The 114,285-nt window shown below is 39.2% G+C and overlaps 1 protein-coding gene, 1 non-coding gene and 1 pseudogene across 5 annotated transcripts; 2 read left to right on the top strand and 1 right to left on the bottom strand.

Annotated features, from left to right (window-relative positions):
• Positions 1 to 15,294: 15,294 nt before the first annotated feature.
• ELOVL7 (ELOVL fatty acid elongase 7) lies at positions 15,295 to 109,814 on the bottom strand. 4 transcript variants are annotated; one of them, XM_066242739.1, is made up of 8 exons: positions 109,627 to 109,814; positions 42,895 to 42,994; positions 34,061 to 34,251; positions 30,384 to 30,464; positions 27,877 to 27,933; positions 24,950 to 25,055; positions 19,606 to 19,742; positions 15,295 to 16,894 (listed from the first exon to the last, which is right to left on the bottom strand). In XM_066242739.1, the coding sequence occupies exons 2-8, from the start codon at positions 42,956 to 42,958 to the stop codon at positions 16,685 to 16,687; spliced, it is 846 nt and encodes a 281-aa protein (XP_066098836.1). In that variant the 5' UTR covers positions 42,959 to 42,994; positions 109,627 to 109,814; the 3' UTR covers positions 15,295 to 16,684. The 4 variants fall into 4 exon arrangements, with proteins under 4 accessions (XP_066098836.1, XP_066098861.1, XP_066098843.1 ...); XM_066242764.1 differs by lacking the exon at positions 109,627 to 109,814 and adding an exon at positions 109,134 to 109,217; XM_066242746.1 differs by lacking the exon at positions 109,627 to 109,814 and adding an exon at positions 108,870 to 108,997.
• On the top strand, positions 95,055 to 95,130 carry TRNAA-GGC (transfer RNA alanine (anticodon GGC)). Its single transcript has one exon. It is a non-coding gene; the product is annotated as a tRNA-Ala (tRNA).
• A 2,111-nt stretch (positions 109,815 to 111,925) lies between the features above and the next one.
• On the top strand, positions 111,926 to 112,798 carry LOC136320402 (DNA-directed RNA polymerases I, II, and III subunit RPABC3-like; annotated as a pseudogene).
• The last annotated feature ends 1,487 nt before the right edge of the window (positions 112,799 to 114,285 follow it).

Raw genomic sequence — 114,285 nt, 5'->3', positions numbered from 1 at the left:
AAAAGGATTAAAACAGTTTCAAACAGAGAAACTTTAATTTTGGAGCATTCCTCTGGTGACATGAATATTAAATGTGAACACTGTCGGTCCTTAAACTTCAAGTTAGAAACTAATCGATTTGACCATGGCAAGAAAGGATTTTCTCAATGTTGCAAGTACGGAAACATTGTAGTTCCACTAACTGAGAATTATCCACCACTCTTGAATAAATTATTGACTAATCAGCATGTTGGCATTTTTTTACCTGAACCTGCATTTGGACACGGTCAATTTTATGTTGCCTGTTCAAGAGTTCGTGAAAGAACGGACGTAAAATTAAAAATAATTGATGGTCCTCTGCAAGGCGAGCTTAAAAATGATGGAAAGATCTACACAAGAAATGTTGTGTACAAAGAGATCTTTGACATGTGAATTAACATTTTATTATTTAAATCACCTTTATTTATTGAGCTAGAGGTGGCTCTTAAGAAATGTACCACCAGTGGTTTCCTTCATTGCACTCTACTTTAAGCAATTAAGCAAGTAGAAGGGGGAAACCCCGTGGGGCAGTAAGCAAAGGGGCGTCCTCGCCGCCTGCCCTGGGTAATTCAGTTTGAATTAGCAGACACGGCCCTGGTGGTTTGCTCAGTGGTAGAGCGTCAGCCTGGCGTGCGGGGGACCCGGGTTCGATTCTCGGCCAGGGCACATAGGAGAAGCGCCCATTTACTTCTCCACCCCCCCCCTCCTTCTTCTCTGTCTCTCTCTTCCCCTCCCACAGCCAAGGCTCCATTGGAACAAAGATGGCCTAGGCGCTGGGGATGGCTCCTTGGCCTCTGCCCCAGGCGCTAGAATGGCTCTGGTAGCGGCAGAGTGACGCCCCAGAGGGGCAGAGCATCGCCCCCTGGTGGGCAGAGCTTCGCCCCTGGTGGGCGTGCCGGTTGGATCCCGGTCTGGCGCATGCGGGAGTCTGTCTGACTGTCTCTCCCCGTTTCCAGCTTCAGAAAATAAAAAAAATAAAAATAAAAAGATAAAAATAAATGAATTAGCAGACACCTTTGCACAAATCATTTTAATTACAATTTATAATATCTAGAACAGCGGTCATTTTGTATGACCGCCGGGCTTTCTAGTGTGTGTGTGTGTGTGTGTGTGTGTGTATAATATATATATACATATAATCTGCATGCTCCGTGAAAGTGTTCTAACAGATTTTGTTTGTTTGTTTGTTTTGTTTTGTATCTTTCTGAAGTTGGAAACAGGGAGGCAGTCAGACAGACTCCCCCATGCGCCCAACCGGGATCCACACGGCATGCCTACCAGGGGGCGATGCTCTGCCCATCTTGGATCATTGCTCTATTGAAACCAGAGCCATTCTAGTGCCTGAGGCAGAGGCCACAGAGCCATCCTCAGTGCCCAGGCCAACTTTGCTCCAGTGGAGCCTTGGCTGCAGGAGGAGAAGAGAGAGACAGAGAGGAAGGAGAGGGGGAGGAGTGGATAAGCAGATGGGCGCTTCTCCTGTGTGCCCTGGCCGGGAATCGAACCCAGGACTCCACGCCAGGCTGATGCTCTACCACTGAGCCAACCGGCCAGGGCCTCTAACAGATTTTTTAAAGCTTTCCAACTCCTTTTACAATGCTAGCGTAACTCTGAAACCAAATCTAATAGACTTGGTGTCATGTTACAAGTCTAGTAAATGTGAAGGGGAAAGAGTAACATGAAAGTTACCATCTTAACCATTTTCAAGTGTACAGTTCAGCAGTGTAAGTACATTCACGTGTTGTACAACTGACTTCCAGTGCTCTTTTTACCTTGCAAAACAGAAACTCCGTACCAATTAACTCCCCACTCCTCCCATCCCCTAGTCCCTGGAAACCACCATTCTAGTCTCTGTTTCTATGAATTTGACTGCTCTAAGTACCTCATATAAGTGGAATCACAGTATTTGGGGTTTTTTTAGCTTATTTTATTTACCATATAAGGTTCATCCATGTTGACACATTGTGTCAATTTTTTCTTTCTTTTTAAGGCTAAATAATACTCCATTATATGTAAATCCCACATTTTGTTTACCCATTCATGGACATTTGGAAGACTGCTATGAACATGGGTGTACAAATATCTCTTTACATCACTGCTTTCAATTCTCTTGTGTGTACCCAAAGATAAAATTGCTGGATACAGGGTAATTTTATTTTTAGTTTTTTGAAGAAACCATACTTTTCTTCATAGAGCTGCACAAGGTTTCCAATTTCTCCATATCTTCACCAACCCTTGTTATTCTGTTTGCTTGTTTTTTCAAACAGTAGCCATCCTAATGGGTATATGTTTATTTTTTTACACCATAAAAGTATGTCTGTTTGTTATGGAAATTAAAGTATAGAAAAACTTAAATAAATGAAAGAAGAAAGTAAAAGCAAGAGTGTTTTTCAACATTTCAAATATTTCGTTTTCAATGTTTTATTTCAAAATGAAAAAGCAAAGTGTTACTATGTAAATGTAAAAAGAGCCTTTGTTTAAAAAATACAGAGGCATTTTAAAAAATATTTTTGAGAAAAATTTCAGACATTAATTAATAGAAAAATGAGCAGATGATGGGCACAGGAAGGTTGAAATAGAAGGAATTAAATAGAAGTAGCCAATAAATATGTAAAAGGGTTGGTATCAGGAGTTAGGGAGAGAAGAATGGAAGCCTGTCTAGTTTTCTGGCAACTTTCAACTGGTGAGGACAGGAGAAAGGACCTCCTACAGCTAATAACAGGCAGAGGAGTATCAAAAACACTTCTACTCGGCTCTGCAAGAACTATATACCCAATTGGTTTATCCACTTAATACAAGGAAATGAAGGCTGGCCAGCCAGAGGAAACATTTCCTTCCCTAATGCAGAAACTAATGATATATTTAGAATGGTCCACAAAAGATAAGGAAGAGCCTGACCTGTGGAGGCGCAGTGAATAAAACATCGACCTGGAACGCTGAGGTCCTTCAGCGTTTGAAGTCCAGGCTGCCTGGTCAAGGCATCAATGGGAGTTGATGCTTCTTGCTCCTCCCCCCTTCTCTATCTCTCTCTGCCAGTCTCTAAAAATGAATAATTTTTTAAAAAGATATGGAAGAGAACTGAGCCCTTATAAAACTCTAAAAAACACAAATAAGTTGGTCAAATTAAACATTTTGTTTCAGATAAAGAATGCTGGGGCCACTTCGCAAAAGAAGCAAGAATATTAAAGTCAGAGGTATCACACTCCCTGATTTCAAACTATACTACAAAGCTAGAGTAATCAAAACAGTATGGTATTGCAGAAAACTAGACACATAGGCTGAAGGAACACAACTGAGATCCAGAAATAAATCCACACATACATGGGAAACTAACTTATAACAAAGGAACCAAGAGTATACAATGGAAAAAAAAAGTCTCTTCAATAAATTGTGTTGGAAAAACTGGACAAGAATATGCAAAAGAATGATACTAGATCTCTATCTTATACCACCACAAACATTAACTCAAAATGAATAAAGGCCTGAATGTAAGACCTGAAACAATAAAACACATGGAGAAAACATAGGCACTAAGCTTCTGGACATTGGTTTCAGAGTTGTTTTTGCAAATTGGATTCTAAAGGCAAGAAAAACAAAAGAAAAAATTAATAAATGGTACCACTCCAAACTAAAAAGTTTCAGTACAGCAAAAGAAAGTGTCAACAAAAAGAAACAAGCAACCAACCAAATGGGAGAAGATAGTTTCAAATGATACTTCTAATACTGAGTTAATATCCAAAATATATACAGAACTTATAAAACTAACAAACAATCTGATTTAAAAATGGGCAAAGGCTCTGAATAAACATTTTTCCAAAGAGGACATACAAATGGCCCACAGACATGAAAAGATGTTCAACATCACTAATTATTAGGAAAATGCAAATCAAAACCACAATGTGTTATCACTTCACCCCTATTAGAATTGCTATTCCCAAAGATAAAAAATAGCAAATGATGGCAAGGCTGTGGAGAGAAGGGAGCCCTCATACACTGCTGGTGAGATTATAAATCAGTGCAACCACTATGGAACACAGTATGGAGGTTCCTTAAAAACTTAAGAATAGAACTAGGATATGATCCAGCAATTCCTTTTCTGGGTATTTTCCTGGAGATTATAAAAACATTAATTCATAAAGATCTATGTACTACTAAGGTCACTTAAGTATTATTTATAACAATTAAGATATGGCAACATCCCTGACTCCAGACAAAATCAGTCCATCCAACCCATTGACTCATGAGTGCGAAAACTGTCACTGTAAACTACTGAGATTTTGAAGCTGGTTGTTATACAGTATTATTTTGCAAGTTATCTGAAACTTATAAAAAAAATAGTAAGAGTAAATCTCTTTGGATAGAAAAAATATGATAGATTTTTCATTTTCTACTTATGCTTTTGGTGTTTTCCACATTTTTTATTTCTAGCCTGTGTTTTCTTTTAAAAGATAATGTAGTTTAAGGGAAAAATAATTTAGTTTAAGAAAAGAATTAGAAGAAAAATGGGAACAATGAAATTTCTTCTTCCTAACTCTATATCTAAATTAGAATGAAATTGTTTAATTTCCACAGTGCATACAATATTACAATCAATTAAGCATTGGGAGTTTTAAATTGTAAACATTGTAAAAAAAAAGGGGGGATGACTTTTTTTTTTTTTTTTGAGAGAGAGAGGGATGAGAAGCATCAACTAGTCGTTGCAGCCCTTTAGTTGTTCATTGATTGCTTTCCTCATTCATGCCTTGACAGGGCGGGCGGGGGGGGGGGGCGGGTGGACTCCAGCTGAGCCAGTGACCCTTTGTTCGAGCCAGCAACCTTGGGCTCAGGCCATCAAACTTGGGCTTGTGACCTTTGGGCTCAAGCTAGCAACCATGGGTGTCATGTTTATGATCCCACACTCAAACCAGTAACCTCTGGGCTTTGAACTTGGGTCCTCAGCATCCCAGGCAACACTCCATCCACTGAACACCACCTAGTCAGCAAGGAGGACATTGGACATCTTACCAGCCTGTCTTATTGCTCCTCTCCTTGAAGGCTTCCCTAATTAGGCAGATGCACAGACGCTTCTTTCCTTTAGTACCTCAGAACAAATAAACCACACATTTCTGCCTTATCCTAACAACATTTTTGTTTTTTGTTTTTTTTCAATTATAAAAACAAGGAAAGCCTGGCCTATGGTGGTGCAGTGGGTAAAGCATCGACCTGGAATGCTGAGGTCGCCAGTTCAAAACCTCGGGCTTGCCTGGTCAAGGCACATATAGGAGTTGATGCTTCCTGCTCCTTCTCTCTCTCTCTCTCTCTCTCTCTCCTCTCTAAAATGAATAAATAAATTTAAAAAAAAAACAAGGAAAGAAGAAACTGTGAAGGATCAATATTCTATTCAATCACTAGCTAATTAGAGGGAAAGAATTGAAACATAGCTCTTACAATATTGTGGAATTCTGCCATCTGTTTATTTCTAAGCCCTGGAAATGCTTTGCCTCATTTTCTTACTTTATGTGTCAGGGTAAAAAGTTATCTGTACAGTTCCTGTCTTTTTCAATATTAGCCCAGTTTTCTTTGATTATAAAACACTTTATCTTATATATGTTAGCCAACTGGGTATGTACAACCATAAAAGCATATCCCTTACAAAGATACATTTGAAAAAATTATTGTATCAAAGAATATTCTGCAATCTGATGTTACTGATATGTTTTAGACTAGCAGCTTTTATTCTTCATTTTACAATCCCTGTGCGTTAGAGACATGACTTTCTATTAACAATTCAGATCCAAGTAACTAGAAGTACTTAAATGTATCTACCATATTTTTCGCTCCATAGTGGAGGGGAAAATACCCATGCATCTTATGGAGCAAAAAATATGGTATTTTATTAAATATTTTAACAAACCATTTGGTTCAGAATTCTTATTTTCCTCCTTAAAACCCTAGGTGTGGCCCTGGCCAGTTGGTTCAGTGGTAGAGCGTTGGCCTGGTGTGCAGGAGTCCCGGGTTCGATTGCTGGCCAGGGCACACAGGAGAAGCGTCCATCTGCTTCTCCACCCCTCCCCCTCTCCTTCCTCTCTGTCTCTCTCTTCCCCTCCCGCAGCCAAGGCTCCATTGCAGCAAAGTTGGCCCAGGCACTGAGGATGGCTCTGTGGCCTCTGCCTCAGGCACTAGAATAGCTCTGGTTGCAACAGAGCAACGCCCCAGATGGGCAGAGCATCGCTCCCTGGTGGGCGTGCCGGGTGGATCTTGGTTGGGCGCATGCGGAAGTCTGTCTGACTGTCTTCCCGTTTCCAACTTCAGAAAAATACAAAAAATAATAATAATAATTAAAAATTAAAAAAATAAAAAACCCTAGGTGTGTCTTATGGTCAGATGCATCTTATGGAGAAAAAATATGGTATATTGTTTATTTAATAACAATATCTAAAGTTTCTTTTTCTTTTTGTATAAGAGAAAAATGGATATTGTTTATTTCACCCTGCCAAAGAGAGAAGAACACATTAGCTAGACTATTAGTATATGATGTTAAAGGGAGTCAGCTTCCTTCCAAAATTTAGTTTTTAAAAATAAAACCTGATAATATAAGCTGGGTCAAATATGTTAATGGTTTAAAGAACAAAATGCTTTGCAGTACAAATTATTCCTAGCAATTTAAAAGTCTTTGATGCTTCTGGAAGTAGAAATTCTCAAAAAGGTAAAATACTGTATTTACTAAAAAAATTATCTCTTTTCTTTTACTTTCTCATTATAAAGTAAGAAAATAAAAATTACACAAGCCAAAACCACAAGAGATACAACCTCTCACCTGCTAGGATAGCTATTACCAACAAGACAAAAGATAAGTGTTGGCAAGGATGTGGAGGAAAGGGACCCCTTGTGCACTGTTGGTGGTAGTGCAAATTGGTACAGCCACTATGGAAAACAGTATGGAGATTCCTCAAAAAATAAAAAATAGAACTGCTATATGACCCAGCAGTCCTACTTCTGGGTATATACCCAAAAGAAATGAAATCAGTATCTCAGAGAGATGTCTGCACTCCCATGTTCATTGCAGCATTATTCACAACAACCAAGAAATCAAAACAACCTAAGTGTCCATCATCAGATAAATGGATACAGAAAATGTGGTGTGTGCATATAAATTAAATATTATTCAGCCTTAAAAAATAAGGAAATCCTGGCATTGGTGACAACATGGATAAACCTGGTAGATATTATTGTAAGTAAAAATAAGCCAGACACAGCAAGACAAATACTTCATGAACTTACTTATATGTGGAATCTAAAATGTCAAACTAATAGAAGCAGAGTAGAATGTAGGTTGCCAGAGGCCAGAGTGGGGGAGAGGAAGGAAAATTTAGAGATACTGGTCAAAGGGTACAAAGTTTTAGTTATAAAAGATGAATAAATTCTGGAAATCTAATGGACAGCATGATAACTATAGTTATTGTATGGATATGTTAATTAGATTGATTGTGGTGGTAATTTCACAATGTTTCTAAAATATTAAGTTGTGTACCTGAAATATATAAAATGTCTATTTGTCAGTTATACCTTAATAAAGCTAAAATAAAGAAGAAAATATATATAAGCATACAACAATGAATTAGGCAAAGATAAAGTTAATTATTACAGATCCATAGCCCTGAAGTGTTAGAGCCTATTAAGAAATGACAACAAAGACTTACGTATAAAAATGGCAATGTGATTGTGAATCACAGATGATAAAAGATTCTAAAAGTAGTAGTTATATTTAGTTGGGATATTTATGTGTCCCACTCTTGGATGGAAGACCAAGAAGACTCTGAATAATAATCAGTCCATGATAGTCTGTAGTAGCCCAGCAGGAAGAAATGGGCAGTTATTTCAGTAGGAAAAGAGTCCACTAGATATGAAAAACAATCACACATCATACCCCTACCATCACCACCACCACCATCATCACCACCACCACCAGCAGCAGCACCACCACCACCACCACCATCCATCAGCAACAAATGCTCCCTTCCCTCCTGTAGTCAGGGACAAGGGACAAGAAATTAAGATGCTATTCCTTTAAGGTAAGTCGGACTAGGATAAAATATATTACATTTTTCTGCAAAAGTGCTCCCCTGTGAAAGAAGTAAATAATGACAAAGGGAATATGTTTTATATGAGGAATTGCATGCTAGGCTACTTTGCCTGTAGATATGAAACTAATTCATATTCTTAATATCACAGTCTTAAAGTTTCGCTCTTGGCAACTGTGCTTTCTCTTACAATGGATAAGGGAATTATGGAAAACATTTATCTTGCTCCTAGAATGAGTAGGGGAATTGTGGAAAGCATTTATCATGATTCACTCTACAAAAGGGTACAAAGAAGAAAGCTGGAAACTTATACAGTACACAAGTGGGGAAAATATATGGATAAAGTACAATAATGTAAGTCTTCATTCTACATGACACCACAGGGCATCAAGAAACAGAAACCAGAATGATACTACACTGAGCTCTGTGGTAGTCTGAGGGTTGAATGCTGATTCAAAGATCTCCAAGATGTGAGAGCCTGAGCAGTTTATTTCAATAAAATGGAGAGAACAACAACGTCTCAGTGAGGATATAATTGCATCTCTATATGTCAGGTAGAATTCTTAGTCTACAAACTCATGACTCTAAAAAATTGAACTTCTATTCTGTAATAGTCCAACTTAATTTCTAAACTTCACATTTATTCTTACTGGTTTGGTATTATTTCTTTTTCACAGATAAAAATGTGCCCTAAGTTTTTCCACAGTTATATCAAAGTATGGGAAGGTGGACAGTTAGAGTATGCCTTTTGTCATCTGACATTAGAGATGGCCTTTGTGATATCCTTTGCCCTTCCTTCTCTCCTCCCTCAACAGCTCCTTTCTACATTAGGACCAGCCTCAAGACCCAGAAATCTCTATAGGCTCTCTCTGGCCCCACCTGATCAGATAGTATTTCCAAAGATACTATCAGAGAAGGGAAGGTCCCCTGCTCTCAGGAACACAAAGGTATCTCTCAGCTTCTTCAGATCCATTCCTTACCAATTCTTAGAAATACATCCACTTCCCTGAGAATTAATAAATGTAACCCACAATATTTCTGAAGAAAATATATTGTACATATATAAATATACCATTTTAGTATCATAGAAGAGGTTCGGGCAGCACCCCATAATCAAACACATTCCTATTTCTACATTAAAATACTGTATGTATATGAACATTCACCCTATGCAGATGAATGAAAAGATAAACAACTTCTCAGTGCTGGTTTGGCTACCAAATAAGTGCTGCAAACTTACAAGCTTAGGGTTCCAGAGCTTTTTGAATTTTGTAAACACAGGAAAAGATTGTGAATTTATAGTTGAATTTGAGTCATCATATGAGTATGGTGTAACTCTAATGCAATAGAAATCCAAAAGAGGAAGTGTCATTAGGGAATAAATAGTAAGATCTGTAAAGATTTCATGGTGAAGAAAACAGTGAACAAAGACTGGAGAATATATGGAAATCCAAAGATCAGAAAATAAAGGCATCCTAGGTGAGGAGTAAAAAAAACAAAAAAACTCATTTATAGTAATCATCATCTGTCATGAGGAAAATGCAAACTAAATAATAAGAAAATACGGTACACCTCTTAGAATGTCACAACTCAAAATTCTAAAAATATCAAATTGTGGTGAAACTGTGGTGTGGAGCAACGGAAACTCTTATTCATTGCTGGTGGGAATGCAAAATGGTACAGCCATTTTGGAAGACTTTTTGGTTGGATTTTTTTGTTTTTATTTTTTTTAACATGTTTGACTGTACAATCCAGCAATGTGCCCTTATATGATTTGCCCACCTGATTTGAAAACCTATATCCACACACAAAAAGACAGCATGTGAATGTCTAGAGAAGTTTTATTCATAATCACCCCCAAACTGGAAGCAAACAAGATGTCCTTCCTTTGGCAAATGGATAAAGAACAGTGGAATATTATTGAACAGTAAAAAGAAATAAGCTATCAAGCCATACAAAGACATGGAGAAATCCTGAACACACATTTATAAGTGGAACTATCTAATCTAAAAAGTCTACATACCGTATGGTTCCCTTTATATGACATCTAGGAAAAGGCAAACCTACAGAGATGGCAGACAGATCAGAGCGTGTCAGGAGTTCAGGGAAGGAACAGGTTGAACTGTTGAAGCACAGAGGAGTTTTAGGGCATTGAAGCTGTTCCATATGATGCTGTAACGGTGGGTATATAACACCATGCATTTGTCTAAACTGAAAGAGCTTTACAACACAGAGAATCAACCATAAAGGGTGCAATTTTTTTTAAATCATTTAGAAGGTGAGAAGGTTCCAGGATGCAAGGTAGAATGCAACAAAGAAGTTAACTGTATTACAAATATTGAAACAACCTCACTGAAGATAATGAGGGAGAAAGGTGCTGACCTAAGGAATTCTGGAAATAAGTAGAGTGTATATATGAAAGACAACAGGAACTCTAGTTGATTTGGGTTAACAATTTTGAAACCACTACACATGCATACTAGACTTGAACTATTAAGTAAACAGATGGCAGACGTTGGGAGCCAGGTTTCTTAGTGTTGGAATTATAAACAAGCAAGAGGCAAAGGCTAGAATGATCTCTGTGGTAACAGATTATTACATTTGGAGATATCAATTTGAGCTCATTTATCTTCATATAAATACAGATAGTTACATATAGAAATATTTTAAAATACACTGTTGTTAGTATACACACATCTTCCCTGCTCTGTCAGCTGAGAGGGCCTAGCAGCACTGACACTCCAGTAGAAATAGCACTTAGTATCAGCTCTTGGTTTCTATACCGTTCTCCAAAGGAACTAGGGCCCTTTAGAGAACTGGCTGATTCTAGGACTGGGGCAGGAAATATGCAAGATGAGCCTGGAACACCTTGTAGTGCCAGAGAGTAAGGAAGTGGGGATATGTCAAAACGATATAGGAGCCACCTGGAAGACCTCCCAATGGCCAATGATGGAAGAATGTGAGCAATGAAATATATAAGGCTTGGATTATAACCCAAAAGACAATTCATGAGTCTATACTAATATAAAAAATATATGTGGTATAATAAATAATAGAAGAGAATAGGCAACTTACTCATGCAGGAGAATTCTAAATAATATATGCAGATACTTTGCCCTCAAGGGGGTATCACTAAGTGTGTCTGTACATAGGTACTCCTTTCCTAAGAATAAAGTATAAAAAAAGAAAAAAAAAGAGTAAGATTACCTCAACCAGGTAATCAAGGATTCAAGGTTAATATCAACAGTGAAAAGTCATATTAATAGTATGTACCCTTGATATGATATCCTTGATAAGAATACTTTACCTCTATTGTCTTCCTCCTAAAAACACCTGACAAATTCCAGCTGAGGGACACTGCACTCCTGCAGTATGCCAGCCATTGTTCTTCTACGTACTGGCAGTAGACAAAACAAACCTCAATGTCTACCCTTGAGGACGAAGGTACCTTCCTTTCCAGTGGGAAGACAGTCAATAAATAGTATAAATAACAGCCAAGTCAATTGTATAGCATGTTACAAGGTGATAAGTACTGTGTGGCAGAAAGAACAAGGTAAAAAGAACAAGTTGCAGGTTGTAATAATACACAGGGCCTCGCTGAGAAAATGACATCTGAGCAAAAACTGAAGGGAGTGGGGTTTAACCAAGCAGTTCCTTGAAGAGATTCCCTCAGGCAGAGGCAAAAGCTAAACCAGAGGCTCCACGATCGGAATGTGTTTAGCCTGGTCCAGTGGACACAAGAAGGACGGTGTGACTGGGGCAGAGGGGGCTAAGGAGGGAGTCATAGGAGATGAGGACAGAGGCGCAATGGCAGGTGGAGGACAGACATGGAGGGCCATGTGAGTAAAAACTCTGGCTTTTTCTTTTTTTTAATTTTTTTATTTATTCATTTTAGAGAGGAGGGGGAGAGATAGAGGGGTGGGGGAGGAGCAGGAAGCATCAACTCCCATATGTGCCTTGACCAGGCAAGCCAGGGTTTTGAACCGGCAACCTCAGTGTTTCCAGGTTGACGCTTTATCCACTGCGCCACCACAGGTTAGGCAACTCTGGCTTTTTCTATGAGTGAAGCCAGGTGCCATTAGAGCAGGGGTCCCCAAACTATGGCCTGAGGGCTGCATGCAGCACCCTGAGGCCATTTATCCGGCCCCCGCCGCACTTCCGGAAGGGACACATCTTTCATTGGTGGTCAGTGAGAGGAGCATAGTTCCCATTGAAATACTGGTCAGTTTGTTGATTTAAATTTACTTGTTCTTTATTTTAAATACTGTATTTGTTCCCGTTTTGTTTTTTTACTTTAAAATAAGATATGTGCAGTGTGCATAGGGATTTGTTCATAGTTTTTTTTTATAGTCCGGCCCTCCAACAGTCTGAGGGACAGTGAACTGGCCCCCTGTGTAAAAAGTTTGGGGACCCCTGCATTAAAGGGTTTTGAGTAAGAGTGACATGATTTAATTTATGTTGGAATATGATGTGGACAGTGCATTAGAAGGAGGTGAGGGCAGAAGCAATGAATCAGATAGGAAGCTATTCCAGAAATCGAAGCATGACATAAGGAGGGCCCAAAAGCAGTCCGATTCTAGTTATATCTTAAGGTGAAGCCTTTGATGTTGAGTGAGAGAAAGAGAGAAGAGTTCAGGAGGGCTCCGAAGTTTTTGACCTGAACGACTAGAAAGAAGGCACTGCTCTAAAAGTTTCTCCTGTATTAACTCATCTAATCCCCACACTAAACTGATGAGGAAAGTAGCGTCATTGTTCCCATTTTCAGTGAGGACACTAAGACAGGTTGTTCAGGTCACACAGCTAGTAAGCGAAAGAGCTGGGATGGGATCAGACTGGTTTCATAGTCTGTGCACCACCCACCGCACCAACTTTCCCTTAGTGACAGCATCCTAGTCCAATAAAAGATTCTTATGATGGAAAATGTAATAAGACCAAAGATAATGTTATAATCTAGGCATAACTATTTAGGCCTGAAGTAGGATATCTGGCACAAAAATAAAAAGAAAACCTCATTCTGATTTGGTCCATTGGCCATTCCCTCAACTTTTCCAATACTTTCCTTCCCCTGGCCCTTGCTTTGTTATTTCTTTTCACTTAGAACACTTTGCCCAGTAACCTGCCATGCATTTTGAAATTCTGTACATTTTTTTTTATGATTCAAGGATTATTAAGTCATACATGCAAAACATACTGCTAATTGCATTAGCAAAAGATCAATGTAAAAACACTCCACAATTCTGCAACTGTCAACTTAAAAAATGTTGTTCTAGTGGTTGAAAGGTTCAACCTTGTATTCTTGCCAGTGGGTAAGTTGTACAAACTTCATTAGCACAAGCACAGGGTTTACAGAATCTCACACCCAGAGGAAGATTGTTAGAGCAACAGGGGCATGTCCACACAGGTGAGGCAGAGGGCCAGCATTAGGGACAGTGCTGGGGTCCAGCAAGACAGTGATGTTAAGAAGGTTCATAGTTTAAGAATATCTAAAATATTTTAAAAACTGTAAAGGTGCAACACATGATTTTTACATCTAGTTTACTAGAAAACTAAGGAAGCACTTATTAGCTTTGAATAAAGGAACATGAAAACAGGAATGCACTTTTACTAATCTACAAAGAAACTTCTAACGCATTATCAGGAAAGATTTTATAATACAAGGAGGCATATTGCTCGCTGAAAAGGGGTTCTATAGGAAAAGCACTAAGTTAGCAACTATGGGAATGGCCAGTTCAGTGATGAATTAATTAAATGCTCAATGCAATTCTGTATATCTTAAACACAGAACTCAAATTCAAATTCCATCATAGAACCTTCCTGCCTGCCAAGTGATGGGACTCTCACTCAGATGGCAGCTATCATAGCTGTCACATACCGCCCGGCAACATAATTTCCTCTGTCAGTCTATGTGAGCTCCAGGAGGTCCCAGCTATGTTGTGGGCATCTCTGTATCATTCTAATGTTTAGCACAGGTCTCTGAACTAGCAAGTATACAACAAATGTGTAAAAAGTCTTGGCTACATGAGTAATCAGGTTAAAAATCAACTCCCCATGCAAACATATGCAGTTAGAGTCCAAATGAAAGACACATGCACACGCACACACACACACACATACACACACACACACGCACACCCCCAAAACTTTGACAATATACAGAGTTTTACACAGTCTTTAAACACATGACAGAAATAAGGGATAAATAAGAGGAAATGGAACCTTTTAATCTTATAATTTTGGTAACAATGTAGCCTACTTAATTAAAAATTCTACTAAATTAAGACTAAAATTGCAATGCCCTTTAAATACTTAAAATTTTGTATTTCTATTTATTTACAATATATAGGCTCTTAAAGATTCATGGAACCTTAAGACATAAACCACATTTTGTAACTGGGCTTTTTATTTGTTAGGTAAGTAAATACAAAGGCAACAAAGTCCTGAAAAGTGGGATGAAACCCCAACAGAAATGCTCTGTGGCCCACAAAGCCCTTCAGTAAAACATTGCCTGTTAAACCCTACATCCAGTGTGTGTGTTTTGATCTGCTGATGTTTACATGGAGGGTCCTTCTGCCAGCTGTGATTTCATTTCATGTAACATTCTAGCTTTCCACTTTGATTTCTATAATTTAGAATATGTTTCCATCACATGTTGTTAGCTGATGGGCATGTCAAACATTTCAAAGACTATAGGGCGATTAGGAGAGGTTGTACAATGTAGGTCAGAAAGTATGCAAGGAAACAAACCAAACTCTCCTGTTTTAGCTTCTTTTATTTTTGCTTGCTTTTGGTCTTTACCCTACTGGGGTCTTTGGCAATTGTGTGTATATATTAACACACCTTCTCATTAAGCGCAAGTTGGCATTGAAGAACCAAAACAAGAAAGCACTTAAGAAATCCTGAGACTCTCAGAGAAGTCAATTAGGTTTGTTATTTCTTTTAGCTTTGCTCTCTTGTTATTTATTCTTTATTATTTTTAAAAAATATGAATTTACTTCCATTTTTCAACCTTATCTTCTCATACTATAAGGATGTGACATCACTAAAGGTCACTTAAAGGCACTAATGTTATGAATCTAGTAAGTGTGAAGAGAGAAGGGCATGGCATAGATGAACAGACTGGGGGAAGCCACAGAACTGTAAGAGTTTACCGTGAGTCAACACTCAGAATTTGTTATACAGTAAGAATCACAGTGAGTTATACAATAACTGAGGTCCATAGTACTAATTATTTACAATCATACAAGCATAAGTAGTCCTTCAAAAATTGAGTATAAATATAACAGGAAAAAAAAACAATCTATAAGGAAAAAATTTTATGTGTCCAAAATATATGTGTTTCTTGGACAAAAATGCACTGGGTTTGAGAACAAGAAAATTTTAGAAAGTAGTAATTTTAGAGGAACAAAACCTATGCAAAATACATTTTAGTCCTTTATTATATAATTTATAAGTTTGGAAAAAGAAATCCAGGCTATTAATAATTCTGGAAAATATTTTTTCATGCAGTGTATCTATAATAACTACCGTGTACTCTCTCTTTATTAAGAGAGACCTTTACATGACTAAATCTTCCCTGAATAATCTCTGTGTCACCATTGGCCTCCAATCGCTTCCCAAGCCACTTGAACACATCTCTGGAAACCGTGGTGGGTGGTCCAAAATAATTTGTGATTTAAGGGTACCTGCTAATGATTTAGGGTATTCTAATGATTTGAACATTTACACATCTAAACAATATATATTTAAGCAAGAAATCTTTTAAACTGTGACAATATAAGAAAGTGACATTACAGTGCAACAGACAACAGATTTTTCCCAGTGAACTATACTTTTTCCATTGACAAATTCACCTCTCTCTAGAAATATACAGATAATTGAAAAACCATAATAGCAAAATGTTCATTAAGCCATCAGAATAAATCTCTTGTTTTCAAAATATTAACCTTAGTATTGAGTGCATCAATGCGCTCACCAAAAGGTTTGTTACTTCTAAACACTATATACAACAAAAGGCTGTGAGAGAGTCTTAGCAGCAGAACTGGTGGCAGCTAAAAATTATTAAAAATTATTGTTAGTGAATTTAAATGACAACTTAGCCAAAATTCACTTAATGTTCACTTTGTCAGTTCTTTAGAATGGAAATTTAACTCTGGAGTGAACACAGTATCTTCTGAGTATAGTCAACAGGCTATAAAGCCAGAGCCCACGGTCAGAGGGTTTTAGACGTGGTACATAGAAGGAATCCATTGTACAGCATGGATCTCTGTCCGTACTCAAAATACCTAATGATATTTTTCATTTATACCGAACTTCTTTGAAAAGTACTGTACTATTTCACATGATCCTTTTATTGTAACAAAATGTATTAAACAAAATCTTTAAATGAGGTTTAAAAGCAGCTGAAAACTGGCTGCTTTAGGCTCTAACTATCAGAAGACTCTATTATCTGGGAGTTTGGGCTCTCAAATATCAGAAACCCCAATAACTTATCATAAAAATACAAGCTCTTGGTTTTGAAAAATAGACAAAATGCACTGAACATGGAACCATCTCTTGATTGTCAAAGAAGACAAGATACCAGTCTCATAGATCCATGTGGTGCTTGAATTTCAGTGATCTTTGCTTTTGCAGGTTCCATTTTTCACAGTTTTGGGCAGCCTCTGACCTTTGGTGTAAGCACGGTACCAAAAATGGAGAAAGAGCAGCAGAAAGATGCACCCATAACTCATAATGATGTACAGAAAGACTGGAAACTGGTACTTGCAGTCCTCCATGAAAAAGAACTGGCTTATGTGGATGGTGACAATAATGAACTGGACCTAACAGATGAAAGAACGAAAAATATTTTTCAGATATGAAGAGGCACAATGGAGCAATTATTTAATGCATTATTTGCTTGCTTATGTTCTATCACTCTCCAACCACATGCAGGCTACTGTTGGATAAGGAATTTTATCTTTCAATCTAGCCTCCATGGGCGTGATAATGGGTGGGATAGTGTTCAAATCCAGATGGGAATGTGGAACCACCATCAGTCCCACCAAGCTGCACAGCTCCAGAGGATCTATGCAAATGTCCCCGAAGCTGTGACCACAGCAGCCCTTTCATCATCTGAGAACCCTCAAGGCAGGTTTTCTGCCAGTCTTTAATGTGAGGCAGTGACAAAGGAAATGCACAGGGACCACTACTTTATGTCCTAATATTTAAAATAGTTTCAATTTCAAACAGTTTGTTGTTAGACCAGGTATTTCAATTCTGGGGAAATAAAAAACCTTCTAATTAGAGCCCCGCCAGTTTGTAGGAGCCAAAGCATCTCTGAGTCCTCATATCTTCCATTGAGTCACCACTATCATAGATAACAATATATCCTATCTGCCAATAGCAGCAGAGACTCTACAAGAAATGAGACAGATTTAGGGATCCTCTGAGTGATGTCCAAGGACTCTGTGTTCCAGACCATTCTACACCATCTTAAGAGGAACACTCCTGGGCTAATGTCCAGGGTTTTTTAAAATATATTTTTTCTCCTTATTAGAAGGCAACATATATTCTACAGAAATTTTAGAAAAGTAAAACTCCCTATATAAAAATCAATAACAATTATCCACAATCCATCTAGTCATCACTATAGTAAGATTTCACATAGTTTCTTTTATTATCATCATCAACTCTGCTTGGGTTAAATTAAGGAACTTCTATTCCTATGCAGCAGCTAAAATTACTCTTCTCGTTTTGCAGAGGAAGAACTAAAACCTTAGAAAGCCTAATCGACATCCTCAACATTCTATGCAGGTATGACTGTGTATCACCAATACATTTGAAATAATGAACCAATATCTATTGTTCTATATAAGTATTCTTCCACATAATTAAAAAGGCTTTACTACATTTAAAAATGTTAAAGTTTAAAAAGCCTACTACAAAATTTTATATGCAGTATAATATAAATCATGCAAAAGGTATATATTTATATCAATAGAAAAGAAAAGCTAAATAAGAATAAAATAAAATATCAGCTCTGATCATCCCTGGTTAATGGAATTATGTTTATTTTTCTTTCTCTTTGTTTAACTTGATGTTCTTATTTCTCTGATGAGCAAGTATTACTTTAAAATCTGAAATTATACTTAAATAGAAAGCAATTATGAAAAGCTCTCATGACTTCATAATATTCCAAAGTAAGAGTTAAAATAATGTATTACACCATTTGCTTAGGGTTGGTTATTTAGGATGTTGTCAGTTTTAAATACAATAAGCAACTCTGCAAGGATATACTCTAATATTACTTTAACATCCTTATAGACTAAAGTATCAGTCTCTTACCTGGGAGAACACATTATATGAATATGCCAAATCTTATCTAACAAGTTGTAGAATTTCAATAGCAATTAAGTTTCAACAGAATAGATACACCTAAACTCATACTCTCTCTTTAGTGTTATTGGCAGACTATGACACTAAACTATGCTAGACTGTAAACCTGGAAATAGAATCATAGAATTTTTACTTTAATACAAGACAAAATTTAGAGCAAATCATCATCTCAATTCATAAGTACTCTTCAAAAAATGCCATATATTTTTTTAGGATTAATGCTTGCAAAGTATATTATTAGGTATAAACTGCCTCTGTTGTCCTGAACATTGTTTACTTGAGAACAGTGCTCTAATTTATGCTATCAGAAAATAAAAACCACCTAGAAAGCAATTGTAAATGACTTTTGTAATATTCCAAAGTAGAAATTAAAATAACTTCTTTCACTATTTCTTTAGGTTTGGTTATCTAAGGTCTTATCAATTTTGTCAATGTTTATATGAAACCACCACTGTACACCTTTAATCCTAGTACTTTCACTAGTTGGAGAAAATACTTAGAAATGTAAGGACCAGAAAGCCAGGAAGGCTCATAATTCCCTCAAACTTATATTTCCTCAAGATCGTTTAGATCTAAAATATGAAATTTCTAACTTTTAATTTAATATTATGCCTATTGAGATTCACATAACTGAGATTATTTTGATCATAAATGTTTATTTTCTATAAATGCATCAAATACTATAAAGATGGTATAAAGACACACATTTTGATTTCATTGCCTGAGCCTCTTGGCTACCAAATATGCTTTGTTTTCAAAATAGTTCCTGACAGCCTGACCTGTGGTATGCAGTGGATAAAGTGCTGACCTGGAATGCTGAGGTCACTGGTTCGAAACCCCTGGCTTGCCCAGTCAAGACATATATGAGAAGCAACAACTATGAGTTGATGCTTCCTGCTCCACTTCCTGCCTTTATCACTCTTTATTTTCTCTCTAAAGTCAATAAATAAAATCTTAAAAAAAAAAAAAAAGTTCCTGACAAAAGTTTAAAAAAATAGAAAGGATAATATAATAATGTGATGCCACATAGAGGCCAGTCACTTTCTGTCTCTATTGTTTTGTACACTCTGTTCTTTATTTAGTTAATGCGCTAATTCACAGAAAAGACAAGTGACTCCAGTTTCATATATTGTTTTAAAGAAAATTAATTACGCACAAGCTGTAATGTTGTCAAATGTTTTTTCCACCACAAATACTTCTGGTAGGCCGGCCCCATTGCGCAGAGTCCATAGTAGGAATACATGACGACATGCACAGCTGTATTTAGAAAGGCATGGAATGTGCCCAAACCACCTGGAAAATAAAAGTATTGTAAAATGGGGGCACTGCTCCTAAAATGAGACACATTTTTGTCTGAGATTTCAGCATATTTATTTCTTCAAGTTTAGTAAGAAGAAAAACATACAGTATATGAAACATCAATCTTGTTAAACCATTATCAAATTTGAGGGAGCTGGATAATACATTCATTTAGTAAATAATATATAAATCTTAGAAAATAAATTATCATGTCTTTGTTATGTCTTGACTTAAGATAAGCTTATGACTTGGGTTTACTTTAACAATCTACATTGAGTTACTTTTTAAACATGATATATTGCTAAATAGTGGTAATCAAATTCACCTTTTAGTGATGGTTAACATATATAAAGTACATTAATCTTAAGCGTACAATTTGATGATTTTTTACATATACACAGACCCACAGAACCATTACCAAATTCAAGAAATAAAGCATTTACAATGCCGGGTGAGGTTCCCAGACCTACTTCCAAAGAATACAACCCTCACAATGTAACCTTTATTTTGATTTCTATAATCAATTATTATTATGCCTGCTTTTAAACTTTATATAAACAAAATTATACTGGATATATTTTTGTGCCTTTCTTTCAATCAACATGTTTTTAATATTTTTCCATGTTGGTGTGTACATCAGTAGTTTGCCTTTTTATTGCTATGTAGAATTACACTATATAAACACATCTGAATTTATCCATTCTCTTATTAAAAGATATCTAGATTGTTTCTATTTTGGGTTACTATAAATAAAACCACTAAGAATTCTTTGGCATGTGTCATTGTGTGAAATAAAATTCACTTTTTCCACTCTTAACTTTTCAGTGAAGATTTTTAGCACCATTAAATTTTAGCAGTAAAACTACTGGCTTTCATTAATAAGCTACACTAAGTTTACTTTAACCAATTATCGTTTTTCCAAAATAAACGTTTATTATTAAACCATCTTTGTTTACTGCTTCCATTTGATTTTTATGAATTGTGCCTTCTTATCTTGGTCTTTGTCTTCTGATTTCCCCACAGCTCCTACTGGTCACTTTAATTTTGAGTAGAAGCAAAGAACACTGAGGGAACGCAAGCAAAGACCATTTCAATTGCCTCGAGCTGGACCCGTAGCACAGAGAAAGGAATGACATGGTGATTAGTTTGTAGTGGGGGAAGAAACAAAACTTCCCTAGCATCTCTTTCCAAAGTGGCACAATATAGGAGAATCTGCATTCTTTATGTACAGCCTGATTCAGCTTAGGAATGTTGGCCTGAAATTTAAATTTGTCTCCAAAATATTTTCTATTCTTTATACCAGTATTCTTTAATTCCAGAAATAAAGCGAATCTCACAAATTTGGACTAATTGTCTTTGAAGGACCAAATTTATAAATACTATGAATTACAGAAAGTTTAATGCAAAATAAAAATTGTCACATAGTAGAAATAATTACTTTTTAATAATCATTCATTATTGCAGCAATTCTAGATACTGCCACTGATAAAAGTACTTCCTTAGAATAACCTGTTTTAAATAATTATTTTAAAGTAGCTTAAATAATCCTCCAATGCCTCATTTTTGATATACTGTCCCTTCATAAACTTTCCCTTCCTGAATAAATAAATTTTACCTAATCCTTTAATTATCACACATTTCAGATCAGAAAAAACTGAACTAATGAAGCTTATTAACAACCTTACAACTTTTATTATTTGCATTTGAATTAGTTTTCTTTCCCCAAAGAAACTTAAATAAATATAGCGGTATGAAAACACATTTTCTAAAGATAACTTAAAAATAAAGCAATTGTCTATTTCTGATAGTTGAGGAATCAAGCTGCTTAAGAGACTAGATACCTCCCGATTCTATTTGTGTCTCACAATTATATAAACAAAAGAAATCTATACCCTTGATAACCAACTACATCAGAGCCTGTCTCATTATAATGCCACACCCTTTTTTGGTGTAAGAGTGCCCATATTCCCATTTAGAAGCTTTCATCACTTAAACGTCCTAAAACAAGGATATTATGGACAGGAATTTAATGAGGTGCTAGTGTAGCTAAATGTTTAATAAGACTTACTGCCCCAAATGAGCAAGCTATCAAAATTAATTTGCTTATTTTCTCTAGTTTATGATTATTTTCTGGTAAGTTATTTTAATGAATTTGTTCACAGAACAATTACATTTTAATTAGTACTGTTTTTCACAACTTCTTTGGAAGGCTTCTCTAATAAAGTATTTGCTTGCTTTCTTCTTTGGGTAACAGTTCTGAATAGCAAACATGTCAGTATGAATTACACTCAGTCCCATCACATTTTACCCCTTTGGTTTGGAAAAAATAATAAGAAATCACTTGGGTAATTTTTATAATTCTCCATATTTCTGGGAGCTAGGGCACAATTAATATAAAAGCCTATCACAGAAATATTTTCATCATATTGAAAAGAAAGCTGGATTGCTAATTTCCCAGAAAGTTGTACAATAGGCAAAAGGAAATTAAACTAGATAGAGATCAGCTATGCTCAAGTTTTTGAAAAAACAGATTAAAATGGGCATTTTCATTCTAGCAATGGAAGCCAATGCCAAACCACGTCTCTGGAAATACCGCAGCCCTTATCACAGTGCTTTATACTGAATAGATACCAGGTGTTCAAGTGTGTCCTAGATTCCACACAAAGGCTAGCAGAGGTGCCCACTCATGGACTATAAGAGAAAAACATTGTTTTCTACTATTTACATATTGGAAAGCAAAAGGGGGATTAAACTATGGACAATGAATCCAGTACAAAGTGCTTTATGTTCATAAACATGGTAACATAGAAAAATTGAGGTATATCATATGTTTAAATTTTCATTACTGAAAACATTGTTTGTTTTGAAATGGATTCAATGATAGAAATTAAAAACATGCTCAACTCTACTCATCAAATACAATTTATTTTCCCATTATAGGATAAACAGATAGTCAATATATAAAAATTAGAAAATACAGAGAAAGATAAAGAAAGAGAGAAAAATCACTTTTTGTGTTAATATTTCTAAAAGCACTGTATTTTGGGGTACTACTTTTCAATCTTTTTTCTATTTTCATATCTCTTTCAGCATTGTGATAATATTCTGGTCTCATAAAAGAAAACTGAATAAATTATAAGGGTGTAAAAGAACCTTTCCTAGTATACTTTCAAAATAGAATACTCACCTATTTCTGATAATTTAGGAGTTAAGCTGCTTAAAAAATGAGCTAAATGCCTCTCAATATCATTTGCATTTCACAATTATATACATAAAATAAATCATAACCATTCAATTAGTGGATGTTTAGGTCTTTTTCAATATTTCTCCAAAACAGAAAAATATAAAGATGTTGATAATCATGGTAGGAATAACTGAGAGACACAATATGCATGTGGGAGGAAAAAAAACTAAAGTAAAATAATAGAGATTAAATAATATAGCTACCCTTGATTTATGAAAAGAATATAGATGAGACTATCTTGTAATGTGAATTAAACTTTAACATTAACATACAAGAAAAAATAACTACATTTACTTTTTAATAATGATCATCAGATAAATGCCAATTTGGGGCAAGGAGGTACTTTACATACTAGAAAATCAGATGTCGAGGAACATGGTAGGAACAGCCCTCCTGGCTGCTCTAGGTTCTGGGCTCTCTATTTTTTTTTTCTTTTTGTATTTTTCTGAAGTGAGAAGTGGGGAGGCAGAAAGACAGACTCCAGCATGCACCCAACCAGGATCTACCTGGAATGCCCAATAGGGGGCGTTGCTCCCCTGCAACTGGAGCCATTCTAGCTCCTGAGGTGGAAGCCATGGAGGCATCCTCAGTGCCCAGGCCAACTTTGCTCCAATGGAGCCTTGGCTGCATGAGAGGAAGAGAGAGATAGAGAGAGAGGAGAGGGGGAAGGGTGGAGAAGCAGATGGGTGCTTTTCCTGTGTGCCCTGGTTGGGAATCGGACCTGGGACTTCCACATGCTGGGCTGACACTCTTCCACTGAGCCAGCGGGCCAGGGCTGGTTCTGAGATCTCTTTTGAGCCACTGGCTTACCCATGTCCTGTTGTGCTCTGAGACATGAGACATGCAAAAATTTCCCCATGCCTAGAGAGTCTAAAAGTCAAACAAAAGTTCCTCAGTTGTAGTTCCTCTTTTTTTTTCCCCCCTCAGTCTTGCAGATCACAGAAATGTTAAAATAGTCTAATATGGGCTGCAGGCCTACTTAAAGACTTCTTAAAGTTAAGGAAGTAGCATAAGTAAATTCCCCAACCAATTTTCACTAATAAGGAAAAAATACGTCATTGGGAATATCACTTATTTAAAACTTAATAAGGTAAAATTACTTACCTTTCTATTTTTCCCCATGCTAGATGTTTAGAACCAAATCAAACCAAAGAGCCTGTTTGCCAAGCTTTTGATCTAAACTATCTTGACTTAAAAACAACACCAAAACATCTTTTAATATGGTAGGTTGCTTATAAAAGTTGTGACAAGTACAATTTGACACATCTTTAAAGAGCTATTAGGGGTTAGAGTATGTATCAGCTATTGGAAATCTGAAGGCAAAGAAGATCAGATAGCTCAACTGGTTAAAAGCATTACCCCCCAACATGCTGAGGTCATGAGTTTGTTCCCTGGATCTGGGCACATACAAGAATCAATAAATCACGGCATGAATATGTGGAACAACGAATCAATGTTTCTCTCTCTCTCTTTCTCTCTCTCTCTCTCTCTCTCTCCCTTCCTCTCTCTCTAAGAATAAATAAATAACTTTTCTTAAAGATATGGAACTTGAGATAGATACTCTAAGTCTCTGGATACAAATAAGAAATAGGTATTTAATAACATTCCAATAAAACCAAGACTTTTATCATTTTATTTATTTATTATTAATTTACTTTAAAATGTTTAACAGAACTCGATGAGAAAAGATTAAAATCCAAACAAAATAACTAAAAAATGTGTGGAGAAGACTGTCCCTAAAAGCCAATGCATTTTTAAAGACTGAAGGATTGGAAAAAGATCTAGGTATGAGTCCTGCATTTAGGATTCAGGTAATACTGAAAGTTTGATGTCTGATCTAAGTGATTCTTTGATGTTTTGAGTTTCTCTTAAATCACATTTAAAGATTGATTTTGTGTTTACAGCATACAAAAATGCTATTATGTATAATAAACGATCCCAACTCTCCCCTGGCTACCTGCAGCAAATTTGACTCCAAACCACCAGGTCCATGGCATGATGGTATGATGGAAGACATGCAGAAAAGTCACTTGGCTATTTTTCTTACGCAGAACAAAAAAGATCTGAAATAATTTAAAGAAAATCAAGTTTATATAAAATCATGCAATTATCAATCTAGAGTTATAAAAATATTGGCAAAGTAAAAACCATTTCACATCATAATTTGCTTTGAAAGGACTGATTTATATGATAGATGCTCATAGGACCAGCTGATTCTCTAAGGTGCAGTTTAAAAGCTAATTAATGTGAACGAACTTAGGCGTGATGCCTAGTCATGGGATAATTGATAAAAAGGTAAAAAGAAATTGCATGTAGATTTGAAAATCAAAGAAATAAAGTGAAGATTATGCCCAAAAATTATTGAAAGAAATGTTATTGGTAAAAAAAAAAAAAAAAAAAAAAAAAGGCCCTGGCCGGTTGGCTCAGTGGTAGAGCGTCGGCCTGGCGTGCAGAAGTCCCGGGTTCGATTTCCGGCCAGGGCACACAGGAGAAGCGCCCATCTGCTTCTCCACCCCTCCCCCTCTCCTTCCTCTCTGTCTCTCTCTTCCCCTCCGGCAGCAAGGCTCCATTGGAGCAAAGATGGCCCCGGCGCTGGGGATGGCTCCTTGGCCTCTGCCTCAGGCGCTAGAGTGGCTCTGGTCGAGGCAGAGCGACGCCCCGGAGAGGCAGAGCATCGCCCCCTGGTGGGCAGAGCGTCGCCCCCTGGTGGGCGTGCCGGGTGGATCCCAGTCCGGCGCATGCGGGAGTCTGTCTGACTGTCTTTCCCCGTTTCCAGCTTCAGAAAAATACAAAAAAAAAAAAAAAAAGAATCCACATGGACTTTGAAGTATATGGGAAGGCAGAGAATCTTAATTCTTAGGGCTGAAATTATTCTAAATTGCTCTCTAACACATCTTACAAATTTAGGTAAGGGATTACGCAAACTGATAGAGACTTGCAACAAACCAAAAGTTTAAAAAGTTATTATTAAAGAAAAATGAAGAGGGAAAAACTTGAAGAGTTAATTGGGGGGGGAAAAGGATGGAAAAGAAAGTAAAGCTGCCTGGGGAAAATGAGAAGGGCAGGAAGGCGCCAGCCAGGTCGAAAGCACCCACGTGCGCAGACGCGCGACAAACAAAGGAGTGAAACGGAAAGGATTTGGGGGAAATTAAAAATATATATATTAAAAAGCAGAATTAAACGTTCAAAAAATACGCAAATTCAGGAGACCAGCAGGGGGTTAGGGTTCTATAGAAGAGACTAAGCAGAGTACCAGACACAAAAGTACTTGGAGGAATATATCAGAAGTGTGGCTACTGAGGCCCATGGAGGCAGCAACCATTTCCTTATGGAAACTAGAACTGAGAACATGCAAAGCAAAAACAATGAAGCCAAAATACATTTGCTTATGCACATGAGAGAAGGCAGCATGGTGCAACAGAAAAAGCCATAAAACAGCGATCTGGGGTCCTAGCTGTTTAGTAGCAGCAATTCCTTTGGGTAAGTCACTTAACCTCTTGGCTTCAATGTATTTTTTTTTAGAGTGAGAGTTTTGGATTTTAATAAATCAATAGTTCTCAATCCTGGCTGCATATTACAATGTGTAAAAAGCTTTTTAAGAATAGCCATGCCTGGTCTCTAGATCATCTAGCAACCAAATCTCTGGGGATGGGATCCAGGCTTTTTTGCTTTCTAATGCAATTAAGTCTACCACACCATGAAGATTGAGAACCACTGGACTACAGCAAGGGTTCTCCAAATGTGTGCCTTGGACCAACAGTAATGCTATTATTACCTGAGAACTTGCTGAAATGCAAATTCTTGAGCTCCACCCAAGACCCTACTGAATCAGAAACTCTAGGGCAGGGGTCCCCAAACTTTTTACCTAGGGGGCCAGTTCACTGTCCCTCAGACCATTGGAGGGCCACTACATACAGTGCTTCTCTCACTGACCACCAATGAAAGAGGTGCCCCTTCCAGAAGTGTGGTGGGGGCCAGATAAATGGCCTCAAGGGGCCGCATGGGGCCCACGGGCTGTAGTTTGGGGACACCTGCTCTAGGGGATATGGGCATCTGTTTTCACAAGCTCTCCAAGTGATTCTAATGCATGCTAAAGTTAGAACCACAGGAATTATTCTATGCTCACTAAAGTTATTTCTAATTCTAACATCATGCACAGTCATCTAAGAAGAGAAAGCATGTTGAGATTTGCTATAAGAAATGTAGGTAGTGATATATATTCTGAAGAGAGAACACACTTGTCAGGGTTAGGCCCAGGACTGGTTCCAGATCACTAAGACCCACATGCCACAAAGACACAGTAATTATTCAGCTTTCCTACTCTGGAAACAAAGGCACATGTCTTTCTCCTCTCCTTAGGGACCCTAATTCACGGCCCTTGCTTCTCCCAGGGTCCAGTCACCCAACGTCAGAGTTTATCCCCAGGCAGAGAGAGAATTCAGAGGGCAGCTGGAGGTAGTTTTTACTGATCTGCTAGGGGTAACCTGACACTATTGTGCAAGTTTATGAATATTGGAGCACTTATCCTCTTAGAAGATATAGTGCTTTTGTAAGAAAGACCAAAGGTAAAACGTCCTTGGCTCTTTGATTCCTAAACTTGCTTCCCAAAACAATTGTCATCCATCCACATAAAGATGCGGTTTTGTAGTGTGAGTTACATGCTTATCTTAAACAGGTGGTAGATACATAGGAAACCTTTTAGAGTATGCAAAAGATTGAATAATAAGCTTATCCTATCTTCCTCTAACATTACTGATAATAAAAGGTAGGTCTGCCTCAGGAGGAGAGATAACCAAAGTTATCAGACAGCTGAACTCTAGCAGTTAGTTTATTGCTTTCGCGGAAACATCAAACATTTACTAAATAAGGTGACTACATACTCACAGTATCTAACAGCTCGATAAATTTTGAGACGTAATAAAGCCAGCAGGTGCGTACCATCTGCAGAAACACATATAAATATGAATTTATTATTTTTGACATGGAAGAAAAGTGTTTTTTTTATTTAGGCAAAATACACATAGCAAAAAATTTAACAGCATGACTATTTTTAAATGTACAGTTCAGTACATTCATATTGGTGTGCAACCATCACCACCATCCATCCATCCATAGAACTCTTAATTAATCTTGTAAAACTGAGACACTGTATCCATTAAACAACTCTTTATTTCCCTTTCCCACAGCCCCTGACATTGACCATTTTACTTTCTGTCTCTGAACTTGACTCTTGGTAACTTATACAATAGAATCATATAGTATCTGTCCTTTTGTGCCTGAATTATTTCACTTAGCATAATGTCCTCATAATTCACGAATGTTGTTGGTGCATGTGTCAGAATTTCCTTCCTTATTAAGGTTGAATGATATTCCATTGTATGTATACACCATATTTTGGGTTTTTATTGAATTTATTTGGGTGATATTAATTAATAAAATCATATAGGTTTTAGGTGTACAGTTCTATAATACATCATCTGTATATTATGTTGTGTGTTCACCACTCCAAGTCAAGTGTACTCCAATCACCATTTATACCCTCATGCCCACTTCTACCTCCCCCCACCCATCTTTTCCTCTGGTAATCACCATGCTGTTGTCTGTGTCTATGAGTTTATTTTCTGCTTAATCTCTTTACCTTTTTCACCCAACCCCACAACCCCACCTCCCTTATGACAGCTGTCAGTCTGTTTTCTATCTATGAGTCTGGCTTTTTATTTGTTTGTTTATTAGTTTATTTTGTTCATTAGATTCTACATATAAGTGAGATCATATGGCACTTGTCTTTCTCTGATTGGCTTACTTCACTTAACATAATGCTCTTTAGGTCCATCCATGCTGTCAGAAAGGGTAAGATTTCCTTCTTTTTTACAGCTGACTAATATTCTATTGTGTAAATGTACCACAGTTTTTTTTTTTGTTTTCTTTTTGTTTTTTGTTTTTTTTTTCATTTTTCTGAAGCTGGAAACAGGGAGAGACAGTCAGACAGACTCCCGCATGCGCCCGACTGGGATCCACCCGGCACGCCCACCAGGGGCGACGCTCTGCCCACCAGGGGGCGATGCTCTGCCCCTCCGGGGCGTCGCCATGTTGCGACCAGAGCCACTCTAGCGCCTGGGGCAGAGGCCAAGGAGCCATCCCCAGCGCCCGGGCCATCTTTGCTCCAATGGAGCCTTGGCTGCGGGAGGGGAAGAGAGAGACAGAGAGGAAAGCGTGGCGGAGGGGTGGAGAAGCAAATGGGCACTTCTCCTGTGTGCCCTGGCCGGGAATCGAACCCGGGTCCTCCGCACGCTAGGCCGATGCTCTACCGCTGAGCCAACCGGCCAGGGCTACCACAGTTTTTTTTATCCACTCCTCTACTGATAGACACTGGACTGCTTCCAAATCTTGTAAATAATGCTGCAATGAACATAGAGGTCTTTCATATTGGTATTTCAAGTATCTTGGGGTATATTCCTAGAAGTGGAATCGCTGGGTGATAAGGCAGCTCCATTTTCAATTTTTGAGGTTAATTCTATACTGCTTTCCACAGTGGCTACACCAATCTGCACTCCCACTAATAGTGCATGAGGGTTCCTTTTTTTCCATATCCTCACCAAAGTTTGCTTTACCATTCATCCACCAATGGGCACTTGGGTGGCCTACACTTTTTAGCTACTGTATATAATGCTACTGGCCCTGGCTGGTTGGCTCAATGGATAGAGTGTCAGCCTGGCCTATGGACATCCAGGTTCAATTCCTGATCAGGGTACACATGAGAAGTGACCATCTGCTTCTCTCCCCCTTCCTCTCTCCCTTCTCTCCCTCTTCCCCTCCCATAGCCAGTGGCTCAATTGGTTCAACCATCAGCCCTGGGCACTGAGGATAGCTCAGTTGGTCCAAATGTCAGTCTCAGGCACTAAAAGTAGTTCAGTTGATTCAAGCATTGGCCTAAGAGTAGGGTTGCTGGGTGGATCCTGGTTGGAGCACAAGTAGGGGTCTGTCTGACTATCTCCCTTTCCCTCATTTAAAATAATAATAATAATTCTATAAATATGGGTGTACAAATATCTTTTTGAGACCCTGCTTTTAATTCTTTTAGGTATGTACCCAGAAGTGGAGTTGTTGGATCATATAGTGATTTTATTTTTAATATTTTGAGAAATGAGTCATGAATTTATTTTTAAATCTAAGAAATTAAAAAAGAAAAGCACTAACTTTCATGTGACAGAAAACAACATACCTGACTTTGATTCTTTCTGGTTGGTAAGTTTTAGTTTTTTTTCTTTCAATATATATACTCTAATAATTAAATCATTTACTCATTCTGAATTCTCATTAAGTATTATAAATAGAGTTCAAAAAGTTTTAATGTTGATTTTGAGTTACAGGATTTCCAAAGAGAAACTTACCCTCAATGCTGTAGGTGACCGTGAATAGTCAACAATTTCACATCGAAATGAATAACCTGTACCCCAGCCAGACATCACAAACTGCAAGAGAGCACATGCATTTTAAAGAAGGAAGCACTTGCTCAACAGCTACAACAAAGGTAGTTTTGACTGTCTCTTCATTACATTCTCAACTGAGTCAGCAGTCATTGCAGAGGGAAAGGCAGACGGAAACAATTACAAACCAGGAACTAGCTGGGTATTAAAGCAGTAAGAATTTTCAAAATCATAAACTCATATATTACTTAGATAAACTGTGTTTGGACTCAAATGTCCATTTCTTGGGATAATTATTCTAATATCGTGGAGAACAAACACTGGTAGTTTTGTGCTAGTATATGTACATACTATATGATACATATCTATATATGCCCATGCATATGTTTGTGTATTCTAAAGAGAATAACTGAGTCCAAATTCAGTCTTTTCTGGTGATTTCCAATCTTCCCAATTAGTCAAAATAAATGGACAAACCAAAATTCCTCAGTGCACTCATAAGATGGCTAACATCAACAACTGTGTTTTTCCTGTCCCTAGCCAGTGGGTGTAATGTGAAATGGTAATCCATGGCTCTTAAAATTAAGGTTGACCAAACACAGGATTCAGATATTACTTTTGCATTGGGGTCACATGAAAAGTAAGAAAGGAAAATCTCAACATTAAAAATGCAATCTAGCAAGCCTTAATTCCAACACACCCACGAAGTGACCTTATACTAGTGGTAAGAAGAAAAAGCCTACTGTTGATGAGTCTGAACCATAATTCAAAGATTATACTGACATTTTTTCAGCCTGATGGTGGGAAGGTCTTTTTCTAAAACAGTATCTGAAAATGAAAAACTAAGAACTGTAATTTTAAATTAACACTTATATTAAATGCTTGACTTAGTTTAGGGTTCTGAAAATATGAACACTTCTCTCCTTTGATATCCTATTCTAACAAGTGCCAACATCGTCCCTAGAACGTCTTCTTTCTCAGTATAATGGCTATATAATTTTCTGCTATTGAAGTACACTTTAAATTTTTATTTTTAATTACTATTAAAGCTATAATGACTTTACAATGAATTAACATATAAAACAAAGGTTTGTGATACATTATCAGGATGATATTTCAATGGTGAAAAAACAAAGAACAATTATTTAGATTGTAGTATTTAAAAACACACCATCTTTTTGTAATCTTACAAAAACAAGTCAAAAAATTTTCTCTAAGGATGAAGGGAATGTGGTACAGAAATGGCTAATTCTGCTTTACAAAATCTGTCATTGAGCGTCCTCAGAGTTTCCTGAGCTCAGACTTAACTTCTAACTCATGTAAATAACATTCTAATTCCATTTACTTAAACTGGAATGCCCGTGTCTCCACCTTTCTTTGCCCCAAGCAAGCACTGTGCTGAATAGGAGAGTATGATCTGGCCTTCTTTGGGGTCTCCACTGGTCTCTCTTTCTTAGTATCTGACTGGTGCCAAGTGACTAGTGCATTCAAACCATCACTGAAAAATACACACGTGGGTTCCTTTTAGTCTATTCTACTTCCTTTACACCTTGTTTTTATTTACCCTAATGCCCCTGGTGGAGGCACTTACTCTGTAGACCAAAGGCAATTATGCTCCAACCAATAAACCATATGTTCAGGTGTGTCCCAGATATGACATTCTCCTCAGCTGGCAAAAGTCTGTGTTTAAACACAGAGTGGAACTTAATGATTTCCTGATATTAAATCTTAGAACAAGTTAAAAGTTGGTGGAGCTTCTGACATATCTATATTTCAGGCTATCAAAAAGTTTTAGAAAGTAATAATTTATATTTAGCAGTTAATAAACCCTAAAATGGACATATAGTAATTTTAGTATTAGTGGTTAATGGGAGATAGGAGATACTCTAAATTTTAGATATTTTCAAACCTTTATGTTGTAATTGCTAAAATAGAAATCAAAACTAATTGGTTATAACTGAATCACTTTCTGAGAAATATGTTTGAGGATATCACATTTAATGACACAATCAGATGCAGCATCAGAGACCTGAGAGACAATTTGGTTCAATACTGACTCTATAAAATGAGATACCAGAAGCCCAGAGACATTAAGTGACTTACTCAAAAACAGGTAGCTGGTTAGTAGCAGAAATGGACTAACTAGCCCCTGGTCTCCTGGCTCCCAGGTCTCTTCATTTTTTTTTCAGTGAGAGAGACAGAAACAGTGAGAGAGACAGAGAGAGGGACAGACAGGAAGGGAAAGAGATCAGAAGCATCAACTTGTAGTTGTGGTACTTTAGTTGTTCATTGATTTTCTCACATATGCCTTGAGTGGGGGCTGTAGCCGAGCCAGTGACCCCTTGCTCAAGCCAGCAACCTTGGGCTCAAGCCAGTGACCTTGGGCTTCAAGCCAGTGACCTCGGGGTTTCAAACCTGGGCCCTCTGCATCCCAGGCCAACACTCTATCTATGCACCATTACCTAGTCAGGCTCCCAGGTCTGTTCTTTTTTTTTTTTTTTTTTTTTTTTAATAAATTTTTATTAATGGTAATGGGATGACATTAATAAATCAGGGTACATATATTCAAAGAAAACATGTCTAGGTTATTTTGTCATTAAATTATGTTGCATACCCCTCGCCCAAAGTTCTACAGTAGGTGTGCCCTATCTCTGATAACATGCCAAGAGCATGTATTTCCTCTGTTCCGCACCTCCATGACATCTTTCCTTTCACTTACTTATGTGCCAGAAAGGACAATAAGATAGCCTCTAGAATAAAGTAGAAGAAATGGAAGACAGCAAAGGGAAGCCTGTGAGAAGTGAAGCCAGAACATAGAGTGACTGGATCTGGTGGATTCATGGCAGGAATCGGGTGGGAAGCATACATGTACAGACACCTGGGTGTCAAGAGAGGCCGGAGGGGCCATGCTGGACTCTTGTGAGTTCCAGTATGAAGACGCACTGGCTATGATGCAGAGGAAGCCAGCCAGCATTTGGGGGGGAAAGCAAGGAATCTCATAAATGCAGATAAGTGAGGGTGACTGAGGCATGTTAACAGCAGAGGGAGAGAAAGTGAATCCCTGAGTCTGCTTTTGAGTCCTGAAAGATCCCCATCTCTCTTACTGACAGTTAAGGGACAGGCTCCCTTACCCACTGCTTTATGTGAGTCTAAGTTCTCTATCGCCCCAAAACCCAGCTAAATCAAACCAAAACAGTCCACCATCACAGCTCAGCAGAGCAAGCAGAGATGAAAGATTCCTACCCTGATGGTGACAACTCATGATAATCAGGAGGGGCTCTGAGGTCAGACCTGGATTCAAGTATCAGTCCTTCATTTAGAAGCTATGCTACTTCGAGTAAGTTACTTAATTTCTCCAAGTCTGTTTCCTTAAAACTAACATTTAGGAATTCATTTAATCATCTATTAAGGCTAACTATGTGCAAGTCCCTGGACTTAATGTTAATTATTCTCACTACCTGTGAGTAAATTATATGGAGATCCTCTAAAGAGTTTAATATCTGGCCTATACATAACCATTTTGGGAAAAATCCCTGCACTAGTAAGCTAAGTTTCTAAAATTCCTTAAATCTCAGAGTTTTACAGTATAACAAGAAACATAATGACACATAAACAGGAAGACTCAGACTAAAGACACTTGCCTCGTAACACATATACACAGAAAACAGTACTATAAAAAAATTGTATGTGATCATCACTTTCTTGAGTTCAAAGGGCTTTCGATTTTCCATGAGCTTTGGTCCCAGAGAAGTGACAAAATAGACATAGAGTGCCAAGATGATGGTTTGTGGCAGAGGCGAGGACATGAGGAGCCAGTCTTCAACTCTTGGATCTAAGAGAAAAACAAGATGTAAGTGCACATCCACTTAGCCCAGAGATAACTGGCAGCAACAAGCATTTCTTTAAGTGAGCACCTAGATCCTAATGTTGATACTGGACTATTTGGACAATGATCACTATTATTCAGGAAGGGTAAAGGGAAATCAGCAGTAATGATGGGGTTTGAAACAGTGAGGGTGTTAACATCCCAGGCCTCAAAGGGCAAAGGGGATAGTGGTCATCAGAACCCAGGTGAGAGTCATATGGAGAAGTGCTCTGAAGAGGAGCCATGATTTTCAGTTAAGGGATTCAGCCAGGACAAGGCAATTCTTCAAGTAAGGGGCCAAGGGAACTGATACCCCAGCAACACTTTCTTCCCTGTCTCTAGTATGCTGGAGCTCTACATTGGCTGAACCAAATCAGAAACAAGAGGGCAGGGGAGCAAGCCCAAGAATACAGTCCACACCGGTCATTCTCCAGGGCCCAGCACAGTAGGCAGAGAGGATCTGGAGAACAGGAGCTACCCAGCAAGGTCTACCATCCATCTATATATAACCACTAGTAACAGTTTAGAGTTCCTCCATCCAGACATTCCTTCCATTCTTTTATACACAAAAATGTTTCTGTTTTCAGTTTCCTTTCTTTTTTTCCCAAAAAAACTGGGACATTTCCATATATGTATATGGTATCATAGAATCATCAAATTCAAAGTGAACTTAGCATTACTTAAGTACCTAAAGTATGCATTTGTTGGGCAAATAAGTTTGTAAAATGTGATTTTTATATTTGCTCACTTTGTTAAAAATGGCGCTGCCCACGTGAAACTGCTAATTACCTTCCTGCTAGGGAAGGGCCATTGTTATGCTAATGTGTGCTGGAGGAGGTGTCTTTGTGGGCCCAGGAAGTTTTTTAGGAGAAAGAAGGAGAAGAGAAGAGGAAGCCAAGATGGAGGGGAAGGAGAGAGAAGTCAGTTTTGCAGAGTAAGAAGCCATGTTGGCACATGGGGAACCAGAGGTGACTTAAACTCATGGGGGTCTTTGATTCTAGGAAAACCTGAATATGTCAGTAGCTTTATGAGCTCTGAATGAGTGGGTTTTGAAGCCTTGTGTGTTTTTACTTGGCTGCCGGGTGCAAGGCTAGAATAAAGGAATGGCCTACCAGTCTTTGGCTCCACAGTTTCTTTACCATCTACCTGAATCTAATGGGAATCTGCACCTGCATGGCCACAATGGTGGCAGCCCCTGGCCTTACAGCATTCTAAGAGTACAAACCTGATATTTTGAGGGAAAAAAATAGAAAGAAAGAGGGAAGGAAAGAAAGAAAGAAAGGAAGAAAGAAAGAAAGAAAGGGGGAGAGAAAGAGGGGGGAAGGAAGGAAGGAAGGAAGGGAGGGAGGGAGGGAGGGAGGGAGGGAAGGAGGGAGGGAGGAGGGAAGAAAAGGGGGAGGAGGGAGGGAGAGAGGGAAGGAAAGGGGGAGGAGGCAGGGAGAGAGAGGGAAGAAAGGAAGGAAAGAGAGAGAGAGAAAGAATGAAAGGAAGGAAGGAAGGAAGGAAGGAAGGAAGGAAGGAAGGAAGGAAAAAGAAAGGAAGGAAGGAAGGAAGGAAGGAAGGAAGGAAGGAAGGAAGGAAGGAAGGAAGGAAGAAGGGATGGAGGGAAGGAAGGAAGGAAGAAGGGATGGAGGGGAGGAGGGAGGGAGGGAGGGAGGGAGGAAGGAAAGAAGGAAGGAAGGAAGGAAGGAGGGAAGGAAGGAAGGAAGGAAGGAAGGAAGGAAGGAAGGAAGGAAGGAAGGAAGGAAGGAAGGAAAGAAGGAAGGGAAACCGGATCACTGCTAGTTACAGGCCAGGAGAGTTAGGTGAATTGAAAATTGCAACTCAAGATGAAATGTGATTCGTTTTAAAATCTTAAGTAGTCGGGAGTAATTTTACTATATTTCCTCATGAAGCCAGAGTATTATAAAGGAAAATAAGTATGGACAGGTGTATCTGACTCAAAATTGAGTCATGACTAATCTTACGTTATTAAATACCAATACCGTCACTTTTATCAATTGACAGAGAGATAGGGGGAATACCACCCTTGCTCATTTAAACTGCTAATTATGTAGCCAATTACCAAAAAAACCTTTAAACACCTGTAAAACCAGTAGCCGCAGCCACCATCACAGCTGCCTGGCCCATGCAGGTTCACATTTGATTCAGGTAGATGGTAATGAAACAACAGAGCTAATAACTAGTGGGGTATCCTTTATTCCTGCTCGAGAAAATACACATAGCGGGAAAACACTTCCCTTTCCATTCAGGGCTCCCAAAGCCACTGACTTTCTTCAGTTTTTGCTAGAATCAAAGGCCTTCCCAGCCTCACTCAGTCCCCAATGCATGCCTCCATCTTGGCTGCCTCCTCCCCTCCAACCACGTGGTCTCTCCTCCTCTCTGTAACAATGTGGTCTCCTCCTCCCTAAAATGGCCTCCTAGCTCCTCCTTTTAAAACTTTTTCCCGGGAGAGCCCCTCCTCCAGCACATATTAGCATAACCAAGCCCCTTCCCAAGCATGCAGGTAATCAGCTGCCCCAAATGGGCAGCGCCATCTTTAACAATAACAGCATAAAAATCACATTATACTTATTTGCCCAACAACACCCTTCAAATCTGACTCCCTACCCAAATAGAAACTCAACAGAAGTTTGCTGACATTCATAAAAACAGACAGTTCTCAATATTAGAAATACTTTAAAATTAAGATAGTCACAGTTTAAACAGGCTTTGAAATCAGCTATCCACGAACATGTCACTGAAATCTTTTACTGCTTCTGTTAGCTTCCTTCCTTCCCTTTCACAAGTTTCCAGGGATATCTGTGTGCCACAAGGCCACAAGGACCCCAAGCCCCCAGTCCATACCTCACCAGGGAAGTCTCAGTAAGTAAAAGTTGTCACACAACTGGGCACCATAAGACAGAATTAGAACTAATCAAACTTTAATTGGTTTCTTCTTTCAGTGGGTAATCAAAACCTTAAACACATGAATATAAGCCATATTAATATGTCTAGTTTTAATCTCCATATGAGATAAGGACTTAAAAGAAGTACCAAAAGAAGAACCCTGCAAGGATGTTAATAACATTATCGCTTTGAATAGTGACAGTACAAACGATTTTTTTTCTAAATGCTTCTGTTATTAATACATCACAGGTATGATTGAAAACTTTTTTTTAAGTATCAGTAAAGGAATTCTTGAATTAGAGATATAGTTTCTTTTACTCTTTCATTGACTCAGCAGGGACAGAAAGTAAAATGACATCATCTTTCTGTTATTCTGCTGGTGACGGTAGAAACAAAACAAGTCAGGAAAAGCATGCTGGGCTGGCTCAGGAAGCAGAAGAAAATAATTTTAAAATAAATAACTTTTCCTATAATTTAACATTTTAAGCATACATCTTTAAAAAAAAAAAACAAAAAAACCCCTGTGTGTGACTTTCAACTTTTACAGATTAAAAAAAAAAAAAAGACAAAAAACACCATTATATCCTTAGGAAAAAGCTAGTTAATTTGGCTTCTTGTTATTTTAAAGCAAATAATTGAACAAAACACTAAACTTTTTAATCCTACCTATCTTAGCAAAGTTCTGAATTTTTGATCCTAGCTTTCCTACTGACTTATTGTATGACTAGGGGCCATTGACTTAAAGTCTCTTTGCTTATTTTCCTCATCTATGTACTGGGCATAAGACAGCATGTATCAAAGGGAGGGGACTGGGAGGAAAAGGTGAAAGAATTAAGAAGTACAAATTGGAAGTTACAAAACAGTCACAGGGAAGTAAGTGACAGCATTGGGAATATAATCAATAGTATTGTAATAGCAATGTATTGTGTCAGGTATTGAAAATATCAGGGGGAACACTTTGTAAAGTATGTGACTGTCTAACCACTACACTGTACACCTGACATTAATACAAAAAAAAATACTGAAGTAAAGTGTAATTAAAGAATACAATAAAACAGCATGTGTCCATTAGAGGATCTAGTGAGTCCATCTCTGAGGATGGAAAGAGCACAGCGCAGTCCAAGTGGTTAGGAAGTGTTGCTTCCGCTGTGACAGCAGGTCTCAACTGTCAGCACAGCAGAATCATCTCTGGAGTGTTTAAAAGTCAAGTGACAAAAAAAACAACACCCCACAACCCTGATCCAACTAAATCAGAATCCTAGGGTCCATGAGTCCCAGACATCCATAATTTTTTTAAAGTTGCCAAGGTGACCCTGATGAACTGTCAGAACTGAGAACCAGAGGTTTGGTGAGCTTCTTTCTCCTTCACTCAGTGCCTCAGGGTCCCACACTGTGTGCCCTGCAGCAGTCCTTTATGTGGCTTCCCCCCTCCTGGTCCAGTCAGCTACATTGGGTCTTCCATCCAACCGCCAGCTTCCTAAAAGTACAGCCCTGCTCAGATTTTTCCTCTGCTTAAATTAGTGTTCTCTACTGAGCAGACAAAACTCAGTCTTCAACATGATGTTCATGGCTCTGACAATGTTTATTTTCCAGGTGAAGCAGTGAGCGGGGCTGCTGGGGTGAAAAGTTTGCAAGTCAGGTGTGGATGGTGACTTGAGAGGGGTGATGATAGAGGGGCTGCTTGATGACATGTCAAGTTAATCCTGACTCAGTTTACAATTCCACAAATTACAAAAGGGGTGAGATGAGCTCTGTTTCCCGCAGAGACAAAAGGCTGGTGAAGCATTTTCTATTTGGCCTCAGAGTTGGGTTTACAAGGGTCACAAGCAGAGCTGAGAGGAAAGCAGGGACATGAAGGCAGGCTGCCCGAGAGCCCATACCCCATGATTACCAAAGCTCTGACTCATTACTAGCCTCATCATTCTTTTCTAAGAGTGCTCCAGAGAGAGAGTGTACTGGGGAAGTACACAAGCCACATGCATAGAATATTAGTGAACTAGTCCATCAACTACTTATAAGGCAGTGTTCTCTTCTTAAGTAGCATGTACTAGCTCAGGGTATACCCTTTGAAATTCCAAGCATCGATAAGACAAAGAAACTGGAAGGAGAAGCAAGCATGAACCTCAGTACTGTGTGAAGTCCTAAAGGTTCAGAATGGCAATACTCTTATTCAGACTTCATCTTCTTGCAAAAAGATCACAACTAAGTCTGAAAAGTTAGCATTACCAACCAAATAGAAGGAAAATTGCTTTTTATTTTATTTTTTTATTAAGTGAAAGGTGGGGAGGCAGAGAGACAGACTCCTGCATGCACCCCACTGGGATCCACCAGGCAAGGCTCTATTAGGTGATGCTCTTGCCCATCTGGGGCCATTGCTCCATTGTTAGTGCCTGAAACGAGGCCATAGATCCATACTCAGCCCTGGGGGCCAAGGCTGCAGTAGGGAGACAGAAGTGAAAAGGTGAGGGGTGGAGAAGCAGATGCTTCTCCTGTTTAACCTGACCGGGTATTGAACCTGGGACATCCACATGTCGGGCCAACGCTCTACCACTGAGCCAACCAGCCAGGGCCAGAAGTTGCTTTTTATTTTATTTTATTTTATTTATTTATTTGTATTTTTCCGAAGCTGGAAATGGGGATAGACAGTCAGACTCCCGCATGCTCCCGACCGGGATCCACCCGGCACGCCCACCAGGGGGCGATGCTCTGCCCCTCTAGGGCTTCGCTCTGTTGCGACCAGAGCCACTCCAGCACCTGGGGCAGAGGCCAAGGAGCCATCCCCAGCGCCCGGGCCATCCTTGCTCCAATGGAGCCTCGCTGCGGGAGGGGAAGAGAGAGACAGAGAGGAAGGAGAGGGGGAGGGGTGGAGAAGCAGATGGGCGCTTCTCCTGTGTGCCCTAGCCGGGAATCAAACTCGGGACTTCTGCATGCCAGGCCGACGCTCTACCACTGAGCCAACTGGCCAGGGCCAGAAGTTGCTTTTTAAACATTAGAAAACACGATAACATTATTTCAAAAATTGACACTTCATATCTAAGACTCATAATAAATCCTCTTATAGCTTAAATATTAATTAAACCATTTTAACATTTTGTAGCTGTGGAATTTTCCACATGAAATAACTATGCATGATCATAGCTTCTCTAGCAATCAGAAAGCCAAAGAATACCAGTAAGCTTCCTGAAGGCGACTCAGGATTAGGGCCAAAGCCAAGAATACACTTGAAAATCTTGGCCCTTAATCAGGTGCTCAGAACTTCCCAGAGTAAGCAAAGTAAAAACTGAATTAAGACAGCCAGAAACAATTCCTAATGGCTTTCAGAGATCAATACCACACTAAGCAGAAGCAAAAACCTTCTCCTCTTTTATCTGAAAGTGTTCTTATAAAGTTGTAAATTTCAACACAAAAACTTTTTAACCCTTGTAGAATGGGACAGGAAAGAAAATATGAAGAAACTTTTTGAAACAGTGATGTGTTGTGTTGGAAGTATTTTAAGATGAAAATGCTCTATCTATCATCTGTAACCACTGCCCCCACTAGCACTGGGAAACTCCCCAAATGACAGAGCACTTCCACGGACATTACCAGGTGTCTAGCAGGTAGCATTCTCATTTCTGTTTTGCTAACAAAGAAACTGAGACTCACAGACAAATCGCTGGTTAACGATCACCTAGCTAGTATACAGGAGTGTCAGAACTTACACTTAGGTCTTGGCATTACCTACCCAATACCTTCCCTCCTCTCTCAAGACATGGAATGAACCTAGCTTCGGATATGTAGCTCCGCTTCCTCTTCCTGTCATCCTTTTTGCACTATGTGCAACACTGTTTCCAGGGCTCTCCTTGTCTCTCCATGGCCACCCCAACCCTGGGTCATTCTTTTTTTCTGACCTAATATTATTCAGCTTTTAAATGTAATTAGTCCTAATAAAAAGTATAGAGTTGATCTGTGGATAAAACTAGAAATGAAATTCAGAAGTTCATTTCTAAATATTTTATAGTTGTAGCACTATGTAGATATTCACCATCATTTAAATCGATTTGGCTCTTGAGTTAGCGTATTGATTATCTGAATCTCTTGGGTTCCTGCATTGGGAATAGCAAATAGCAAGAGTTGAATAGCCAGGGTTCTCATCTTCCAAACAGGTCTATTTCCAAAAATGTATCCAAACCTACTTGCTTCCCAAGTTCAAATCATTAAGTTCAGGTAACAAGATATAACTCTACTTTAAAAAAAATACAAATAAAAAACCATTAGAAGCAGTAGAAAGAAACTAAAAAATAACGTTTAAATTAAATACTGAATATACGAGAACGACCATAAACCTTCAGAGAAGAATAACCTCTAAAGAAGCCTATATGTATCTCTGCATCATTATATAAGTTGAAAAGAAACTAATAAAAAATGAAGGAAAGAAAGACAGACAGATAGACAAAAAGAAAGAAAGAGAAAGAAATAAAAGAATCATTCTCCATTTCCCTACCAGAGTGAAGCATCTCTATTTATGAAATCTTTTTAGATCCTTGGCATTCTCCTTGGATAAAGCTGTCAGGACCTTTTTTAGTGAAATAAAATTAGTCTTTAGCAGTCTACTGAAGGATGGCAACCATGAGACAGTGTATCATGGCTAAAATTGTTAGCTGGAATATAACTCTAACTGTGGTAGGTACCAAGGTGGCACTTTTTCTTCCTGAATTAGGTGAACATGTGATTTCTGGTTGACAGGTATGAACTAATCTAAAGTGGTGATGGTGGTGAACATGTATAAAATAATTCAAATGTAAAATACCAGAATACTAATCCTAATCAGAAAAAAATATAGGTTCTAGGTTTTTCTGTGAATAACTAACCGTGATGTTGGTAAGGTCACATTGGCCTCAGTTTCTTCAAATCCAAAATGAAGTGTTAGCTTTGATAACATCTAGGTCAATCCCAGATCTAAAATGCTTTGATTGTCTATTTTAAAAATTTTACCTTTGTTATATATATTTTTACCACATCTTGTAATAGTTATAAAAGTAACACACATTTAGTGGTATAAGAAAACCTAGACAGACACAGACAATAAAAAGTTAATGATAATCCTACCATACAAAGATAACTGCTAAGCCTCACAAAAGAAATATATGTGGTATTTTATAACCTGCTTTCATTTAACATATTTTAAACTTCTTGCTGTGGGATTAAATGTTTTTCTATAACATAAGTTTTATTTTTAATGGGCAAGGGGAGAAGACAGGCACTTCAGAATTAGCCAGGGCTTACCCTAGGAAACAATCCCTGATCTTTCTGATACACCCCTTGGGGGTGTGGCCTGTGACTAAGAACCATCATCTTGAACAGAACCATTGTTGGTTATAACTGTTACTCCTTTAGGAGCATTCAGGCAGAAGCCAGCCTAAGAGCACTGTGTCTCCAAAATCACTTTGAGTGGCTACTCAGTTGGAATGTACCATCATTTTTTACCCAATTCTCTTCGTTGGATATTAAAACTAGTTTTACTATTATAAACATCATAATGAACACTGTTTAGATCTATCATATACACATCTGTAATGAAACCCTTGACACTTCTTCACTAATTAGTAATAAAAATAACGTTGTGCTTGAGGGAGTATTAAGCTGCAATGTCTCTCATTCTGTTTCAGTGAAATCCTATTAAATATGAGAATCTGACATAAAAAGAAATATAAGCCTCAATTAGGAAATATGGTTACTTACCAGCATCCTTGATCCAATTACCATAAAGACGTACGGTCCTTGATGTGAGATCACTGAAGGCCATTTTTTCCACAGAATTTACTGGCTCTTATAATGGATTCTTCAGTAAAACAACAACAAAAAAGGAATGCATTATGATCTATGAATTTAAATAAAGCCAAGTTTCTAGTAATACAATATTTAAAATGCTAAAAATTTAATAGGAATAACTGGCAAACCAACAAACTTTTACTGAGGGTAAATGCATTAGTGAACCACATTAAACCCTGATGTAGTCACAAACATTTAAAATGTTTCATCATTGCAAAAACAAAGCTTATTTCACTGAAAATTCCATGTACAAGATACAAAAGGAACAAATGATTCTAAGAATTTTCATGGGAGCCCCTTCCTTTTCTGCAACAGTGTAGATCAGGAGTGGACTGTACCTCCCATGGCAATGCTGAAAACCCCAGGAGAAGAAAGAAGAGAAGATACATAAACTTTCAGAAAAGCTACTCTGATCCAGACTTACAGCTGATCTTCAGGCATAAGACAGAGATTTTCTACATGCAAGTTTTTACAATTTAAGTGGAACAGAAGTAAAAAGTGGGAGGGAAAGGAGATTTACGAGAGCAATAGAGAAGTGCCTAGTTTATCAGACAGACAAGAATAGCTGAAAATAACCAGTGAGAGAAAATTAGCTGTATTTTATATTCAAATAAATTCTAAATCTTCAATAATTAAAACACTGTGACACTGGCTCATGAAGAGGCAAACCAATGAAATACAACAGAATGTCCAGAAATATACCAAATACAATTTGGAAATTTAGAACTGTATTCCATAAATTCTAAGATGCACACTTTCCAACATCTTAACATCTCTGATATATATCATCACACACCTTATAAGAGGATAATGTATCACAAAATGAACAGCATATTTGATTCCCAGTCATATGGTGGGAAGATGAAAAAGTGCTGGAGATAGATAGTGGTGACAGTTATACAAGAATGCAAATGTACTTAATGCCACTGACCTTTATACTTAAAAATGGGTTAAATGGTAACTTTTACATTATGCATATTTTACCACAATAAAAGAGAAATTCTCTATATCTACAATAGGAAAATTCAGTCTTTCTTCTAGAATTCTAAAATGAAACCATGTTTATATACATATAGTACAGACAAAGGTGGCATCGCAAACTAGTGGGTATTAAATTACCAGCAGTTATTTAATAAATGGTGTGGTCTAACTGGATAGCCATCTGAAAAAAAAAGTTGGAACCAAATATTTCACTATAAACCAAGATAAACAGCAAGTTTTGTTACACATGCTACCAAAGTGAGCACAAGATAAACACCAAGTAGATAAAAAAATTTGATAAGGAAAATAGGGCATGAAAGTACTAGATGACACCTTGGGAGAACACTTTTATAAAGTTGGAGTGGAAAAGGCCTTTCTAAGTTTGACATAAGCTCCATTATACACAAGAGAAGACTAACACACATAACCATATGAAAACCAAGAAGAAAAATATCCAAATGACAAGCAGGAAAACATTTGTTTAATTTTATTGCAGGCAATTACTATTTTCTCTAATATATAAGTACCTAGAAAGTCCAGAGGAAAAAAATGAGCAAATTTCCACACAATTAGCTCTTAAAGCATACTAAAAGTTGCTTAACTTTTATCATGGCAAGAAATCTACAATATTTTATGACATCAGATGTGCCAAAGTCCAAACATTGTTATTAATCTGATGGGCTGAAATCCAACAATTTGTTAACTCTGTTGGCAGGACTGTAAGAAGCTCATGCATTGCTGCTGGGGGTGCAAATTAGCACAACCCAGAGTGAGGGTAATTTGGCATTATTAGTGAAAATTGTAAGTGCATACTTTTAACCCAGCAATCCTACTTTTAGAAACTTACAGATATACATGCACACATGCAGAATGACATATATTCAAGGTTATTCATTGCATCATTTAGTTTAGTAGGAGCAAAAGACCATAAACAAGCCAAATGTTTATTAAAAGGGAACAGGATAATAAATAATAGGTCTAACGCCATGGAATAGAATGCCATTGCAAAAAAAGAATGAGGAAGCTCTCTGTGTGCTGATATGAAAAGGTATCCAAGATAAACCGCTATGTGAAAAAAAAGCAAAGAAAGCTACAAAATTTTTAAATGACTACCTTTTATATTGAAACAGAGAAAAGAAGTAAAAATATCAATTTACTTTTATTTTATTTATTTTAGCATAGAAAGAACTCTGAAAAGATTTCCATGAGGAAGGGAATGGGGTACAAGCTGGGCTGAAGGGATGGAAGGAAGACCTATAGTTTGTTTTTTGATTCATGCCAATGTGTTATTACCTATCTAAAAATAAAGAATTAAAATATTTTAAAGGGAAAAATAAAAAATACCCACACATAAATGCATGTATACACACAAGAGGGACTGTTATCTTAATTCCTCAAGGGTCCGGCAGCTCCAGAACATTGCTCAAGTCCAGGAAGGTATCTCAGCATGGCCCCTGCTTTGGTACATCCTGTGTCCTTAAGCTGAGTTCACATTCAAGATGTGGTGATGCCACAGTCTTGCCAGTCAGCATGGACTCTTGTTTTCTTATGGATGTTTCTACAGCAAAGGTGTGGAGTGAGCTGAGGATAAGGGCTGTGGGGACACTAAGGCCTTGGTTTGAATCCCACCACTTAATAGCTGCGTGACCCTCAGCAAAATTAAAGGTCAATTTCTTATTCTGTAAAACAGGAATTCTACAACTCACTAAGATTAAATAAACTAACTCAGAGAGTTGTTTTGAGGATTATATGAGATAATATATATTTATAAAGTTTAGAGCACAGACTCTGATAAAAAAATGAGCATTGGAAGTCAGACAGTATCATTTATAGAGACAAGTTCCATCAATTCAATTGGAAAACACCTGACCAAACTCATTATCTTGTACAGTCGAATGGCAGTTTAAGGAACAAACCTAGAGAAAACTTTACTACTTTCATTTAAAAGCCTGTATGTCACTGATTGTACATTACTCTTCCCTTAATGTTTTCCAGTTGTCTCAATGTGAGTGTGCTCCCTCACCTTAACCTCTGAGATAACAAACTTCAAGCCATTATTTTTATAATTAAAATGCCACAGTAATGCTGTTTAATTTACTCAGAATCACACTGAAAATTTCTAATTCTAGGTGGCATATGGTGGGGTGACATTTCAAAGCATTACTCTATTTTCTCTGCAATTCCTGCTTCTTTTTTCCCCCCCACTAATTCCACCATTTTTCTCTTCCCAGCCCTTACTAAAGCACGAAGACTCAAGAAATCACAATCTATTGCAGATGGGACGTATTCATAGGCAGTAAACACAGTGGTTTCTTGCCTAGCAGTGGCGCAGTGGATAGAGCGTTGGCCTGAGACACTGAGGACCTAGGTTCAAAATCCCAAGGTTGCCAGCTTGAGCGTGGGCTCCCCAGCTTGAGTGTGGGGTCTGAGCCCATGGTTGTTGGCTTGAGCCCAAAGGTCACTAACTTGAAGCCCAAAGGTTGCTGGCTTGAAGCCCAAGGTCACTGGCTTGGCTGGAGCCCCCTATTCAAGGCACATTTGAGAAAGTAATCAATGAACAACTAAGGTGCCACAATGAAGAATTGATGCTCCTTATCTTTCTCCATTCCTATCTCTCTCTCTCTCTCTCTCTCTCTCTCTCTCTCTCTCTTTCTCACTAAAACAAAACAAAACAAACAAAAAAAACCCCAGTGGTTTTTATAATCCCTGAGACTACACAAGACTGAGATGGAGGAAGAGAGAAGGTAATCAGGGGAGCAACTCACACCAGATGGGATGGAGTGGCAAAAACAGACATCCTCCAAGCAGGAGAGAGATGAAGGACTGGAGAGGTAGGGAAGGGATCCATTAACCCAAGCTTTCTAGAGTGGAGACTCTCTCATTGATCCTTGGCTTATAATAACCTGCCAACTGACAGTCCTTAACACTTGTGCTCCCACCAGAAAAGAATGGCTGTAATGGTGTAGGAATGGGGCATGAAAGCAAAACCTGACCCATTTACCTTGTTGAAACTGAACACAAACTACTGAGAATTTTCTTATAAGCTGGGACCATAATGGACTGGATGCCAACAGTACATTGTAGGGATTGGTCTAAAAAAAAATCAATAACTGAATTTTGGGGCAACCTGAGTTGTCCTGCAAATATAGTGCTACCCCTGGATAAGAGCCAGGCATACCACCCTCACCCAGTCCTCTACCATGATAAAACATGGTCACTTGGTTACTAGACAATGGTACCTAGAAACAGGAAGAAACTTATTCCATGTGGTCAAGGTATAGAGCTATCTTCTAGCTGACAGCAGAACTGGGACCTTAACAATCAATTAAAAATACTCAATGGCATAAAAGTTCAGGGATGGAGATGCCAGAAAAGTCAGGGCTTTCATGTACGTAAAGCACAGGCTTACAACTCCTTAACAGTAGACAACACACTTTCATTGCGGGTGGAAGAGACGAAGGAGGTGCTATAGGGGAAGAGAAAAAAGCCCAGTGAGAGTTGGTCTGCCTCAAAAGTATGTGGTAGGGTTAGAGTAAACGGGCCTGTGGAGGGAGACTGGTGTGGGTCAGGTCATTGCCCAGTCCCTACAAACCCATGGATTTTGCTCCTTTTTTGTGACAGTATCACTAGTGACTGGGTCATTTTGTAAAGAATGGACTTAATCTGCTGAAACTAGCTTTTTTAGGCCTATGTTAGATATCAAGTTCAACTGTAAGAAATGTGCTTGCTACCTACAGGAGAATGTCCGGCCCACAGGGCAACTTACCTGAAGACTAGTCAAAGCCATAAGCTGCTTATGTCAACACAATATAGCTGTAACACTAAAACATAGAGCGTGCTTAAGGTACCTGATTACTTTGTCTCTTTTTCTTCAATCTATTTTAACAGTAATCACAGGCAGAACTTACCTGGGAAACTTCTTGCTGGAATTCACTCAGATGGGGACGGGACCTTGCTGTTGCTGTAGTAGGAAGTACTTAGTAGGAGTTCAGAAATCTAAAACTATGGCCAACCATTCCCAGGCAGACCCTCAAGTGTAGATGTATCTAAACCCTGCAAAATGTGTTGGGGATACTCTCTTGAGGGAAAGGAGTGATGGAGTCAGCATATGACTTTCCTAGGGCATGTCTATAGTCCACAAACAGCCATATTGTTTTCCTTTTCTCTTTGGATGTTTGGGAGGTTCTGGACTCCCCCACATTGATCTCTGCTTTGGAAATCAGACATTATGGACAAACCTTCAAAAAGAGATCTGGCTAGCCACAAAAGCTGCTCAGGGACAAATAAACCTAAATGAGCTCTACAGGAAGCTACCAGCATAGCAAGTGGACAGAGGTCTGTGATGGAACTGGGGAAACTTTCTATTGAAAAGCCAACTGTAGGCCCTGGCCGGTTGGCTCAGCGGTAGAGCGTCGGCCTGGCATGCAGGGGACCCGGGTTCGATTCCCGGCCAGGGCACATAGGAGAAGCGCCCATTTGCTTCTCCACCCCCCTCCCCTCCTTCCTCTCTGTCTCTCTCTTCCCCTCCCGCAGCCAAGGCTCCATTGGAGCAAAGATGGCCCGGGCGCTGGGGATGGCTCCTTGGCCTCTGCCCCAGGCGCTAGAGTGGCTCTGGTCGTGGCAGAGCGTCGCCCCCTGGTGGACGTGCTGGGTGGATCCCGGTCGGGCGCATGCGGGAGTCTGTCTGACTATCTCTCCCGTTTCCAGCTTCAGAAAAATACCAAAAAAAAAAAAAAAAAAAAAAGAAAAGCCAACTGTAGCCTGACCGAGCAGTGGCGCAGTGGATAGAGCGTCGGACTGGGATGTAGAGGACCCAGGTTCGAGACCGCAAGGTCGCCAGCTTGAGCACGGGCTCATCGGGTTTGAGCAAGGCTTACCAGCTTGAGCCCAAGGTCACTGGCTCAAGCAAAGGGTCACTCAGTCTGCTGTAGTCCCACGGTCAAGGCACATATGAGAAAGCAATCAACGAATAACTAAGGTGCAGCAACGAAGAATTGATGCTTCTCATCTCTCTCCCTTCCTGTCTGTCCCTTTCTCTGACTCTATCACAAAATAAATAAATAAATAAAATTAAAATGCTTAAAAAAAAAAAGAGCCAACTGTAGCCTCATATTTGGGTGGTGGTTTTAAACTTTACCATTGTCCAAAGTAAGAAAGAAGAGGGACAGAGCAAATCAAGCTATTCCACAAAAATAATAATTGCTCATTGGAGAACTGATAAGATAAACACAGCTTCAGATGCAGATGGTATGGTTAGGGAGGAGAGCAGGGCCAGCTCAGAGAGCAAGAGGAAAAGTCGCTGCACCCTAACTCGTTAGAAAGGGGCAGGGCATCTAATCAGTGAGTCAGAACAGGTGACAGGCACTCAGCCTGCCAAGTGGGGAAAGGGCTTCCCAGGAGAAGGTATCACAGACAGCCTCTCTCCGAGGTAAGACTCTGGAAAACCAGAGTTTAGGCAGAGTCCCCGCTCCTGCTATCATGGGGAAGAAAAACCCTGAGATAAGAAATACATTTCTCGGTAAGAATTCAAAGATTGCTAGGGAACCTTCCTGGATAGTAATCTGTGCATTCCCTTCTCTGCTGTTTTGTCACTGGAACTGGCTGTCGTCGTCCCCCTCCCGCCACCCACACCCTCTGTAGTTAAGTAGAAAAAGCATCAAAGACGCTGGGAGCTTGAGTGCTGGACAGAAAGATGTGGGTGCTTGAGTCTGTTCTGCCCCAATAATTCAATTAGACTGAGGCTGAAGAAAGGGGATCAGAAACTTTAAAGTGTATTAAAATGTGAAAAATGACTAAAAAGTAATAACTTGTTTCAAACAGGGTTTCTCAACTTCGGCTGTATTATTTTGGGCCAGACAGTTCATAGTTGTGAGGAGTTGTTCTGAGCATTGCAGGGTGTTTAGCTACAACCCTGGCCTCTACCCACTAGATGCCAGAAACATGCCCTTCCCAGCTGAGACAACCAGAACGGGTTCCAGAAACTGACAAGTGTTCTCTGAGGGGCAAAGTCATCTACAGTTGAGAACCACTGGTTCAAAGTAAACTACCAATATTTATTCATCCAAATAAGAGTAGTTTCCTTCACAGTAATCACTTCGGCAATTGCAGAAATCCCCCCTTATCCGTGGGGGATACATTCTAAGACCCTCAGTAAGCCTGAAACCACATAACACCAAGCCCTATATAGACTATGTCTTTCCCGTACATACATACCTATGACAAAGTTTCATTTAGACATTAGGAACAATCAGAGATAAACAATACCTCATAATAAGATAGAACATATAACAAAATACTATAATAAAAGTTATGTGAGTGTGGGCTCTCTCTAAGTATCTTACTGCACTGTACTAATCCTTCTACTTGGGATGGTGTGACACGATCCCACGCCCACGTGATGAGACGGAGGTGGGTATGCCGGACAAAGGGATTTACATCCCAGGTAGGACAGAGTGAGACAGCATGAGATATCATAATGCTACTCAGAACAGTGGGCAATTTAAAATTTATGAAGTTTATTTCTGGAATTTTCCATTTAATATTTTCAGACCGTGGTTGACAGCAGGTAACTGAAACCATGGAAAGTAAACTGAGGCTAAGGGGGGCGGGAAGGCTACTGTACTCATTTATTTCAATGATGCTATGATTCAAAACAATTCTGAGCTTTTCTTTACGAATCAGCTTCAGAGTTCTTCAAAATCTCATTAAATGGCTTTAAGGGAAAAACACTGTTGTCTACAGCTTCTAAAAATCAAAGTCATAACTAATCATAAGTTAAGAATGATTTTGATCAACACTGGTTGCATGAATATAAGTGGAAAAACAAATCAATGTTTCTCTCTATCTCTCTCTTCCTCTCCCTAAAATCAATAAATAAAAAAAATTTTAAATGGATCAAACCAGGTACATCTTGATAAATGGGATTGGAAATGAGAGGAGTGAAAGTGGCTTTAATGATAATTTACTACTAACATTTTCAAGTTACAAGTAGCAAAATGAGGACAATTCCAAAGGAACAAATGCAGAAATGTTTAGGACTATAGCACTAATTGTGGAATAAATGTATATAGTGGCCTGAGGTCTCTGGAAATCACACTCATTTAACATACAGCATATTACTTGAAGTCATATTTCTCTTTATCATTTACTATAACTCCAGTTAAAAACCAGTGAATCTAGAATGTAAAATAGACTCAGTAAAAATCTATTTCAAATGACAGATTTTCAATTTTGTTAATTACTGTGTGTGTTCCAGTACACGCACGTACACACATGCATGCACACACATACACATACATGTTTGTTATACCTATCATAAAAAATTTTGTGTTGTTTTCATGTTTCATATATGTATATATGTTCCTCCTTGGGATGTCCTTTCTCACAGCCCCCCACTTCCCTTGTGCCATTTCTAGTTAATAGCCAGCTTGTGCAAATTGCCTTGGGAATGAAACAGACAGCAGAAGGCAGAGAAACGGAAAGTTTTATACTCACTTTTGAGTTACAAAAGCTTGGGCACTTAGCTGTACAGGAGAACTCAAGGGCATAGACAAGAGATTTGGGAGGAAACCTTTGAGGTTTCCATGGCTCCTACAGAAAAGCAGGCTTCAAGCTGGAGGGCGGAAGAGTCAGAGGGAAGGCAATTAGTGCAGACTTCAGAAAGAAGGGCAACAGCCCTGGCTAGGTGCCCAGGAGGATTATGAAAAGCAGAGAGCAGAAAGGGTCAGACTCTGTTATTGGGTAGAGCTGAACAGGTGGCTGATGGGGGACTTAGGCAGCCACATAGAATTTCTCTTGCTCCAGCATGACACAGGAGCAGCAGACAGACTTCTGAGTACCCTCCAGAGACAGGGAAGTATGGCAAAAGAGCTGTAGAAAATGAAGTCATGCACCTAGCAACAACAGAGACCCCCATGGACAAGTGGCCAAAGACCCGATGAGAGACCCTGAATATCTTAGGGACTCAGAGGACGGCAATGGTGACAGAGAACATTGAGGACTAAAAGGGTTCCTCCTCCCAACTAAGTTTTCTCTAACTTGCTGAGAGGGGTGATCATATTTAGGGTAAACTGAAATAAGTTCCTACTACCCCGAAGAATAAAGAAATCTGTATTAAATATTAAGCTATAAAGAAATTTTGTTCTTACAGCACTGACTTTGTCACATGAGGTTTGAAACCATTTACTTTAAGTATGGGATTATGTCAGTACAATTTTTCTCCCTTCTATGTTCTTTACATCAGTGGTTGCTAGACCTGATAGGTAACCAGAATTACCTGGAGAGAAATTTGGATATAGTTAATATTTTGGGGGAGAGTCTTATGATGGGCCAGGTTTGGGAACTTCTTCTTAATACTCCATAAACCATTCTCAGACACAACACCCACAGTATAAGGCATAGGCATACAAAGGATTCAGTTAATGAATGTAAAGTTCTTAAGCATCTGTAACAGAAAATCATTACTACTTTTTAGGTCTTAGTAAATTGTAGGAAATTAGAATATAAGCCTGTGTTCTAGGCAAACAAAATTGTTAACACAAATATCATCAAAAAGATACTAACCTAACTTTCTGTTTTTCAAATGGGAATGTTATTGTATCAAAGAAGATGATTCATCTGTAAGTAACAGAACACTCAACTGAAAACAGCTTCAGCAGTAACCGAATGGTTATTTCACAGAAAAAAAGTCCAAAGGTAGGGAAATTTCATCCAAGTTGGTTAATTTCTGTTTAAATATAAAGACGATGGCAATCATTCCAAATGTCACATTCTCCTACACCTTAACTCAGAGCACCAAAAGGGTAGGGTCTTATGTCTCTTTTTAGTAGCTTCAAAACCCTCCCCAATGCTTTCCAGAAGTCCCTTGACCTCCCCTTCCCAGAACTGTGTCACACGCCAATATCTACACCAAGCACAACAAAAAATGAGTAGGGGCTGCAGCAGCTTTTCTGGGCAATGGGTACTGTATTTACTACCCGCATCCCTCAGGCACATGGGGAAGCACACAGTCTCAGGGAAGTAGGAGGAGTCTGGAATAAGGGAGAAGAGCCATTACCCCACAAGGAAGAAAGGAAGTTATCTTAGGGAAACAATGTCTGTTGTAATTGTGTCTTGAAGAGATTACTTTACAGTGATATTTCCAACATGAAATGAAGCCCAGGCATTGATTCCATCTATCTAAGTGCACTTTGCTTGTTCTGGTGATATGGGCACAGAATAAACTAATCTTAATGTTTCATAAAACAAAATATGATTAATAAGTTGAACATGATGTTCAGCACCACATAAGACTTTCTAGTGACTTTTATGTATCTGCTACTTAAATTATCTTGCACCACAGTCTCTTTGATGATACAGAGACACACTATAAACTCATCAACACAGACAGCATAGGGTTGGGCTCACACTTGTAATTGCTGTTATACCACTTCCACAAACTTAGGTTATTCTGATAGGTATACAGCATATTTAAATAAAATAGATGTTTTCCACCCCCAATGACAAGGATGTCATAGTATAAATTAACCCTCTCTATATATGAATAGACTCAGGCTTGCTCGCCAGTCAGGTTTAAGAGTTGTAATTGCATGTCAATTGGGACCTCAAAACAAATGTCTTTAACCCTTCCATTCCTTACTATTCTATTTTGCATCTTGATTTTCACTTCTTCACTTTCCCTCAATAGAGGGACCTGTTAAAATTAGATGCCTCAGGAAAATATAACACTATATATGCATGGCCCTCCAGACTAATCCAGATTGCATTACTGCTTGGTTCAAGCTCTGCAGCACAATCATGACTTAGGAGTTTGAGCAAAGAGGCAAACTTTAGGTGTTTATTTAAAAATTTCAACATGTTAATATGACAACCTGTTACAAAGGGAGTCCTAGAAACCAATGATATTAGCAACAGCCTCCACTAGGAAATACAATTCATTTTGAACCTTCAGTAAACTGCTACCTACACTATTTATTAATATTGTGCTTGTTATTACTCTTATAACCGAGGCTCTCCCAGGCTAAGCAGAGCAATAAGCACATTTGCTGAGTCTCAGGCCCCAGTGTAACATTCTGTAATTAGAGAGATGGTGCAAACTTAGAGAAGCATCAGTGGACTTTTAGGGCAAATAAAGACTTGCTCAAATCATCAGCAGATATAAAACAGCACTGGTCAGTACAGGATGGGGGATAAAGATGGGACCTCGCCCTCAGGCAGCCTCAAAATTTGGAAAGATTCTAGAAAATGGGATGAATAAGTCTGAAAGGAGAAAAGCATCTGAAAAACTGTCCAGGTTAGATACTTCTGGGAAATGTAACATTAGACATGTATGACTAACAGACTACAGTGACCACTGGGACCAATGGGACTTGCCTTTCTGTCAGAAGAAGTAGTAAGTACCTCAAGGGCTATTTAGTTTCTATTTGTAATCTGAGTCCTAGTACAATGCCTTGCGTAAAATAGGTACACAATTAAATGCCATCTGTTGAATGCATTTTAAAATCTAAAATCAGAAAAACAAGGCAGGACAAGAATAAACACTCCACCCTTAGGCCTTCTTCTCTACTATTTTTCAAATGAATGCAATATACCTCTCATTCATTTTCTTTTCAAACAAAAGTATTTTTATTAATTAATTAATTAATTTAGACAATTAAATTTAATAGGGTGACATTGGTCAATCAGAGTACATAGATTTAGAGAAAACAACTCCACATCATTTTAGACAGTCAATTATGCTGTATATCCATCACCCAAAGTCAAATCATCTGTCACCCTATATTTTGTTTCTCTTTAAGCCCCTCCCTTTCCCCCCACCCCTCTCCCTCTCTTCTCTTCCCTTCCCTCTGGTAACCACTGTACTTTTATCTATGTCCATGAGTCTCAGTTTTGTGTCCCAGTTATGTATGGAATTATACAGTTCCTGGCTTTTTCTGATTTACTTATTTCACTCAGTAAAATGTTATCAAAGTCCATCCATGTTGTTGTAAATGATCCTATGTCATCATTTCTTATGGCTGAGTAGTATTCCATAGTATATATGTACCACATCTTCTTTATCCAATCCTCTATTGAAGGGCATTTTGGCTGTTTCCATGTCTTGGCCACTGTGAACAATGCTGCAATGAACATGGGGCTGCATGTGTCTTTACCTATCCATGTTTTCAAATTTTGTGGGTATATACCCAGTAGAGGGATTGCTGGGTCATATGGTAGTTCTATTCTTAATTTTTTGAGGAACCACCATACTTCCTTCTATAATGGTTGCACTACTTTACATTCGCACCAACAGTGGATGAGGGTTCCTTTTTCTCCACAGCCTCTCTAGCACTTGTTATTACCTGTCTTGTTGATACAAACTAATCTAACAGGCGTGAGGTGGTATCTCATTGTATTTTTGATTTGTATTTCTCTAATAGCTAGTGAAGATGAGAATTTTTTCATATATTTGTTGGCCATTTATATTTCTTCTTGGGAGAAGTGTCTATTCATGTCCCCTCCCCATTTTTTTATTGGATTGTTTGCTTGTTTGTTGTTGAGTTTTGTGAGTTCTTTATATATTTTGGATATTAGCTCCTTATCTGAGCTGTTGTTTGAAAATATCATCTCCCATTTAGTTGGCTGTCTGTTTGTTTTGTTGACAGTTTCTTTTGCTGTGCAGAAGCTTCTTAGTTTTATGTGGTCCCATTCATTTATCTTTGCCTTTACTTCCCTTGCCTTTGGGGTCAAGTTCATAAAATGTTCTCTACTGCTAAGGTCCATGAGTGTAGTACCTATGTTTTCTTCTATGTAATGTATTGTTTCAGATCTTATATTTAGGTCTTTGATCCATTTTGAATTAATTTTTGTACAAGGAGACAAACTGTAGTCAAGTTTCATTCTTTTGCACATGGCTTTCCAATTTTCTCAGCTCCATTTATTGAAGAGGCTTTCTTTTCTCCATTGTGTGAAACAAAGTATTTTTTGATCATCTGTTATTGTACAAGGAAGTGATGAGCAGAACAAAATATTATTTTTAAAATATGGCCTCTAAATTCAAACAACTTTGGCAGGAATAATGAACACTTACACAGATATCTAAAATGCAAAGCAGAATGCAAGGTCACACAAACAGCTAACATAGAATCGTACAGCCTCTAGAAATGAAGAGTCACATCTGGCATGTGACCAGCAGAAAGGTTTAATGGAGGAGAGGACACATGAGCTGAGCCTTGAGAATAAGATTTCAATAGGCAAAAATATGTGCACCTGGAAGAGAGGAATACATCACAAGCAAAGGAACCACCAAGGGAAAAGTCATTCATTTGTTTATTCAATGAATATTCTTACATATCTGTTATTTGCCAACCACTGGTTTCGGTGCCAGTGAAACAGCAGAAAACAAAACAAAAATCCTGCCTCCATGAAACTATAGAAAAGCTCCTGGTGTGTTTCCACAGTGTTTGTTAACGCTTTTGGTTTAATGTACAGAGTTAAGGAAGGGGACAACAGAAAGATCTAGACAAGAAAGGTTGATTCCAGAGAGAGTACTTGATTGTGGAGGAACCAAAAATCAGGCTAAAGAATTTTTTGGACTTAGTTCTGTTGACAGTGAGGACTCATTACAGGTTTCTCAACCAGGGACTGTCTTAATCAAAGTGATGTTTGGTAAGATTAACTGGGTGATAGAGTCCAGGGCTGGGTGACTGAGGGTGTGGTTTGGAAGCAGGGAGAACAACTATGTAGCTATTGCATCTTAGAGGGAAAGATCCAAAATAAGTATCACTTCCTTTAAGATGTCAGCCCTGATTCAATCAGATCAGTTTGGATCAAGTATCCCACTAAAGTGTTCTCATAACAATTTGTCTAACCTATCATAGCACTTATTGCATAACATTGCAAGTGCCTGCTTTATAATTCTTATCTTTTCACTCATCAAGAGGGAAGAGCTTGAACCTCATTCCCAATGCCTAGGCTAGTGTCTGGCATGCAGCAAAAAATATCTGTGGTATGAATGAATAATAAAATGTTATGGGTTGAATTGTGTTCCCTCAAAATTAATACGTTGAACTCCTAATCCCCAGTACCTCAGAATGTGATCTTATTTGGAAGTAGGGTCTTCATAGAAGTAATCAAGTTAAAATAGAGTCATTAAGGGGACCCCTAATCCAAAGTGATTGGTGCCCTTTTAAAAAGGGAAAGTTTGGAGACAGACATGCATATAAGAACAACAACAAGAACATGAAGACCACCATGTACAAACCAAGGAGAAAAGCCTGAACAGATCCTTGTCTCACAGACATGAGAAGGGCCCAATCCTGCCAACCCCTTGCTTTTGAATTTCTAGCCTACAGAACTGTGAGATGATAAACTCTGTTATTTAAACCATCCAGTTTGTGGTACTTTGCTACAGCAGAACTAGCAAACTAATAAAAGTAAAAATGTTCACCTAACTTGAAGAAACATCCAGAATTAGAGCTCAGGATTAAGGTCATCGTTAATTATAAATAACAAGAAGTGATAACACGGAGCAGAATAAATTATTGTGATAAATAATGTAGGAGGAACCATGGCAAAGGGCAGCATCTCAGGGAACACCCATGCTTAGAAAACAGAAAGAGGAGCCAGGACACACATAAAAAAGCAAAAGAAAGCTGCAAAATAAAGCTGCCTGGTCGAATCTCCCTCTAAATCCTGAAAAAATTAAAATAAGTGGTCTAAAAATGCCCACAAAATTTCAGAGAAGCCACCAAATATGGCAGGGTCACAGACAAAAGTTCAAAATCTCAAAAAGTTGTGTGGCCCAGGAAAGGCCCTGGAACAGAGCGGCATCCATAATGTGGCAGAGCTCCAAACCCAACATGGCCTCTTCCCCAGGTACTGTTCATGCAAAAGAACCCAAGAACTCTGACAAATTCCTCCAAATCTCAAGAGATGTGAATGGACTAATAATTTATAAAATCTTTCCCTTCTCTAGCTAGGGAATGGACCAATAAAACAGACTCTGACGATAGAAGCTCCACACTTAACTGGTGAACAAATAAAGATTCCTTAAGGTGTCCCTTGGGAGTGTGACACACCTTTGAGATGCAGTGAGTCTTGGCATATTTGACAACAGTTTAAAAGTGAGACTACAACTCAAGTATGACCTCCCATAGCTGAATTCTTCTTCCTTTTGTCCTCTATGTCTCAGGGTATAGAAAAACTGCATATAGGCCCTGGCTGGTTGGCTCAGTGGTAGAGCGTTGGCCTGGCATGCAGGAACCCAGGGTTCAATTCCCAACCAGGGCACACAGGAGAAGCACCCATCTGCTTCTCCACCCCTCCCCATCTCCTTCCTCTCTGTCTCTCTCTTCCCCTCTTGCAGCCAAGGCTCCATTGGACGCTGAGGATGGCTCTGTGGCCCGAGCGCTGAGGATGGCTCTGTGGCCTCTGCCTCAGGCACTAGAATGGCTCTGGTTGCAACAGAGCGATGCCCCAGATGGGCAGAGCATCGCCCCCTGGTGGGCATGTCGGGTAGATCCCAGTCGGGTAGATCCCAGTCGGGCGCATGTGGGAGTCTGTCTGACTGCCTCCCTGTTTCCAACTTCAGAAAAATACAAAACAAAACAAAAACCCCCCAAAAAACTGCATATAAACTGAAATTCTCAGTCCTCAAACTGTAGCTCAGTGATAAAAAACAAACTGGGCTCAAAAATTGTTGGAAAGGAACAGCCAGGCTCCCATAATATATCCAAAAAAAGTAGATGGTCTAATCAATGGTACCAAGTATTCAGAAAATGAAGAAAAAAATAACTAGAAAATCTCACAAATAGATTGGGGTGGGGAGTAAAACAAGAACATATAGCACTCAACGAAATCAAATAAGGGAAAAAAAAGTAACAAAAGGAAATTCTCCAGAAGTACATTGAGTTTAAAATATGAATTCATAAAATGATAAAGCAAAAGAATGAAATGAACCTTGGTAGGCTGGCCCAGTGGTAGTGTCCACCTGCTGTGTAGAAGTCTCGGGTTCGATTCCCAGCCAGGGCACACAGGAGAAGCGCCTATCTGCTTCTCTACCCCTTCCTCTCTCCTCTCTCTCTCTTTTTTTCTTTTCCCTTCCAGCAGCCAAGGCTTCATTGGAGCAAAGTAGGCCCAGCTGCTGAGGATGACTCCATGGTCTCCGCCTCAGGCGCTAAAATGGCCTCAGTTGCAACAGAGCAACGGCCCAGATAGGCAGAGCATCACCCCCTAGTGGGCTTCCCAGATGGATCCTGGTTGGGCACATATGGGAGTCTGTCTCTCTGCCTCCCCACTTCTCACTTCAAAAAAATACGAACAAAAAAACAAACAAACAAAAAAGCCTGACCAGGCAGTGGCGCAGTGGATAGAGCATCAGACTGGGATGTGGAAGACTCAGGTTCGAGACCCCGAGGTTGCCAGCTTGAGCGCGGGCTCATCTGGTTTGAACAAAGCTCACCAGCTTAGACCCAAGGTCGCTGGCTCGAGCAAGGGGTGACTTGGTCTGCTAAAGGCCCACGGTCAAGGCACATATGAGAAAGCAATCAATGAACAACTAAGGTGTTGCAATGAAAAACTTATGATTGATGCTTCTCATCACTCTCCCTTCCTGTCTGTCTGTCCCTATCTATCCCTCTCTCTGACTCTTTCTCTCTGTCTCTGTAAAAAAAAAAAAAAAAAAAAAAAAAAAAGTATAAAATGGAACTGGAGAATACAAACCCAAGGAAAAAATTGGCCAATTTGCAGGCATTATCATAGCACTAGTAAATAAATATGAAACAGCCAGAAACAGAATAGCTATACATAAACAGTGAATTTCTGATACAGAAAGGTTGAAATAATCAAATGAAAAATGACAATGGATAATTAAAACAATAGAGAAAAGCTGTTAGGGCAAAGATGATTGATATTGGGATAACTGGTACAAAATTCAATAGAAGTGGGCCCTGGCCGGTTGGCTCAATGGTAGAGCGTCGGCCTGGAGTGCGGAAGTCCGGGGTTCGATTCCTGGCCAGGGCACACAGGAGAAGCGCCCATCTGCTTCTCCACCCCTCCCCCTCTCCTTCCTCTCTGTCTCTCTCTTCCCCTCCCGCAGCTGAGGCTCCATTGGAGCAAAAGATGGCCCGGGCGCTGGGGATTGGCTCCTTGGCCTCTGCCCCAGGCGCTAGAGTGGCTCTGGTCGCGACAGAGCGACGCCCCGGATGGGCAGAGCACCCCCCCCCCGGCGGGCGTGCCGGGTGGATCCCGGTCGGGCGCATGCAGGAGTCTGTCTGACTGCCTCCCCGTTTCCAGCTTCAGAGAAATACAAAAAAAAAAAAAAAAAAAAAAATCAACAGAAGCAAATGTATTAATACTCAAAATTTCCTATTAACTTTACAGACAGACTGAGAAAACTAGATTACAAGAAAGTTTAATGTATAACAATCAGTATCAAGATGAATTCTAAATTGATGACCTGAAAGAATAAAAAAATTGTTCATATAGTATATGCAGAAAAAGCAATTCAAGATGTCAAAAATCTAAATAAATGAAAAGTTATACCCTGTTCATAGATTGAAAGGCTGAATATTGTTAAGATATCAATTTTCTTTAAATTGATCAACATGATCCCAACCATAAGCCCATACACTTAGGATATGACACTGCAATCTCCCTCCTTGAGTATCAACCCAAGAGAAATGAATACTTATATTCACACAAAAAACTGTATATAAAGTTTTATAGTGTAAAAAAAAAAGTTTTATAGTGTATTTTTCATAATCATCCCAAACTGGAAGCAACCCAAATGTTCCTCAACTGATAAATAGATAAACTGTGGTAAGTCTGTTCAATAAATACTACTCAACAATAAAAAGAAAGGGACTATTGACACTCATAGTATGGATCAATCTCAAATGCATTTTTGTTTTGTGTTAAGTTAAATAAGCCAGACTCAAAAAACTATATACTATATGACTCCATTTATGACATTCTGAATAAAGTAAAGCTATTAAGAGAAAACAGATCAGTGGTTGCCAGAGCATCCAGTTTGGGGAAAGGGTTGATTACAAAGCACAACCAAGGGGAACTCTGTGGGGTGATGGAAATGTCTGCATACAACTGGTAGTTACATAATTCTATGCAGAAGTCAAGCCTCATAAAATTATAAACTTAAAAAGTTAATTTAATGAATGTAAATTTTAAAATATTTTCAAATCAAAAAATCAAATCACATGCAAGAGAGAAAAAATTTAGGCTGCACCAGACTTCCTTTAAAGCAATATTCAATGACAAGTACATTAATAAATTTTGAAAGAAACAAAACATAACCCAGGAATATTATACCTAACTAAGATCTTGCTCAAGTACAAAGCAGCAGAAATACCTTCTCAAAAATGAAAGAACTTAGAGGATATAGAATCCATCAGCTTTCCTGAAAAAACTAGAATGAAAAAAATCAAGTCAATATAGAGATGAATCAAAGTAATTCAGGAATAAAGAAGGCTTTTTTTTTTTTTAGACAATTAAATTAAACAGAATGACATTGGTCAACCAGAGTATTGGAAACATCTCCACATCATTTGGAGAAGCCCTTTTAAGAAGACTGGTTGGTGGTGGGCATAATCCACCTAACGCAGAAAGAACATTAGGATTACAGAACAGAATGTAAACATTATAAATCACTACAACATAAAGACATAATTATAAATAATGTTTACTGAATGCTTATATTTACTGGATTATTTATGTCAACTAATTCATTAATGTTCCCTACAACTCTATGCTTACTTTACAGATGAGGAAAACTAAAACATGAAGTTAAGCAACCTGATGATCTGGTTACTAAGGCCAGACTCCATTATCCTCCCCAAATTAAAATATAAAAATATAAATCTGTAGGTTGGGAGAGGAAGGGAGAAGAAGATAAGTAAGATGCTAGTACCCTCATATTTTAGAGTAGTGAGTCAATAAAATTAAGATTGTCTAAAATAGTTTTTTTAAAAGAGAATGATTGTATATTTCTTACAATCACTTTTCATAATTGTAAGGGCTCATTTAAGAGACCTGTCTGTGTGGAAAAATATTTATTTGCAGTTAAGCAATTTCTTCAAGTTCACTTCAGCTTCTTTTTTCCCTATTAAAGTTAATTAGAATTAAATTTAATACTTTTTCTTTACAGGTAACATATGGTCAACTTTGTAGCCAGCCAGCCAGAATCAGCATTTCTTATGTTATACATGCTTAGAAAGATGTCTGGAATGACATTACGTAATAACAATGAAGGTTATTTTTAGGTCGTTGGATTTGGGGAGTTTTAATTAAAGAAAAGCATATGTTTATGTTTGTATTTTCCTCCATTGCTTAATTCCTCTGGAAGAATTATGTACTATATATTTTATGAGAACAAGATGATTTTTTTTCTTAAAAAATGTTGAGACTGGCAAAATGTTGAGAATTTTTAAAGATGGGTGATGGTACATGGGTGTTAATTATCTCTACCTTGTATATGTCTGAAATTTTCATTTTAAAATGTTCAAAAGAAAATAAAAAGAATGTTATGGCCAACAATTAGAATTGGGAGTGTGAAAGAAGCTAAAGAATAAAACTAGTTCTCTAATGTTGAGCAAATGAGGATGAAGAAAAAAACTAGTGAATTCTGAAACTAGCAAGTAATTTGTAACCTTCTAAGTATACTGCATAGTTGAGTAGTAGAAATCACACCCAAGTCTCTAAGGGTTGAGGAGGCATTGAAAATAGTTAGTATAGTTAGTATAACTTTAAATATTTACAATGACTTTTTTAAAAAAATAGAGTAGTTAGCACAAATACACATAAATGTTATCCTCAAGGAAGGTTTGAGCTGAAAGGACCCTAAGAGTTGGTCCAGCTGTGAAGACTGAAGCTCTGAAGGATTTTCCAAAAAGAGTTGGACCCAACGCTCAGCTCAACTGAATTCTGGATTCTTTCCCATTCTACCTTGCCTGTTACTCAAGATATTTCATAGGAAAAAGGAGAAAGAAGATGGTGGAGTGAAAGATTTATTTCAAATTTGAAAACATCTGAACCTCTCTCAGGTCCTTGCTTCCAAAATGGCCATGAAAAGAAGGAACAACAGTCATGCCAAAAACATCTGGAGCCATGCGCAGCCTATTCTCTGCACCAACTGCACCGATACATACCGAGGACAAGGCCATTAAGAAGTCCGTCACTTCATAATCAGAAAGACTGAAACGGAATTGAAAGGATCCAACATCCGCACGAAGGAGTCAAAGTTATTAAGGCCTGTCTCTGGCCCACCTGACTGCAGCAAGTGGCATCACAGTGCTACCTCCCACATTGGGCATGCTCCCAGAGACTGAGTGTGGGCTTGGGAGACATATAAACCCTGCCTCAAGGTCTGACTCTATCACTACTTCCTGCAGCTGGAAATCTGGAAATAATAACCATACCCATGTGGTAGGATTTAATGAGACTTTGCATGATAGGCACCTAATAAACTTATTAAATAAAAATTTGCTTACTTAAAAAAAAAAAAAAGACGTTCGTCACTCGAAACATAGAGGCCACAGCTGTTAGGGACAGTTCCAAAGGGAGGGTCTTCATTTCCTATATGCTTCCCAAGCTCTATGTGAAACTACATTACTGTGTGAGTTGTGCTACTTACAGCAAGGTAGTCAGGAATGGTACTCATGAAGCCTGGAAGGACCAAATACCCTCACCTCGATTTAGACCTGCAAGTACTGCCTACAACCTCCACCAAAGCCCTTTTCAGGAGATGAGTCCTTCAGGACTGATGAAAAATTCTCTGTAAAAAAGTAAGATGAAAATTATACTTTTTAAAAAAAAGATGAAAACATCCTGAATATATGTATAGGAGCAGAAAAATTGGTGGTGAGAGAGAGGTTGAAATTGTGTATGTATGCATATGCATAAGACAAGAACTCGGATTTCATAGGAAGTCAGAACAAAGTAAGAAAACAACAAAACCATGGCCTCAAGTGAAGATCTTTTGCAAGGAAGGCAGGCATATGGAAGTCCGTATTTCAACACCTGTAACTCAACCTATAAGCAGCTGGGTTTCTAAAGTACAATTATATTTCAGTTGTTTTGAAATTCAAAGTATTCCATCAAAACAAAGCATAATGGGCCCTTAATTTTCTAGACGAGCCACAAACACAGATTTAGCCCACAATGTGAGTAAATACAGTTTTAACTGGAGTACTGGCTCTTAGTAATAGAGAGACGTTCAGCACAGCAGAAGGAAAGAGAACACCTTTCCCAGGGCCTCAGGAGAAACCTCGTGGGGGTGCGTTTTATACCCAAAGATCTCGTTCTGCCCTCAATTCCCAAATACAGCTCTCTACTAAGGCCAAATGTTCAAAATATATAAGTACCTAATCCCTCAAACATCAATTTAAAAAAGTCAAATTATTACATTTCAACTCATGTTGGATAAATACAGGGTAGAAAACAGTTTTGAAATTATTCAGAATAAGAGAGTAATTCTTAAACTCTAATGTGCATTACCCTTTCCTGAGATACTTGTTGAAAAACCGTATTTCCATGGCCTCCCCCACAGGCAATGTCATTCAGGTAGGTGATCCTTCAGCTACACTTAGGAAAAACACTGAACTATAATTTTCTGGTTTTGTTTTAAGATAATGCTTGTTAACACAAATGAATTTTTAAGTGAGTGTTTTAGGTACTTAAGAAAATGAAATAAAGCATTTCTTACAATTTGAAGCACACATTTTGGGGCAGGAGAACTATAGAAGCAGGTTGGCTCAGCCTGGGGACAGTGCTATGTAGAAATACTTAACACACACCTTCATTTCACATGCATGAGTGAAAACACTGACAGTAGAGTCACATATTAAAGGTTAAAGGAGAAGATGAGTCTATTCGTTCACTAGAGGCTTTTTACACATAAGGGTTTTTCTAAGCCTACTGCTTAGCTATTGTCTACTGCTTATCTAAACTTCTGCTTAAAAAGATTTAATGGAGAACTCATAATGTAGAACTATCGTTCTCTCCAAAACTGATGATACTTAGTGCATTACCATATATTATTATTCAGCTGAATCAATTACTAAATGATAGAAAGTATATGCAATCCTACAGCTTAAAGTATGTCACCAGCACTGATGTTCCACTCCTGTGCATTGGGACAGCCAAGGCAGTTCTCGGCTGGCATTCATACCACACTGGTTGCTAATAATTTTTGTTCTCACTCTAGTTTGTACTTCTATATTTGATAGTCACCATACTGCATTTTATTTTAGTTGTAGATGTGTCTTGTGTCACCTAAATTCTGTAAGTTCTTGTGAGGTAGAGTGGAATGATCGCCACATGCAAATTTGTATCTTACACAGGACTAACCCAGGGCAAACTGTGTTAAGATAGGTAAGTGACTTAGGTAAAGCAAGAAATAAATGTCGTGGTATCAGCAATCAATCAATAAAGGAAATTATCATAGCGTATAATCACATTTTGCTGTACTGCTAGCAAAACGGCCCAAATTTCTCAGCTTCAATTTTAAGTTAGAGGCATAAGCAAATAAAACATATTTATCTTTAAATAACTCACATCACAAGGTCAACTTTTCAACTTTTTGCTGTTTAACTGTACTCTGTGCTCTTGACTTTTACTGAGAGGCTGTACAGGGGGTCCTCAGGTTATGACAGTCTCGACATACAACATTTTGAGTTTACAATGCTCACTTCCATAAAAACTTTAAAAAATTGAGACATGAGTGTTTCGACTTATGCCGTTAGCATCGTACTTATGGGCTACATGGGCTAATGAGTTTGGTTGCACACGGCAGAAGAACACACAGTACAGTGTACAGTAGAGTATATTTATGTCCTTTTCCTTCTTCTGTGGCTTAGTTGTGTTTTTATGTTCTAGATTATGATTTTACAACTGTGTTAAGATAGGTAAGTGACTTAGGTTAGCATGTGTTTCAACTTAACACTAAAATTCGGGTTACATTACTGTCATAGGAATGGAACCGTGTCGTAACTCAAGGACCCTCTCTATTTGATCTTCTCAGAAGATTTTCTTTGATGAGATTGGGTTCTGAAACATTTGACTGTGTTTTCATTAAAGTCAGCTGCACCCTTTTAAAACTCTAGGACTAAGATTAGTTGCATTTTCTTTATTTGAATTATTGCCATTTAAACAAATCCTCATAGTTTAAAGGAAGACATAATATATTTAAATAGAATATACAGTGGTACCTTGAGATACAAACAGACCAACATATGAATTTTTTTAAGGTATGAGCTGTGATTCGGTCCGTATTTTTGTTCGAGATCCTAGCGAAATTCTGAGATATGAGTCGTGATTCGAGAAGCTGCCGCTAGTTGGCACATTGGCACACGGGTCCAGTATCGGCAGTTTGATATACGAGTTGACTGACTTATGAGCTTGGTTACAGAACGAATTAAATTCATATCTCAAAGGCCCTGGCCAGTTGGCTCAGTGGTAGAGCGTCGGCCTGGCGTGCAGAAGTCCCGGGTTCTATTCCCGGCCAGGGCACACAGGAGAAGCGCCCATCTGCTTCTCCACCCCTCCCTCTCTCCTTCCTCTCTGTCTCTCTCTTTCCCTCCCGCAGCCGAGGCTCCATTGGAGCAAGGATGGCCTGGGCACTGGGGATGGCTCCTTGGCCTCTGCCCCAGGTGCTAGAGTGGCTCTGGTCGCGACAGAGCGATGCCCCGGATGGGCAGAGCATCGCCCCCTGGTGGGCGTGCTGGGTGGATCCCGGTCGGGCACATGCGGGAGTCTATCTCTCCCCATTTCCGGCTTCAGAAAAATACAGAAAAAAAAATTCATATCTCAAGGTACCACTGTATATATATATAATGAGTATAAATATTTAATTACATTATATGTTTAATATTATGTATAATATAGAAGATAGTATAGTTAAATTAGTATATAGTATAGAAGATAGTATAATTGAATTAAGTAATCTAAGCAAGTTTCTCTTTTCTGACTTAAGTGTTTTTAAGTTCACTTAATTTGGTTTCTGGTAAGTAGCAATACTAATTTGAGCTTTCTCTCTTTTTTCTATTATACCTTGTTATAAAGGCAGATAATGAAATATCAAAAATAAAGATCAGAAACCGTGAAACGGGGGTATGGATAAGTTATACAAAGACAAACTTTGTCTTCCTATGAGCTTTACTTCCCAGTCCAACTTTAACTTTGAGGTTTACTTGCTCCAGTAGAAAAAGTACCAAAATTCAGAAACACACTCCTTGCTATTGCTAATATAAAGTCTTTGAAAATTTGGTGTATTTTTCTATTTGGACAGTAAATAAAAAGATACAGTAGTGCAAAGTCTGATAAATTCATAATTAGACCAACTGCATATAAAAATGTTTTCTTACTCTTTTTATTATATTACTAATTTGACCAAATATAAATCCAGTATATATCTAAAATTTTTTTAATGAAATAAAAATCTATAAAAAACTTTTGGCTTTAATAAGTTACAAAATCTCCTGACTAGATGATGGCACAGTGTCAGCCTAGGATGCTGAGGACCCAGGTTCGAACCCCGAGGTCGCTGGCTTGAGAACAAACTCATCCAGCTTGAGCACAGGCTCACCAGCTTGAGTGTGGGTTAACCAGCTTGAGCATGGGATCATAGACATGACCCCATGGTCGCTGGCTTGAAGCCCAAGGTCGCTGGCTTGAGCAAGGGGTCACTCGCTCTGCTGTAGCTCCCGGTCAAGGCACATATGAGAAAGCAATCAATAAACAACTAAGGTGCTACAGCTATGAGTTGATGCTTCTCATCTCTCCCTTCTTGTCTGTCTGTCCCTGTCTGTCCTCTCTTTCTCTCATTCGCTAAAAAAAAAAAAAAAAAAAAAAGGTACAAAATCTTCAGAGTAATTAAGGCCACATAACATCTCTTCAGAATAGCTCTCTACAGAGATATTTACCATCTGACAAATTCCCAAGTGTCTGATATCCGCATAGCTACTGCACTACTCTTTTTGTTAGAGTTCAGTATTTCAGATGATCAGTGACTATCTAAAAACGCACCTCTACCACTAAATCACATCATTTAAACTACAGAGGATTTCACTTTTTCTCCCACTTAAGACAGATGCAATATGTATTGAATTTGTTTCAATCTGTTGCCTGAGCTGTGGACTTTGTGATTCTTCCACTAGAATTTAGGAATATAATCTGAACCATGCTTCAATTAAGTGTGTTAGTCTTAAACCTCTCACTCAGACATCATTCATGGAGTTCTAAAAGGATGACCAGTGGTTTTAAGGACAATAACAAGGTGACATCTTCTCATTCACTCTATAAAACCCCTTCCCCAAGCAACCACTGTCATCCTACCCTTTTTATGACCCTAGCTCTCCTGTGTTAGCTACTGAGACTGCTTCTCCAGTCACTGAATCTCAATCTCCCCCCCCCAATCTCAGTCTTAATCTAAGACAAATACTAGGAAAAAGCAAAAATGATAGATATGAAGAATACAAACTTATCTTGAGGGACAAGGGACGAGCACAAAGTAACAAAGGGGTCCTTGCCAATAAGTCTAACAATAGAGAGAAAAACTTATTGTTTGATATATATTTTATTTTCACCATAAATCATGTGTTACGATAGGAGATAAGTTTAACCAGTTGTGACCTATGTTGGTGGATCAATAGCAATAGTGACAAGCCCCTCACCAACTGGAGCAGATAAACTGCTAAACCTAAATGGCAAAAATAAGAACTAGGCCTCTGATAATGAAATAAGGAAGAAGGATGGTTCTTGAGCCGATCCAACACACTCATTCACGTGGTGGGGATTCTGGACCATAGCATCGCTAAGGGGTAGTTGATGGATGATCTGCGGATAACCATCTCACTTAGTTAAAAGTCTCTCACTGGAGCTACACACAAAGGTTAGCAACCTCCCTCTAGCTAAAACCCACAGCTTTTCCCTGAGTTCTTATCTACTCTGTTTCCCTGCAGTCTCATTTTGCTAACCTCTGCTTCCTTCCTGAAGCCTTGACTTTCACTTTCAGAACAAACTACCCTTCACCTGGCCTTATGCCATTCCGCTGTTCAGCCCCTCAGCATTGTGCTTTGTTGGTGCTTTTCTTCATACTCCTGCACTGGGGGTTTCTCCCCTCAACTGTTGGCACTTTTTTTTCACTTTTTATCTACTTACTCATAATACTGTGTTATATATTTGAATACAAATCGGCACTCTGAATCCCAACCCTTCATCCATGCCTTGAAGTAATTATTTCCAACTAACAATAAACATTATATCTTAAATATTCTACTGTCACAGGAAACCTAACTAATCCCAAAAAGGAACTAATTTTGCCCAATTTCTACCTCCCACCAATTAACTTCTTTATCTAGCACCTCCAATGATGCTAATGGCTTGACTTTTCCTCTGATTACAAACAATGGAATCATCTTTTACTCTGCTTTTTCACCTCTAACCTGCAAGTTGTTACTTTGCTTAAATGAAACCTTTCTCTACCATTCTCACTGCTAACAATCGAAAAGAACCCCATTTCTCTCTGCATTACTGCAAGTGGGCCTGGACAACTCCTACCTCCACTCGTATTTCCTTTAAATTCAGGCTTAGGGTAAATGTTATTATCAGAAAAAAAAAATTCTAAAATACCACTTTCATCATCGTTTCCCCTTCTGAAGAACTTACAATAACTCCCTAACAGCCCCAGTTCTCAGTTCCATGATCTGACTCTATCCTCCCCCATTCAAGCTCACTTCCCACTTCTCCCTACTACTCTCTAATGTTAAAATCTCCTTTCAGTTCCAGTAAGCTATTTCCCACCTGTCTCCTTCTCTCCCTTCTAATCCCAAAAGTCATCAATTGTTTGTGTTCCCATCACATTTTTTTCTACAAACAGAAATGAGGACTTGGAAACTTCAGAGGGCACCTGTTATAAAAACATCAGTCCAGTTGTAAGGATTCATAGAAAGAAGTAGCAGCTGAAACTGGACAAGTAGATAGATGGAGGCTAAATAATGAGGATCCCTAAAAGCAAGTGTGTCACATTTATTTATTTCTCTTAGAGACTCAGCTCTCAGGTAAAAACACTGAAGCAATTATGAAATCAAAATAAAGTGCAAGCAAGTAAAACAAAATTCCAAGGTGTCCCTTGTGACTGCCATGTATGAGATTTGCAAGAAAAACATTTCCTGTCATGGGAACTTTGTCACTGTGTCCCTCAGATGAAAGCAGTTCCTCTCCTTTCATAACTAAACCAAGAGGTTCAAAAACAAGGCAGCAACAAACCGTCCTGAGCAACCACTCTGACAAAGGTCGGAAAAGCTTTTCTCGGTCGCCCAAATCAACCTGTGCCAACCTGGAATCTTCATTATTGGGGATATTTGCAATTAAAAGCTGTCTTGATTAAAGTTTTAAATACTGATGCTTCTGAAAAGAATGCTATTTAAATAATAAGTTAATAGAAGCAAGCAAATCTTTGAAATGGGTCAGTTGATACTTTAGAAAAAATTCATGGCCCTGGCCGGTTGGCTCAGTGGTAGAGTGTCTGCCCAGCATGTGGAAATCCCAGGTTTGATTCCCAGTCAGGGCACACAGGAGAAGTGACCATCTGCTTCTCCACCCTCCCCCACTTTATCTCTCTCTCTCTCTCTCTCTCTCTCTCTCTTTCTTCTCCTCCTGCAGGCATGGCTTGATGGTTCGAGCATGTTGGCCCCAGGTGCTGAGGATGGCTCCATGGCCTCACCTCAAGCGCTAAAATAGCTTGGTTGCTGAGCAACAGAGCAACACCCCAAATGGGCAGAGCACTCTCCCATAGTGGGCTTGCCAGGTAGATCCCAGCTGGGGTACATACTGGAGTCTGTCTCTCTGCCTCTCTGTTTCCCACTTAATAAAAAATACAAATTAACAAAAAAGAAATTCATAAGAAAGAAGCCAAACCACACAGGACAATCAGTTTTCCAATAAAGCTTCAGTAGTCACCATATAGTATTGCTGAAAAACTAGAGAGATGTGTACTGATCCCCTGGGGAAATGTGCAGGCAGTTTGCTTGAAAGAGGAAAGGGAGCTGACCCCATACAGTATGGGCATCACAATGAGGCACATCTGAAATCAACTGCTGCCTATTTCCTGAGACAACAATGTAGCTACCCAAGTTATCCAAGAGAATAACAACAGCACCCACTTTTCAAGGGCTCTGGGCCAGATACTGTGCTAGGTATTTCATTCACATTATCTTCTTAATCTTCATAGCAACCCTATGAAAGAGGTACTTATCTTTATCCACTCATCTAGTGATGGACATCTGAATAGACCTGGCGAGTATTATACTAAGTAAAATAAACCAGTCAGAGAAAGATAAATGCCATATGATTTCACTCATATGTGGAATCTAATGAACAAAATAAACTAACAAACAAAATATGAAAAGATTCATCAATAGAGAACAGCCTGACAACTGTTAGAGAAGCGGGGTGTTGCAGGGCTGGGTGAAAAGGAGAAGGGACTGAGCAAAAACAAAAAAACCCACCTCACAGACACAGACAATAGTATGTTGATTACAGAGGGAAAGAGGGGCGGGGTGCAGATGAGGGTACAGGGGAGATAAATGGTGATGGAGGGAGAACAGACTTGGGGAAGTGAACACACAATATAATATAGAGATGATGTATTATGGAACTGTATACTTAAAACTTATATACTTTTATTAACTGTGACTTCAATAAATTCAACTGAAAAAGAAAAATAAATAAATACAATAAAAAAGAGGTATGGTTAGGCCCTGGCCAGTTGGCTCAGCGGTAGAGCATCGGCCCAGCATGTGGAAGTCCCAGGTTTGATCCCCAGTCAGGGTACACAGGAGAAGCGCCCATCTGCTTATCCACCCTTCCCCCTCTCCTTTCTCTCTATCTCTCTCTTCCCCTCCCTCAGCCAAGGCTTCATTGGAGCAAAGTTGGCCTGGGCACTGAGGACAGCTCCATGGTCTCCACCTCAGGCACTAGAATGGCTCCGGCTGCAGCGGAGCAATGCCCCAGATGGGCAGAGCATCGCCCCCTGGTGGGCATGCTGGGTGGATCCCGGTCGGGTGCATGCGGGAGTCTGTCTGACTGCCTCCCTGCTTCTAACTTTGGAAAAATACAAAAAAAAAAAATTAAAAAAAGGTATGGTTATCTTTATGTCACAGATAAGGAAACTAATTCTCAGAGAAGTAAAGTAACTTGCTTCTGATCACACAGTTATTTTGTTGCAGAGCAGGTGTTCCACGTTCAGCAGGACTCAGTGTAAGCTTACCCACTACAGCATGGAGGTTTCCAGTGTGAAGGGTGGTGAGAGGAACAAGATGGCAAGATAGACTTAATCAACCAACATGTATTAATGTAACATCCACCGGGTACAAGAACAAACGTCGGAGACTTTCAGGAGTATAGATGTAACTTTATTGGCCAGTTCTACCTGCGCAGGGGCAAATTCCTGAGGTGTCCGGAGACACTGTGCTCACAAGGAGGTGCAGATGGGAATCGCACCTAGCACTCACAGCTAAATCTTTTTATAAGCTAAGCAAGCAAGCATAATACAGAAGCAGATGTGGTGGTAACCTATTTGCTAAGGGGCTGCACATAGCATAGCAACAGGGGCTGGGGTCTAGCTCATTGGCGAATTCCAAACATAAACTTCTGATAAGGGTCTTTTAACCAATAGAATGCAAACGTTTGTCTTTTCTTTCTTTTTTTTTTTTTTCCTTTCTCAGACTCACAGGGTCCCTATCTGTCTCTGCTTCTTGAACGACCTTGGGCATGTTATTCCTAACAGAACAGGAGCAGGACCTGCCTGTAACCCTTAAATTCCCTGTTCCATTAGTGCCCTGCTTATTTTCTGATCTTCTCTTGTTCCTTACATTAACACCATAGTAGGCCCAATGCCAGAGATTCAAAAGTGAACAAACCCCTTCTCACCTACTAGGATAGCCATAATCAAACAGACAGGCAATAATAATCAGTGTTGGGAAAAATCTGGAGAAGTTGGAACACTCATATATTGCTCTTCAGATTGTAAAATGGTACAGGTGTTGTGTAAAACAGATTGACAGTTCCTCAAAATATTAAACATAGTTACCATATGACTTAGCCATTCTACTCCTAGGTATATGCACAAGAGAACTGAAAGCATGTGTCCAGACAAAAAGCTGCACATCAATATCCATAGCTGCAGTATTTATTGTAGTCAAAAAGTAGAAAAACTCCAAATGTCCATCAATTAATGAAACAATAAATATAACGTGGTATACACATACAATATTATTGAGCAATAAAAGTAATGAGGAACTGATTCATGCTACAATATGGATGTACCTTGAAAATAAGATGCTAAGTAAAAGAAATGAATCACAAAAAGTCACACAGCATATACTTTTATTTACATAAAATATCCAGAATAGGCAGATCCTTAGAGATAGACGATAAGACTGCTAACTGCCTAGAACTGGGGAATTGGGGGGTGGGGGTAGGGAAGGAGTGGGGCATGACTGCTAATGGGTATTGGGGTTCTTTGTTCCAAAGTTGTTTGTGGTGCTGGTTATATAATTCTATAAACATACTAAAAACCACTGAATTGTACACTTTAAATGGGTGAATTGTATGGCATGTTTATGATGAACTATATTTCAATAAAGCTGTTTTTAAATTGTGGACTAGACAGAATGCTTGCCCTCTTGGAGTTCATATTCAAGTAAAGAGTTATAATACACAGAACGTAAATGCTCTATAAGAGCAATAAGCCGAGGGAGCTTTAGCAGTAAAGAGGAGAGGGTATTAACTCCAGCCTGGGAGCCAGAGTCATGGGCAGAGATCAAAGTCTTCCTAGAGAAAGTGGTATCAGAGCAGACCACTCAAAGGGTAAGTAGGAGCTAGGCTGAAGAAAAAGATACAGTATCCTGCAAAGTATAACCTGGGAATATTTTGTAAGAGAAACAATGTAATCTATTCCAGCTCTCTCTGGTTACTGACTTTTAAACCTAAAATAGCTTATGGTCACACTATTGCTAATCTTTCTAGCCTACCATGTAGAAAAGTCTCAGAAAGCAGTAAAGATAGACTCAGAAATAGAAAATTCAAGTCCCCCATTGGGATATATCTCCAAATTCAGGGATAAAGTCTAAAAGTGCCAGCCACTCTGTTGGTCAAATAAGTTTGTAAATATGATATATATGTTTGCTTGCTTAGAGTTTGCATTGAGTGTGGGGGACAGGCTGTAAGCAGGCCATGTTGTTATGGCCTAGGGCTTAGTTTTAAGACTAAGCTTTTCCCCACACCCTTGACTGATTGCATGATGTGGGTGGTGCACTCTCATGAGAAATCCAATTATGCCTCAGATGGATGACTTTGTATCAGAGACTTCCTTGTTTATGTATACATATATTGGATTAAAGGCTTTGATTTCTATAGTATAAAATGGGGCAGACCCAGAGCTTGCTCTCTCTCGGTTCCTGCTATCACCATTGCAGGGGCCTCCTTGATCCCTTGCCCTTCATGGGAAAAGCTGATTTTCTGCTTTTCCCTTGGCTTCTCTTATGGTTTGCCTATCCTGGTGAGACACCAATAAACAGAATGGCCCACCATCCTCCAACTCTGCCATTTCTTTACTGTCTGCCCAAATCCAATGGGAACCTGCATGTGAATGGCCACGATGGCGGCTCCTGGCCTTACACACTCACCTTCACAGATTGAGGTTAATATAGAGTAGAAGGTCTTTGCATGAAAAGCTATGGACTGGGAATGAAAGACATCTGACCTACTGATAACAATTAAGTGCCATCCTTCATATGAAAAGAAATAATGTAAAATGTATGTAGTGAATAAACTTAGTAGCTTGTGACAGTTCTGTTGCAATTAAGGATGGTGATGTAAAACTGAATGCCAACTGACAGAGGTCCCCTTGATGTCTCAACAACATAGCTGGTGAAGAACTCACCAGGGTTTTTCAGCAGTGCATAGAGAGAAGGGTGTTGTGAAGGAAGGTTTTAGAAGACAAAACCATTTCTAGAGAGGAGTATTGGATTAAGCAAGCTCTTTGTGCTTTAATGTTACCAAACAATCTTCTCACCTACGCCTGGATCTCCTGAGTGGAATTATTCACTTGTATATTTGTTCAGTCTTGGCTTTGTCTACATAAGCAACCAATTTTAAATGAATGACCTAGGATTCTAGTTTATGAACCACTTTCCTGGGCATGATTGGCTTTGTATTAACTCACTAAACTCCATTAAATTCAATAAATGACTTATGTATCCAGGTATCCAATTTGGCCAGTTTGATGGCCATCCATGGACATCTCACATGGATATGGCATCCAACTGAAGTGGGTAAAATCATTTGGAAGACCTTACTTTGCTACAGCGATAATTCTTAACAGTAAGTGGGGACAGCAGGAGACTCACTTGCTTTACTCCTTCTAAAATCCCTATTCCACAACAAGTATCACAGAGACTATACTGCCGCTAACAGGAAACTGTAAGAGGACCTTAAGGGTCTTTGAACCGATAACATTAAACTCAAAGCACATACAGAATGTACGTGGTGGCCTTTAAATCTCTGCTAGAAAGCGAATTAAGTCTATTATTATTAAATTACACAATAATCAGCCTACATGACTTTTCCTAACCCATGCGATTTTTAATTGGATTAAAGAATAGCTATCATGTTTTCCCTCTGAATACCTGCATGAAAATACTTGTCATTCCTTAAATGCTTTTGTTCACTCCCTCCTATATGGGAACATAAATTATGGAAAATACTAACAAGACAAAAACCATACCTGGAATCATAGAGGTGGGAACAACTTTAAGAAGTATCTAAATCTACTCTCTAAATTCAGATAATTAAATAGGAGATGAGCCATTTATTTTTGTTTAGCCTTTTCATAGAAAAGCAGAAACTAAAAAGGTGAAAGTTTTGAGGTTGGCTAATGCAGAGATGGAACAGTGAATTTACACAGTGGCTGAGAAGTTCAGTGGTTTTTATCTCAGATCAAAGGAGTGAAGAGACAACTCGGGCAGATCTGAGTCATGTCGTAAAGTATCATGCGAGATAATACTAATCACAGGACAGGACCTGTGTGAACACTGCCGCCTTGCTCTTTGGTTTGAGGTCTGGGCAATTTTAATCTTTCTGAGTTTCTACTTCCTATATACAAAATGGGGCTAACATAGCATGTTCATCAGAAATGTTTTGTGAGGATTAATTGCTTGGTTACCCTTAAGTACTACATAGTCTAAAAGCCTCTCCTTAATAGATTGGGATCAATAACCTAAGATGAACTCTTGGAGGCCAGGAATGAATGTTATTCCTCTGTAGCCGGGCATAACCCACAACACCACAGAGTCAGTTCCAGACAAATGGGCCACTTAACAACAATGGAGGATTTTGAAACAAGGCCAGCTCTGGTGATCTCAACATGTAGCTTTTGAAAAATTATACACTAACAATTCAGCTTCCTTTCAGTTGCGATACTTCAAATATTTTAATAATTAACCACTATATGCAGAAATTTTGTATTTTAAATTACTGGGGAAAATATAGATTATTCAATAAATAGTGTTAAGACAAATGGGTAAAAGATTGGTAAAAAGTAAATGGAATCTCATCTTAAGCAAAATTATTTCAGATGCATCATATATTTACATGTAAAAAAAATGAAACAGAGTGAAAGGTACACATTTTATCTCTGTACTAACTTTGCAACTTCTTATGACTCTATTAAGTATTTCAAAATAAAAGTTAAAAATACTTGGTGAAATCCGTGATGATTATTTTATAATACTAAACTGAGGAAGGCCTTTCCAACCATAACACAAAGTACAGAAGTCATAGATTAAAAGAGTAATTAAATTTGTGCATGTAAAAACCTCAGTATACAAGGTCAAGAGACAAATCAAACAAAAAGAAAATTACATGCATCACATATTCCAAAGGGCTAATTTCCTTAGTATACAGACTGCCAACAAATTAACAAGTAAAAAGCCAACAACCCAACAGAGAAATAGAAAAAGATTAAATAGGTTATAGAAAAGGAAATGGAAATAGCTCTCAAGTATCTTCAAAGAAGATACTCAATCTTACTCAGCAAGGTGACAATGCAAATTTAAATTAGAATGGAATATTTTTACTTATCAGATTGGCAAAGACTATAAAGTGTGATAATAAATATTGTTGGCCTAGGTGTAGAGAAACATGTACCCTGTGCACTGCTGGTGGGAATGTGAATTTGTACAACCTCTGTGCAGTGATTTGGTAATATCTTTTGCAATACAAATGTTTTATATATCTACTTAAAACTTGTGTGAAAGGTGCATGTACAAGATTTTTCACAACAATGTTTTAATAGCAAAAGAAATGGAAACTCTCCAAATATCCATCAATGTGAGAATTATTAACAAACCGGTCTATTCATACCAGGGAATACTGTGTAGTCATATATATATATATGAGTAGCTTTACCTATGCTGCTATTGAATAATCACTAAAATATATACTTAATGACAGGTCAAAGACAAATACTTCCTTGTATATGTACAAAATGCCTTTAGAAAGATTGATAAGAAATTGGTAATATTTGTTCTCACATGAATACAGTTAAAAATTAAAAGTATTTATTAATGTTTCCTAAACTGTATGTCCACACATAGAAGGCAGTATACAGCAAGTAGCAATGATCATAATTACATGTTTACTGAGTCCTTCGTATAGGCTTTGAAATTACAATATACTGAAAACAGATTACTCACTAAGCCAGAAAAAAACAGCATAACACAAGCCAAACTCATCAGTGGCTGGCATGAATTTAAGAAAATTTGATACAGACTTCAACATATAAAAGATAAGCTGACAGAAATCAGGTGTCACTTACCTTTGTAGCTCACTCTCTCCCTCTTCTGCCAACCTAGCATATTTATTTATTTATTTATTTATTATTTGTTTGTTTGTTTGTTTGTTTATTTATTTTAGAGAGACAGACATGGATGGACAGAAAGACAGGGACAGACAGACAGGAAGGGAGAGAGATGAAAAGCATCAACTCGTAGTTGTGGCACCTTAGTTGTTCTTGATTGCTTTCTCATACATGCTTTGACAGGGGTTGGCAGGACCTCCAGCCAAGCCAGTGACCTTGGGCTCAAGCCAGCGACTATGGGGTCCTCCTGTCTATGATCCCACGCTCAAGCCAGCGACCTCTCAAGCTGGTTAGCCCATGCTTAAGCCAAATGAGCCCGCACTCAAGCCAGTGACCTTGGGGTTTTGAATCTGGGTCCTCGGCATCCCAGGCCAATGCTCCATCCATTGTACCACTGCCTGGTCAGGCCAGCATAGACTTTTAAAACAAAAGATGTATTCAAATGCTTATGAGTGAATGAGTATAACTAAATGACTGGATAAATGAATGGAATGGATGGGATGGATAAATGGATGGATAGTTAGAAGAAAGGGTATACCAGTAAATTGAAGGGCTTGATCTATCTCTCCTTCCATTTCCTTCTGACACTGGGCAAACTTTCATTTCCTTGTGTTTCCCTTTACAAATGGGTGATGCTGGAATGTGTAAGTATTTTAGAACCATGATCTTAATGCTTATGTGACTGGGTGGTTAATTACTGTCATGGGTGGCCAAAAAAAATGGCCTTCCTCCCCCCAAAAATAGCCATGCCTTAATCCCTGGAATCTGTGACTACATTACATGTCAAAAGGAACTCTACAAATTCAAGTAAGGTTACAGACCTTATACGGGGATTAGCCTTTATTATCCAAGTGGCTCCAATGTAATCACATGAGCCCTTACAAGCAGAGAGCTATCTCTGGTTGGAAGAAGAGATGTGGCAGAAAAGGAAAGCAGAGAGATTCAAAGCGTGAGGATTCAATGTACAGTTGCTGGTTCTGAGATGAGTTCAAGGACTGGAGAGAAGCCCCCGTAGCAGCTAAGAGTAACCCTAGCTAACATCCAGCAAAGACACAGGGATTTCAGTCCTGAAACCACAAGAAACTGGATTCTGCCAGCAACCTGAATGAATTTGGCAAGAGATTCTTTCTAGAGCCTTCTAATAAGAGTCCAGCAGCCAACACCATGTAAAACATAGAGCAAAGCCATTACCCTTGACAACCTGGGTTTCTGTGAGATAATAAATTTGCATTATTTTAATCTACTAAGCATGTGATGATTTGTATAGCAGCAATAAAAAACTAATACACTGTCTTTCTGTTCAGTCTAAGAACAATTTGTTGAACCTGTGCCACATGGTAGGCTCTGTGCCAACTATTTAGGATAGACCAGTGAGTACACGTTCTCAAGGAGCTCACAAGCACAGACACCCACTGAACAATTCTGTGATAGAAGTGAGCACAACACACCATAGGAATACAAGGAGGAGGTGCCTGACTGGTATGACATTCTTAGATTCTTTATTTATCAATTAGATCACCAACATTATCACAAATTGGAAATTACAAGCCATCTAAACACTACTGACCCCCTCCCCAAGACATGATTTATATCATCCTGATAATATTTATCCTGAAAAGTCCCTTTTTCTTTCCCTCAACCCTATTTCTTCCCACAACCCCTAACTGCTACTCTTTGGCCCTAATGATTTTACCTGGATTATTGTAATGACCTCTTCACTAACTTCTCTGACTCAATAGTCATCATTTCCCACAGTCTGCCAGAGATACCTTTCCAAGGCTTAACTTGATTATGTCATACTCTGACTCAAAATCCATTGAAGACTGCCTATAGCAAAAGTCTAACCCCTTGGCTACCCTTAGCAAGCTTTATAAACTCACTAGGGCAAAAACAGTCTCTGCTTGGATTCTAATCCCAGTGCCCAGTAAGGATTCGGAGTAAAGATGATTCTTTGAAAGTATTTGCTGAAAGAATAAAATCAGCCCCACCTGCTGCTCCAGCATCATCTCTTGCCTTCCCCTTCTGTCTTGGTCTCAGCCATCACAGGCCGCTCCGTCTGCCCTTTCTTTCTCTCTCTGCTCCAATTTCTCTTCATAGCTAGAAAGCCTTGTTCACCTGGCTGGTAAGCAGATCTCATTTTTTAAGATTTTGCCTTCCTCTAGCAGGGTTTCTTCTCCCCTCACAGCTCAACCATTCAAGAAGAGTCTCTAGTATCTTCTGGGATCCTGGTGTCAACTGTCCCCTCTCCTTCCATGGCCAACAGCAAACCCACTAGTGTGCTGTTAATTCAAAGGAGGCCTGTGGACTGAGACTGATGGTTTATTACCAGTCCGGCACAAGGCAAGTCCAGAAATCAAGTGCACATATTAAAAATGTTTATGGTATGTATAATTTGATATTGCTGTGACATCCAAGTATGCGCTACTTGTTAAACAAGGTGTAGACCAGTTTGGGTGTTGCTGAATTTGTGTGGTGAGTCACATGTGGCATAAACTGCATTTTATTCATGCGCAACTGGACCACTTCAGGTGCATGATAGAGCAAAAACAAACAAACAAACAACCCAGTTGGTCACTACCACAAATGTTCTGAAGGGCACTATTCTAATGCACTCAGGTATGACCTCATTGTCTACATTTTGGGATGTTGTTGGCTGCCTGAGAGAGATCTAAGAGACATCAGTGAATAGATTCATAAAGATGTGAATGATAAAAAGGCATCCTGAAAGATGCAAGCTCTGAGCTAATTCTTAGTGATTGGCAGGAATTGAGCTCTTTGGGGTAATAGGATAGGCAAAAAGCACTGAGAAAGGAGTACAAATGAGGGACGGTGAGAAAAAATATTTAAAGATATTGCAGAGGCAATGGTAAGCTTCCAAAAGGTGAAATATTAGTATATAACAGAAGTATAATTATGTAAAAGAGGTCAACCAACCAGTTCTGTCAGAGTCATAGCACTCTGACCACCACCCCCAAGCTTACTCAAAAACAGCCCCTCTGTGCAGACACTGCTAGCCTTAGCTATAAGCAGAGGGAGCCCCTCCAGCGTTTAAGCCAGTGTTGTAACCTAGTCATGTAAAGCAGTGGTCCCCAACCCCCGGGCTGCAGACCGGTACCGGTCCGTGGGCCATTTGGTAGCGGTCCACAGAGAAAGAATAAATAACTTAAATTATTTCCATTTTATTTATATTTAAGTCTGAACAATGTTTTATTTTTAAAAAATGATCAGATTCCCTCTGTTACATCCATCTAAGACTCACTCTTGACGCTTGTCTCAGTCACGTGATACATTTATCCACCCCACCCTAAAGGCTGGTCCATGAAAATATTTTCTGACATTAAACCGGTCCGTGGCCCAAAAAAGGTTGGGGACCACTGATGTAAACGATAAATGTGAAGGGGTGAGCCTGAGGGGAGGGAGACCAACCAGGCTTTAACTGCAATCATCCTGGTAAGAAATGCTACAAGGCCTCAACACAAGCAGGGGTAGGTTGGGATGTGCCCTGGTGGTGGACGCAAAGTTCAGAAATATTTATGAGGCAATATGGGAAGGGCCTGGTGATTCACTAGACAGGCTACATGGACAGCGTACTGTGACTCAAGTTTCTGGTTTGATTTGTGTAACTATGTGCATGGTGATGTCACCAGGTGAAATGAGAAAGAAAGTGGGACAGGTTTAAGGCACAGGGAATTCACAAATTGCAGTGTGACAAGCCCGTGAGATGGCCAGGTGCAGATGTTGAGCAGGCATTTGGGAAGAAGGCCAAGGTAACTAAAGGCACAGATTTTAGAAGCTTTCACATCTAGATGGTGATTAAAACTACAATAATGGATGATTGGAGGAAAAAATGTGGTCTAAAGACTAATCTTTGAATAATATTATGATTTAAAGGGTAGGCTAAGGTAAGGAATCTTACCAAGAAGATGAAAAAGAAAGAACCAAAAGACATATAGAAACAGAAACAAAATTGGGGAAAATTCTGAAGGAGACGGTGATAAACATAGTCAAATGCCCAGAGAGGTCTCATATGAATGACAGGGCTGAATAGTCTCTACTGACTTAAATGAACTGGAAGTCACTGTGACTTGAGGGAAGTTAAGTAGAGTGATCAGGCAGAAGCCAAAATATAAAGGTGAAACAAAAGACATTGAGCAGGTAACTCTCAAGAGGTCTGCTTGTGATGGCTAGAAAGGAGAAAGGAGGTATTAAATCAAGTTATGTCATTTTTTTTTGGTAAAACCTTAAGCATTTTTGTAGTGAGAGAATGAAAAAATAGAGAGAAACAGGAGGAACAGCCAATAAAAGTCTGGGGAGAAAATGGGGGCGAGGGAGACAGGTGGTGCTCTTCTTCCACTGGAGCAAGATGCTACCTCTTCCTCCCAGGGGGAAAGAGAAGGGAGGGCCACAGATGAGGTAGTAAGCGGGAAGGAAGACAGGGCTCTCATGTGGATTACATCAACCCATCACAAATCCCGACAGCTCTATCTTCTAAATACTTTCTAGAACCCAACCACTCTTCATTCTAATGGTAGTCCAAGTCACTGTCCTCTCTTACCTGAATCACTGCAACAGACCAATCTCTCAACTGGTCTCCCTAATTTCACCTTTGTCCCTCTTCAAAGTATTCTTCATGTTAAAGAAAAAGCGAAACAAGAACCATGCAAGTCATGTAGCTTTTCTGCTTAAAATGTGCCAATGTCTCTCCACTTCACTCACACTAATAGTCAAAGTTCCTATAATGGGCTATGAGGCCCTGTATCAGTGATTTTCAATCTTTTTTACACTAGGAACTAGTGAAAATATAATTATTTTGGGGACTGCTCAGGCAGAAATCACCCTGAGCATAAGCAAATTCAATTGAAATCACTGGGTTTATAATCTTCATACATCAACATCAGGGTGGTTAACTTTTTCGCTGACCTGCATGAAATTTCTGGCAGACTGACACTGGTCAGTGGACCTGCAATTGAAAAACACTGCTCTACGTGATCTGGGCCATACTTCTCTGACCTTACCTCCTCCTCACTTTTGTTACTTAACTTCAGCCATACTGGGCTCCTGGCCCATCCTTGAATACATCAAAAGTGCTCTTGCCTCAAAGCATTTAAAACCACTGTTCCCACAACCTCAAATTCACTTCTCACAGATACCTGCCACGGCAGCTGCTTCACTTCCTTCAGATCTTCTAAAATGTCATCTTCACCAACCCCACCAACATGAGCTTTCCTATCTTCACTGCTTTATTTATCTCTAGAGCACTTTTCATTATATATATATTTGCATATATTTCATCAATATTCTCCATATTTTCTTATTGTCTGAACCAAGTGGTGGGAATCAAATAATTTAACTAGTTCTCTGCCCAAATGACCGTTTTAAGTATTAAAAAATGATATACTGAAAGATGGTTTATTTCATACATTTGATACTTAAATAAAAATAATAAAACAGGTACACAAACTAGATTATGTTATAATAAAGTATTAAAATATTAATGAAAAACTATTAAATAATACCTGACAAAAATCAATAAAACTGTTATTTAAGGTATTTCCAACGACATCTTGCCACCCCCTGGTTGTTTGACACTTTTTCTCTTTACATTATATGTTTGTTTACTGAAGTAACAAATGCGAGAAAATGAAAATGTAGTATTTCATCAAAGGTATAATGAGTTTTATGAAGTGAATAAATAAATGTTACAAGCATAGTTACATCAAATTTTTTTCACCTATGGACAGAATGAACATTACTATGGGCACTGAGAATATGTTGTTGCGCAGATGAACGTTAAAAAAGAGTAAGGAATGTAAATTTGTGATTTCCACATTGGGCAGCTGCCCAAGTGCCCACCGTAGATTACAAGTGCCATTTTAACAATCAGTTTGCCAAATTCAACAAAAACTTAGGTATTGGTACTGCCGAACCAGTGAGAACTGGCTGAATCCCACCACTGTCTGAACCCCCACCCCCACCCCCACCCCCACCTCAAAAGCACTAGAAATATAAGCTCCTCAAACACAGGGATTTTCTGTTGTTTGCATTGCTGCCTCTCCAATACCTGAGACAGTGCCTGGGACGTGGCACTCAAACATTTATAGATGAATAGATAAGCCTTCTCAAAGCAGTGTATGGGCATAGGGTGGGAGGTTATATTTGTATGGTGATAGATTTGAGGATATAAGAGAGTTTGAACACAATAGAACATGGATTTCAAAAGACAAAAACCAGAGGTGAACATGTGGATAGCAGTAGTAAGCAACAACAAAAAAGCTGTAATACCTAGGAAGGGGTTTCTGTTTTAGGCAGTAACCAAGAATTATAAAAATGAGAGGAAGGGTAAGACTCAACTGGCCTCAAAGCCTTGTCAAAACAAGACAGAATTGGTAGTAACAAGTTCAATACAGGTAGGAATAGGAATAGGGCATAGAGTCCCATCAAAGGAGAGATGGTACCCAGAGATGGAAGGGTAGGTCATGTAGATTTATGAATCCTAGAGAGAATAAAAATCATAATATTCTTTCCCATTATAAATTTGAACATAAAGTATTATAATATACCTAGACATAATAGTACATATCTATAAAATACACAAATAAACCCATGAAAGGGAAAACAAAGGTCCTCAGAAGTATAGATAAGAAAAGCAACCAATACTAAGATTAAATTAATTCATCTTGCTTCTTCCTATTTATGGGTACAATTCATTTATCCAGCCGTGACCAGAAAAAGTGTTCCATGGAAGTACTGAAATGCTTATCTGTAGGCACTATCACTTCAACTTTAAATTTAATTTTCTGATAGAAAATTGTAAAACACTCTTTGAAATATTTTAATTATCTTATACACAGAACTTTTCTAGATGATTTGAGGATATGATTAAGAGCAATAGTAACATAGCAGTGTCCTCAGATACTATCCATGCCAGGGCTATGGACCTTTGCCCTACAATAAAAAATCCAAAATTAAAATAATATTCAAAACCAGAAAATAAGTAAATAAAATATAAACTAATTGCAAGGAAAAATATTCCAAACTGCCACGCATTTCAAAACCTGATTTTTTTAAAAAAGTAGATTTCCTGTCTTCTCCTCTCAGCATGCTAGCCACTATACTGTTTGTTATCAGAATTTCTGTTTTTATAAGATCCCACTCATTCTAATTTGCTGTCCCTAATCTGCTGTGGGATAGGAAATCAGACAACCAATAATGTTGGATGTTAAAAAACAGAAGTTCTCCCTATGTGATGAGCATAAATTCACTCAGTGAACTTTGGGACACTGTTTTTTCTGCTCAGGGATAATTTCCCTGCGTTTTTAATTGCTTTTCAGCAGCATTTTGGATCATGAAACTTCATAATAAATGGCCTCTAAGTTCACACATTGGTCCTGAGTCCATACCACCTTCTTCGGTCTACTAAAATGATTGGTATTAAGGTATTTCAATCCTGTTTAATAAATTAAAAATTAATGTATTTAGAACAACAGAAGATTTGTATTTATTCCATATCTACATATCCAATTGAGACTGAAATTTATAATTTGGTTATTTTAACCAAAGAAAATATTTTCCCAAGGAAAATGCTATTACACTAGGAGACAAATTGATTTAATGCATGATGTAGTAAAATACATTTGTAAGGAAGTATACTAATGCTAAATATCATTATATAATTTTAAAATTAGATAATTTTGAATGAAAAAGTCCAGAAACAACAATGTAGAAAGACTAACATTTCCCTTAACTATGTTTCTGGATAGAAAAAATACAGTTTCATTCAATATGGTCTCAGTATAGGACCCCTCTCACTATGGCCCTTTCGAACAATAGCTCAACATCCACATACAGAAGTTGCAGACAATGCAAGATGAAAACAATGACTGCTCTATAAATGTGGTCAAGACAAATGCTTACATTTATTTACCTCAGTAAACAAAGAAGAGCATTTTGTTTCTAGTCTAATTTACAGAGGCTACTTAACTAACCTCCACAGATTTTCCTCCTAGTGAGGGAGGAGAGGCAAGGGACAAATTTAAGCTATTCTGGCTTTACCTAACATTATAAGTTTTAATCATTTGATCTTTGAGTATCTTAACAATTGCTAATTCTCTAACCACTCCATCATGAAGGAATTTCCCAGAAGAGGCCACCTTGGTTAATAGTCTCAAATTCTACAATGAGCAGATAATTTGTTCACTTACATTGCAGTGATTAACCAACAACAGAAATAAAGCAATTTGCAGAATCTCAACCAAAACAGTCTCCTGACCCAGTTTCCCCAAGAACAACCATGGCACCACAGACCGCCCATGTCTCCAGGCTTGAAACCGTGGCCACCTATCCTTTCCTTGTCCAGATTTTCCTCTTCTACACCTTCCCTTCACTTTCTATGCCATTCTCACTCCTTTCCATCCATACAGTCAGATACGACCTCTCTAATTTCAAACCCTAGTTTCCTTTCCTCTTGACACTGTGACAAACCAGTAATCTCAATCAGCCAGCTCAAAGCACATCTGACCAAGTCTTTTCTCTTTTCAGAAGTTTGTAATGGAGCCAAGCTAGAATTCCTGATCATAGACTTCATTATCTGGAATGCTTTTACTCTTTATCAACCCCTCTTACTCCACTTCCTGATGAACTAGTATCCAGCCAAGTATACTTTCTTGCTGTTTCCTGAATTCTGTCTGTTACACCCTCACAATAACTGTAATAAGAATAAATCCTTCAGATTTGCAGGATTTTGCTTTTTTGTCCTTTTAAAAGTTATCACTTACTTTTAAGAGCATAAAAATTGTTTCCATTACTGAAATAAACCCTAACAATCATTGGACTTTCTCTGCTTTATTAATTGAACAGAGCATATGCCTAATACTGTCTCATTTTCATTCCTCTTCAGTTATTGTATTTATAGTTTTAGGAAAATATATTAAATGTATCACAGTATAGAATCTAAGGGAGCATTTCTAACTGATGACTTTTATATACGCAAATTCATAATTTACCCCTGTATTAGCTGCCAAAATGCATAAGTTTAGAAATTCATTTGCTATAGCTGAACACTACATTTTAAATTAAATAATGGGAATGAAAAAAATAGCAAAGTTATTAAAATATAAGTTGTCAGATTGCTTAATAACAGTAATATTTATTCACATGAAATAAACACTAAGTGAATTTCTATTGTTTTTAATATTTTCTAAGGACTGTTAATAGATACAATTTGTTAAGTAGACTGTATATCATTTTATAAGCCAAGAATCACTACAGTATGACCATATAGTCAACACTTGATTTACATTTATTTTATAATTTCCTTATTAATTGGATATTTGGTAGCATTAATGAATTACTCTTAACTTTTTAGGTGTAATAATGGTGTTCTGGTAATTTTTGTTAAGTCTTGATCTTTTGGAGACATACTGAAATATTTACAGATAAAATCAGATTAGCCATCAGCCTGGGTAATGTGTACACACAGTTCATTATATTATTCTCTCTACTTTTATAAATGTTTGGAAATTTTCATAATATAAGTTTTTAAAATGAAATAAAAACTCCTTGTTGAAAATGCTTAGGCCCTGGCTGGTTGGCTCAGCGGTAGAGCGTCAGCCTGGCGTGCAGGGGACCCGGGTTCAATTCCCGGCCAGGGCACATAGGAGAAGCACCCATTTGCTTCTCCACCGCCCCCCCCCTCCTTCCTCTCTGTCTCTCTCTTCCCCTTCCGCAGCCAAGGCTCCATTGGAGCAAAGATGGCCCGGGCGCTGGGGATGGCTCCATGGCCTCTGCCCCAGGCGCTAGAGTGGCCAGAGCTACGCCCGGGAGGGGCAGAGCATCACCCCCTGGTGGGCAGAGCATCGCCCCATGGTGGGCGTGCCGGGTGGATCCCGGTCGGGCGCATGCGGGAGTCTGTCTGACTGTCTCTCCCCGTTTCCAGCTTCAGAAAAATACAAAGAAAAAAAAAAAAAAAAAAGAAAATGCTTAAAAGGTTGTTTGTTTGTTTGTTTGCATTTTTCTGAAGCTGGAAACAGGGAGAGACAGTCAGACAGACTCCCGCATGCGCCCGACCGGGATCCACCCGGCACGCCCACCATGGGGCGATGCTCTGCCCACCAGGGGGTGATGCTCTGCCCATCCTGGGCGTCGCCATGTTGCGACCAGAGCCACTCTAGCGCCTGAGGCAGAGGCCACAGAGCCATCCCCAGCGCCCGGGCCATCTTTGCTCCAATGGAGCCTTGGCTGCGGGAGGGGAAGAGAGAGACAGAGAGGAAAGTGCGGCGGAGGGGTGGAGAAGCAAATGGGCGCTTCTCCTGTGTGCCCTGGCCGAGAATCGAACCCGGGTCCTCTCCGCACGCTAGGCCGACGCTCTACCGCTGAGCCAACCGGCCAGGGCTGGTTGTTTGTTTTTTTTAACTGTACTAGGAAATGGTTTTTGTTTCTTCATCTAAATAGTTCCCATTGTTTCCAAGAAACACTTTGTAACCTCACACAGTGATCTAATCATAAAATCCTAATTAGGCAGGTAGTTAGTCATGCCCCAGGCATATAACTTCTTTAGTAAAAGGTTTTAAACCAACCCTTGTTCTTTGGCATGTAGGGTAACACATTTTTGAAATACCAGAAGTTATGCCTGCCTTGCTTTCTCCAATCTCCCTATGTGCCCTCTTTAACTTCAAACGCATAAAAGAAGCTATAAAACTATATATTATTCACTGGAGTATCTGAGATCAGTTTGGCTCAAAAATTTTTACAAAAAATTCTCTACTGGTTTGGACATTCTTATGTCAACAGTTTGATTATGGGTGATACCTGTTTTCTTATTTTTTACAAGTTTCTGGTTTGTTGTTATAAGTTTTCCATATTTCTAAAATCAGCATATACTATTACCACAGTCAGCAAATAATCATATTTTTCTGATTATGTGGAAGTACTGATTTCCCATGTCAACCACAGAAAATCTGTCTACACCATAAATTTCTATACTTTTTTCTACATTTACTGTGAAAAATATTAATGAAAAAATATGTATAAGAAAGTTCATTTATCCACAAAAATATCTGTAGTATGACAGTATGATGGAAAGGGTTAGTTTTGATTGTCATTGGGAAATTCATGCTAGAGAAAATAATTATGAAATGAAAGAAAGAATGGTAAGATTTTGGTCTCCTTTTGGCAAGACAGTCTTATTGACTAATACAACTGAGTGCTCCTAATGGGCCCTCTAAGAGCAAATGGTCTAGAGGAGTCAGGCGTTTCTGGGAATGTGATATACGATATATACAATTTTCATTCTAAGCTTGGCTTGGACAGGGTTCATGTCTGGATACTTATTGGTAGCTATATATTTTTTTCTCTTGTCTTTTTTTTTTTTAAGATAGGAAAGGGATATAGAAGAAAAGTTTCTCTCCATCCTTAAATGAGAGGAAACAGTCATGTGTTTTTGACTCTTTTGCCCCCAACATCATTCTCTCCTCATCCTCTCTCTAAATCATTTTATTTGGGGCAAAACTAGTTGCCCATTCTCTATGTGAGACTTAGCTGAGAGGCCCTTCAAAGACCTTCTTCACAATCACAACTCCTGAGACTCAGTATCAGAAACTACAAAGTCCTTGGGGGAAGGGACCACTTCTTCATTCATTTATACAATTTTTACATCTCCAGTATCTATAGCCAATGCTCATTTCATAAACAAGTGAAATTGACCTAACATTTATTATTTTTTCAGTCTTTTCAAAAATTTTTATTTATTGATTTTAGAGAGACAGGAAGAGAGAGAGAGAAAGAGAGAGAGGAACACCTATTTGTTCCTGTATGTGCCCTGACCAAGGATCGAACTGGTAACCTCTGTGCTTCAGGATGATGCTCCAACCAACCAAGCTATTCGTCCAGGGTTGATCTAGCACTTAAAAAGTAGAAACCTTCTTCCTAGAGAATGAAGAGAACAGACATAAAAACTACCAAAAGATATATCTTTTATAGGGTTCAACTATTTAAGCTAATTGTATCCTTATACCATGGAAAAAGTCTACATAATTAATGCCAAAATTATAAACCTAATTCCAACATTAACATAAAAGGCTAATCCTTTTCATACATATAACCTTTGAAACTATGGTGCTATAGGCCTCCTCCCCAGAGATGACATGTATACACACGAATTTGATGTTCTGGAGAGTTTTGTGAACCTTCCAAAGCCCACCCACAGACCTAGCTCAGGTTAAAGAAGCCCTGCACCACCTGATGTACGTTGTTATTGTATATCATTATGAGAACCTACACTTTATTAGCCTAGTCATGGAGCCTTTGGAGAAACGCTTTCAAAGTGTTTACCTTCACTAATGCCCATAATAAGTAGTTAGCCAAACCAATATTAATTTAAAAAATATCTTCACATCTTTAGCAAAACTGTTATTTGAAATATTCTACATGAAGTAATTCAAGATCCTCTCTATAAGAACCTACTTGATAAACCCTTTTACAATTCATTTCTAGGGGAAAGAAATGTTGCCTTACAAATTGATGTTTGATGATTAAAATCCAAACCATTAGAGTTGTGAAAATAGTCTCTACTCTTTTGATATGAGCTCTCAGACAATAATTAAAATTTAGTGTTCCATTTATCACAACGATGTTACCTTGACTTTCTCCTTCTATGCTTGGATTTTAATGTATATATATTTATTCTGAGCATTTCAAATCACTTTTGAAAGAAAGTACATTGTAAATTATAATCTATCACATGCAAACTTTGCAGCTGTCCTATTTCATAAGCATATTATCTGCCATCCTCCATGCCTTTTTCCTAAAGTTGAGGGCACACTCTAAGGCCACATGTAGTAAGTGGCAGGGTGTAGAGTCAGAATATCTGTATTCTAGACCCAGGTCTGCCACTCCCCATCCAGGTGACCTTGGAAAAAAATCACTTAAATATTTTGGAGTCTCAGAGTTTTGATCTTTAGAACTGATTTCAGAGGCCTTATCACCAAGGATTGCAGTAATAACTGAGATGATGCATGAAAGTTGTTTGTTTTTTCTCATAACATACAAAGGCAAAGAAAGACAAGGGGTAGAAACAGTACCAGCAGCAGCAGCACACATTTGCCTGTTAATAAGGAGACAGCTAACAACCCATCCCTGCTCTGTCTACTGATGAAATGGTAAAGACCAAATTGGGGGCTGACGGATTTTTAGGGGGTGCCCACCAAAGCAGTCGGCACAAACTCTCCATTGGCCTCACCCCTCCCTAGCCCCACTACTTCCAGAAATTCTCAGGCAGCCACATAAAGGGGATGAACTTTGCCTAAGAATCAAGAATGGGGACAGGAAAGGGTTGTTAGCTGAGATAGCATGGCTTGACTGGATAGTTTATTCATCGCTGCTAAGACAATGTATTTTTCAGGGTTAGGTTATATAGCACATGGAAATCTGGACGAGGTACATCATTACATTGCTCTGAGCTTCAGTTTTCCCACCTGTAACATGGAAAAGCATAATCCTTGCCCCATTTAAATTCCATAGTAAATATAAGGAGTAACTAAGGTCGTTATTTATAGCAAGGATGGGTATGGGGCAATTAACTTCAAAAATTCAGCAGTAAAGCAGATTCAGAGTTAAGGCTAACAAAGAAATAATAATATTAAGTTAGAAAAGCACTTGAACTCTAATCAGAACTTGCTTCTGGTCCCAGCATTCTAAATAGGCTTGTGACCTTGACCAAATAACTTGGCCTTGCTGAATTTCAGTTTACTCACCTGTGAAAAAGGAGGTTGGCATAAATAACCTCTAACGTCCTTTCCAGCCAGAGACACTTTCCCATGTCTTTAGCAGACAAAACAAACAAATTCATAGACACAGATGACCGAAGGGTGATTATCAGAGGGAAAGAAATGTGCGCGAAGGATGAAGAGGGTCAAAGAGGTCAAACATATGGCGATAGAGGGAGGCTAGACTTGGAGTGGTGAGCACAAAATACAATATATAGATGATATATTATAGAATGGTACCCTTGAAACATATATTATTAACCAATGTCACCCAATGAATTTAATTTAAAAATATTATGAGAGGAATGAAGGAAATTAAGAGAGATGATGCATGAACTTTTGTAAATTATGAATGGCTAAGTAGGCATCAGTTATTATTAATTAACATAAGACCTGCCTTTAACAAAATATTGTCCACATACTCACATCCCAGCCAAGGTTTTGCTTCTTCGCCCCTGAGGTGAGATAACTCTGAGCATGTGCGGTGGGAGTGAAGTCCAGGTGCCCACAGTGGTAGAGTAGCATCTTCATTAACATACCCTGCACTAGCTGCCTCCCTTCCCTTTCTCTGTTAGTATTCTCTAGGAACACCTCTCAAACTGCTTACGATATAAATAAAAACCCACCTACATCAGAAATTCAGATTAAAAGTGCTACATTAGCCTGACTTGTGGTGGTGCAGTGGATCAAGCGTCAACCTGGAATGCTGAGGTCGCTGGTTCAAAACCCTGGGCTTGCCTGGTCAAGGCACATATGGGAGTTGTTGCTTCCTGCTCCTCCTCCCTTCTCTCTCTCTCTTTGTCTCTCTTTTCTAAAATGAATAAATAAATAAAAATATTTTTTTTAAAAGTGCTACATTATAAAGTGGTAAAAGCATGGGCATATCAGCACTGAAGTTCAGACCTAACTGGGTCTGATTTCCAGTTCTATTTCATACTAACCACATTACTTTGGGCAAGCTTCTTAACTTCTATATGTATCACTTTCTTTGTTTATAAAAATGGAACAATATTTGTAAAGAATAAATGAGATGAGGCATATGTAGAAATTAGTAAACTGCCTATCACATAGCAAGTGTCCAATAATGCTATTATTATATAAATACTTTTATTTTTCTCATTTACCAGTTCAGTCTTTTTCACTAACTTGTAAAGCTTTAGAAAATAACTACTGGCCCTGGCCAGTTTGCTCAGTGGATAGAGCACTGGCCCATCATGTGGATGTCCCAGCTTCAATCCCCTCAGGGCACACAGGTGAAGTGACCATCTGCTTCTTCACTCAACCCTCTTCCCTCTCTCTTTTCCTCTCCTGCAGCCATGGTTCAATTGGTTTGAGCAAGTTGGCCCCAGATGCTGAAAATGGCTCCATGGCCTCACCTCAGGTGCTAAAATAGCTTGGTTGCCCAGCAACAGCCCCAAATGGGCAGAGCATCGTCTGATAGGGGACTTGCCAGGTGGATCCCAGTTGGGGCTCATGCAGGAGTCTGTCTCTCTGCCTCCCCACCTGCCACTTAAGAAAAAAAAAAAGGATGGAGGGAGGGAGGGAGGGAGGGAGGGAGGGAGGGAGGAAGGGAAAGGAAAGATAAGTCTGAATTTAAAATAAGTTTTATCACCTGACCTGTGATGGTGCAGTGGATCAAGTGTCGATCCTGAAAATGCTGAGGTCACCAGTTCGAAACCCTGGGCTGCCTGGTCAAGGCACATATGGGAGTTGATGCTTCCTGCTCCTCCTCCCTTTTCTCTCTCTCTATCTCTCTCTCTCCTCTCTAAAATGAATTTAAAAAAATGTTTTATCTTGCCCAATTTAACCCATCAGCTTAACAGCACTAAAAAATTTATCAATTTTAATAGACTCTAGCTAATGCTATACTATGTATCTTTGCTTTCCATTTTTATGGAAGTCATTTAAGAAAGGCAGGAACCAGCTCTAGGTTCTACATATTGATTCACATTATTAAAATAAACTTGAATGTTACATGTATGCTAAAAGCCTAATTTCAAAGAAGTATGAGTTCATTAGCATGGTATGCTTAGCAAAGAAAAAAAAATCCATGTATTCTGCTTTTTAAATTCCCAATGGCAAAATTTTATGTTGCCTTTATTATCATATGCCTTTAAGAAAACTACAGAGGCAAAGGTTCTGATTACTTCCTATGCTATGGCACAAACTGTCATAGTCAGACTAATAACAGCAGTAATGTTGACTGGATCTGGTTGATTAAAAATATTGCTTCCGGTAAAGAATAAAAAAATTTGGTATAGACCACAAACCTTGACTTTAACCTTAAGACGTATAAATATGCAAAAAGTCTACAACTTTCCAAAGCAGTTTCAAGTTTTCTTGAGGAAAAATACCCCCCTAATATTTTTTTTATGTAAACCATATTCAGAATTTATTTTCTACAATTTCCAGTTTTAATTTTCTAAGTGAATTAAAAACTTAAAAACAAAGCAAGATTGGGATATTATCCTCAAAGTTTTTATAATTGTCTCTCCAATCTTTTTAGTTTTCCTGCTTACTATTTTATTCACTAACTTTTATGGAATCTTCCCAAAGAATTCAACAATTCAACATTCCTTTCACAGAAGCAATAATACCCTTTCCGCTTGCACTTATATTTTATGGATTTACATACTTATTTAAATTATCTAATCACAATAACAGGTGTAACTGGCATCAACAGGTTTGCAATAAATACAAGGCTATGTTGAGCCAGTGACCCAGCAGTTGGCACAGGAAACAGGCTCCTAGCAGCCTCGGCAGCACGAAGTCCGCTTTATGAAGAAACAAAGCGCAGAGGCTCACTGGTCAACTGGTTAGAATGTTCGGATGATTGTCTTTGTATTAGAATAAACCATATGCAATTGTCAACCTCCAACTGTCTTTCATCTAGAGAAATGGCAAGTGCATACAGTCAACATAAGATATATTTTATTGATATTAATTATTATACCTACTACCCATTTTTTTCTCCCTTTGAACAATGAATAGTGATTCTCACAATTTTTTTTTTCAATTCCATTGTATGTTTACCCAGGAACTCACCTTAAGCTACTGAATAATCAGTAATTAGACTCCGGGTTCCTAAGAATTATTATTACCTTCTTTATAAAAGAAGTTATTTCTACCTTCTTTTTTTTCTTCAAGTTAAAGTCACACGTGTTAGAATTTCAAAGAGGTTGAAGGAATAAGCCTGTGCCTTCTAGCTAAGTGAATGATAAAATAGCAGAGGCATTAAAATGAAAGGTCAGCATTAGTTTGTTTATTGGTTTGCTTCTAAGACAAGTATTTTCGGCACACAGGATCCAACACAGCACTGCCTGTCTAGAGAAGGCAGGAAAGACGGGTACAAAGGGGTGTGAGCAGAGAAATCCTGGGACAGACTTAGGATAAATCATCCTCAAACACAAGCACCTTTGGCCCTGGCTGGTTGGCTCAGTGGTAGAGCGTCGGCCTGGCATGCGGAAGTCCCGGGTTCGATTCCCGGCCAGGGCACACAGGAGAGGCGCCCATCTGCTTCTCCACCCTTCCCCCTCTCCTTCCTCTCTGTCTCTCTCTTCCCCTCCTGCAGCCAAGGCTCCATTGGAGCAAAAGATGTCCCGGGCGCTGGGGATGGCTCCTTGGCCTCTGCCCCAGGCGCTAGAGTGGCTCTGGTTGCGACAGAGCAACGTCCCGGATGGGCAGAGCATCACCCCCTGGTGGGCGTGCCAGGTGGATCCCGGTCGGGCGCATGTGGGAGTCTGTCTGACTGCCTCCCGGTTTCCAGCTTCAGAAAAATACAAAAAAAAACAAAAACAAACAAACAAAAAAACACAAGCACCTTTTACTTTTGTTCTGTCCTTGTTATGCCATTTAATTATAATAAGCAAACAAATCACAAACGTGCTATTAAGACAAAATCCAGAAATATAGGACAGAAAAAAAAAAGGGGTTGTATTTAGATGAAGGACTACTAGCAAACCCTTTTTGTCTTGTTCTCACGTTTCTACAACTGACCCTAAAAAGTCTAAGTCAGGTTTCTAATTGTGGTTGCCCTGATGCCCACGCAAAACTATCACATGATATTAGAGCCCTAGTTTCTCTATACTATCTAAAGCATCAACCCATAGTTAGTATGCAGAGTAAGAAGAGCCTAAACATTGCAATTATAGCCTGACCAGGCGGTGGCACAGTGGATAGAGCATCGGACTGGGATGCGAAAGAACCCAGGTTGGAGACCCCCAAGTTTGCCAGCTTAAGCGTGGGCTCATCTGGCTTGAGCAAAAAGCTCACCAGCTTGGACTCAAGGTCATTGGCTCGAGCAAGGGGTTACTTGGTCTGCTAAAGGCCTGTGGTCAAGGCACATATGAGAAAGCAATTAATGAACAACTAAGGTGTCGCAACGAAAAACTGATGATTGATGCTTTTCATCTCTCTCCGTTCCTGTCTGTCTGTCCCTCTCTCTGACTCTCTCTGTCCCTGTAAAAACAAACAAACAAAAAAACATTGCAATTATACCTGGCTTTCAATCCTGGCTGCATCTTCTAACCATAATCTTCAGAGTACACATGAGTACAGAAAAGTAAAAAAAATTAAAAAATTAAAAAAGGAGCTCTCTGCCTCCCCATTTCTCACTTCAGAAAAATTAAAAAAAGAAATGGAGCTCACTTTTTCTGCTTTTTTCATCTGAGCACCTTTCGTCACTTTTCTGCACTCATGCGGACTATGCTGCCCACCTTGCTGGCTTTAGAGGATTCGTGAGAAAATGCATTTGGAGTGCCTTCCTGTAATTATTACTGATATTTAAAAGGAACCAAAACTTTTTACTTCATAACTGTCAATGAAAGGCTTAAATCTTAAATGCAGGCATGAGCATTCTATAAACATGTGACACAGAGGATGCCCATGCAGTTTATTTTCTTATTATTTTTTTATTCTCATATTTTTCTAAGAGAGAGTGAGACAGGAAGAGAGAAAGAGAGACAGGAACATCAAGCTGTTCCTGTATGTGCCTTGACTGGGGATCGAACCGGCAACCTCCACGCCTCAGTGTGGCTCTCGGACCAACTGAGCTATCCAGCCAAGGCTTATTTTTTTTTTTATTGATTGATTGATTTTCAGAGAGATAGAGAGCAAAGGGGGAAGGGGAGCATTCATTTGTTGTTGTGCATTCATTGGTTGCCTCCCATATGTGCCCTGCTCAGGGATCAAACTCACAACCTTTTCACTTCAGGACAATACTCTTAACTCACTGAGCTAACCAGCCAGGGCTGCAGTTTATTTTCTATTCCAAAATTGTTATGCAAACTAGGCATAATAAAGTTATGAAATGTAAACACTGAAGGCAGTTGGCATTTCCAGATCAGATAGAGAAATGAGACAGAGCCTCAAATAGGAGGAGAGGTTTCAGAGAGATGAAGCTGCAAATACAAATTTTTTAAAATGTAAATATTTTTTAAGCTTTTTGAGATAACTCCACACTGCTTTAAACAGTGGCTGCACCAATCTGCATTTCCACCAACAGTGCACAAGAGTTCCCTTTTCTTCATATCCTTGCAACATTTGTTGTTTGTTGCTTTATTGATGATAGCCATTCTGACACATGTGAGGTGATATGTCACTGTGGTTTTAATTTGCATTTCTCTGATGATGAGTGACATTGAGCATTTTTTTCATATGCCTATTGGACATCTGTATGTCCTCTTTGGAGAAGTGCCTATTCAGGTCCTTTGCCCACTTCTTAAGTGGATTTTTTTTTACTCTGTGTTAAGTTTCATAAGTTCTTTATAAATTTTGGATATTAACCCCTTATCAATTGTATCATTGGTGAATATATTCTCCCATTCAGCGGATTGTCTTTTCATTTTGTTGATGGTTTCCACTGCTGTGCAAAAACTCTTCTGGTTTTATGTAGTCCCGTCTATTTTTTTCTTTTATTTCCCTTGCCTGAGGAGATATTTCAGAAAAGAAAATATGGCTACAAGAAACATCTGAGATTTTACTGTTTTCTTCTAGGAATTTTATGTTTTCAAGTCTAACACTTAAGTCTTTAATCCATTTTGAGTTTATTCTTGTGTGTGATATAAGAAGGTGGTCTAGTTTCATTTTTTTTTTGTATGCATCAGTCCAATTTTCCCAACACCATTTATTGAGTAGACTATCTTTACCCCACTGAATGTTTTTGCTTTCTTTGTCAAATATTAATTGACCTATCAGTGTGGGTTATTTCTGGGTACTCTATTCTATTCCATTGATCTATATGTCTGTTTTATGTCAGTGATATATTGTTTTGATTACTATGGCCTCACAGTATAGCTTAATATCAGGTAGCCTGATTCCTCCAACTTGTTCTTCTTTCTTAAGATCCCTATGGCCATTCAGGGTCTTTAATGGTTCATATAAATTTTTGGAGTATTTGTTCTAGTTCTGTGAAATACTCCATTGGTGTCATGATAGGAATTGCATTGAATCTATAGATTGCTTTGAGTAGTATGAACATTTGATTGATGTTACTTCTTCCTATCCAAGAACATGGTATAAGCTTCCACTTATTTGTTTCTTCTTCAATGTCTTCTAATTTTCTGAGTACAGGTCTTTTACATTCTTGGTTAAATTTATTCTTAGGGATTTTATGCTTTTTAAAACAACTGAGAGGCCCTGGCCGGTTGGCTCAGCGGTAGAGCGTTGGCCTAGCGTGCAGAGGACCCGGGTTCGATTCCCGGCCAGGGCACACAGGAGAAGCGCCCATTTGCTTCTCCACCCCTCCACCGCGCTTTCCTCTCTGTCTCTCTCTTCCCCTCCCGCGGCTAAGGCTCCATTGGAGCAAAGATGGCCCGGGCGCTGGGGAGGCTCTGTGGCCTCTGCCTCAGGGGCTAGAGTGGCTCTGGTCGCAACATGGCGACGCCCTGGAGGGGCAGAGCATCGCCCCCTGGTGGGCAGAGCATCGCCCCTGGTGGGCGTGCCGGGTGGATCCCGGTCGGGCGCATGCGGGAGTCTGTCTGACTGTCTCTCCCTGTTTCCAGCTTCAGAAAAATGAAAAATAAAAAAAATAAAACAACTGAGAGTTGGGATTGTTTTCTTAGTTTCCCTTTATGATAGTTTATTATTGGTGTATAAAATGCAACTGCTTTCTGGATATTTATTTTGTATTCTGCTACTTTGCTGAATTCAATGATCAATCCTTGTATTTTTTTGGTGGAATCTATAAGATGCTCTATATACAGTATCATGTCAGCTGAAATAACAGAGTTTTACTTCTTGCTTTCCACCCTTTTGGACGCCTTTTATTTTTTCTTGTCTGATTGCCACGGCTAGTTCTTAGAGTACTATGCTGAACAAGAATGGAGTAGCAGACATCCATGTCTTGTTCCTGATCAGAAAGGAAATACTTGTAGTCTTTGCCCATTGAGTAATATGTCAGCTGTACATTTGCCATATATGGCCTTTATTACATTGAGGTATGTTCCCTCTGTTACCACTTTGCTGTTTTTTATCATAAGTGGGTGCTGAATTTTATCAAATGTTTCTTTTTGTAACTATTAATATGATTGTGTGGTTTTTATTCTTCATTTTCTTTAGATGGTGTATCACATTATTTCATTTGTGGATATTGTAATAACCTTGCATCCTTGGAATAAATACCACTTGATCAGGTTGCGTGATATTTTTAATGTATTCCTAGGTCTGGTTTGCTAATATTTTGTTGAAGATTTTAGTATCTCTGTTCATCAGGGATATTAGCCTATAATTTTCTTTCTTTGTAGTGTCTTTACCTAGTTTTGTAATTAGGATAGTGCTGATCTCATAAGAGGAACTTAGGAGTCTTCCCTCATCTTGAATATTTTGAAATAGTTTGAGAAGGATAGGTGTTAGTTTTTTGAATGTTTTGTAAAATTCACCTGTGAAGTAATCTGGCCCAAGACTTTTATTTGTTGGGAGTTTTAGATTTCTGCTTCAATATCACTAATTGTAATCTGTCTATTCATATTATCTGATTCTTCCTGATTCAGTTTTGAAAGACTACATTTCTAGCAGTTTATTCATTTTGTCCAGCTTGCCCAATTTGTTGGTATATAGTTGTTCATAACATTTACTTAATATCCTTTGTATTTCTTTGGTTTCAGTCTTCTCTTTCATTTATGATTTATTTATTTGTGTCCTTTCTCTTTTTTTCTTGAGTCTCATTAAAAGTTTGTCAATCCTGTTAATCTTTTCAAAGAACCAGCTCTTGGTTTTATTGATCTTTTGTTTTTTTAGATTCTACTTTATTCCTGCTTTCATCTTTATTATTTCCTTTCTTGGATTCTTTTTGGGTTTTGTTGTTCTTCTTCAAGTTCCTTTTAGTGTAATTACATTGCTTATTTCATATTTTTCTTATTTCTTGAGATAGGTCTGTAATGGTAGGAATTTCTCTCTTAGGACTGAATTTTCACTGTCCCTTAGATTTTGGTTTGTTGTGTTCTCATTTTCACTTTGTTTCAAAGTATCTTTTGCTTTCTTCCTTGATCTCATTGTTAAGTTATTTACTGTTTAGTAACATGTTATTCAGGCTCTATGTCTGTGTGTTTTTCAGTTTTTTCTTGTGATTGATTTCACCATTGTGGCCACGAAATATGCTTGATATGATTGTCTTCTTAAATTTATTTAGACTTGTTTTGTGTCCTAACATGTTTCTCTCCTAGGACATGTTCCATGTACACTTGAAAAGAATGTATATTCTGGGGCTTTGTTGTGAAATGTTCTGAAGATATCAATTAAATCTATCTGATCTACTGTGTCATTTAAGGCAGCTATTTCCTTATTAATTTTTTTGTGTGTGTGTATTTTTCTGAAGCTGGAAACGGGGAGGCAGTCAGACAGACTCCTGAATGCACCCGACCGGGATCCACCCGGCACGCCCACCAGGGGGCGACACTCTGCCCACGAGGGGGCGATGCTCTGCCCCTCCAGGGCGTCGCTCTGTTGCCACCAGAGCCACTCTAGCGCCTGAGGCAGAGGCCATGGAGCCATCCCCAGTGCCCGGGCCATCTTTGCTCCAATGGAGCCTTGGCTGTGGGAGGGGAAGAGAGAGACAGAGAGGAAGGAGAGGGGGAGGGGTGGAGAAGCAGATGGGCGCTTCTCTTGTGTGCCCTGGCCGGGAATCGAACCCAGGACTTCTGCACACCAGGCCAATGCTCTACCACTGAGCCAACCGGTCAGGGCCTCCTTATTGATTTTATGTCTGAAGATCTATCCATTGATGTCAGTGGGGTGTTAAAATCCCTTATTATGTCTGTATTACTATCATCTCTTCCTTTTCACCCACTGAATATATAAAGCCCTCTGTTCTTATTATTTTTTAATTTAATTTTATTTTATTTATTTATTTATTTATTTATTTATTGGTATTTTTCTGAAATTGGAAATGGGAAGGCAGTCAGGCAGATTCCCGCATGCGCCTGACCGGGATCCACCCGACATGCCCACCAGGGGGCGATGCTCTGCCTATCTGGGGCGTCGCTCTGTTGCAACCAGAGCCACCCTAGTGCCTGAGGCAGAGGCCACAGAGCCATCCTCAGCGCCTGGGCCAACTTTGCTCCAATGGAGCCTTGGCTGTTGGAGGGGAAGAGAGAGACAGAGAGGAAGGAGAGGGGGAGGGGTGGAGAAGCAGATGGGCGCTTCTCCTGTGTGCCCTGGCCAGGAATCAAACCAGGACTCCTGCACGCCAGGCCGACGCCCTACCACTGAGCCAACTGGCCAGGGCCAAGCCCTCTGTTCTTAAATAATTGCTAGTTGAAGTTAAAACAAGACTTTTTCTAATTTGTTTAATTGTCTATTCTCCTTGGTATGCTTACATGTGTAAAACATCAGCTTTACAAGCAGATTATTTTTGAATATTTGTAAATATGGTAGCATGCTAAATTGACAGATGACCTTGAATTTCAATAATACACATCATATATCATGGAAGGAAGCATGATATAAACATATTTTTAGAGAAAGATATCCTAGATGTGTCTCTGTGACTCATCCAAATTGGACAAGTTATAAAAATGTTGAAAACTAATACAAATTTGGTACTTTACTAGATTGATCTTCTCAAAAAATTGACATGTCCAATTATTTCTAATTGATTTAGATATGTTGAAAGCACATATGATTACATTGTCAAGTAAAATTATTTTTTTAAATGGTAGAAGTAGGCACACCATCATAAATATTTCTAAACAGACTAGTATCCAGATGAAATAAGTTACCATATAACTTATAAGTCTGCCATGTTAAAGACAAGACTTCAACCATCTGGAGAAGCAACCACACAGGTCATGTACACCAGCAGCCTAGCTTCATTGTCTCCTTTAACATAAGGTAATAGGGCCAGACCTACCCCAAGTTAGGGAGTTTCAGAAGTTCATATTCAAAAATCACTGAGTGTCAGCTTTTTGTCAGACAAGATGCTAAAGCCAGTCCAAGCCTGTGAGCATTCAAGGGAGGTTAACAGTAGCAGTACAGTGTGATAAACAATGATTAACACAGACAGGGAAGCCAAGCAGAGTAAGGCAGACAAAGTTGTCCTCCTGAAGTGAAAGAAGGAAGACTGGGAGTTAGGGCAGCAGCAAAAGGAGTGAGGGCAATAATCAAATTCAGGCCAAGAGAATGCAAGTGTGATCGGAGAATTACAAGTATTAAAAAATCACAGCAGAGGAAGGTGTGAGATGAGGTTGCCTGGGTATGCATGGGCTGGGGTCCTGAGAGCCTGGTTTGACCCACAAAAGATTTTGGATTTTATCTCAAAGTTAATTGGGAGCCAAAAGCAATCTATAAGAAGAGAGAGGGCCTGTTAAGATTGTATTATTTTTTCATTTTTATTACATTTATTGGGTGACATTGGATAACAAAATTATACAGGTGTCTGATACACAAAACTACAACACATCTATACACTGTATTGTGTGTTCACCACCATAAGTCATGTCTCTGTCTATCACCATTTATCCTCCATATCCCTAATCCACCTCCCCACATTCTCCATTGCCCCAACCCCCACACTGTTGTCCATGTCCATGAGATATTTTCTTTTTTTGCTCAATTCCCCCATCCCTCCATCACCCAATTGACATTGTCAGCTTGCTCTCTATCTATTATGAGTCTGTCTCAATTTTGCTCCTTAGTTCATTTTGTTCTTAGATTCTACATATGAGTGAAATCATATGGTACTTTTCTCTCTCTGACTGGCTTGTTTCACTTAACATAATGCTCTCCAGGTCCATCCATGTTGCTGCAAATGGTAAGGTTTTCCTTTCTCTTTTCCTTTTCTTTGTTTCTCTTTTTAATTTTTATTTTTTTTAGGGCCATGTGTATTCTAGTGTGTAAATGCTCCAAAGCTTTTTTATCCATACATCAACTGATCAGCACTTGGGCTGCTTCCAAATCTTGGCTATTGTAAATAATGCTGCAATGAACTTAAGGCACATATATTCTTTTGAATTAGTATTTTGGGTATCTTTGGGTATATTCCTAAAAGTGGAATCACTGGATTATAAGGCAGAAAAGCTTTTGATAAAATCCAGTACACATTTATGATTTTAAAAAAACCCAGCAAAGTGGAAATAGAGGGCGCATACCCCAACATAATAAAGTCCATATATGATAAACGTACAGCCAACATCATACTCAGTGGGCAAAGACTTGTTTCCCTTGTGATCAGGAACAAGACAGTGATGTCTGCATGTCTGTTACACCATTCTTATTCAAGATACATAGTATTGTAAGTCCTTGCCACAGCAATCAGACAAAAAGACATAAAAAGCATCAAAAAGGGTGGAAAGCAAGAAGTAAAACTGTTGTTATTTCAGATGACATGACATTGTACATAAAGCATCCTAGAGATTCCACCAAAACCTATGAGGATTGATAATTGAATTCAGCTAAGTAGTAGGATACAAAATAAATATCCAGAAATCAGTTGCACTCTTATAGTATACATCAATAATAAACTATCATGAAGGGAAACTAAGAAAACATTCCCATTCACAATTGCTTCAAAAAGAATAAAATACCTAGGAATAAATTTAACCAAGAATGTAAAAGAACTATACTCAGAAAATTATAGACACTGAAGAAAGAAACTGAAGGAGAAACTAATAAGTGGGAGCATATCTGGTGTTCATGGATAGGAAGAGTTAATATCATTAAACTGTCCATACTACTCAAAGCAATCTATAGAGTCAATGCAATTCTTAGCATGATACCAATGGTATGTTTCACAGAGCTAGAACAAATATTCCAAAAATTTATATGAACCATCAAAGACCCCGAATAGCCACAGCGATCTTGAGAAAGAAGAACAAAGTTGGAGAAAACACGATACCTGATGTTAAACTGCACAAAAAGGTCATTGTAATCAAAACAGCATAATACTAGCATAAAAACAGACATATAGATCAATGGAACAGAATAGAGAGCCCAGAAATAAACCCACACTGATATGGTCAATTAATATTTGACAAAGGAAAAAAATATTTGATAAAGAAAGCAAAAACATACAGTGTGGTAAAGGTAATCCACTCAATAAATGGTGTTGGGAAAATTGGACAGATATGTGCAAAAAAGAAAAAAAGACTAAACTACCTTATTACATCACACACAAGAATAAACTCAAAATGGATTAAAGACTTAAGTGTTAGACTCAAAATCATAAAAATTCTAGAAAAAAACATAAGCAGTAAAATCTCAGACATCTCTCGTAGCCATATTTTTCTGATATATCACCTCAAGCAAGGGAGACAGACAAAATAAATAAATGGGACGACATCAAACTAAAAAGTTTTTCCCAGCAAAGGAAATCATCAACAAAGGAAAAGACAATCCACTGAACTGGAGAACACACTCACCAATGATACATTTGATAAAGGGTTAATACTCAAAATTTATAATTAACTTATAAAACTCTACACCAAGAAAACAACCCATTTAAGAAATGGGCAAAAGACCTTAACAGACACTTTTCCAAAGAGGATATACTGATGGTCAATAGGCATATGAAAAGATGCTCACTCTTACTAATCATCCATCAAAGAAATGCAAACTAAAACCATAATAAGATTATCACCTCAAACATGTCAGAATAGATATCATGAATAAATTAACAAACCACAAGTGTTGGCGAGGATGTAAAGAAAAGGAAACCCTAGTGCACTGTTGGTTGGAATGCAGATTTGTTTACCCACTGTGGAAAGCAGTAAAGAATTACCTCAAAAAATGAAAAGTGGACCTGCCTTATGACCCAGTGATTCCACTTCTAGAAATATAAACTACCCAATATGCTAATTTGAAAGAATATATGCACCCCATGTTCTTTGCAGTGTTATTTACAATATTAAGATTTGGAAGCAGCCTAAGTACTGACCAGTAGATGAGTGGATAAAAATGCTATGATACATTTACACAATGGAATACTACTCAGCCATGGAAAGAAATGAAAATCTTACAATTTGTAACAGTATGGATGGATCTGGGAAATATTATGCTAAGTGAAATTAACCAGTCAGAGAAAGACCAGTACCATGATTTCACTTATATATGGAATCTAAGAACAAAATAAACTAACAAAATAGAAACAGCCTCATAGATACAGACAACAGACTGACAGTAGTCAGAGGGGAGGGATTTGGGAATCTGGGTAAAAAAGGTGAAGGGATTAAATACAATAATCTTCATAGACATCAATATGATTATCAGAGGGAAAAAGGAGAATAAATGATGATGGAAGGAGACTTGACTTGGGGTATACAATACAATATACAGATGATGTGTTACAGAATTGTACACCTGGCCTGATCAGGTGGTGGTGCAGTTTGTAGAGCATCAGCCTGGAATGCTGAGAACCCAGTTTTGAAACCCCGAGGTTGTAGCTTGAGTGCAGGCTAATCCGGCTTGAGCACGGGCTCACCAGTTTGCATGTGGGGTCACCTGCTTGTGTGTGTGATCATAGACATGACCTTATGGTCGCTGGCTTGAAGCCCAAGGTCACTGGCTTGAAAAAAGGATCACTCACTCTACGGGAGGCCCCCAGTCAAGGCACATATGAGAAAGCAATTGATGAACAACTAAAAGTGCCACAAATACAAGTTGATCCTTCTCATCTCTCTCTCTTCCTATCTGTTTCTCTCTAAAAAAAGAAAAAAGAAAAAAAATTGTACACCTGAAACCTATATAATTTTATTAACCAATGTCACCTCCACTAAATTCAACTTCAATTAAAAAAAATAAAAGAACAGAGGGCTTTCTTTTATGTATACCCAGTGTTGCAATAATCCGTGTTATAGGTTGAACTGTGACCTCCAGAAAGATGTGTTGACATCAAATCCTCAAGTACCCCAGAATATGATATAATTTGTAAATATATCTTTACAGATGCAATTAGTTAAGATGAGGTCATACCTTAATCCAATATGACTGATGACCTTGAAAGATAACAGTCATGTAGACAGACCACTAAGAGAATGCTGTGAAGACTGAGTTAGGTATTGGAATATAACATCAACAAGCCTATGACTGCCACTGTCACCAAGAAGCTAGGAGAGAGAAATGAAATAGACTCTCCTTCAAAGCCCTCAGAAGTAATCAATACTGTTGACACCCTGATTTCAGACTTCTATCTTCCAGAGCTTTGAGACAATACATTTCTGTTGTGTTAAGCCACCCCAATGTATGGTACTTGGTCACAGCAGTCCTAAGATACTGACATAGTACCAAACATGCAAAAGTAGTTTAGTAATACTGTTCATATTGAATTGAGTTATTGCTACTTCAGAGAGAAAAAGGTTGGCACAACACATCTGTTCCATTTTTAAATTTTCTTTTAGAAATTTGACAATGTGTATTAAGAACCATAAAGTTGACCATACCTGTTAACAAAGTAATTCCACTTCTGGAACACTATCACAAGGAAACAAACCCCAATTTCTTCAGTGATATATATGCAAAGAGAAGTATTACTATAACGTAGGTTGTTTATAATTTGCTGCTAACATACCTGTCCAAAAATAAAGGACTGGTTGAGTACATCACATTGTAATTACTGGAATATAATGCAGACAACAGGACTTCTGAAAATTATATAAGATTAAAAAATGCTTACTATTTCTTTATAGAAAAAAATAGAATACTATAATTCTATATGGAGTGGCTTAGGAAAACATGCATAGAAAAAAAATAGAGACAAAGGTAAAATGGCAAAAATATTCATTGTGGTAGAAATATGTTCGGTGGGTCAGAACTCTTCTTGACTCCCTAATCTCACCACTTCGGCACCTCCTTTCAGTTTTTTTTTCTCCTTTCCTCAAACCTCCTCAGGCAAAGCCAGTTTTCCCTTGACAATGCCTCTCAGGATTAATTCAGGCCCATACTGCCTTATACAGAGGTTTTATTGGGGGAAAGGTTTCTATTTGCCTGTCTACAATCTCATCCAACTATCATATCCACTATCAGAATAAGAGTCATTCTACAGCCAAGTATATCTGATATGGTAACCTCTTCATTTATGTTGTATGCACTTTTATGAATTGTTATATTTTTCAATAAAAATGGGGGGGGAGGGTTGGTAACTTACTGTGGTTTCATATCTTGTTTTGATAAGATTAGAATTCATACTGCTCTGTTGATATGGCCCTACTACATTATACTTCTAACTGTAGTGTTTATTTGCTGAGGTAAATGGGTTCCTGCTCTCTGCCAACATGGTCCTGTTTCATTACACTTCTGAATGTAATGTTCAGCCAGGAAAGCTGGGTTCCCGTCTGCAGCAATGGAGTTGGCAGAGGCTTTTCTCCTCTTCTACAATGCCTGCCAGCTCCCCCATGTCTGACAATGCAAACTCCTTAACAATCGGCAAATATGGCTTAAAAATGTCAAAGTTTTCTATCATCAGCAAACCCACCTGATCTCTGCTACCTTAAATCATATTGATCACATTTGGCAAACATTTATAAAGAACTACTAGTTGTAAGGCCTGAAGATGTAATTAATGCCCTAAGCTGTTTTCAATCTTTTCGTGGCATAGAACATTTATTAAATAAGATAACAAACAGCAGAAAATGACATGTGATAAGTGATAAATGAGTGTGGGGGGTGGAAAGGAGGGAGATTGGTGAAGAGAGGATAGAGAAGGGTAATAATGGTGATGACTAGAAGGAGGAAACAAAGGGAAAATTGAATAGATTCCATGACTGGGAGAAGGTTGGTCCGAGATAGGACCACTAAATTGGGCACCCAGGTGACTAGGAAAATAGAGGGGACCCATGACAGTAATGATGTCAACGAGAAGTGCTCAGGCAAAGCAGAATATTACCACACACACAGAGTGAGAGATGTACACTCCAACTGAGTAGTAGGACACATGGAGAGCACAGAATACCAAGCCAGATGAGTAAAGGTGATAATAGTGGAAACAATGTTCTATGAATTCTTCAAAAGGAGAACCCAAACTAGTACAAAGTGACACAAGGAGGAAAAGAGGGTCCTGAGAAAGAGAGTCCCGTAAATATTCTTGACGCAGCGCACTACTTCGGGACACCAAGGACCAAGAAAGGGCCTCTGGGGAGGTAATATGCAGTGGTTAACAGCCCTGGTGCTGGACCATAGCCCCTGAGTTGGAATCCCTTCCTGCTAGTCCTTTGCCCTTCCCCAAGATACTGTCCTAGTTTCTTCATTCGTGAAGTGAGCATATTATCATTTACCCAACAGGGTCGTTGAGAGGATTAAGAGTTAATACAAGCTCTTAGAACAGTGCCCTGCACACAAAACACTCGATAAATATCTGCCATTAGAGGAAAAGAATATTTTTAGTCCTCAGTGACCTTGGAGACAACAATTTCTGGCCAGTAGGAGCAGAAACTACAAAGTAAGGGAATTAGTAAGCAAGTGAGCGTGAGAAGGTGGAGGCAGCCACAAAAGTATCGATGACTTTCACAGCAGTTAAACAATAAAAGTGAAGAGTGAAATAAAGAGTAACCTGCGAGTGCATGGTTAAGTGAAAACGCTTTCCGAGTGGATATCTCAGCAAGGAAGAGAAGGCTTGGCTTGTCAAAACCATTCTTCAGTCTGTGGCGGACTAGTTTCCCTAGCCACACAGTGAGCTGGAAGGGGTGGAGACCCGGCCCTCCAGTCCCGGCCATCCCCGCAGCTCCGGACAGCGCTGTCTCTGCATCCGGTAATTTTGAATCAGCGATGACTGATTACCTAGGGAGAGAGGCCCATTTCCTCGCGAACGCTACCTTGGAAGATGAAACAGGCTTTCCCATTTCCCTCTCTGGCACGACCTGTTCCAGGGCTCTGTACTCATCACTCCCCGCCTCGGCCACGAGCAGCCGCCGGGACAGGATGCAGCTCCGGGAGCTAAAGAGGCAGCGCCCCACTGCAAGAGCAGCGCTCCAAGTTCATTCCAGCCTCAAGGACACAAAGCGCCCGAGAAGGGAAGGAAGCAGAAAGCAAGGGGCTCAAGGATTCTAGGGGGTGGCTAGCGAGGCCAAATCGCGGACCTGGGAAAGTGACCTCAACGGTCAAGGTCGAACAGATCCTTCTCTTTTCCAGTCCCACCGGCGAGCACCTTTGCCCCCACTGCCCTGTTCAGCAGGACCCGCACCGCGTGGGAGCTCTTAGGGGAGGCGCAAAGCCCAGGGACAGCCAGGGACCACAGTCCCTCTGGGACGCTGGGGGCGGCGCGGGGCTCCCGGAGCACGCAGGTGAGCGCGGAGGCCCCGCCCCCCGCGGGGAAGGGCCTTCTCCCGCAGCCCGCAGGCCGAGGTGCGGGAACTTCACAAGCCCCCCGCCCCGAGAGCCCAGGGAGGGCCCAGCCAGGCTCCCCGAGTCTCTGGCACTCGGATCCCACTCTCCACGCGCAGCGCCCAAGTTCCTCCATCCGGCCGCGCCCGATCTCCTGCCCTCGGGGTCTTTCTCTCTTCCCCCATCTCTTCTCCTCCGTGCCTCGTAAAAGTTTGGTCCCAGCCTGTGGGCCCAGAGCCCCGCACTCACCCCACGGGGAGCGGAGACGAAGCGCCCGGCGCGCGCGAAAGCAGAAGGTGGGATCGAGCGCGGAGCTCCTCAAAGCCGCCCGTGCAGCCCCGCTGCCGATTAAGTTGAAAATGGGGAGGCCGCCGGGGTGTCACCTGCCCACTCTCCCACCCCGCTGCGTGACGCCGCGGCAGCACCGCCCCCGCCCGCCCGCCAGGTACCCGCGAGGGGCGGGAGGGCGGACCGGGGCGGGGCGGCGGGGAGCGGAGCGCGCCTCGGGTCCCGCCTCCGCCCCGCTCCTCGCCGCCAGCCCCATCGCTCGGAGCGCCGCCCGGGCGGGCAGTGCTGGCCGGATTGGAGGGTCGGTTCTGGCCGATGGACTAATATTTCTTTCCGAGCACAAATTCCGTCACCCGAAGTCATCTCAAGACTTCGTGTGAAAATTGTCCGGCACGATTCAGGAATGAAATAGTAGAAAAATCTGAGGCTGGCGGGGGAGAGGGAGAAAGAAGGGCGTCCCTGCTCCGGAAAAGACAATTCTTACCTGAAATGGAGGCCAGAGCCAACCAGGGCGAGAGGCCGAATTTGGGTCAGTTCTATCCTCTGCTTATTAAGAGAATTGCGCAAATATTGGGGAGTAGAAGAGGCTTTTAGAGCAAAGAAGAGCAAATTCTATTTCATATGAGTTTACTATTTTCCTGTTAATAACAGCCACCGCTGCAGGAAACAAGATCTAGCAAACTTTCTCCTTACTTGCTACTGTTGGACTGGGGGGCGGTATGAGGGTGCCCGTTAGGCGGGTATGCGCATTCCGTCATCTTTTAACTTATCTGGCCTTGTTTCTGGTTAGAGACTTGTAAATGCTGTTAAGTCTGGAATCATGGCATCAGTAGCTGGAAGGCAAAAGGGGGTCCAAAGAAGTCAACGATTTTAAAAGCAAAACCAAGAACTGAAATTGTGTTATCTTCCAGAAACCTGAAAAATAATCGGAGGGGTTGAAGTCCTGACTCAAGCACCTCACAAACGTGGCCTATGGGTTTGTGCTGAGGTCTAAGCATGAAATCACGACAAAGGGGGGAAAATTACTAGAGAAAGTGGGTAGGGAGGACACTCAGTGGGCTAAAATGTATTTCCTCTCAGGGTTTGCCTTCCACCGCTTAATACTACCGAGTCAAACAAGAGGTTTTAAATGTTTTATGTCAAACTTTGAGAGCCTCAACAGTAGCCATTGAAAGGAAAGCAAAAAACAGGAAAGAAATGTAAGGGTTTTTCTTTCCTTTTAGATAAACTTTGCTTTCGTAATAAAAACAGGTTGTTTAGTAGATTTGGGAATTTTGGGGGGAATTGGAGACAATTGCTTAATGATATTTGCCTTTGTCACTATCTTCCAATCTCTATATATTTGTGAAATTTTAAATATGCAGAAGGTCAATGGGTTCATTTACTTAACAAACATTTATTGAATGCTACCATGTTCCAGGTCCTGAAGATCCAACAGACAATAAAACAGACACAGAAACCAATCCTGTTCTTGTGGAGTGTACATTCATTCTGTTGGGGATGACAATAAACAATATGCAGTGTTCGTGTTGTGATAAGCACAAAGGACAATAAAGAAGGAAAGGAGAGAGGGGCTTTAGGGGGGGGGGCTGCAATGTTAAAGGGGTTACGGAAGACCTCAGTGGAAGGAGGCATTGAGCCAAAATATTAAATGTGCGGAGTGGTATGCCTGTGTGGCTATCCGGTTAACAGCACTGCAGTCAGTGGAATAACAAGGCTAAGGGCCCTGGGGTGTACTTGGGATGTTCATGTTCACTGAACAGCAAGGAGGCCAGAGTGGATGAATTGGTGATTGAGGACAGTAGTAATAAGTGAGGTCAAAGAAGTAAAGAAAGCATTTTGAGAAGTGATGTCATCTGACTGAAATTTTAAAAAGGAGGACCGTGCCAACGTTTTTGAGAATACATTGGTGGAGGGGTGTGAAAGGGCAGAAGCAGAGATGATTAAGAGGATCTTACAATAGCTGGATGAAAGCTAAAAGTGGCTTGACTAGGTTAGTAGTTGTAAAAGTAATCAGGTTTTTAAAATATTTTCTGAAGGTAATACCAACAGGATTTCCCAAGGATCTGATGTGGGATGTGGTAGAGGAAAAAAGAAGTCAAGAATGACCTCAGGATTTTTGCCTTGAGCACTCGGAAGGAGAGAGCTGCTCTGTACTAAGAAAAGGAAAACTGCGAGAGCTTTTCTCCATACAAGGGGGTATGCAGACTCCTAGTCATGGTCATTCTGTCAGTCCGTGCCACTCCATGGCCCATTCACCATGGCTGGTATCCTGTTTGAGGATTTTTTTTTTTGTGACAGAGACAGAGAGAGCGACAGATAGGGACAGAGAGACAGGAAGGGAGAGAGATGGGAAGCATCAATTCTTCATTGCAGCTTGTCTCTCTAGTTGTTTATTGATTGCTTTCTCATATGTGCCTTGACCGGGGGCTACAGCAGAGTGACACCTTGCTCAAGCCAGCGACCTTGGGCTCAAGCCAGCGACCTTGGACTTCAAGCCAGTGACCTTTGGGCTCAAGCCAGTGACCATGGGGTCATGTTTATGATCCCACACTCAAGCCAGTGACCCCGCGCTCAAGCTGGCAAGCCCGTGCTCAAGCAGGATAAGCCAGGGCTCATGCCGGATGAGCCTGCGTTCAAGCCAGCCACCCCAGGGTTTCAAACCTAGGCCCTCTGCATCCCAATCTGTCACTGGCACCACTGCCTGGTCAGGCTGAGCATATTTTTGATTTGAAAAACATTGACCCGGAGGACAAGAAGTTTGACAGAGTGGTTTTTGACTGCATTGTGACAGTGAATATTTTAAGATGGACTTTATCTTGGATGTAAACATTTAGTTTTACCCTGTAGATCTGGGTTACAAGTTCTGGTTGGTCATAGCCAGTACCTTGTGTGGATGATGGTTAATACGCCCCCAGAGATGATAGACCTTCCAGGGCTGACCAAGTATGTAAAGTATGGGAAATTATAGAGGATTGAGGAAGATGAAATTTCCACTGAAGTGGCAACAAGTCTCTTAACTCACATGTCCGGTGCGGGCTTGCTCATGAGGCTGCAGGGTGATGTCAACATCCTGCATGGATTTGAAGTGGATTACAGAGGTTATCTACTGATGAAGAAACTGGACTTCTGAACCACCTGGGAAGCCAACCTAGCTGCTTAGTCATTCAGGTTATGGACATCTGTTTAAGCCTGAGCAGCAGTGGCTGTTGTTCACCTGTGCAGGAGGGGCTGGCTCGATGTCCACTGTGGGTGCATCTGTAGGTGTCTGGGCTCAATGGGAGCCTGACTCACCTGTGAAAGACCCAGTGGGAGAGTTTAAAATGAACCAGAAGTTGTTTTGTGAGTATGATTTTTTTAAATTAAACTTTACTTTTCCAGACTTTCCTCCCCTTAGAAGATTGAGTTAAGAAAGCTGGTAGAGGATAGTCAGAATTGTTTGGGAGACTGATTTAATTTGAGATACCTCTTAGATATTTAAGTAGGAATGTCAAGTCGGCATTTGGCTACACTAGTCTGGAGTTCAAGAGAGAGCTGGTGATAAATGTTTGGGAGTAGTTAGCATCCAGAATCCAGATGATATTTAGGACAGGAAATGAAAATGGCTAAGTGCACCAAGAGTAAGACTAGGCACTTGAGAAATAAATCCAGTATTGAGTAGTTAGGAAAATGAGGAGGGATCAATAAGTGAACAGAACTATCTGAGAAAGAACAGAATTAATACATCACGAGAGTGATGTATCCTGGAAGTCAAGTGGGTTAGGCAGCTATTGCCACAATAATGTTGCACAACAAATCATCCATAACAAAAGTCCAGTGGCTTATAGCAATGTACTTGTTTGGCCCACAAGTCAGCAGTGTAGTAGCAGTTCAGCTGACCTAGGCTGTGCTCAGCTGAGGGCTCTGCTTTAGGTTGCAGGTTGAGTTTAATTCTGTTCTGTTTGAGTTCATGCCAGAGCCTATACTGAAGAGACAGAAGCCAGCTGGAAAAGATCTCTTCATGGTAAATAATCGGGGTACAAGAGCCAAACAAAGCTCACAAGGTTTTGGGGTCTCTAATCACATCACTGAAGCATATTTAAGGCCTCTGATCATGTCAAGTTGGCTAATATTCTGTTGGCTAGAGTAAGTCATATAGCCAAATCCAATATGGTGGGGTAGGAGTAGGGAAGCATATTCAACCAACAGTGGAAGGCTGAGGAGAATGATTATTTACTGAAAGTAATCCAAACTTTTATCACAGCAAGGGAAGAAAGTGCTTCAAGGTGGAGGAAGTGATTACCTGTCTCAAATGCTGTTAGCTGAGGACTAGAAATTGACTGTTGATTTAGGAATATGAAAGTCATGAACTTGACAGAACAGGTTGGAGGAATGGAAGTAGTGAAAACCTGAATGGTGTAAGTTTCAAGTGTAAGTGAGGAGAAAAATTGGAGAAAACAAATTTAGACAATTCACCAAGAATTTCTGTTGGATAAAGGAGCAAAGAAATAAGGTAATGACAGGAAGGGGGATTGGGTCTAGAGCAGTGATAGTCAACCTGGTCCCTACCTCCCACTAGTGGGCGTTCCAGCTTTCATGCTGGGCAGTAGTGGAGCAACCAAAGTATAAATAAAAAGATAG

The sequence above is a fragment of the Saccopteryx bilineata genome, chromosome 1, assembly GCF_036850765.1.
Source record: "Saccopteryx bilineata isolate mSacBil1 chromosome 1, mSacBil1_pri_phased_curated, whole genome shotgun sequence".
Taxonomy (NCBI): domain Eukaryota; kingdom Metazoa; phylum Chordata; class Mammalia; order Chiroptera; family Emballonuridae; genus Saccopteryx; species Saccopteryx bilineata.
Note: the sequence above shows the minus strand (reverse complement) of the source record. Positions and strands in the feature narration are given on the sequence as shown.

Bases quoted from the DNA above. Each gene is read 5' to 3' on its own strand.
- ELOVL7 (XM_066242739.1), bottom strand. From the start codon at position 42,958: ATGGCCTTCAGTGATCTCACATCAAGGACCGTACGTCTTTATGGTAAT. The intron at 25,056-27,876 runs GTGAGTATGTAG...AAATTATTTCAG, and splicing joins TTATCGAGCTGTTAGATACT to ATCTTTTTTGTTCTGCGTAA. The intron at 16,895-19,605 runs GTGCGTAATTAA...TTCATCTGTTAG, and splicing joins ATTTGACAACATTACAGCTT to GTCCAGTTCATTATTGTCAC.